This window comes from Rattus rattus, chromosome X, assembly GCF_011064425.1.
Source record: "Rattus rattus isolate New Zealand chromosome X, Rrattus_CSIRO_v1, whole genome shotgun sequence".
Classification (NCBI taxonomy): Eukaryota; Metazoa; Chordata; class Mammalia; order Rodentia; family Muridae; genus Rattus; species Rattus rattus.
Genome location: NC_046172.1, coordinates 27,455,988 through 27,591,015, shown reverse-complemented (window position 1 = coordinate 27,591,015; position 135,028 = coordinate 27,455,988). Strand labels below are relative to the sequence as shown.

At 39.6% G+C, this 135,028-nt stretch overlaps 1 protein-coding gene across 1 annotated transcript; it reads right to left on the bottom strand.

Moving 5' to 3' along the window:
- Nucleotides 1-16,630: 16,630 nt before the first annotated feature.
- Nucleotides 16,631-126,439, bottom strand: Wwc3 (WWC family member 3). The gene is given in 23 exon segments (XM_032889333.1): nucleotides 16,631-19,177; nucleotides 20,531-20,658; nucleotides 21,096-21,323; nucleotides 22,781-22,873; nucleotides 24,501-24,665; nucleotides 25,781-25,946; nucleotides 27,363-27,514; nucleotides 27,853-28,023; nucleotides 28,337-28,529; nucleotides 29,477-29,563; nucleotides 30,423-30,497; nucleotides 31,621-31,741; nucleotides 36,556-37,118; nucleotides 37,852-37,941; nucleotides 45,455-45,697; nucleotides 53,332-53,405; nucleotides 55,859-56,008; nucleotides 56,881-57,004; nucleotides 70,276-70,355; nucleotides 71,851-71,927; nucleotides 82,313-82,516; nucleotides 85,775-85,884; nucleotides 125,793-126,439. Coding segments are annotated over 23 exon segments (3,639 nt in total). The 5' UTR covers nucleotides 126,071-126,439; the 3' UTR covers nucleotides 16,631-19,110.
- Nucleotides 126,440-135,028: the final 8,589 nt, after the last annotated feature.

The window sequence follows — 135,028 nt, the reverse complement described above, 5'->3', positions numbered from 1 at the left end:
TGGTGCTGATGGTCCTGGGTTCTATAAGAAATCAGGATAGGCGAACCATAAGGAGAAAGCCAGTAATTAGCACTCCTCCATGGCCTCTGCATCTGCTCCTGCCTCCAGGTTCCTACCCTGTTTGAGTTCCTGTTCTGACTTCCTTCAATAATGAAAAATGACACTGAAAAAAGAGTAAACACTTTCCTCCCCAAGTTGCTTTGGTCATGGTGTTGTTTCATCACAGCAATAATAACCCTAACTATGATAGCACTATTGGAAGTGATGTGAGACATTAAGAAGGAGAAAGCAATGCCCACCCCCTTTCTGTATGGGAAATGTGATGGGAAATGTATGCACCTATATATAGTAATCACCCAACTAAATGAAAATTGTTGAGAGTCCACACACAGGGTTGGGGGAAGAGAAAGAGGAGGGTTATACTCAATTCATTTACATGCCATTGTCCAACAGTATATAATCATCTTTGGGGGAGACATCAGACATACAAACCCATAGCTAACTGGAAATGACTGCTACCCTTGCACAATAATTCAGGCTCCTCAAACAACTATACATTTTTAAAAGATTTATTTTATTTCATCCTACGTATTTTAATGTTTGAGCACTACATTCATACCCGTTGACCTCAGAGATCAGAAGAGAGTGCTGGAGCCTCTAGGGCTGGAGTTATCTAGACAATTGGGAGCCACCATGTGGGTCGTGGGAATCGAACCCAGCTCCTCTGCAAGAACAAATATACTTAAATATAGAACCATCTTTTCAGTCTCAAAGAGCATGTTTTAAAATGTGATACTTTCTGCACTGGGCACTTTAGTATTAGTATTTATTATTTTAAGGGGATGGGCAGTGTGTTTGTGTGTATGTTGGAGCACCACTTGCATGCCTAGTACCTGCGGAGACCAAAAGACAGCATTGGATCCCCTAGAACTGGAGTTACAGATTGTTGTGAACTGACCATGTAAGGGCTAGGAACCAAACCCAGATAGGTCCTTTGGAAGAGTAGTCAGTACTGTTAACTGCTGCTGAGCCAACTCTTCAGTCCCTTGCATTAATTTTTACATTAACAAACACAGCAATCTCTTTTTAAATACCTTTTGTGGTGCTCTTAAACCTTGCACCCAAGGCAAGTGCCTCACTTACCTCCAAATTTCAGCCCTGAGTAGCTATTAAGGTATTCCGAGAATTGTGAATCTTGCAAAAGCCCATTCCACTTGTGTTTTACACCTGGGTCCATTGCCTTGATTGAAAGAAAGAAGGAAGAAATTCTTCCCATTTAGTTTATTACTATGCATGTGATCAGTGTCGTAAAAGATTTAGGAGAATAAGGTAATGATGTGATATGTAAGACTATGCGATCCAATCTTTTTCAGGCATTCTGAACTTTGTTTATAGATCACATCAGACATCTAAAACCTGCAAACTTGGACCATGTTACTCAGTTATCTAGGCAGTAGGAATGCCTTTATGGATGTGATAAATTACAGCCTTAAACACCCTGTTCTGCAATGGAATTACTGTCAAGGTCATTGTTCATTCTAGGCTGCCTGAGACAATGACCTCTAAAAGTTGTGAGAGTAAGGGAACTCTTACTCAACCCCACCACCACACCCCAGAAAATTCTACATTTAGAACTCTGAGGGTGATAGTATCTCCTTTTACTATTCAGCTGCCAGGAAACTCAGATTGTGTTCAGGCAACTCACTAGTCTGTCTCCACTCCCCACTCTATTCTGCTTCCCTCCCCCCCAGGTTGAACCTGGGGATATACACATGATAGATCAACATTTTAACACTGAGCTACAATTTGAGCCCGCTTCTTGACATTTTGCTTTGAAACAATCTCACTTATTTACCCAGGTTAGCATTGAACTCACTGTGTAGCCCAAGCTTGTCTTAAACTGTTAATACACTTGTCTCAGCCGGGATGATAGGCATGTATCACCAAGCTTGGATTAGAAGGCTGTCTTCTCTACTTGGCATATGTATCGTGGTGTCTCTGCTAGTGGCAAACAGCTCAGCTCAAAATGATCTTATGGTTTCTCTTGCTCTTCCCTTCCTGCTTCCACTCTGTCCTCTTGTCCCTTCCCTTTCTCTCACCACATTCTTCCCCCATCTCTCTCCACATGCTCGTGGCTTGACTCTACTTCTCTACTCTCTTCCCTCTTCCCTCTTCCCTCTTCTTCCCTCTTCTTCCCTCTTCTTCCCTCTTCTTCCCTCTTCTTCCCTCTTCTTCCCTCTTCTTCCTCTTCTTCCCTCTTCTTCCTCTTCTCTTCTCTTCTCTTCTCCTCTCTCTCTCTCTCTCTCTCTCTCTCTCTCTCTCTCTCTCTCTGTCTTTCTTTGTCTCTACTATCCTCTCAACCCCGTTCCCTTGCCCTGAATAATCTCTATTTTATAGTAAAAAAAGTGGGTTTTGTGGCTCATTTAGTTTAACCAGGACAATATGTGTGACCATTGGATTGGGACTGCCCATTGGAAGCCAGTCAGCTCATGGCTAACTTCAAACTACTGACTAATGAATTTGGAATTAATTCAATGGCCATTGTTACACATCTCCATTGCATAGAAGTCATAGAAATAATTGGGTTTTTATTTAGTTATTTAAACTTTTCTTTAATTTGTAATACTATCCATAGGTAGTACTTCAGCAGTGAGGGGCACTGAGCACTTCCTCCCTCCATGCCTGACTGTTGTACCCATTTTTGTGCAGACCCAGTATAGTACTCCACAGTTGTGGAATGTTCATGCTTTGAACAACTGTGTATTACCACCAGAAGGCTACATTTTATGGCCCTTCTCCTATCTTCAGACTTTTACCTGCTTTCCACTCTCCTTTCACACAGTATTCCCTGAGTTTGGAAGAAATGATAGAAATGTCTTCTTTAGGGCTGAGTACTTCACTGTCATTTAGTGCCCTGTGTAACCATAGGTCTCTCCAGCCAATGAAGTTCACTGGAAAGGGAAACTTCTTTGAGATTAAGGATATATATGGTGCTTCAACACTACGTCAATTTAGCTAAATTATAGATGCACTGATTGGTTTTGTGTGTCAACTTGACACAAGCTGAAGTTATCACAGAAAAAGAAGCCTCAGTTGAGGAAATGCCTCCATGAGACCCAGCTGTAAGGCATTTTCTCAACTAATGATCAAGGGGGGGACCCATCCAATGGTGGGTGGTACCATCCCTAGGCTAGTATTTTGGGTTTCTATAAAAAAGCAAGCTGAGCAAGCCAGGGGAAGCAAGCCAGTAAGTTACATCTCTCCATGGCCTCTGCAATAGCTCCTGCTTCCTGACCTGCTTGGATTCCAGTCCTGACTTCCTTTGGTGATGAACAGCAATGTGAAAGTGTAAGCTGAATAAACCCTTTCCTCCCCAACTTGATTTTTGGTCATGATGTTTTGTTCAGGAATAGAAACCCTGACTAAGACAACAACAGAATTAAGGTTTTCTTTTCTCTAAGTAAGGAGAAGCTCTTTTTGTCCTGGACCTGGCCTTAGAGAGAAATGTTACTTTTGTGTGTGTGTGTGTGTGTGTGTGTGTGTGTGTGTGGCTTAGGTATAAGAGTAATTGTGGCTTCATAGAAGGAGAGAAATGTTTCTTGACTTAGTATTGTGAAGCAGAAATAGGATTTTTTTTTTCTGAATTGTACTGGCCAAGGATGCTTGGCACCACCCACAATGGCTACTTACAAAAGTATTAGCTCGAAATTTGAGTTAAAATTCAGTCCCTTATTCATAATAGCTACATGTTAAGTGCTTAAGGGTCACATGTGATCCAATAACTGTGATATTTTAGTAGGGATCTAGGACAATTATATCATCACAGATAATTCTATTCATGACATCAAATATTTCTAGTCAATGAATTCCACTAAAATAAAACAATTTTTCTTTATTACCTTTGGCTTGCTGCCTGTAATTTCAGGGCAGGAGAAGCAATCTAGCCAGAAAGTCTATTGGTGGGACTGATAGAAAGGCACTGTTTCTAGAGACCTGTGTTCCTCTAGGCACAGAACTCAGGTATGGTACTTCCAAACGCCACAAAACAGGCAGTTTCTACTTTTGGGGCCTCCAGGCTATGCTTCAAGAAGACATGACAATACCTGATGATTGATACAGATATCTACGAGTGGATATCCACATAAGAACTCAGAAATATACCCTTCCAAGAGTGTGCTTTTGCACTATATTGGACAACTATCCCCAAAGGTGTTCAATTCCATGTCTGTAGAACTTCTGAAGATGCTGGCTTACATAGGAAAGGATGTATATAGATGTGATTAAGTTAGGGGTTCTGGAGCTACAGAGAGTTTGCTCTGTGTCTCATTTAGGCTTCTATTGCTGTGAAAAACATCTTGACCAAAAATAAGGAAAGCATACCAGGACCTCAAAGTAGAAACCTTAGGTGGCAACTGAAGCAAAGTCCAAGGAGGAATGTTGCATACTGACCTACCTGCTCCCTATGGCTTGCTCTGCCTGCTTTCTTACACACCCAGGACAACCTCCTCAGAAGTATATCACCTTCCAAAGTAGCTTCAGCTGCCTATATAAATCATCTATCAAAGAAATGCATCACAAACTTACCTACAAACCAATCTTGTTTTTTACATTTTCCTATTAGTCTCATTTATTTTCAATTAATTATTTTATTTATTTACATTCCAAATTTTCCCCCTGCCAGAGTTCTTCACCACATCTCCCTTTCCTTTTGCCTCTGAGAGGGTGTCCCCCCTCCTCCACCCTACCTCTGGGCATCCCCCTTCCCTGGAGCATCAAGTCTTTACAGGATTAGGCAATCCTCTTCCACTGAGGCCAGACAAGGCACTCTTCTGCTACATATGTGCCAGGGGGTGGGGGGAGAGGGAAGGACCAGCTCATGTATGCTCTGTGGTTGGTGGATTAGTCTCTGGAAGCTCCCACTGGTCCAGGTTAGTTGACACTGTTGGTCTTCCTATGGTATTCCCATCCCCTCCAGCTCCTTCAATCCTTCCCCTAACTCTTCCATGGGGAAGGGCTGGCTGTAAGTATCTGCCTCTGTTTCAGTCAGCTGCTGATACAGCTTCTCATAGGACAGCCATGCTAGGCTCCTGTCTGCAAGCACATCTTGACACCAGTAATAGTCTCAGGGATTGGTGCCATGGGTTGGATGGCCTCAGTTTTAATAGCTGAATAGTATTCCATTGTGTAAGTGAATCACATTTTCTGTATCCTTTCTTCGGTTGAGGGACATCTGGGTTGGTTCCAGTTTCTGCCTATTTCAAATATGACATCCTATAAGCCAGTCTTAAGAAAGCATTTTCTCAATTACAACTATCTCTTCCTAGATATGTTAGATCTGTGTCGAGTTTACAAACAAACAAACAACAACAAAAAGAACCCAACCAGCACACCCTAGAACATGTGCATGGTTGATGGGTATAATGACATCAACAGGACCTTAATAAAAGGGAGGTAGGATTAAAATAAGAAAAAGTTACATGAAGGTAGAATAAGCAGTTAGCAAGGGTTAATGATGTTGCTTGGTAAGCCTTGAGAATGGAATATGGGACCACGAGCAGACAAATCTAAGAAGCTTCTAGAAGTAGAAAAGTCTAGAAAATGTTGTTGCCTAGTGTCTGCTTATGAACACAGTACTTTAATTCGCCTCAGTGTAACCCATTACAAACTTCTCCGGAAGTGTAATAAGGTAAATATGTGTTGTTTTCAATCCTAAGGTTGTTATGATCTGTTGTGTTGGAATTATTCTTGAGACCAAGAGATTTTTAAAAAGGTTTACTGAACATTAAGGTTAAGCTTAAAAGAAGGACTAGGTACTGGAACAAGTTCTTACAACTGCCAGCGGGAAAGCAAGGCAGCAGCTGAAAAGTATCTGCCAAAACAGAAGCAAGAACATTTTTATAAACCAGTATTATTAATAAATGGTCATATCCAGATGACCCGTTAAAATGAAGCATTTTAGAAATATCAAACAATGCATTTTAATATTAATCTGGGGAGAAACACAGACAGGCACAAAAAAGAGTCTAAAACATAGAGCAGGTACATAGGTAAACAGGTGAGAAAATAACAAAGTGAAAGCATCTTTGGCACTCTTGGTGTCTAACAAGATGGAGTAGTTGTGACTGAGTGCACGGGGAGCATGGACTACTTCCCAGTACTGTGGATGATGTTATCCAATGAAGAGTTAACAAGTCATTAGGCAATGGCTTGCAATAGTAGAGATTACCATCAATATAAAAAGATTAGGAGCCTTAATACACAAGTACCAATGCACCCAGGACAACACCTGAGCAAAGCTGAAGAACATCCAGTTAGCATGACCAATAAGCAGCTTACTAATGCTTGGACATATGTGAGTAAGTGTGTGCAGTGTTATGTATGTATGTGTTCTGCTCCTCAAATTTGGGTCTACTCAAAATGTCAGGATATGATTATTTAAAAATGGCATCAGACAAATGTAATTAATTAAGGATTTTCAAACTGAAACTTAGGATGGGTCATAAACCCAACAGTTGGGTGCTTTCATAAGAGAAAGGAGGGGAATATTTGAAGAGAGAAATGCAGGTGAAAAGGCCCTGTGAAAATGGAAAGAGCAACAGGAGAGGTGGAGCCACAAGCCAAGGGATGTCTGTAATCCCTAGGAACTAGAAGAGACAAGAACCCTCCCTTAGAGCCCATCAGTGGAACAGTGCTCTGACACACTTGACCTTCAGACTTTTAAAAATAGGGACAATGGGTTTTGCTTTTAATCCAAAAAACTAACCTAATCAAGAAAACACAAATATGGAAAACAGCAAATGACAGGGCAAGACCTAGAAAAAGGATTTTTCATATATTTTGACCATATTTTCCCCTCCAACTACTCCTTTATTCTCCTCCACTTCCCTACCTACCCAATTTCCTTTCTCTCTCACCACCCCCTCTCCCCTTCCCCTCCCCCCTCTCCCTCTCTCCCCTCCCCCTCTCCCTCTCCCTCTCCCTCTCCTCCTCCTCCCCCATAATCTCTAGCAAGGAAACAAAACCCAATAAGACAAAATGCAAAAACACATCAAGAGAAAACACATGGAGTTTGTTTTGTGGCAGCCATCTATTGCTTGGCATGGGCCTAACCTTAAGTGTGGTTGTATTCCCAGTGAGACTCCAAGGGAGAAGATAATTTTTCCTCTGCCAATAATTGTCTATTGTAGACAGCATTTGGGTTAGGGATGGAAGTTCCTGTTCATTTCCTTCTCTCAGTGCTGGGACCCCATCTACCTTAAATCCGTGCCACAACAGACTCAGTTCACATGTGCCTCAATCCTGTTGTACCTAGAAGATGGTGTTTCCTTGAGTCATCCATCACCCCTGACTTTTACGATCTTTCAGCCTCCTTCTATAAATAAATCGATCTCTCAGCCAATGAAAATATTACTTTATAAAAAGACTACTGTGTGTGCTTTATTACAGAGAAAGTAAAACACAGATAAAATAATTTTCAAATTATTGCACCTAATAGGGCTGGAGTGATGGCTCAGCAGTTAAGAGCTTATACTGCTCTTTCAGAGAACTTGAGTTTGATTTCCAGCACCCAAGTTGGGTAGCTCACAAGTACCTATAATCCTTCTGCAGAGGCTTTGATATCTCCTCTGGCACTGCACTCATTTCTACACACCCATGCATAGACATAAACATATAGACAGAATTTTTAAAAGAGCTATCAGAGTTGATCTCAAGAAATACATTCTGATTTTTAAATTAATTTTGTCTTTGACAATTTCACACATGTATAATATATTCTGGTTATTCTCACACACATACTCTCTTTTGTTTTTTCATCTTTATTAACTTGAGTATTTCTTATTTACATTTCGATTGTTATTCCCTTTCGGGGTTTCTGGGCCAACATCCCTCTAACCCCTCCCTCTCCCTTTCTATATGGGCTTCCCCTACCCATCCTCCCCCCATTACCACCCTCCCCCCAACAATTACGTTAACTGGGGGTTCAGTCTTGGTAGGACCCAGGGCTTCCCCTTCCACTGGTGCTCTTACTAGGATATTCATTGCTACCTATGAGGTCAGAGTCCAGGGTCAGTCCATGTATAGTCTTTAGGTAGTGGCTTAGTCCCTGGAAGCTCTGGTTGGTTGGCACTGTTGTTCATATGGGGTCTCAAGCCCCTTCAAGCTCTTTCAGTCCTTTCTCTGATTCCTTCAACGGGGATCCGGGTCTCAGTTCAGTGGTTTGCTGCTGGCATTCGCCTCTGTATTTGCTGTGTTCTGGCTGTGTCTCTCAGGAGAGATCTACATCCGGTTCCTATCAGCCTGCACTTCTTTGCTTCATCCATCTTATCTAGTTTGGTGGCTGTATATGTATGGGCCACATGTGGGGCAGGCTCTGAATGGCCGTTCCTTCTGCCTCTGTTCTAAACTTTGCCTCTCTATTCTCTCCCAAGGGTATTCTTGTTCCCCCTTTCAAAGAAGGAGTGAAGCATTTACATTTCGGTCATCATTCTTGAGTTTCATGTGTTCTGTGCATCTAGGGTAATTCGAGCATTTGGGCTAATATCCACTTATCAATGAGTGCATACCATGTGTGTTTTTCTGTGATTGGGTTACTCACTCAGGATGATATTTTCCAGTTCCACCCATTTGCCTATGAATTTCATAAAGTCATTGTTTTTGATAGCTGAGTAATATTTCATTGTATAGATGTACCACATTTTCTGTATTGACCCCTCGTCACCCCTATTAGTTCCTTTCCCATATCCATATGCTACCTTTAGTCTTAGACAAGGCTCTCTTCCTAGTGTATGATGAAGAGACCCATGATTGCACAAGGTGCTGGTAGTAAGTGAGAACTGCCTTCCTTCCACTTTGAGCTCATGGAAAATTGAATAATGGACATCAGAAAGAATATAAGATCTAGGACATAGAGATGAGAGGTGCAAATTGCTATCTCTTTCGCAAGACAACCATTGCCAACACAAACTCAGAACAGCTGCAGCTGTATGCACTGGGTTTGAACAAAAATAGGCCTGTTAACAGGAAGAGAGGGTGGAGGAGGTCAGAGGTACTATCCAAAGTTGTTCAGTTGGCCACTGGCAGATTCAGATGGTCTTCACTTGTGTCTCTTCTGGTGACCCCACCAGGTTATAATGGATAGTTCTCATTCAATGATCATACGAATGATCCTGCTTAAACTAAATAGATCAAGAGAAAAAATTTAAAAGGCAAACTTCCATAGAAAAAGTATTAAGAAAATAGCTTAAAGCACTTCTCTAAAAAAAGAAAGAAAGGAAAAAATAGAGCATGGAACAGATCCAGATAGCTTCACTGAGGAATTGCTCCAAACTTATTCCCCAAACCAAGAAAAACAAAACAAAACAAAAACCAACAACAACAACAAACAAAACAAACAAAAATGTGGGGCTGGAGGTATACCTTAGAGGGGTAGTGTTTTCCTAACATATATAATCCATAAGTCTATAAAATATGTGTGGTTGTTCATAATTGTAATCAGAGAGACAGACAGACATACAGACACACAGACACAGAGAGAATACTCCATCATTCATTTTATGGAATAGGACATTAACACTTTGCTTGGCAAAGATTTCCTTAATTTTTATTTGCAAAGACAGCATTGTATTGCATACATGGCATCTTAGAATGTGATATGAAGAGACAGGAGGATTGCCACAAGTTTGAGGTTTGCCTGGTCTACATGTCAAGTTGCAGGCCAGTCAGGGCTATTTGAAAGAGACTGTGTCGCAAACAAAATTTACACTGTTTTAATATAAAAATAATCAATGCTAGCAAAGCAGGTTCAAAGCACATCAAAATATACTCATTCGCCTTTGTTGTTCATTTTTACAAAAGCAAGCAATCCTCTACCAGGAGATCAATTTACATAATACTTTCAGGGCTAAGAAGGAAATTTTTATATTTATCTCAGTAGATGAAGAAGAATAATGTGAAGAAAATTCAACCTATTTATTATAAAAACTCCCAAGAAAGAGCTGAACTCAGTACTATACATGCCCAAGCTCCTGTGAAGGCCCATGTTTCATTCCCCAGCAATGCTGACCTAAAAGCACCCAAGAAGGCTGGAGAAATGGCTCAAAGGTTAAGAGTACTGACTGCTCTTCCAAAAGACTCAGGTTTGATTCCCAGCATCTATATATGGCTCATAGTCACCTTAAAATCCAGTCCCAGGAGGCTGAGGACCTCTTTCTAGCCTTTGTGCGTATCACATGCATGTGGTATACAGACTTGCACAAAATAATCATAAACAAAAAATGTTTAAAAATGAGAAGAAATGTAAAATCACTCAAAAGAGTATCAATTGGTAATTAATACACACATATGAACATGCTGTTTGTGTGTGTGTGTGATTTACCTCCACAACAACATCTTAATTTAATGGGGAAACCAACATCTTAATTTAATGGGGAAACCCTAGCTATTGCGGTTTGAATAAAATTGTAGTTTTCAAAATATATTTGAAATTTGATTGATTTTTTGCAGGTGTTGGGATGTTGAATCCTTATAAGGTGATTAGTTGCTAAAATACATCAATGCCTTTCTCAAGGAAACAGGTTATTGACAGTGGTAGTGTTTAAATATACCCCAAATTTAATCTATTCCACATGTAGTTGCTTGCCTTTATTTCCATTATGCTTTGATGATGCAGTACAAGGTACCTACCAGAAGTTGAACTGATGCTGTTATTAGCCTTTAAGTAAACCTATGTCTTCCAGGGTGAACTCCTACATTAGGTACTTTGCTTCATGTTTCTTTTGCTCAAGGAGGGGCATTGCTTTGGTGGGGGTCTGTACTCTCCTTGTTTGTGGCAGGTAATAAGTTTTTTTGTTTGTTGTTTTTCAAGACAGGGTGTTTCTGTGTAGTCCTGGTTATCCTAGAATGAATTCTGTAGACCAGGCTGGCCTCAAAGCTCACTTAGATCTACCTGTCTCTGCCTCCTGGGTGCTAGAATTGAAGGTGTGTGCCACCACAGACTAGTAGTTAATAAGTCTTTATTATTTCCCACTAATGCTGGTCTCAGCTTTGCATCCACTAAAAGGTGACGCCATTGCATTCATTTACACTGTGACCACTTGTATGGCATTATTGGCCTCCAGAACAGTTAATGTAATAAATCTATATTCTTTATGTCACCAGGCATCAGGTATTTCATTATATCATCAGTAAGCAGACTAAAACATTTGCTTCAAACCGAGTGATTTAGGCCTCTAATTCTAACCCTTGGGGGGCTGAGCCAGTCAAATTGCTGGAAGTTTAAGATAAGTCTGGACAACATAATGAATTCCAGTCTACTCTTAGTCTCTAAAATACTGGGATTATAGGTACATGCCACAATGTGGAAGTGAAAAGTACTGCTTTTAGTGTATGTGTATTTATCCTAACTTCATTTTCTGCCTTTAATACGACAAACAAACAAATAGAAAAAAAATAGGGAAGAGAAGAAATGTCCAAAGACATAATTTGTTTTTGTTTGTTTGTTTTGTTTGCTTTTGGATCCAGATAAGTTGATTATAAAGATCATTTGGAAGAACAAACAAGCAAGAATCGGTAGGAAAGTACTGAAAAGAAAAATGAAGGGGGTTAGGATTGAAAACTAAGAACTATCAATTAGCTTCTCCCAGTGGAAGGAATGACCAGGACCCACCTATGTGACATCCTATCGGTGAGGCTGTGGGGAAACTGACATATGTTACAACGGGAATACAAAATAGGGCGCCTTGAGTAGTGAAACACAGTGATATCTCACAAAATTCCACATGCAGTTGCCCTTTGGCTTCAAAGTTCTACTTTTAGGGTCCATCCCCCAAGAAATCCTGGCACCAAAAATGTGAAAATGTGTTTATAAAAAATTAATCAATGAATTTATTTTTAACAGTAGAAGACTAGAAACAATCTGAAGATGGTTAGATAAACTCACACTCACCAATGCAGTGTGCAAAAGTGAAAAAAAAAGGTTGAATAATCAATCCTCTATGAACCACTATGACAGAAATGGGAGTTGGAAGAATGTGTTTTGCATGTAGGACAGATTTAAATTTGGTAGCTGTAGAAAGCATACTGTAGAGGGTTAGCTGATTTTCTTTTTAAGAAAGCTAGCTCAGATCAGTCTCAAATTTGCTGTGCAGCCCAGATTGGTTTTCCATTCAGGATCCTCCTGCCTCCGTCTCCCAAGTGCTGGGATTACAGGTCTCCACCACTATACCTGACTGTACACTGTTTCAGATGGTGGTTTTGATGATTCAAAAGATTTGTCACCTATGAACCCAAGAATGTGGCCTTATTTAGAACGAGTCTTTGCAAAAGTAATTAAATAAAAATCCTAAGCTGGGATCATCATGGATTAGTCATGTGACCTGAAATCCAATGTCATATTTTCTTACTAGAGACAGAAACACAAAGACTAAATAATGAGTGGATGGGGATAGTGACTAGACAGAAACTTTTATAACAAGCAGTGCAGAGGTGTAAGCATATGCGTGCATGTGAGCATGACTGCACACTATCTGCAGAGGGGTGATTAAACTGTCAGCCTTGTGGATGTGACACAGATGATTTACCACTGAGCTACACTTACAGCCCTTCAGATATATGTTGATATTAAAAAATCAAGTGGAAAATATTATTATGCAAGGGAAGAAACACAAATGTAATTGTGTATGTATTTGTGTATTTATATCCATGTGTACATTTGTATATATTTGTGTTGCAGATGTGTTTGTATCAAATAAAAAACAATATTTTAAAAGTAGTTATCTGTACAGAAACGAAATAAGGAAGAAAGGCAAAGATAAAAATTCAATTTGTTTGGATAGACCTCACAGTGTATATTTGTCTTTAGCACTATGTCAATATTTAGATAATTATAAAATTTTAAAAGTAAATTGACTTTACATTCCTAATAAGAAATGCATTAAGGCTCAGGAGACTGCAGAAAAATATTCCAAATGGTTTGCAGCAATTCTATCATTAATAGTACTGTGGCCTTATTATTAAACTATTGTGAAGGTACTCACATGACATGGGTTAAAGCAAATGAATGGTGGTATGATAGTCTAGTACTAACATCTATTTCTCCACCCCAGGTTCTCTAACTTCAACCATTAAAATAACCTAAAATAATGATCAAATACAATAGTAAAAGATGTCTCTAGCAGGAAAGTATGTTGCCTTTGAGAAAATGGTGTCAGGGCATAGAGTCATACTAAGTTTAGAGCAGAGGGGCACAGGAGCTGGGCAGATTCCTCCAGCCAAAGGTGAGTAAATTTGACAATCAGGGACAAGTCTCACCACTGTACATTAGTAGTATGATTTGCTCTTTTGAAAACCAGTAAGAGAAAAAAATTAAGCATTTATCAAGCCTTCCTCACAGACACTGTTATCACAAGGTAACCAAATAGATGAGCATCTTTTTAAATGTATTTCAATTCATGAGTAGAAAAACATGCTAGACTCAGATTACCATTAATTAATCCTTAGGGAATCACTTGCTCTAGGTCTTATCAACAGTAGCTGACATTACAAAAAGACACGGGATTTTGGAAGTTACCAGATGATGACCATATGGAAATCTTACCCAAAAAGAAAGGAAAGAAACTGAATTTCCAGATTTGACTACTGTCAAGGAGCAGTTTCCTTTGAGTTGAAATAGTTGAATAGTCCATCCTGGAGGAAAGCTCATTACGATTGAGAAAGTTTTAAAAGGGGGCCCTGTTTTAATTCAAAGGAAGAAACAAACAAACAACAATAAAATCAGAGGAACTAATGAGATCACTCTGGGTAGTGGTTTGCAACACCATAGGAAGAACAACAATATCAACCAACCAGAACCCCCAGAGCTCCCAGGGACTAAACCACCAACCAAAGAGTATCCACATCTCTAGCTGCATTTGTAGCAGAGGATGGCTTTGTCAGGCATCAATGGGAGGAGAGGCCCATTGATTCTAGTGAAGGTGGGAATGCCAGGGTGGGAAGGCAGGAGGGAGTAGGTAGGTGGGGGAGGACACTCATGGAAGCAGGAGGTGGGGGGATGGGACAGGGGATTTTCAGAGGGGAAACCGGGAAGGGGGATAATATTTAAAATGTAGATAAAGAAAATATCCAGCAAAAATGAGAAGAATACTGGTTACTTCCTTAATCACTGCTCTTGCAGGATCAAGAGTTCACTTGAAAAACCCCACTCTAGGTGGCTTACAACTCCCTATAATTCCAGCCCCACAGAATCCAACACCTTCTGCCATCTTCTGCAAGAGTGCTCATTTTCTCTTTCCTTTGATCTGTCCCTTCCTCCAGCCTTCTCTCTTGTTCTCTTTCACCTCTCCTTTCCCCCTCTCCTAAAAAATACAGTAAATCTAAAATATAATTAAAATAGGAGCTAAAAAGATTGCTCAGTGGTTAAAAGCATTGGGTACCTTTCCAGAGGACCTTGGTTCTACTCTCAACACCCATATGGTGGCTCACAAACTGCCTGTACCTTCGGCATGTAAACATACATACACAAAAATGAAAGTAAATTTTAAAAATTAAAAGAGACCCAAGAAGTGACCAACTCAAAGTCTCAGCAATGTCCTGAAACCATATGCACAAGGTTACACTCTCCCTAAGGTTATATAAACAGTAAGGTCCGCACTGAGTAGAAGGTACTCTCCAACCTGTGGAGCCTGCAATTTGTGCAGAGCATTGCAGGGTTCTAGTTTTCATGAGATGACTCCCATGCTGTGGCTAGGTTTGTGAATCACCCTTGCTTTTGTAAGTAACTCCATAAATGTATTGGTCCGCCAAGTCATACTTGGTGGTATTCTCCTTTTGGCCTGTTGTTGATGAGAAAAACAAATCCACATCTCCCCAGCAATACCACCACACAACTACAGATTTATAAGTAATAAACTTTGTAGAGAATGCTCAATTATACCAGAGATTAATCCACTAAGTCCAGAAATTGGAAGAGTTGTAGGACTTGTGACAGATTGTGTGTCTGTGCAGACTCAAAGACTACAATGCAATACCACTTTGCACCTTCAAGATTTGCTGTCACTTTAATGGCAAAACAAGTATTGACCAGAATGTGGAGACACTGGAGGCCTGGTGCATACCTGCTAGAGATGTAAAATGGTGCAGCTACTTTGGAAAATATTCCAGCATACAAGGAGTCACATGACTCAGCAACTCCTCTCAATACAACTCAGTCAGAAATGAAAACATGTCTACATAAAAACTTGAACATGAAAGCTCAGAGCAGCACTACATATAATCATCCCCATATGGAAGCAACCTAAATGTCCAAGTGACAAATGGATGGATAAGATATGGTCTGTCCACATAATGGAAGATTATTCAGCTGTAAAAATAAAATGCTGATAGACAATACAGTGTCCCTGACTCTAGGAAGCATTATGTGTTATGAAGGGAGGCATATAGAAAAGATGCATATTGTATGAGTCCCTCCAGATGAAATGTCCTAAGCGGGCAAATCCATAGGAAAGTAAGTAGACTAGGAGAGAAGAATGAAGGGTGACAGCTGATAGATGTGTAGGTTTCTTTGGGATTGATCAAATATCCAAATTAATCATTGTAATATTTGCACAACTCTAAATATATGAAAAAAACTCAAGTCATGTGCTTTAAATGAGTACATTCTGTTACTTGAATTCTATTTCAAGAAAGGTATTAACAAAAAAAGTCATATATATAAAATTAATGAATGGATTGATTATTTGGATTCTGTTCAGAGTTAAACAGAGCTGTTAACTCTGGTGTTTAAATATGAAGGGGTAATTAGATGCTAAGTAATAATAAAGTCAATATGAATGATTTTTCCCATTAATAATATACAATGAAATATTTTAAAATGAAAAAAAAAAAAGGTGTGTGGAACTTGCTCCAAATCAGAAGATTTGAGAGTTGGGGGAACACTAATAGTTTGTGTGAAAGCAAGGTGGTATTAAGTGAGCATTTTGTTGCACTATTCTCTCATACCTCTATTTGGTATTTTAAAATAAACCTGTCTGAGATGGCTATTTTTGGTTGTCAGCTTGACTACATCTGGAATTAACTAAAATCTAAGTGATTGTGCAAACATGTGGGAAACTTTTTTCTTAATTAAACCCTCTGAAGTGGGAAGATAAACCTTTAATCTAGGTCTTTTGAGGTGGGAAGACATACCTTTAATCTGGGCTACACCTTGTTCGGGCAGCCTATATAGAGGACATGGAAAAAGAAGCCTGCTCTCTCTTTTCCTGCTTGTTCTTGCTATCATTGGTAAATCCACTCCTTCACTAACATTAGAACTTACTTCTTCGGGATTCCAGCACATACTAAAGACCAACTGAGAGACATCCAGCCTTGTGGAATAGATTCTTGAAACTTCCATTCATAGGCAGTCATTCATAGCTGGACCACAGCCTGTAAGCTAGTCTAATAAATTCCCTTTCTATATGGATGTAGAATACAATGTCTCTATTTTATTTCTTTGTTGCTATAGAGACTGAACCCATGTCCTTATACATGTGAAATACATACTCTGCAACTGAGCCACATTTCCAGCACCATTTTTGTTTATTTAAAAAGTCTCCTGTAAGTTACATATATTTAAAAAACAAACCACACATTTCCATTTGTTCTTAAGGCAGGTTAGTTTAATTTTATAGAAGAAATACTTTCAAACGATACAAATTACACAATCAGAGAGAACAGTGACAAAACAAAGAGATGAATACTGATTATAACTTATTCCCACAACAGAAGGTTACTTATTTCAGCAATAATCACCAAAGTCCGACAAGGCAATGATTAGATAAAGCGAAAAACCAAATTCCCTTTTACACACAGTGCTGTTTCAGAGACCCTGGTGGCAGAATTCAGGTTGTTGCATGACCAGAGCTGCTCAGAGACAGTGGTTTTCTTTCTCACCAGGCTAAGCACATATACAAACTCACACAGCAGATGGAAACTCCCTCCAGCTCCCTAATGCCCATATACCTTCATTTGTCTGAAGTAGGCAATGTATTCCCAACATGGTAGTTTTAAGAGGTTGGTAGCTGCCAAAAGGAAGCAAGTGAGGGTGTTGGGTACCATGTCTCTCCTATGGCAGCAAACAGTCCATGCAATGCAGTACACCTGTACACAATTCACCTTCCACATGTTGCAAAGCCAGATGGCAGGGAGATATTATGATGGAAAGGTATCAAACCTAGGTGCTCCTCTTCAGACTCATCCTAAAGCAGGGACTGCAAGTGTTTTCTGTGGGGCAAGAGTAAGAAGACAACACTCCCCACATAAATTGGTATAAGGTAGGCAGTGATTTTTTTTTAAATACATCTGGGAGTCTTTTTGTATTGGCACAATTGGTTTTCCTAGCTGCTCCCTAATTTGAGTTGGCAGAAAAGCTACATCATTCCAGCTTGGGAATGGCCTGGGAAGAGCTATACCTGTGAGGCAGTGTCAGCCACATTGGCTCTGGCTGGAGATTAAGGTCCCAATATTCTGCAGGCATATGGGCAAGGCCTCCTTACCAATAGTGCTTGCTAGTGGCAGTGCTCTAAGGACTGGTACCTTGGGTCTCTACCTCTATTGTAGATTCATACAAAAAGGAAATTGGGGATGGGGCAAATAAGCAAGGCTAGAAGCAGGAATGCATAGCAAGAGATGACAACTGTAAAAGGTTTTCAGTCTTACTACTTCACTGACAAATTCCATTGTCTGTGATTGGTCACATGTCAATGAAATGCTTTTAACAAAATTCATTTTTAATAAAACCAAAAATGAAAGTGGGTTATACAAGGGTTACAGACTGATGAGAAAGGAGACCTGATTAAAAGGGAGATTTCCAAGGAGGGGAAGAAAGATCTAGGAAGAGAGTTCTGTTTTCTTTTACATTTCCTGTGATTACTTCATTTATTCATTCAAGGCCTCAGAAAGGAAAGCACATTTATGTAGAATAAATGTGTGCTAGGCAAACTAAATTGTTTGGCATTTAAAAGAATCATGGCATATTTTTATTCCATTAATTTTTTCCCTCATGAGCTAGTTCTAAGATTCTATGAGGAATATTGGTTAGCTCCAATGTGAGAGAAGCATTCTGATTTAACTCAAATATTCCCCTGCAATGATTTGCTGGGCAAGCTATGTTACCCACATGCCCTTCTCTCCACACATAAAAAAGCACCTTCAAAGGTTGTCTCTGCCTTTAGTATCTGCTGTATCCACTCTTTTCACTTTCTTTCATAAAACAGTAGGGTAGCAGGAGAGCACGCCCACACCATGTCTATCAGATCAGCCAGAGGTGGCAAAGGTAGCTGCACATGCTTTGACAAATGTAAGCAATGTGAACAGTCACCAGTCACCAGTGGACAGGCAGGCTGAAACCTGGGATGCCGGAAGCTCTGTTGCCAGCTTCAGACTTGTGGAAAGCACAGAAAGATGCATTAGATGACAACACAGCAATGAGGAGTTGTCAGTGCCCAGGACACTGAGCCCTACAATGCATACACAGCTTGCAGAGTATGACTGAACCACTGCAGTTGATATTTTAACAAAACACAGAGAGAGTGAAAGTGTACAATATACATAGTAGATGCACCTATGAGAAACTGATACACATGACAAACTCAGCACATAGTGTTTGCGTTTCAGGTGTCAGAAATACAACCGGCCCCAAGTTCCATTCTACTGCATGACAAATACTGAAGAACAAAATTTCAGCCTTAAAATATACCTTAAAGTCAGTATTTTCCTTCAAGGAAAAAAGTACTATAAATAAATTACAATACAGTGAATTTGCCTGAACTCACTTCGTTTCTGTCTTCCAGCCTTTAAGTCAAATAAAACAGTGTAAAAACTATACACTCTTAACATGATAGTTGATCTTTTATAAAATAACCTGTCTTCAGAGATGTCGATTTCACAACAAGGAAAAACCAAGCCCTGTTGCCGTCACTATTATAAAATATATATGTATAGATATATGTTTTTTTTTTTACAAAATGTGTATATTAATAGCTTTGCACAAATATTTTAAAGACAAATTTAGCTAATCTAAGAACTTCATGAAAATAAAACAGGCAGATAAATACTTCATGTGCACAATGCACTACATCAAACATCATCAGCTGGGAGAGGAGGTATGTTAATCCTTGGTCTTGTAAAAAATGCTATCTTCTCCCTAGAATTAGAAAGAATTATGCATTAGAAGTAGATCTGAAAGCGATATGGACACAGCTCAGTGGGAGAGTTAATGTCTACTTTATACAAGGTCCTAGGAATCAATTCCCAGTAGCAGGAGCTGAATTAAAATTGCCAGTGACAACTGTTTATATGAAGAAGTCCTGTGGTGTGCTCATCTATGGTGGCTAAAATACTCACTTGTATGTGGTAGGTACACACACACACACACACACACACACACACACACACACACACACACAAAAATACTTGTTTTATTAAGAAATATGAGGGTGAGAGTTGTGTGAGTAAACAAGTTCTAAATCATAACTGAAGGCAGAATGCCATACTCCTTAATGCTAATTATGGCAAGGATATGAAAATTAAAGATTTTAAAACATGAAAGCTGCAAGTCAAATGTAGTATTTAGCAATAAAAAGAATTGACACATGTAGATGCTACAATGTGGATGACCTTCAGAAGCCTGATGCTAAATGCAATGAGAAAGAAACAGAAAACTACATGTTGTATGATTCCATTAATAGGAAATAGTCAAGAAGCAAATATAGAGATAGGGGAGTGGCACACATAGCTCAGGGAAGGCTTGACCATCAAGGAGTATGAGGCACTTTCCTTTGGGAATGAGGACAGTATCTGAGAACTAAATGGGAGGAGTGGGAACATGACATTATTAATGCAGCAATTGTTATTGACATGTTTAAATGCATTAAATTTATGCTTTCTAAATTCTCTGCAATTTTTCACAGCCACAGACAATATAGATACCATGCATTAATTCTACTTTTGCAGGTAGACCTAATCTATGCCATAGTGATTATAATGTAGGAAAATAGATGATGGTGAGATGGTGATAAATGCTTGATACCTGTGATAGCAAGACTGTGATAGCTCAACTATATGATACGCATGCTTTGCAGTTTGTAGATCTGGCTTCAATTGAAAGTTAATTTAAAAGCAAATGTGATAAGGATGTACATATGTATGCATTTGAGTTACCTACAGTAGCAAACATTTAGAAAGCAGCATCAGGTTACAAAATAGAGCAAATGGGTGAATTATAGATAAAACATGTTGAAATAAGCTAACAAAGCATGTAGCATTGTGGGGTATTTTAATTTTTAAACAAAAAACTCTACATTGATGGCAGGTAGCATAAAAAAGTATAAAAATATAAACATCATGTAAAAGCATCAAAATGTTGCTAGTGGCAGGAGATGCTGTTTACAGTAGATTCCTGGTGACTGTACTTTTTATATTAACCCAGGCATCATGGTGATAGGAAAGCAGTAAGCAGTAATGTTGGGCACAGGGTCCATCCTCACTCCATACTTACCTAAAGGTCTGTACTTGGATGGGCTCCTTGTGGTTCTGTCCTCGCAGCTGGTAGATCTCTTTGGAGGCCTTCTTCAGCATCTTCTCAGCTACTTGTTCCTGATGGTAGTCAAGTTTGGTCTGTCTTGTCTATAACAGAAACATTTGATGAGCAAAATCTTTTACTGCTACTTAAAACAAAAGAATGAATGAGCTCACTCCCATCTCTGGAGTCCAGAAGATATAATATCAGTCACAGATATGTAGAACGCAGGTCTGCCCCATCTGTGTCTACAGAAGAAATCTCCACAGAGGTGCCTGAAGTAGCTGGAGCCAGGCCTGGCTGAATGTGGCCTCAGGGCATTCTACACATAAGGGAAGGAGGTTCTTGGTATTCCTCACTCTCCTTGAAGAATCTCTCACTGTCTACATGTTCATAGTAGGGGAGAATTTCATAAAACATAAAATCCTTTCTATTACTATATCATTATAGGAACACTCACAACTAAAGATGAGGGAGGCAAACATGGATAAGCAACAGCTGGGGAATTTAGAGGGAGTTCAGACCAGGCCTTTGACTGTCTTACCTGCCTCTCCGCTTCCTTCAGTAGGCTGCGGAACCGCTCATCTCGGAGCACCCAGTGTGGGAGGTCAGTCTGGCCCCGTAGCTGGGCGTCTTCCAGACGCTGCCTCAGCTCCCGGAGGGTGCCAATCTCCTCATTCAGCTGCCTCTGCCTAGTCCTCGAGGCCTGGAGGTCCAGCTCCAGGTCGAGAGAGGTGCGGGCCATCAGCTCAGCCATAGACGACCTGCAAGACTATGGAGGGCAGGCAGAGGGGCACCAGTGAGCATGCAACCAGCTTGGGCTGACATAGGCTCCATCTTCTAGAAGGTTCTTCCACAATTAACAGGACATAGCCATGGTACAAGTATTTCTCTAAGTCTGACCTATCCCATATCCATATTTTAAAACACCAGATTCTGGCAAGATTAAATCTCTACTTCAAGGGGTTGGGGATTTAGCTCAGTGGTAGAGCGCTTGCCTAGGAAGCGCAAGGCCCTGGGTTCGGTCCCCAGCTCCGAAAAAAAGAACCAAAAAAAAAAAAAAAAAAACAAAACTCTACTTCAAAATAAGAACAGCAAACTTCTTCTTTAATCATGACCTACAACTGTTTGTCAAAGTATAGAGCAACAGACCCTCATATGAAGCTCTCAGATAAAATAAACACATTCTTTTAGAAATGCTGTTTGATAATATAAGTCTAAGGTAGCAAAATGTGCTTTGTTTTTTGTTTTGAAATTTCATTTTTTTACTGGTGTCTGAAAAACATGACTGGCAAAAGTGACTCAATTAGGTAAAGTTTAAAATGGGGGAGTTGTGTTAAATATGTAACAGCAGGAAACTGGTGTTTCTGGCATCCAATCGGTCAAGCTCAAGGATGGTGCTCAACAAGAGAGGACAGGACAATAACAATGACTCAATTCAAAATGTTCATACTGCTGCTGTTTAGACACAACTTCTGAAGCCTAATTACATACTTTTTTAGTTCCCGCATTCTGCAACTAATCTCAGTACATCACATGGGAATCTGGAATTTTTAACGTATCTATTCCAGAAGATGCTTGCCCAGAAATGACAGGACTGCCTACCTTCTACCCATAAACTACAACCTTTGGCAAACACACACACACACACACACACACACACACACACACACACACACACACACACACACACACACACACGGGCAAGCAAAGGCAATGAAAACTATAGAAGCACGCTATATGTCAACAAACAGATGTAGAGGCTACAGAAGTTTTAAGTGGATAGCACCATATACTGCTCTTGCAAAGAGCCTGAGTTGTGTTTTCAGAACCCATGATGTGGCTTACAACCCCTAATAACTCCCTCTGGGGGGGATCATGCACTTTTCAGGAATTCATACATGTGCACCACATGCACATATATACATAATTAAAAATAAAGCATAAAAAAGAAGCTGAAATTTGCCAATACACACGCACTTTCTAAAATCATGAAATGATTATCCATTTAATAAATATAAGAATAAAATAATCACAAATGATATAAAATCATCAAGAAATGCTAATAGAATTATGACACTATTGCACATTCTAAAGAAGTTACAAGGAAATAAAGTCTTTTAATTAATGTGGCCTGAAGCATTTCCTAAAGGAATACCTTTATAAAGAAAAATATACAAATAAAAAACAAGCTGTTATAGATTCCATATTAGTTTCTGTAGCACACACCTGTTTATAGCGAAGGGTTCGTCTTTCCAAAGTATTTCGTATAAAATGGGACTTCCTGGGCAGTGTTGAACTGTCACTGTCACTACGATAAAGCTGCACCAAAAAGAATATCCAGAAACAATTTATTATTCATTTCCTATTCAATCTCTGTGAATCCAAATGGGATTAATTTTTTCCTTTCCCATGCATTTAAAACACATTAAAACTTTTTGTTGATGCATTTACCAGGTCTTTGGACCAACAGAAGAGTTTTAAGAAAAAAAAGACAAAACCAAAACAAACAAAGCTGCCAACCTGATCTTTTTTTCATGCTCATCAACTTAACCACATGATCTTTCTACACTGATCAAATTAATCATAATTCTCTCCTATCCATACCAACTACAATTTGATATTAAGTAAGCTGCTTATGAAAGCAGGTACTGTCTTCAGCATGTTCACTGTTTAGCAATCATTCACATTTGCTATTTATTTCTGGTTTTAGTAAAATGGCTTTTTGGAAAAAGGACTCATTCCGGGTAGAAAGACAAGCCAACATTCACCAAGCCGTGTTGTGCCAGTCAAGGGAAAGGTGTGGTTTTAAAGAGGAAAATAAAGAACACTTCTTTATGGGAGCCCCTACGGATTTCATGTGGTAGTGGATCAATGGTTGTCTGTGTGAGTGCCCAAGTCTTGCTTCCCAGCCTTATTTTCTGTACCAGTTTACAGGAGATATTCAGGAAACACAGTGGCATGGAAGCTTACTTGCCCTGTGGTCATACCAATATGCACATAAACATCAAGGCTTTTAACACCATTACTAAAAAATGCTGTCTTTTATACTGGGAACAGAGCTCAACCCGTCAGCTGCCAGTCTTCCTCTAAGCAGCAAACTTTGTCCTACTAGCACCCTATTGTGGTTCTGCCAGAGCATAGGCAAAAGAGGAGAGTCCATGAGAATGGTATTCAGATGAGTATGTCTAACCACCCATATAGGCATCATGACCATTTTCCCTTCAAAATCATTTCACTATCCAGGTCAATGGTGTTATTGTCACTCTGGAATGGCCAGATCAGCTCAAATTTACTGTCCTCCCTTCAATGACTACAGTGCTTTGGACCTCCAAGCCACCTACCTACAGGCTCTCAGTCTCATGTGCACATTAGAATTTCCAAAAGTTCTAATTCTCAGGTCCCACCTGTGACCAGTGACAAGTCTCTAGGAGTGGGACCTGGGTGTCAGTATCTAGTGAAGCCTTTCAATGTGATTTGACTATGGATCCCCATTTTTTCCCAAAAGGTATAAAATTGGAATGTATTCCTTAGAGCCTACAGGATTCAAATAGGGCAATACCTTTGGAACTTCTAAGGATGAAAAAAACAAGCTAATGCAACCTATAGATTTCTATCCAACTCAAGACAATCTCCATTTTGACTTGCTGTTTCTCAAAATATTCGCCCTGCCTCCTGATCATGAGATCTATCACATAGAAGAATGAAAATCTCTAGGAGGTAGAATTCAGAGAAAATTCAAAATTCAACAGGCTCAGAGCCAGGTGGCAAGCTGAATGCCTAGTGTTCATTTGCTCATTTTATCTCCACTCATATATGATGGTCATTTATTCATTGGTATGGCTTGTGAGAAAATATATTTTTTTATCAGAGATAGTAAAAATGAGAACATAACAAAGAGAAAGAAGAAGAGAATGTTGCACACAAGAGTAAAGGAGTTTCAACTCACCCTGCAAACATACTGGCTTCTTGCCCCTGGTGAGAAGGTCTGAGAGCGCACAATGGTGCTACTACGGACAAAAGGAGAACCACGGGCACGACGGCTAGGCCATTCCTTTCGAACAGCCACTGCTTCTTCCATGTAAAGGTCTTCTGTGGTGGTTTCCTTGTCAACCTAGGTAGTAGGATTATTGTTACTCTGACTTCTTAATAGCACAAATAATACAGTTAGTGTGAACAAACTCCTCTTCAGTTTCTTCCTGCTGGTCCACCTGCCTTTTTATACCTACCACCCATAATTGTCATTGCTGGAATGACAGCAGTTCATTTTCTCCCTCCCTACTCCTATCAGCTCTTTTTTCTATTTTTTTGGAGATAGTGTCTTGCTATGGAGCCCAGGCTGGCCTGAAACTCATTATATAGTCCATGCTTGTCTTGAACTTGAGGCACTCTTCCTCACTTATCTTCCCAAGAGGTAAGGATGAGAAGAATGAACCACTGGAAGACTTTGAAGGACTGCATGGCAGTTTCCATAACAATTATCCCATCTTGCAACCCTGTCATTTCCAAAATATAAGTGTAAATAAAGTTAAAGGGGGCATCAATCTAGCCTCCCCAGCCACTCCTTTGGTAGCTGTTACTTTTCATGTGTGTAAACAGTAGAACAGCAGCAATTCTTGGAGACCTCATCTAAAGCAAGTACTCTAATCTGCTGTACAGGCTGAAGACTAAGAAGTTGCCTAGGGGAGAGTTCATACATGTTGTTTCAGAGACCATGGTGGTAGCATATTTTGGTACACTGAATAGTTAGAACAATAATATTTCAGTGAGATACATTGTCAACTGGTCAAAGCTTATTTGTTCCTAAAGATGGGAAGTAATTGCCACAGAATGGTGTGAAAGGCTCAATTTTTTAAGTCAGAGCTGTATTTTTCTTATAATCTACAGGTGATGGACACTTCTGTAGGAACTGCTGAGTTCACATTAATCCCTTACAAATCTTAGGCAATGCTACAGTTCAGCACTTGATTATATAGAGTTGTTGCTTACATATTACCTTCAAATGCCACCCATCTCCATACCCTCTCACACCCACAAGACATGGTCATTAGTGAGTATATGTTCTACTCCTACATGTGAGCACATCAGTCTAGCTTCCTGCAGTATACTTACCACTAATCTACCCTGCCCCTCATAATTCCCTTAATAGGTATGGGGAAAATTCCTTTCTCTTTCTAGAAACGGCCAGGTACTAAATATTCAAAGGCCCTATTGGCACTTTTTACTTACCTTTAGAGGCAAGGGTTGAAGTTTCTCAGCTTTGTAAGAATCTGCCTGGCCAGTAACCACATGCCCATGGATAGAGTCTGCACCAATGTAACAGGAATTTGGGTACTGGGGGCTGGTCTGGATGCAGTTGCTACAGCCACTATCAACCGAGTCAGCCTGCCAACTCCTAAAGGTAAATATTGAAACAGTCCATGAAAACCTCATCAGAGATGATGCCTCTCATGGCAGTTTTCAGAAGAGAACAGCAGAAAGAGCAAGGAAAACCTGTTTCTTTTCAATAAAGACAGCTGCTGTTCTTATAAAGTAGGAGTATTTCTGTTTTCTAAGGAAGCAGCCTTTCATTAACAGTTTTATGTTTTCCTATCACCCAATTTGAGCCACTTAAGGTACCAAAAACTCTTTTTAGAAAACCCTCCCATCTTGCTGTCTAAACCATGAACAGCATAGCATGTCTTATCCTCTGCCAGGTGCTTGAAAAGCACATTTCTCTCTAAACTAAATTCAGAGAAAGTCATGGGAAGAAGCAGTAAGTCTCACAAAGACAATATTCATTTTGCAAACCTGTGGAAGAGATTCAACTTGTGACTCCCCCCACCACAGAGGATCAGACAAGCCACTACACCAGAGGTGCTCATTCACCTGAACTATTCATCCTTTTCTCATAGGCCTCTATTGGCAAGGAGTCACACTGATGGGCCACTTTAAGCAGTAGTGGCTAGTGATGCTGCCTGGTTATGGGATTCTATGCTTCCATTGAGGAGTGTGTCCAGGATGCAGAATGGATTTGTGGTTGAATGCGGTCAGAGGGAAGGAGGAATGGGAGTGATTCCTAGTATGTGTGGGGGTCTTTTTGTTTACTGAAAGTTCTCTACAGCTGATGTTAGTAAAAATGGCATACTATAATTATACTATACCAAACTAGTGAGTTGTACAGTGTAAATGCAGACAGATTAAATTCCTATAAGGTGGGTTTTAAGAACAACAACAACAAAAACAACAACAACAACAACAACAGCAGGAGAATAGCCCAGAAGTATAGCTCCATAGCAGAATGCCTGCCCAGAATGTACAAAGCCACAGGTTGAATTTCCAGTACCCAAAGAGAAATGAAACAAACAACAAAAAAATGGAAGGGAACTTTGAGTTGGGTATGGTGGCATATGTCTATAATGCTAGCTCTCAAAAGGCTAAGGCAAGAGAACTCCAAAGTCACCTTAGACTAAGCACTAAGGGCCCATCTCCATAAAACCAAAATGTTCAGGGGAATCCTGAAAAGAACTTCTGGAATTAAAGGAAGAGGATTGGGCACACAAGTCAGGGTATTTCTCTTATAAATATAACCATGATATTCCCCACCACAATATGGGTCCTGAGCAATGGCATGGTAGCATGTCCCAGCATGTTCTAGAGAGGCAAAGAGGAGGAAAGTGGTTTGCTTTCAGAAACACTCCCCTGAGAGACATGCTGACTGGCACTGGGCAGGCTAGCCTGTTTGCAGTAACTTCACTTCACTTCCGTAAGATATTGTACTGTGTTCTGCCTCTTCATGCAATCTTAAGAGGGCAGAGGACGAGGCACTCACCTCTCAGACACTGCCTCGCCTTGTTCTTCCTTACGCTCCATCTCCAGGATCTCCTCCTCGGTATATTCCAGCTTCACACGCTCCTGGGCCAGCTCTCTCTCTACAGCTCGTAGCTGTGCTGTGGTTCTGGCCAGCAGCACTGTCACTGCATCCTGAAGGAGGAAAGGATGTTTCTGAGAACCAGTTTAATCTCTTGGCCACACACGAGAACAGTACCACAGTGTTCACCCTGGGCCTATAGCTCTGTGTCCACAAATTTGTACAAAAGTAGTGATCATGAATGTGTTTGCATTAAACATCATTTTCAGAAAGTGGTCTTCTATATTGCTATGTTCCCATATGATTCCTTCCCCTGAAACTCTTTACTGTAACTCATGCTGCCTTGTAATCTACAAGAAATCGTCTTAGAAATGAGTACCTGGAGCAAAGCCAGTCTCAAAGTAAAGAAAATAGCCATAGAAGATTGGCTCCTTGAGCCAGGGCCATGTACCGTCTTTCCGGAGCTGGCATTCATGGTTTCCTGTGTGGTGCTCTCCATAACTCGCAGCACAGGCTCTTTTGGCCTAGGTGGATCAGGGCTGGCAAAGACCTGCACAGGATACCAGCGCAGCTGCATTTCACTTGAACTGTCACAGTCGGCCAAGTTTATCTGAGCAATTCCCTGCATGGGTGTTAAAAGTAAAAGCAAGAACCAGATTTTAATGTTTTTTTTTCCATAAATATTGTCCTTTAAGATATCAGGTTTGACTGCCAGAACCTACATATGCACTATAGCATGTACACCTTCTCACAGCTGCATGCCCCTCTCCCATATATATATGAGTAATCGTAAAAGAGAAATTAAAGATAAAATTAGGAACAAAGAAAATATAGAGGAAGAGAGAAAGAAGATGGAGTCATAAAACAAAGAGAAGGGAAAAAGAAAAAGGGGGAAGGAGAAAATGAGTGATCACAGGCCATACTGCTAAACATACCAGCAGTTCTTCCTGTAGCTGAGGATTCACCGAACACACATATAACTGCAGTGATTTCAATGTCAACATGCTGGAATGCACAGGGATTCTAAACACTTCATTAAACACCAATGGAGCTTGGAATTCCAGAGACTTGGAGCAGTAAGTATTCGGAGTGCCAGAGTCGAGTGGGGGCAAGTAGACGCGAATATGGCTAGGAATAGAGGGAAGGAAACATATTGGTAGTCAGCATGAGCTAATATGGTTCCCACCCTCCAGGTCCAAAGGACTAATGTGTCTCTTTAGATTAGATGGAGCATGCCTGACTGGCTAAGATAAGACTTGGAGCTTTGATGTTCTGCTGGACATTCTTTCAGCAAGAGTTCTTCTGCTTTCTCCTCACAGCTCTAACATCCACAGCAGTACAGTCTATTTTCTGGTTTCTACATCAGTCTGGAACTTAGCAAATAGTTGACAGGCGTGAAATATTTGTGATGACTGCTGTGTGTATCACCAGGAGAGCTGGATTGAAATATGGATCCTCATGTTTACAAAGTTAGTTCACAACAAGGAATGTATAGGGTTGATTACCTTAGATTTGAATGGACTACTATTGGCAGTTAGCCACCTTAGGGACACCCTCTATAAACACCCACCTAGGGTCACAGAGCACAGAGAGGCAGCAATTCTGCCAGTGAGAATGAGAACACTAGCTGACTGCAAAATGGTCCCATCTCATATTTCCTATTCCTCTCCATAGCTAAAGACTCCTTGAACCCAGTCTCAGGCTTCTTAATACACATAATAGGATCACAGACTGGAATGGGCTTGTACTAGCATCACAAGGTAATCCTCAATATTGCCAGTGACAGGCCCTTCTTTGACAGCAACACAGTACACCAAATGTCTCAATTAATGAAGCTCTTTTAATATATATATATATATATATATATATATATATATATATATATATCCTTTGTACTTTAAATAGATATTCCCTACTCTTTTACTGAAAATCTGTAAATTCAGGCTCCCAAACTGCTTTTCTGTTCCCAGTCTGCTGAGCAGAATAGGCAATGAGCTGTATCATGCAGAGGAAAGTTGGAGGAAGGACATCACTAACTGTATATAGCCTCCAGGTCTTCAATATCAGGAACTTACATTTTACAGTCTTCCTTCATCACCAGACCAGCAAGATTCCTCAGTTGCAACACATGCACAAGGAGATATTCATTTGTACTATCATGCCTAGAAAATAAAGCACAAATTCATAGACTATAAATTCCCCATGGAAGAAATGACCCTGTCATTCAACCCCAATATTGCCCATGGTCTGAGGGGTATTTTACCTTATCTCACCCATAAGCGAGATTGGTAGTATGTCAAAGAATTTTTTATTATGAAAACTGGAACAAGAGTGTGAAGGGTACAACCGAATTCCCTACAGTGCACAAGATGGGGACACCATAGCAAAAAATGACCTGATTCTAAAAGTGAGCAGTATGAGAACCAAGAAAACTCAACCAGAATAACAAGAATGGGCAAACCAAAACTACAGAGACAAAAAAAAAAAATCCTGTGCTGCCAGTATAAACATCATGGCACCTGCTTTTAATGAAACTGTAGCTAGACATCTACAGCTGCCATTGTTACAGATGATTGGATGACTCACTCTGGGGATAAGGGAAGGATTCTGATATCTGTACTATGGAGAATACTGTCAATTTCCAACATAAATGTGAAAATATGCTCCTAAGAGTTAGATGAGACTTTGAGTATCCCACGTTGCCGACTCCCAAGTCTAAGCTAACAGTCCTCAGCTGTGGTGTCTGGAATGAAAGACAGCAATGCAGTCACTTTTCTCTTACCTTCTACCCTTGCCAACTCATCTGAGACAAAAGAAAGATGGGAGCTAACAAGAATGGGGTAGCAACACCTGGCTCATACAGTCCGTCTATCTCCCTTCACCTGTCCATGGAAATGCATCTACAAGGCATCTTTAAGGCTGATGACATGACAGGGAGTATCAAAGCTGTTAGAATATCGCCCAAGCAGGCCTTATTCTACAGGGCATATTAAAGAACAGCAAGTTGGCTCCTATACTCACAGATATCCCACATAGATCTGAGGCTCATTGTTTCCATACATGTCTCCAAAAGCAGGCTCTTCAGCATCTTCATTTCTAAACATAATGGGAAATACATTAGGTTTATTCTAAAAGGACCTCAGCATTGTAAGCATGTACAAGGTTTTTCTCATGCTCAGAGTATCTCTTACTGAGAAGAGTTTTATCAAACTCTGATTCAAGTATCTGTGTTCATTAAGGGGCTCAAAAGGAACAGCTGGTCCCCGGATCCATCATGGGTTATCTCATCAGTACCTGCCCACAAACGTCTTTCTCTTTTTATCACTCCCTTGGTTTAAAAAAAGACTCCTTTTTATTTTATATATGTAAGTGTATTGCTGACTGTAAGTATGGGCACTGCACATATGTAGTGGAGATGGAGGCCGGAAGTAGGCACTGGAACTCTGGAAATGAAGGAACAGATGATTGTGAGCTGCCATGTGGGTACTGAGAATTGATATCAGGTCCCCTGCAAGAGCTTTATAGCCCAAAGTTGGCTCAAATTTGTGGCATTTCTCCCTGTCTCAGCTTCCACAATGGCAAAATTATAGATATGAACTATAGCAACAGTTGTCTTGTTTTTTATTTGTGTTGTTCTGGGGTTTTGCTTTGTCTTAGAAAATAATTGCATACATTTTGAAATCCATGTGAAACACTAAAGGCAGTTTTCAAAAAGTGAACTTTAAGAAAACTTTGCATTGACTACAATGTCTTTACAGATACTTGAGATTTACAATTGTACAAATTTGCAAAGACAACAAAGACAGTTAATCAAAATGAACTACCTAATTTCCAAAGGTTTTGTTTTGACCACAAGGAGCTCCCTGTAGCTAAAGAGAGAGAGGGAGGGACTTCATTGCTAGGAATGCTGGTCCCTTTTATGCACTGTGCGTAGTTGGTCTTTTTCAGCTCTACTAGTCAGGACCAGGAGGAGAAAAGGCATTCCAGAACAACACACTAAGAGCCAGCCTCCAAATACACACGTAAGCCAGAGGTGTTTTCTCCACAGGCTTCTAAGGCCCAACCTTCCAAAGATTAAAGGTGATAGAAAAATATAAATGGAGCCAGAAACAAAGCTTAGACAAAGCTAATTATTTCCATATGGATTCTTGGTGTGCATACCAATAGCACTCTGGAAAGGGTACTTAGGAACAAGGAAATAAGGTGATCAGCTCCTAACCTTTTGGTTAGAGGTTCAAAAACCCCACTGTCACTGGCAAGGGAATAATCTGACAGGCATGCAGAAACACGGCGTGCTCTTCTCTCCAACCTCTTGGCACTGTCTTCCCGCAGGGTCACTGCTGCAAACAAGGGACATACCTAGGTCAGGAGGTGATAGCACAGGAGGCCTAGACATATATGGCAGAGTGTTGAAAAGTCACTAAGTACTCCAAAGACAAGCCATGGCATGTGCATGCAGATAGGCATTGTGCATGATTGTCTTTAATATTGAAAATCACAAGCAAAGCCAAAGCAACAGACTTCTGGGTACTACTTCTTTCTTGCTTTTTTTTTTTTAAGGCAGAGGTTCACTATGTAATCCTTGCTCTTTGGACTTGAGATGTTTCTTATCCTCCTGCATGCTGGAATTACCGTATGAAGCATTATGGCTGACACACAAAAGCCAGAGGTGATACTGGTATCTTCCTTTAAAAAAAATCTCTTACCTGTCTAAAAATATATTTGGACTCATACATCTTGTATTTCCCCTTTGAGGGTGAGCACATACTGAATAAGATGACAGAAGTGGGAAACCCCTAAAAGAGTCTGGGAGGGGAAAGCTACAAGGAGGGGATAGAGGTAACAGGGGGTTGGAGGAGATTGGGGAGAAACAGAATCACAAACACACACTTTGTTTAAATATATCATAATGTTATGTAATATATACTGATTGAATAAAATGTAAAAATAATTTAAAAATAAAAGAAGAAAGACATTTGGGCTCAGGAGAACAGCAGATATACAAAGAGGTGTTATTTTTCACTTTCCTTCTTTATGCTATTTGGTATTCTCCATATTTTAGACAATAAGCCTTGCTGATATTGCGCTTATAATCACTTTTTAAAATTATCCAAATATATCTTAACAATGCTCTTCAAATCAAAAACACAGATCCATCCTTTGAAAACAGTCTTAGAGACCTATGGCTTACACAGAGACTGACATCTGACTGTTGATCTCACTGTAGAAGCCTCCTTAGACACACCCTAGGCCAGACTGCTTTCTGGAATTGCTTTTCTGGGTCAGAATGCTACCATTATTGAGTATTTGATTTTTATCTTTCATATCTACCTTTAAGAGCCCTAAATAATCGTTGATATTTTCTTACCTAGTTTATCCTTTTCTTTCATTGAAATGAGTTTCTTTAAACAAAATCAATACAAACATACTCAACTTTTTTATGATACATGTGGTTATACATGTAAAAATCTATGTTTTATAGGGGGCATGCTTTGTTAAAGTACAGAATAAATATGAAGCTCCAAGAGAAATACTACTTGGACTTCATGTTGCCACTTGCTAACAATACAGGTATCTCTGTGGTCTCTCTGCTTCTCTTTGGCTATTCTAGTTCCACAAACTGATAACTTTACATTCTGAACTAAAAGAAAGGATGGCTCAAATGACAACCCAGCCGCCTCTTTTTATAACCAAATTATTACCCATACCAACTAAATTCAAGCATATTAAACAGATAAGGCATTTGGTCTGTAATGTCAACTGGAAACAAAAGCTGGCCTTCCAGTCATCTGTAGTACTAACTACAGGGGTAAGCTACTTCTGCTCTCATCAGCCAAGGATAGAAGCAGGCTTTATCCTGAAGTAACTAAAGGTATAAAACTCTCAAACTGTAAGCCAATGCCCCGCTCTTGTCTTTGTCCCTGTCCCATGAAATGACCCCAACTCTGACTCCATGTGGAATCTTTGGGATCTGAACCTCTATATTAACAAGTTTCTACAAGTGAAATTAATGCTTGTTTCTACTTCCTAGCCTGACACCTACCAAAGATGATTCTTCTAACCAGCTCGAAATCCCTTTGAAAAAACAGCACTAGGTAACAATTCCATTTCCACAGTCCTATCCCACAGTTGAGCTCTAACCAAATTTTTTCTCATCTTTACAAGTCCATTCAGGGAGGATGGACACTAAAAGCTTAGATGGTGTCACTGAATTCACACAGCAACAGGGAGTAATGTCCCCCAAGAGAAAAAAGACACAGCAATGTCCATACTACATATTCAAAACTCCAGGACTTCAAGACTGATTGAGAAGTAGTACAAATGATATAGGGAATAGAAAATCTATTACACATTTATTGAAAAACAAAAATAAAACAAACAAAAACCACACTGCTCTTTCTTTACTAAAACAGACACTAAAACCAAGGAACATACTAAAAACTGCTTTATAAGAAGGGGAAAGAACTGAAAATCAATAGCCAAAGCTGCCAACTGGTATATTAAAATAATAAATGCTGGTAGAATTTGGAGAAAAATACATATAGGAAATAAATACTGAAAGCTTTTTGAAAAAAAACCTGTTCTTACATGATTATTAAGAATAACAGCAGCGAAATAATAGTGATAATGATAACCAATAAGCTATCACCCCCCCAGCCATCCTAAGCATGAAGTCACTGTAAAAGTTTTGCCCGCAGCCTGAGCAAGAATAAGGAGAATACCAAGGCCACTTACAGTAAACGTTTCTGTGGAGCAGCATGAGAAGAGATAAAAAAAAATCACAGAGTGAAAACTCTAAGATTTTAGCTGATAATTTTAAACAGGGTATGTATAATACAACCATCAATAAATAGACAGTCAACTCAAAAGAATTTTATGGATTTTGTTAGCATAGACTAACCAGTAAGTTAAAAAATGGAAAGTATTTCAAAATCAGGATACATTTAACTTTAAAAATCCAGTAAAAACAAAACTGTAGCAAAAATGTAAAAAATGTCCCAAATTATAATCTACTCTTGGTCTTGCCATCTGCCCATCTGACTACCTTAAGGTATCAAGAGGGGGGGAATCATTGCCTTCTATCTTGGGCAATTTGGATTTTTATCTTAGTAAAATTTTAATTTCACTAAAACTTGCTTGAAACCAAACAGATTTACAGACGAAGGCTTAAAATTGAGGGAATTGCATTACTCTAAACATCACCAAATAATGGGATGGGGAGGGGGGAGGGTCTGATAAGCATGCATGAATTCTAACTCTGGGATCGGCAGCTGTCAAAGCACACAGGAAGGCAAGGAGTACCCAGGTGTTTAGGTTTGAAATCAGTTCCCCTGCTTAGGATTCTGGGAGCCCCTAGCATGACCAGGAACTTAATCTGTTAAATTCCTAAAGACACAAGTCAACTGACAGTGCCATCTATGAATCTACCACCAGGTGGCAGTCCCTAAATGTAGATGAAGCAAATCACTCCCAGTCTAAATTGTTGAAACATGACAATCAATGTCTGTCATAGAATAAGAAAGAAAAATAAAGAAATTAGAATCAGAAATTAACTCAGCTCTTCTCCCTCCAAACCTGCCTTTGCCCTGGCCTAGAAGACCCTCAAACAGACTTTCCCCATAACCAAACTAATTTCAACTTTTAAAGAGAACATAATAAGGAGTGATGGAGGGGACTAGAAGAACAATGGGTTTATGTCATTATTTCATTTATGCTGAAAGGAATAAGTATGAAGGGAGAACCCTGTAATTGTAAAGAAGAATAAAGTGAATGAAGGTTACCTGGATGTGTGAATTATAGAAACAATGTTTCAGGGGGCATACAAGTGTGTTTGCAAACATAGTATAAGACACCAGAATAACAGAGATGTTAAAGGTCAAGAGGTAACCAGAACATAATGATCTCCACGCAAACACACAAATGCTAGCAGATGGCTACATTATAGATAAGCTAATCGAAAGATTATCTTTTTATCAATCTATTGATTCATTTCTTAGGTTAAAAAATAGTGGCAAATGGAAGAAACTATAAAGATCATCTTGTTTGAGGACAAGAAAAGTAGGATAATTCAAGGAAAGTCGTGGAACTAGAGGTCAAAGTGACAAGGAACTTGGCCTGCAGGCTGCTTATTTGAAGCCATTTCTACTACACCACATTGTACTCTATTGGATACACAGTCAAAAGAATGCTTCTTAGGATTCTTAGCCTTCATACTATTGACACCTTGGGATATATCATTTTTGTTGTGGTAGGGGTTGTGCTGTATATTATAGGAGGTTTAGTAACGTCCCTGGTCTCAATCCATTAGGTGCCAGAATATCCCCTCTGCCAGGCTGTGAGAGCTCAGTGTTTCTCTAGACATTACCAAATTTCCCTCAGGGCAGGGAGGAAGGACTATCTATTCTATATAAATTAACTAGTGCTAGTCCAAATTGAATGTCTAGAACATTGTTTTTGCTGGGTAAATGAAAGTTAATTAACTACATGGGCTGAACTTCAGATATGTTCCTGGTGTTACATTATAGTAGTCTATTGTTTCTCAAACATCATTGTGGTATCAATAAAGGGTTGAACTATAACACAGCTGAGTAGATGAAGCTTCCTACAGAGTCTGGTTACTCTCCATCTGGAGAAATGATTTGGTGCAAGCTAGAGTGTCTATTGACATGACACAATCAGAATTAGTTCTACTTTTGATTGAATTATATACTCAGAAACAAGGCCATATGGCTAAAACAAGAGGCCAAACTGACAGAGGTGGACATTTCTACTAAGGTATAATCAGATGCATGTCTACATGCTGGTCTAAGGGGAACATACACAGAAAATTCCATCTTAGCTCATGCCCTGCAAAGGTACATTGAGGTCCTACCACCTCCTTATTTGCCTTTGAATATGGAAGACTATGTAGTTCTTAATGTTATTTTTCAACAACTAAGAAGTACATTCCACAAATAAGCCAAATACAGCTTCATCAATGCCTGCATTCCTGACACAGAAAGGAAAGACTAATGAAGATCTGGACTCATCCTAGCCCTGTTACTATTCTAAAACTAACAGCTCACCAGCAATTTGAAAGTCACTATCCTCAAAGCCACAGCCCACATATCCCTTACACCCAGAAACTCAGGACTTTCTTCCTATCACCACTTACTTGCACTAGTAGGAGCCACAGGTTGAGGTCCCCGCTCACGGGGTCCTTCTCCATCCACAGGGATTCCATGTGGCTGAAGTGTCGCAGATCCCTGCAAATCTTCATCTCCTAGAGTAGAGGCCTGTGACCTCAGTCTGTCCAGTGTTCCCAGGCCTGCTGCCTCATAGGTGTCAGTCATCTGTGCCAGAGGAGAGTCCCTCGAAGCTGGGAGGAAGGGTGTGTCTAAGGGAGAGCTAGGGGGTGACAGAGAGGACAAGGAGGAGCGAGAAGACAGTGAGGCCAAAGACTGTGGTGTATCCAGGGACTTCCTCTGCTTGTGGAAGCCAGAGTGGCTCTGTGGGTCTGTAAAGGGAACATCACGGCCCAGAGATTCAAAGGGGATCAGATCGAAGCGCAGAAGCTGGCCACACTCAGCATCAGCCTTCTCATACTGTGGGAGGCCATAGATGTCCGTGAAGCTGATGGAGCTGAGAGAGCCACGGCTGGAGGCCAGGGAACCCCGGCTGGAGGCCAGGGACCCACGGCTGCTCCCAGAGGACACAGTCAGGGTGCTGGCAGACAGGCTGAAATGAAAAAGCCATGGTATGAGAAAAACGCATGCTGCTCCCACCACCCATCACCTGGTACCAGAGCTGTAGCCCCAGGAAGAACAGAGCTAACAGGAATGCAGGCAGTTGGACGCTTGAGAGCATCTGGCCAGAATTTGCTTCTTATCTCTTTTGAATGACACTTGGGGGCAGTGCGAAACAGCAGGCTCCTTCCTGAGTTGGAGGAGTAACTGATAATGTCATTCATATGAAGCCCTTAACTTCCTGCTTCACAGTACAGTAAGAGCTTGACAAGTGGAGCTGCCATTACACATCCAGATATTTTTTTTTACAAAAAGCCCCATAATAAAAATGTACATAGATGAATATTTCTGAAGCTGGTATATAAATTATACATTCCTTTAATAAACTTGATTTCATAATTGAACTCCATTTACTCCTGCCTCAACTTTCAAGTGATAGAATTACAGGTGTGTATAAACATCCTAGGGTCAGACTTACTATTCTGAAGTCAAATTTGGTTCTCCTCATTTTACCTAAGTTGTATGTCAGCAAGTTATGCACAAAACAAAACACATTTACTTTTCTGCTCCGTTTAACCCCACTTCAAGTTCCAATCACTACTAGTAGTAGAACATCTAAGCTAAAAGAAACTATGAAGTTCATTCACGTTACTGTAATATAATATATGTTCATGTAATAAAATAATAAAATTAGTAAGTATATATTCCCTTCAAAAGTAGCCTACCTCTTTAACTGGGACTGGAGATATGATGTTAAACGTGTAGCTTCTTCCAGCTGCATAAGCAGACAATTTCTTTTTTCCTGAAGTAAAATCCTGTAGATACAAAAATAGTCAATTGGTGGGTCTAAAGGGCAGGGAAATTGTTTTTATAAAAAAAAAAATCAGCTTAGGGTTTTGGAATGTAGTTTGATGATACATTTTTCTAACATGCCTAAGGACCTGGGTCAATTCCCATCACCTAATTGTAGAAGACGTAAAGGCAAAAGACAGGAGGGAGGAAGGGAAAGAGGATAGTGAGGTAGAAGGAAGAGAAAAAAAAGACAGAAGAAATTCAACTATAAATGCTCTGTAAATCATTCTGGTTGAAGTGATTAAGTGAATTCTAAAGGCATCCATTATAAATGGCAACATAATAAAAAGGGTCTTGTCATATTTGGAAAATACATCTCTGGCACTTGAAGCTGGCTGAAAGACTATAGATACTTGGTGGTTGGAGCAAGTGGATAAAAGGGAAGGTTGGAGACATAAACTTGAGAACAAGGAAGTAGTGGGAGGGCAAGGTGGTATAGGTGGTCATATGAATAGGTGGTTAAGGTGAGTGAAGATCTCAGGATAAATAGGTAAAAGAATAGACAGAACGATGGGACACTATAGTCCCAGCTGGGTCCAAATGCACAGCATGCATTAATCTGTTGAGATTCCTTACAGAATCCTACAAACATAATTCTATCATCCTAGGCACTCTTATAAGCAAAAAGCTATGTAAAGTTTCATTGGCATTATAGTAAAACAAGCCCTATAGCATTTCTCTTTGAGCCAAACACCTTTAAGACAGGAGCCATTACACAACACATTTAAAAGTTGAATAACATACATTAAAACATGGCCCACAGACCTCAAGGGTCCAAAAGTGTCCCCTTTTCTTTACTACATGTCTGTGAGCAGCGAAATATTCATGTGTTCACCAGAAATAACATACAACAACAGGCTAAATGCTTTAGCATCTGCCTTCTAGAAAACCAGATGTTTAAAAAGTTTATTATAAAAATGTTAAAGTTCTATGCTAATTCTTTGTTTGGTTTCAAAAACATTATCATACATAAAATTGTTTTTAATAAGGCCTTGTTATCTCTAATCAAATAATAATGTCAAAGTAATTTCTAAATCATTAGCATAATGATAGATAAAAATTCATATGAGAAAAAGCTCCTTGGGAGTTCTTAATCATTTTAACAGTAGAAGAAAATTCTGGGATCCAACAACTTGAGAAGAGCTACAATATTCTCTTTTTAATGTAATGTATTTAAAGATTCAACTTACCTATAATTTTGAAAGAAAATATATTATTGTTTGTTCATAGAAAACTTGACTTTTTAACATATTAGAAATCATGTGAGTGCATAAAAATGATAATGCCCTTAACACTTGGAATCATGTCACACCTCATTTCTTGTCACTCACTTGACTGTATCCTCCATTTAACAGATGAGGAAATAAACCCTCATGAAATGAAAGTAACTTGCCTTGGCTATGAAAGTTCAAGGCTCACTCATCAGTTTGAATTTACCAGGCTCTATTGCTTCTACTTCCTGGCATTTGTATTCTGTTGTTAATATGTGACAAGAAAGGGAGTTTCTTTTTACTACAAAACATTTCTTAATTTGGAGTCACGCTTAAGTTTTTACCTAAGGCACCAAGCATTCATCTGTAATTTCTTCTCAAAAAATGGAGAAAGAATTAAAGAAAGTGTGATAGTTTAATGTTTGGCCAAAGGGAGTAGCACTCCTAGGTGTGGCCTTGTTGGAAGTAAAGAATGTCACTGTGGGGGTTGGCTTTGAGATCTCCTGTGCTCAAGCTCCACCCAGTGTGAAATCATAGCCTCCACCTGACTGCTTGTGAAACAGTCTCCCTCTGGCTACCTTTGGATCAAGATGTAAAACTCTCAGCTCCTTCTCTCACCTGGTGTCTGTCTGTAGGCTGCCATGCTTCCTGCCATGATGAAAACGGACTGAACTTCTGAAAATGTAAGCCAGCCCCAATGAAATGTTTGCCTTTATAAGAATTACCTTGATCACAGTGTCTCTTTACAGCAAGAAAACCCTAAGACAGAAGTTAGTACCGGAGACTGGGGTATTGCTGTGATAAGCCAGACGACACTTTTGTTTGGAGGAATGTGGACTTTGAGAGTTTGGGTTAGGAAAGTAGTGGAATGCTTTAAGTGGGGCTTAATGGGCCATACTAGTAGGAACATGGAAGATAGTTGTATTGAGGCTGATTTGAACTGTAGAGGCTTGGCTCAAGAGGTTTTAGAGGAGAAGGATTTTAGAATGTCGCTTAGAGATCATTCTTCTGATAGAATGTGACTGCTTGTCTAAAGAGTCTGCCTGCAGCTCTAAAGTGAAGAAATTTAGAGTAATTTAGAGTAATTGCCTTGAGGAAGAAAATTTCAAAACAGCATAGCATAGACTATGTCATGTGGTTTACTCCTAGGAAGAGCAGTTTTATCAAGCATAGCAAGCTTAAAAAGGAAAAATACAGTATGTATGGTTCAAGTATTAAAAGGGCACCAGAAAGCAGAATGGAGCAAAATCTTATGTTCAAGGGGATAAACAGATTAAGGGGGTGGTGACCATTTGGCAAGATCCCACTCAGTTAAGCTTATTATTTATGTGTTTACAGTTGAAAGGTTGATGGCTATATGTTAGGCATTATTATGACCGAGTTACTATTTTTATTTAGATATGAGATTCATTTATTCATTTAGGCAAGGAGATATGATTGTGTGTCAAATTGACAGGGTATGAATTATGATGGATATTCTTAGTTGTCAACTTGACTATATATGGATTGAAGTACCATTCAGAACTTAAAAAGATCTTGTAAAATGGAATTAAAGAAAAGCTTAGGTTCTGGCATAGTGGTACATGACTTTAATCCCATGGAGACAGAGAGACAAAAACAGATCTCTGAGTTCAAAGCCAGCATGGTACAGAACACGCTCCAGGAAAAAGAAAAGCTTAGGTTCAGAGGTGGTGGTACATGTCTTTAATTCCAGCACTCAGGAGACAGAGTCATGCAGATCTCTGAGTTCAAGGTCTTTTTACAGAGCAAGTTCAAGATAGCTGAGCTTAGGTAGTGAGGGAATTGGAAAAGAGAAAGCTGGTGAAAATGTAATAGAACGGGGTAGAGAGGGGTTGTTCCAGCACCAGCAAGGAGTAGAACTGGGTACCTTCAGCCATGTGGCTCTGGCTTTAGAGTGAAAAGTAGAAGACTACTGGGACAATTGTTTCTCGTTAGCTGGAGCTAAGAAATTAGCAGTGATTAAGAAGAGACCAAGCGTCACTGTAGTGAAATCTGGAAATGTTTTCTGAGAGCACAAAAAAAAGGTATGTTCAGAAATATACAAGGTTGTACCTTGTGCTGCACCTGGACTTGGTAATGTGTAAGAATCACCCAGGTGGTATTGGTTTTGAAGGGTCTGAACGGGTCATGGAGAGCAGCAGAGGCTTGACACAGTGAGAGGCCACGGAAGGCCATTGGTGAAAGTGCAGCCTTAGTTGCAGTTGATGCCCCAGGACTGAATGGGTCATGCAAAGAACAATGTTGAGGCTTGGCACCATGAAGAGAGAGCCTATGAGAGGCTATTGATGACAGTACAGCCCAATTCCAGCAGAAGACCCCAGTGTATTGGAGATGGCCAGTACCGTGGATAACCACCAAAAATAGCAGTGGCAGTATAGTGGAGTCAGCCAGATCCTAGAGTGATTCAAAGAGCAGAGCTAGAGAAGTGACCTAAGCCCTTTAGAGGAGCTCATAAGATCATGTGTGGAACCAGGCATTGGAACAAGAAGCTGTGAAATTGAAGTTGCCTTGGAGACCCAAGATGTTAGAGATGCCAGAGCTGTGGTATGTCTGCTGAGGAAAGCTGCTAACAGGGAATAGAACCAGCCCAAGAGAAAGAATTGTGTTGCAGTCAACAAAGCTGAAAGGAACTGGACATCACATATGGAAATACAGAGTTTGGAGATTTCCCAGCTGTCTTTTGGTCTTGCTTTGGTCCAATATTATCTCACTGTGATGTTTTAGAATGGTAACGTATATCCTCTGATGTTGGAAGTATATGATCTGTTTTTTTTTTTATTTTGATCTTATAGGAGATTACAGTTAAGAGATTGCATGAACCTCGAAAGGGACTTTGAAACATTGTTGAGACTGTGATAGACTACAGGTACTTTAGAAGTTGGACTAAAAACATTTTGCATTATAAATGTAAGTCTCTGGAGGCCAGGGAGTAGAATGTGATGATTTGAGGTCTTCTATGCTCAATCTCTGCCCAGTGTGGGATCAGAGTCTCCTTCTGGCTGCCTTGGGATCAAGATGTGGAACCTCAGCTCCTTCTCCAGTACATGACTACTTGCAGATCTCCATGATTCCTGACATGAAGATAATGGACTGAAAGTATAAGCCAGCCACAACGAAATGTTTGTCTTTATAAGAATTGCGTTGGTCATGGTGTCTCTTCACAGCAAAACAAAACAAAACAAAACAAAACAAAACAAACCCACTAAGACAGAAAGTAAGTTTCAATTATGTCCCCTCACTAGGTTTTCTAATCATAATTCTGTATGAATGACCTTGAAATAAGACAGACCCCATAACTGGTCAATTGCCTGCCACAACTTAGCAAAAAAAGAGCCAAGCTCACTCCCTTTGTTCTATTTCCACTCTGGGTCTAACCATACAGATTGAGCTACAAGAAACCTCTATCCTGGGACCCCACACTTAAACTAGTGGAAGTGACATCGAGAAATGTGACCAGCATCCACTTAGCAGAGTGTCAACAGTTGTGAGAACCCTTTGAAGTGTTTGGTCTCATCTCATACTCAGTAGCTTTAAAGTACAAAGGAGAAAGATAATTATCACACATATATGTTTTCCAGTAACCAAGGTCATTTTGCACAGATTTAGGAAATTCACTTGGATCTATTCAGCTCTTATTGAGGTCTCTTTTCCCCAAAACTGACTACCCAGTATGGTCCCACTAGAGACTCGTGGTAAAAAGTACTCCAGCTTTGTTGTCTTATTCCTTAGACTCAGGTACTGGAGCTAACACTGTCCCCAGAGAGTTCTACAGATATGAAGTGAATCCTATGTCCACAGCACTGGCAATGTTGAACTTCACATGAGGAGGGCAACTAGAGTCAAAAGTGCATAGATGGGAGTTCTGACGAGGCAGGCACCGTTCCTAGATGAAATCCACCCTGCTGAACAGAGAACAGCAGGAACTGTGGACCCTCATCCTATCCACAACATACAAAAGAGAATACCAAGGTAGAAGAAAAGCTGAAGTATAACTCAGAAAGCACCAAGCCCAAGAGCACAAAAGGAAAGGTCAGTTACATTCTGCCTTTTGAGATTCAGACTGTACTTTAGTTTTAGAGTGTAATGGTAGGTCATGCTATCATCTCAGGAATCATTCTGCTCACTACTAAGCTAAGCTAAACTCTCTGAATACTACCACTTCCTTTCAATGCTGCCATGAGCCTCCAAGCCACCATTCATCTACCCTAAAGAGTATCAATAAGCATCCAAACATCAAGATTGCTAGGCAACACAAAGAACAATCAGAAGTCACAATGAAAATGGGTTAGAGTGGTACATCCCAGCATTCAGAGGCAGGTGGATCTCTTGTGAGTTTGAGACCAGACTAGTCTATATAAGGAGTTCCAGGATAGCCAGAGCTACATAATGAGACCCTGTCTCAAAACAAAGAAACAACCAAAAATAAATTAAAATAAAATGTAAAAGAAGTCACAATGATATTGTCACTATATGTATTTGCACAGGTCAAGTAATTCCTATTACTTAAACTCTACATAGACAATGCTCAGAGAGATAAAATTTAAGGTCATGCAAATATGCTGAATTTGAGTAAGCCAATGTATTAACAAAAGGAGAGGGTCCCCAAAGCTCGGCAGATAGCCACAGATAAAGCACTGACAGCTGTTAAATGTGGAAAGCAGACCCAGCCTTCAGCACACTCCGCAATTGTATTCAGCAAATGGAAACCAGGAGACGTGGCACATGATGAAAGGCTGAACAACTTGGCATCAGAGAATACAAAAGACAGAGGCTTCACGTGTCTTGTGCTTGAAAGCGTCTCAAGAGTAACTGAGGAAAGGCACGTTCAGAAAGGGACTCACAAAGGCTGCCGACTTCCTACTGCAAAAGAAAGAGCTGGCTTCCCTGGCTAGAAATCAAAGTCAGAGATAAAAGCAGTAGGGAGATACCCACAATGCTACAAGGAGCAGTTCCCCTAGGCAACAGAGGCTCCCTGTTCTGGAGCTAGAGCACCACCTGCCCCCTCCCCCAAATTGCCTCCAATCCCTCACAGGCACTGCTCTGTAAACATAGGCAGAAGCACCAAGCACCCACATCAGACAGGAAACAGTATAAATGATGCTTGTCCTTCATTCTCTATTGCTTTCCTCAATCACTTTATGTCTGTTTCTCTTTTTTCTGCAAATAAGATGCCACTTCGTAGCCCGCTCTCAATCTCTGAAACTCACTGTATATCCTAAACTGGTTTTGAACCCAAGGTGATCCTCTCAAGGCTCAGTGCTAAGATTAGGGGTGTGAGACACTGCACCTGGCTTCCATGTCCCAGTTCTGAGTAGGTATCAGGAGCCTTTGAAAGCAGCTGGCTCCTCTTATGGCACAGAAGGCACATGATCCCACTTCGCACATAGTAAGGAAACATGCCAGGCAGTCACTGTTCTCAGGGGAAGTAGAACATGCCTCATTTAGGAGTCCCAAGTCTGAATTGATATAGAATCTCAAGCTGTTTTAGTTACCTAAATATGATGTGAAGATTTGGGATTTTGGAGCATTTCAGATTTTAGATTTTTCAGAATAGTGCATCTACAAAAATACTCAAAAATTTAAAATCCAAAACTATACCAAACTTCTAGCCCCAAAAGAAAGCACATGCCTGTGATCCCAGGACCTGAGAGGTAGATACGGGAGGATCAGTAACACAAGGCTACCACTAGCTATAACAGCAAGTTGGAGGTCAGTCTAGGTACATAAGACCCTGTTGCAAACAATGAAGGAAGAAAGAAACAAAGGAAAGAAAGGAAGGAGAGGAGAAAAGAAAAAAGAAGAAAAAGGATTCTAGGGGCTGTATTTGATTAAAAGGTTAACCTAACATGTAAAAAAAAATAATCTAGGATAACTGAGATGGTCAAGCAGGTAAAATGGCATCTGCTGCTAAGCTTGGTGACATGGGGTCGATCCCAGAGACCCACATTATGATAGAGCAGACTGCTGCCTGCCTGGAATCTTCATACTAGAATTGTGGTACACACTCATATTCATTCATATACAGACATATACCAAACAAATTAAACGTAATAAAAAGGTTTTAGATAAAACACAGGAAAATTCAAGACATTTCTGGGCTCAAGCGCTTTTACACAAGGACTGTTCAACTTGTACCAATTAAGAATACCCTCACACGATATACAAGGCATTCACTTAGTATTTCTAGTTGGTTCATTTCTAGACGAAGTACCCTCTGCTCCCAAAGTCTTGGAAAGCCACACACCTTTCTGTGGCACCCTGTGCAGATGTGGCCCTAGCACGCTGAATCTCATCCTCCAGGCGCCTCCTTTCCTCTTCCAGCCGAACCACATCTTCTGCTGACCTCCGCTGCTGAATAATAAGCTGCAGCTCCTGCAGCAGGGCCTCCTTTTCTTTGATGAGCTGCAGCCGGTCCCTGTCGGCCTCCGCCATGCCTGGCCATGACTCGTTAGCCAGCTGAGCCAGCTGCTGCTGAATATTGGAGACTCTGAGAAAGAAAGAGAGGCAGGGAGAAATGAACAGAAAACCTGGTGTGGGCACATTTTCTTCGCTATCTTCAACTCTATAAATTCACTCGGTTAAATAAATGGTAAGATAATTGCTCCGAGCTTCAACTTAATAGCATTTGGAAATGAGGGGTCATGAAAACACTGCAGAAGTCCTTTGTAATCTCTCATCTGAGCTGTGAGGTGACAATAATTATTTTGTACTTGTTTCAAAGAATTGACAAAAACAGCTACTACTCCTCAACAAGTCTGCACTCTGTTCCTTTCATGATATCGCCCCAGAGAGAAAGCTCATGGCTCCCTTCTCCACCATCATGGTATCTAAACTGTTCATCCAAGAGACTCCTCTGCATTTCTGCCCCCTCATCCAGGGGTAAGCACTAACAGACAGACTGAGAAAATAATAGGAGGAAAATGCATCCATTAAAAATGTTTCTGAAAAGAACAGCTCTGGGGCCCCAGGCTCCACATCTGTTCCTTCCTGCCCCAAAGCCCTTGGCCAGGTGGAATTGAAAAGGGCCTTAAGGAGGGGGCAAATACTCAACAAAAGCTGAGTGCTTGAACACTTCTATGACCCTAAATTTCCAAGTGCTTGCCTGGCAAACAGACTTCATCACTTGTGCCCTGAAGTGGTGTTGAATTCAGATTAAATGAAATAGACAGAGCTCATGTTTTGAAAACATACTTAAAAGCGTGAGCAGTATGTTTTAGATAAGGTTTCTTTAAGACAAAACTAGGAATGCCAGACCCAATGTGAACCCAGTGCTGGGGAGTATGAAGTTTGGCACGCATGCCTAAAAATGAAGTCCAAATATTTCTTTGAGATGACAGAAATCTGTACAAACATGTAAGTGTCAAGGCACCACACAGCCTTAAGGCAATGATTATAAAAGTAGAGCCTCAGGACTGGCGCCTCAGGATCACCTGGGAGTGGTTAGAAAGGCATCAGGCCCAAGCTCAGATCTTCTGACTCCTACGCCATGAGGTTGGGGTCTTGGCAAGTCCTCTGGGCACTTCTGCTGCTCACTCAAGTTGAACAGCCAGGACTCTCAGAGCTTCCTCCTCTGCAACTCTGCCCAGTCTGGAAGGTGCTAAATGACCTTTAGGGAGTAACATCAGGGACTGACAGGATGTTGTTTTTCACTAATATGGGAATGGCAGATGCAGGGCAGGAGCACACATGAGACTGCCTACCTCCTGTGCCCAGGACACATGGCATTAACTGTGTCTGGCTTCTTGTCTGCTGGGTCCAACCCTCATAATCTTTCTCAAACCTGAGCTCCACTTAGATACCACCAATTGACTGGAGTTACCAAATGCATTAAATAAACTGTAGCCTAACCCTGTATCAAATAACGTTCTGTCTAATCTAGATAATATACACAGGAACTCACCAAGGATGGAGAATTAGACAAGACTCATTCCCTCCATATAGAATCAACCTGAAACCTATAGTCCTAGGAGGAAAAGGGTCTGCAAGCTAAAGCTTAAATGTATGTATTTTACTCTTGCCTAGTTCTCCAGGAAGGTAAAGAAACACTACTTGTGCATCGGTAGCTTTATTAGCTAAGTTGTTTTCTAACTTAAAGCTAATATTTGGGAAATGATGCCAAATCATATCATTAAAAAAGTAATGTCAGAGGCAACTAAACAGGGCTTAAATATCCACCGAAGTCTAATTAGTGGAATTAAAATTTATAGCTGTAATATATAACTGAAGCTCAATGAAAACACACTCTGAGCAGGACCATAAATAATTCATTGCCAAATCAGACATTATACCCAATAAAATTTCTAGAAAAATCTACTATAAGCTAAGACAAATTTAAAAACTAAATATAAAAGACTTGAAGAGTAGTGAGAAAATTGACTATGTCTTCATAGCAGATTTTTATTTCATTTTATCTGCTTCTTTGGAAAGCTTAGCTAAGCTACCCAAAAAATAGTCACATCTGTCACACGTATAATACAGGCACATTCTCAAAAGCACTCCTTTTGAGTTTTCAGTGGTATTTGTGTGTGTGTGTGTATGTGTGTTTGTGTGTATAGATGTGCACTCTTCTCCCTCTCCCTCTCCCCCTCTCTTCCTCGATCCCCGCCCCTCCCTGTATATGTGTGTTTTACCAGAACCATCTCCTGGATAGCATACATGCTAAGTAACCACTCATCATCAGTAAACTATACACCGTACCTCCAAACCCTGAGCAAACTGAATTTCGTATGGTTTAAATACAAGACTCCATTAAGCCTGGCAGCTCTATGTTAGTGGTATCTACAAGAATTCAACTGGCTGACGGTGGCAGAAAATTCAGTTCCAGATAATTCTATCCTTCCCAGGAAAATCTCAAGGGATTCATGCTATCTAGAAAAAAATCAATGTGCCAAAAAGACTTATAGGAAAGAGGAGAAGCACAGGGAACTTTTCCAAAGAGCCTGCTCACCTCAAGCATACTAAAACAGTAGAACAGCCAAAGTTAAACCATGTACTATAACTATAGCTCACAGGAAAAATGTGCTAGGAAGGGCCAACCTCTCTAGCAGAAACAAGATCCGGATGAGGGACGATTTCTTGTGACCCATCTGGAAAAGTTGTTTGGGGTATGCTGAAAACTAGGCAAGCATTTCCATGCTTAAGAATATTTCTTTGTTAATTTCAACTTCACAACAATGAAGATGCTTGTAAGCTGCTTTTCAAGATACCTCCGAATCTAGAATACTGACATATTGGAAAAGGCAATAACCTTCTTTGTGACCACACTCTGGATGTTGACTTCTCAGCCCTTTCAGCCAAATCAAAAGAAGCATATCTGTCTGTGGTCTGTCTCTTCTAGAAGCCAAAAAGCACCAGAAGAAAGGATTCTCCCAACAACTATTAGCACAGTTCCCTGGCCTTACGGTAGCATGCCTTCTCTGTTGGGCTAAGAGCCTGGAATAGAGTCACATGCAGGGAGCATCTATACTACTGGAGGTTCCTTGAGGAAGTAGAGTTCATGCCTGAAGGAAAACACTGATATGCCTTCTAGATCCATGCTAAATAGTTGATTCACTTTTTGAAGGCCCAAGAAGAGCCATCATTCCATTGTAGAAAAACAATGTCCAGAAAGGCTTTTCTTAGAAGTGTCATTTCAATGAAATTAAGTGCTTGAGAAGCAAGATCATGTTGAAAGTTTACGGAACTCCCACTCCTCCCACACACACACACGTTTTCCAAATTCACTTTTAAACAACCCTAAGGGCCACTTTAAATTAAATATGTTACACTTTCGAAGGGATCTTCTTCCTTTATTGTACAAATCTACTATATGCTTTATTGTTTCTTTTTTTGACAGGTAAAACATCTTATGGCATACATATAATCTTACACAAATGCCTTTAAGAGCTTTAAAACATGTGTTTCTTCATGTCCTGAGAGTAAAGAAATGAAAGCAAAATCTCACTTTAGGTTTCATATTTATTTAAGTGATTTTTAAATTCTGTTCCCTGAGAAGGTCTAATGCAGAAAATAAAATTTGAACTATGGCTCACTTCTGATATCTGATCAAGTGGTTTTTTCTGTCATAACCAAAGCATATTAAACCATGAATGGAAATCTCTGTGTAGGCTGAAGAAACTACTCAGATCTTCACAGTTAACAGGAAATTTTTCAATTGTTTGCAATTTCTAAGAATAGTGTATTTTTAATGTTAAAAACATTGGAAGCACATCAAGAGTAACCCCAAATTATACCTAAAATCTTCAATCTGCTGTATAATTTTCCATGTTCTTAAAATCTTGTGGCTTTTTGGAATAGTAAACAATTTCAGGAAATCTATTGTCCATTTTTGATGGTGACAAGCCATAACATATCCTACTGCCATAATGGCAACTTAGAAACTTGTGTCTTCATATTTCAGTTCCAGGCCCTGATAGCTCACGTATTTTTTACTTAGTTTTCTTCTTGTGAATGTTTACTTTTACGAAAGAAAGGTCAAAGAAAATCTCAGCTGAGATCTAAGTTGCAAATATGACAACATCTCCTCAACAGAATGAATGTTGACAGGCTAGTGTGCATTTCACTAACCTCTACCTGGAAAATTCTCCATCTAGAACACATGGTACAAGAAGTACCTGTCAATATACTACCATCCCTCATCTGCCCTCTTTAACATTTTCTCCCCTTGAGAAGGAGAGCTCTTAGGGAGATACTTTCTAAAATGAAAAGCAGCAAGTTCACCTCCTTAACTTTGCCCAAATGAAAAAGATGGAGCTACAATAGCAAATATGCTTTTCTTTACTTGTCAAAGCTCATGTGCAAAGTCACTTGAGAAAAGAAGTGGTAAATCCAAGTGAATAATCAAACTCAACTGGAATCACTGGATCCTGACAATAGATGAACACCAGGAACAACCCTGACAGCAAGACTGAAGACACAGGAACTGGACTAACCACATGTTTTGTTCCTATCTCAGCTGAATGTTTCCATGGGAACGGCTACAAATTGTGCACAGTTCTGGAACAAGTGCTCTTAGGTTAAAAAATATGGAGCCATCTAAATCATCCGGATTAAGCTTCAAGAAGACTTTCGTTATTCTAATTTCAAAATATTCAAAAAATTAAAATAATGGAAAATATCCCTCTAATAATGTCTTGCCTTAGGGAAAACAAGGAGTCATTACAGGAGGGAAGGAAAGGTAAGAGTAGCCCTCTTGGGATACTTCATATAACTCAGAATTGAAATACGAAACAGGTTTGTCTGACAGTGGTAGTGCGGCCAGATAATTCTCCAGAATTCTCACACTATCACTTGGAATTACAAGTTCTACTCCTAGACACTTCTTGTAAATCTTAGCATACACATAGCCCTTCACTATCCAGAAATCTACAGTTTTGATAATCTTTTATTTTTTAAAACAACTTCAGCTCTAGGCACTGAAGGAAAGACTTTCTCAAAATATGTAAAAACATCACTTTCTCCTTTTCGTAGACCTGACAAAAGTAATTCACCTAGAAAATCAGCTTTATGAAACTGTAACATTAATAGAAAAGCAAACCATCTAACTTCCTTCTATGGTGGTAACCTAAATCAAAACCTATTTCTGTTTACTGGGATACATCACAGCAGCTCTCCTAGGACTTTTCAGGGTGGACTTGTGGTTGGCATTGAACTTCCCAAGTTCATTGGCCAGTGCTGGTTACCTCCCTGGTCATATGCTTCATTTTGCACGCATTCTTTCATGGTAGCTTTGGGTGCTTATGGGGATGATTGTTTCTTCTGACCACTCATATATGAAATATATGAAACATATATGTTTGCAGTGGATATGTATAATGGTCACTTAGTATGTGTGAAGGTGACTAGGCTAAGGGATGTCCAGATAGTTGACAAAACATGATGTCTGACAGTATACATGAGAGAATTTCTGGAAATTCTTAGCATTTTAATAAGAAGACTAAGTTAAAAGATATGCTTTTATCAGTGGTAGCAAGCAATATCCAAAAGGACTGAATTAAAATATTTTATTTCCTAGTATAAAAACAAACAAACTGATCCACAGCCATGATTGCTTAAAACAACACTACTATTTGACCATAGTTCCACAGGTCAGCAGAGCTATGTTCTTTCTAGAACCTCTAGAAACAAATACATCTTATTGCTTCCTCCAGTTTGTAGCTGATTTCTACTTCCAATCATTATGCATTCTCTCACTCTGACCATCCAGAGTATGTCACAAGGATCATGGAAGTAAGCCTCCTTAGATCATTTAAGAACATCTCTCCCCATCTTGCGATACCTAACCTTATCATACCTGTGGAGTCCTGTTTGTTTTTCATTTCTAAGAAGGCTCTACTCTCCTGCTAATGCAGAAATGCTGGTATTGGATTCTTCTAAGTAGTTACAGTAAACATCTTAAAAAGGTTCTAGCAACTATAACATCATACTTTGGTGCAAATGTAATGATTTAATGTAGTGCCTGCCCATTGAATAATCTTAAATCCTCAATGTTTTGCCCAAATGTACTTCAATATTTAAAAGGTGACTTGGTATGTACTGACACCATTTCTAGAACAAAGAAGTCACTTGCTATGTTTGGTAAATGTCACAGCAACACATAACAATTATGGTTGTAAGTGTAGCAATAATCTATTTTCTGTGTTGAATACAACACAGCAAATTCCAGCACCCACACTTGGCAATCCCACTTCAAAATAGGAGCGAAGAAGTAGAGGACTGGTCAGAAGAAACAATCGCCCCCACAAGCACCCAAAGCCACCATGAAAGAATGCATGCAAAATGAAGCATATGACCAGGGAGGTAACCAGCACTGGCCAATGAACTTGGGAAGTTCAATGCCAACCACAAGTCCACCCTGAAAAGTCCTAGGAGAGCTGCTGTGATGCATCCCAGTAAACAGAAGTAGGTTTTGGTTTAGGTTACCACCATAGAAGGAAGTTAGATGGTTTGCTTTTCTATTAATGTTATAGTTTCATAAAGGTGGCTTTCTAAATCTCAATGAACATTGGTCCAAATGCCAAGCTTCTCAGAAGTTCCTCATCCTGTCTGGTATTCTGTTCTTCTTCTGCCCAAGATATTAAGATAATATGCAATCTACAACTGAATAAAGTGTTTTTAAAGCTATTCTTTAGTCTGGGACATGTGGGACAGGCCTATCACTCTAGCTGAGGCAGATAAAAGAAGATCATAAGTTAAGACTTCTCTGGGATAGCATGAGTTCAAGGCCAAACTTGCCAATGAGGGAGACTCTAATGAAAATAAAAGGTAATAGGGCAGCTGGGATTTAACTCAGTGCTAGGTCACATGCTTAACATGTGTGATGCCTGGGTTCTATCCTCAGCACTGCACATAAAAATAAAATAAAAACAAAAATCTATGTTTCATGGTTTTCTGAAACAAATTTTAAAATGATTTGGTTTTCAGACTCTTTCCATAAGGCATAATAGAGAAAATGTCTCTAAGAAGAGGCCATGTAAACCACTCAAATATTAAAAATTGAGAACATGAACACTTGAGGAAGACAACACACTAAACTCACAGAGGCAAAAATACTGTACTTTGCAAGGATTTGGCAAATGTCCTGTGATAAAGACTGGAGTGAGTGATGGAAAGAGAAAAGACAAATGTGAAGTTTGTAGAAGGTAGGTAAAATACAATATATATCAACATAAATGATGTTACTTGTCTCTAACAAATGAACTGTAATATATATCAGTACCAAACTGCTTTTGGTGGTAAGATGAATGATTTACTGTATCAGTCTAAGGGATCTTGCATGTGAAAAGGCATCTATTACATTTCACTGGCCTGGTAGATGGATGCTACTTATAGGATGGAAGAAAGGGAGGGCAGGGAGGGGATTGATATGACAGAGAAACCTGAAGAAGTCTCTAAAGGCTTCACATCATTTTAACTTTCAGTACTGAGAATTTCACATTTTAAGGGCACTTGAAAGCTTACCAGGTATATTAAGAAAATTCAAAGAATAAAGGACATTTCTGTTTTATCAGAATTTGCTTTCTGGTAAAATATGGGCAGTCACATACTAGAGACATGCTCATCCTGTTTCTATGGAAGAAAGCAAGCAAGCAGAAGGCCAAAGTGTAAACGTGCACTTCCTACCTTTTTCGGGCTTCTTCATATTGCCAGTTAAGTCTGACACGGTCTACAAGTCTTGTTTTATCATCAAAGAGAAACTTTCCAGAACACAAGGAACAAAAAAGGAAAGAGAACAAATATTAAAAACACGTTTTTAAAATAGAAAATTCACACTTAAACTTTTGGGAAAAGAACACAGTATCATTTACAGTGTGTTTTTGTATTTTTCAAAGGTCTAGGAGGAATACTAGAAGTAATACTGTGCTGCTACCCCTGACTGCTGAAGGCTAAAAGGCAGGCTGGAACAACTGCTGGCTCCTAAAACTGTTATTATTTTTGCTTTCAAAACAAGGACTATATATCTCATGATATATATGATATATATCTATGTGTATATGTGAGTATATATTAATATATTCATCTATTACATCACTCACTGCAATGAATAAAAATGAATTGCATTCCAATTAACTAGGCAACTATTGTAAACTGACTTGAAGGCAAAACATCCACTCCTGCTTTGTACTGTACATTCTCCAATTCTTCAGTTAATACAAAACATGGTCAACCCTCCATATTTGTGTGTTCCATGTTATAGATTCAGCCAACCATGGTTCAAAAATATAGTTAAGTCCACAATGGTTGTATCTGTATTGTATATGAAGAGACATTTTCCCTTGTCATTATTCCATAAAGTATAATAATATAATAACTACCTGTATTACATCAGGTATTATTAATCATCTAGAGGTGATTTGCAATTAACAGCAGGAAGTATATGGGGATTTGTGCAAATAGCATGCCATCTGACATATGGGGCATAATCATTAATGGATTCTGGTATTCCAAGGGGTTTAAGCAACCAATTCTATGAATACAGTGACAAAATTAGATGTTGTACTCTTAAATCCCAAGGCCTACATTAGACAGACTAATTTCCTAAAGAAGGGGATAAACAATACCTCCCAAGACTCAAGGTATTAAAAAGGGGGAGGAGAAGGCAATATCTGGACTGGGAAGGATTACCTACAAGTTGCACTATAAATGCTAGGAATACTATTAGTAGTTGGGCTTAAATTTTTTCATACCAATTATATTAAAGGTAACAAAATCCACACAAAACAAAAAACTAGTTAAACTAAGATAACAGCTATAAAGCTGCCATCCTAGGGCCAACCCCAGTATACTTCAGGGGCTTATAAACCATGACATTTTACAGCTGGAATGGCAGAACCAGTTACTACCCCTAGCCTGACATTTTTAGAATGGCTTACTGAAATCATTAGAGAGCTTTGATCTTATCTGTTTTACTCAAACTAATTAAGAGCTATAAATTCTAAATCAACTTTAGGATAAGAAGAAAAAAAAGTCATTTCCAGAAGTCAACGAGTCTTGTGCTTGCTTCCTTACTCCATTCCAAAACCGTTAGGCAAAATCAGCAAGTTTTTAGCTCATAGACTCTTGTCTGTGTATTACAAGTGGTAACAATGCTTTTTAAATAAAATATGCTTCTTCAAAAATGTCTAATATATTTTCAGCAATAATGAAAATAAAAATAGAAAACAAATTATTTCCAGGACACCTAATCATTTCATAATTTATATTATACTTTTCCTCGAAAGGTACTATTTTTCAAACATTCAAACTACCAAATAACTAAAACTGTTATTTTTCCCCACAAACTGTTTGTTTTTCTCTTGTAAGCTTTCTTTTATTTAGTGTTAGGGTTATTACAAGTTTCACTAATAGTTTATGTTTACATAATGACCCTAAAACAAAAGAATCCCTCCAAACTGCTCTCCATTTGATAGCAAATTAATTTCTAACTTCATCCAATGAAATTACAACAGTAAGTCTTGGATTATTAACTACCCAGTTTCAAATGATTACTTTCCAATTTGGTCTTTGTGCCTAATTTGATACTTTTCTGACTGTCAAGGTAAAGCATGCTAAAATTGTTTCAAACTTCAAAGAAAATCAGTTTCTTAATATTCTTTTAGTAGAACAAGAAATGCCAACAATGTATATTCCTAAAGCTTTAAAAATCATAGCGCAAACCAGAGATCAGCAATCTGATCCTGGAACCAGGTCCAGTCCACTGCCTGATTTTTGTTTGCCTGGTTTTGTAAAGTTTTATTGACACCCAAAAAGCCCATTTTCTTAGGTTTCACCCAAGACACTCTTGTAGTATAATGAGAACATTCAAGGATACGACTACCTAGTTTTCAAAGCCTGAAATATTCATTCTCTGATTCTTCACAGAAATAATTTGCTAAGCCATGCTCTAAAATGTCATGGATATTAAAAAAAAAGACTTAGGTTTACTGCTCTCAAGGCAGCTGTCATTTTTAAGACTCCTAATCACAAGACAACATGCATTCTATACCATTGTACCATTATAGTTAAATTGATAAATGTGACATTCAAATTTACTCACACATCAACTAAAATATCTCTAAAGTAGAAATTAAAAGTTAAATGTGTGACAACACCACCAAAGTCAGTGACTCCCCTCTGAGCACGTTCATGTCTCTGCCCTGGATGAGCATACCTCTCCTACAGTGTCGGTCTGAGAGCCAGCATCACAAAACTGCTGAGAGGCACCAGAGTTACCAAGTGAACCTGTGCTGTGAGAGAAATCTGGTAGAGTGTCCACAATAGAGCAGCTATTCTTGAAGCTGTCAGTAAGCTTGGCCAGACTCTGGAAAAGAGTAAGACAAGTTCTGTGAGTGGAGATGGCATAGCTTATTTCTCTTAGAAGTAGCTGGTTTTGGTTTTTTGGTCTTTTTTTCTGATTCATGGAGGTTTACAGCCTATGACTAGAGAGATTCCCCACCCTACTACCAATTAGCATTAGATTTTTCTAAAAGAATCTTTTTCAATGCACATGCTTTAAATAAAATTGTTAGTCATTTAAGTAAATGAAAAACTAGATCCTTCTGGTAATAGAAACCTGAAATAGAGAATAGTTATGAAGCCATTTTTATTGTTTTTTTTTAATGTTTGTGCTTCTTAAGTTAAAACAGCATTTCTATCCCAAATGCCTAATTAGTAACTGGGTCTGATAAAGATGCATGTCACCTCACATTTTTATAGCTAATCCAGAGATGAAAACATCTCCCAGACCAGACTTTTATAACCTGATTTTTCACCCACTGTGCTACATGGTCAAAAGTAATCTCCTGTGGGTGATAGTATGCCAAAAATTACAGAAAATCATGTCTTTTTGCACATGGAGCTTGTTTGTGAAGTCGAGAGAAATAGAATTGTTTTCTATTTCTTTAGGCTTTGGGACCCATTCACTTTTGGCACTGTTGAAGCATCAGAACTGTAGGGACATAAACAGAGCTCAGCTGATAGTTGGCTCCAGAATCTAAAACAATGGTTTTTAGAAGACATGATCATCTTGAGTTTATATAAAATAATATCTTATATCATATATTTATCAGGCAAAATTAACCAAATGCACATATACAGTCCTTATGAGATATGTATACAGCAAATATATAGCATATAATAAAAATGACAGAAAGGTAGGCTGGCAGAGTCTTCAGGAGGCAGCCTTAGCTTTACCTGCATCAGATCCCGTCGCTCCTTCTCTCCTGTACAAATGGCTTTCTTAATAGTACGGAGTTCACTCATAATAGCCTGGGCCTCATCCAGTTTGTAGGTGGTGTGAGTATTTGACATTCGTCAACTTGCTTTAAAAATTAAAATTAGAGCCATTCCACATGAGACTCAATATCCTTTAAAAGTTCTCAATACATCAAGGTTAGAAACAGTTGTTATGAGTTTAGGCACAGAAGAGCAAAGACTCCATGAAACTTTCCTTCATTTCAGGAAACAGAAAGACCTGAGACCTGGTTAATGGATGTCTGCCTTTGCTCCAGAAGGATCCTGTGCAGGGGAGGAGACCCCTACCCCCAACTAAGCAGCAGGCTTGAGTAATACATGAGATTGGATAATTCGTCATTGGGAGGACAACCAAAGTTTGTTCATTTATTCTCAGCATCCTCAGATTAGTGGTCAAATATGTTTATTAAAAAAAACTTATGGGTGAGATTTGTAATGCCAGGAGAGGATACAGAAAACAGCAAGAAGTGGTATGTTTCAATAAAATACTTGAACAAAGATTGGAATTTCTCTTGTGGTGCTGGGAATTAAATTCAGGACCTTGCCCAGGCTAGGCGCTCACTCTACCACTGCACTATATCTTCAGCCCTCAACACTTGGAAATGTATGCCTTATCCATACATTTCATTCTATCTATCACTTATCATCCTCTTTTCTATCTCCCTGTTATTTTTCTTCAGTCGAAATATCCATCCAGCAAAACTTCCTTCCTTCCCCTTCCTCATTCTCACCACTCTCCTTGTTCTGTCTGTTCATCCACAACTGAGTCAACCTATGCACATAAAGGCCTGGCTCAGAGTAGTAGATATAGGACATAAAACAGGACCAGACTTGACCCCACCTTCCAAGAGCAGGCCGTCTTGGGAGCATGGCCTCTGTCACGTCTCCCAAGCCTAGGTCTCACGTCTGGAAAGCCCTTGAGGCTAAAACGATGGAGAAACTGGTCTGGATGTGGAATGAATTCCTTCCCTGGAAAGTAGCCACTCTCATTCTTCAGCTTCCAAGCCCACCCATTACACAAAGTTCTGAGCCTAAGTTTTCCCACAGGTTATCCTAAAGATCTGGATCAATGGTTGTGAGCCTAAAATTGCCTGGTTTTCCACTTCACACAAATCTGGCATGCTGTGAGTATGGGTAGAATTCCAGTACTGCCACTCATTAGCTATGGGACCCTAGGCAAATCAACCACGTCTTTTGATCTACTTCCTTGTACTCAAATAAGTATACTAACAATACTATTCCCACAGGCCAGTCATAAGATTTAAGGAGAATATATAAGGAAAGGACTCACCTGGCAGAAGGCCTAGAATGCAATGTTTGTAATGATTAATATCAGGATAATAAAACTACTTACTCATTGGAGAAAAAGTATTAAGTTGCCAACTTTACTATTTCATTATTATTAATAAATTCCTTGACATAGATGATACAACACAAAGCAAAGCTCAGCAGCAGAGTTGACCTGACCTACTGGCATTCTTAGAACAGACAAGCAGGGTTGGGGATTTAGCTCAGTGGTAGAGCGCTTGCCTAGCAAACACAAGGCCCTGGGTTCGGTCTCCAGCTCCGAAAAAAAAAAAAAAAAAAAAAAAAAGAAAGAACAGACAAACAAATACAGAAGCAAGAAACTGAGTCCTGGATGGAACAGAGCAATAGAAGCAGTGAGCCTATCTCTGATAGCAATCAACTACTATGAACATTTATGAAGACAGAACCTAAGTCCTTTCCATAAAAAGACAGATACAAATGCACCAATGGACCACACATATTGCATAATGATGCTCCTAAATCCAATCATAATCTGACTCCACATTTACTTAGACATTATTTTAATCAGTTGCATGTATTTTTTATTATTGATAGGAAATATATTTTAATAGAATACGGTAAATATCTACACAACTTCAGTTATAATGAAGGCTTATTTTGATATAAAGGTTCTGTATTTTTTCCATTTTTTTAAACGTTGGGCATTTCTTATTTACATTACAAATGTTATTCCCTTTCCCAGTTTCCTGTCCATTATCCCCCTAAACTTTCCCATTCACTTCTATATGAGTGTTTCCCTCCCCATCTAACCCTCATTGCTCCCCCCACCAACAATCCCCTACACTGTGGGTCCAACCTTGGCAGTACCAAGGGCTACCCCTTCCACTGTTGCCCCAACAAGGCTATTCATTGCACATATGCAGTTGGAGACCCAGGGTACAGTCACATGTGCAGTCTTTGGGTAGCTGTTTAGTCCCATGGAAGCTCTGGTTGGTTGGTATTGCTGCTTTTCTATGGAGAGTCGCAAGCCACTTCAGCTCTTTCAGTCCTTTCTCTAATTCCACCAACAGGGGTCCAATTCTCAGTTCAGTGGTTTGCTGCTGGCATTCGTCTCTGTATTTGACATGTTCTGGCTGTGTCTCTCAGGAGAGATCTATATCTGGTTCCTGTCAGCAAGCCGCATACATTTTTAAACTACAGTGTTATAGGCTAAAAGTTAAATTACATGAGCAGTGCTGAACTGAACTTTGGTGGATATTATTTCATTCTTTTTTTTTCGAGCTGGGCACTGAACCCAGGCCTTGGCGCCACAGGCGCAAGCGCCACCACTGAGCGCCAAATCCCCAAACCCCTATTCTTTGTTCTTAAAAGACTCCAGCAAAGCAGCCCCTGGTCAGGTCCCAGCTCCCAAAAAAAAAAAAAAAGAAAAAAAAGATCTCCACTCTGCCTCCTCTAATAACTCATCCAACTGATTGAGACATAATTAGCTGTAACTCCACAATAACTAGATGGTATGGCTGCATGAAACTCAGCCACATATGAAAAGTTCTATTGAGTGTGGTATATATGGCAGGTGTCAGTCAGAGGATACAGGAGGATCACAAGTTTGAGGTCAGCCTGGGATATACAACAAGACTATGTCTTAAAACAAAATAAGACAAGGTCTGTGTGTGTGTGTGTGTGTGTGTGTGTGTGTGTGTGTGTGTGTGTGTGTGTGTGTGTGTGTACATACAGAGGATATTACAAACCTAAATGGTGTGATAGACAGGGAGCCTGGAAACTGACTAGATAATCAGCAGAACCTGATCATCTACAGGTAGAAATGAAAAATTAATTTATCCAACAACTACCTCCCACAAGGTTAGAGAAGCCTCTTCTTATACTAATTATCATTCACTGACATATAAAGCAGTTACCACTAAAACGAAGTCCATGGCTTCAATACATGCAAAGACCCATGACTGGACAGTAGAAAAAAATTCTATGATAGAGAATGCTTTTGTTATGAAATTACTGAAGGACAAAGAGACACCCCCAAATAATGATGAGATTATTTTAGCCCATGTCTAATTTAAGAATATATGCTGGCAGTTAGGTCCTATTCTTCTTCTGGAGCTAGAATGTATCTCATGACTAGAGCATATGCTTAAAATATGTGAAGACCTGAATTCAATTTCCAACACCCCCCACACCCACCCAAAGTCCCTTGACAGCTATCCATCTCAGCATCAAGACCCACAATTCAGGAACACATAAAGCATGGAACTCTCATATATGTTTCCATCTTACATACTGTAGGAAGAGCAACAAGTCTCTAACACAAAGAAAAATTCAAGGGCCATACATTTTTAAATCACTCATGGCCAAGGAAGTCACCAAATGTTTTTTGCAGGGCTTATTCAAATAATAAGTCTCGTATTAATCTTCTCATGACATGTTTTACCCTATATTGTTGTTAATCATAAACTGAATTCTCTGTAGGTTGATTAAATCTATAGAAAAGGGGAAGGTGATCTTCAGAAAAAAAACTCGAAAGCCAGGAAAGTTCAATTGCTATCTAACCATCAATGGCCACTGCCTCTGCTATTTGGCTTTCCTATTATTCCAGAAAAAGAGAACGAGGCCTGCAACCAACCTCATGGACAGAAGGGAAATTTGACTATACTAAATGTAATTTTCCAAGGGCATGAGTATCAATAAGTATCCATAGCTACACACACACTATGTTCCATGGTGAAAGCTAAATACAGACTTATACCTGCTGCTCTATTAGATCTGAATGTGGTGGGTGCCCTGCAGCTTTTAGTTGGAGCCCCTAAGCTTGGCTACCATTAAACCTAGTAGTGGGCCAGCAGCAGCCTACCGTGGCACTAGGTTGCACAGCAGGAACATCAATCATATCAAGGGAAAAAGACCTTACTTCATCAGAATCATGTGTGATTTAGTCTAATAGTGGGCATTTCAGAAGCCTTTAGAGAATGAAAATGAACTTCAAGGCATGAACCTTGCTCTAGCCACAGCTCTACCTAAATGACCATGAGACAGTGAAAAACAATAAAGATGAGGGACTAGCAAGATGCCTCAGAGTGTAACTGCAGTCACTATACAAGCCTGATGACTTGAGTTTGGACCACAGAACCTACATTAAAAGCCAAATATAGTAGTAGCCTAAGGTAAGCCTATAGGAAAACTGGCTGGAGGTATATGGCTTAAATTACCTTGATATGCAACACCTCAGAAATAAGCAACCCTGCCTCAACAGAAAAAAAGAAGTTGTCCTCTGGGATGGCCTTGTTGGGCACCAAAACAAGCCCTTGGTCCTGCCAAGGCTGTATCTCCCAGTGCAGGGGAATGTCAGGGCGAAGAGGCAAAAAGGAGGGGTAGTTGGGGAGAAGGAACACCCTTATAGAAGGAACACCCTTATAGAAGAAGGGGGATGGGCAAGGGATAGGGGGTTTATGGAGGAGAAACTGGGAAAAGGAATAACATTTGAAACGTAAATAAAAAAATATCCAATTTTGAAAAAAGAAAAAAGAAAGGAATGAGATATAAGTAAAAAAAGAAGTTGTCCTCTGACTTCCACATATGTGCTATGATATATAGATATAGATATAGAGAATATACCAGAGTAGCTGTTTAGTTCCTGTTTCAGGGATACCCTGGAACAGAGCAGAGAACCTAACACAAGTAGGCCTCTGAACCACATACAATCTCCACAGCTTTCCTATTTTGTATAAGGTTGTTTGCTTAGAAGGAAATGGGGAAAGTGTTTGCTGTAAAAATTGTGAAGGAAGGATCTTGAGAGAAGACTTAGCAGTTAAGAGCACTTCCAGGTCTTGTAGAGAACCCGGGTTCAGTTCCCTCTACGCTTATATGGCAGTTTACAACTGTCTGTAACTCTAGTTTCAGGAGATTCAATGCGCTCTTCTAGACACCCTTGATACTAGGCACACACATGGTACACATACATACAAGCAGATAAAACATTCATAAAGTAAAACAATTATTAAAAAGAGAGCAATTATATACACCTCAAAAACTAAAAGCCATTAAAAATCCATTATCAAAATAGTTGTATAATATTACAAAATGCACTGTTATAAATTATTCAATCAGTACTACAAGTTCTATGATATAAATAAAATTCAAAATGTCTCAATATATCAAGTTCCTAGAAGACAGAATCATGCTGTATGTTTACACTGGGTATTCATTTAAGCCATGAACAGATCTATAAGATAAGTATAATCCTCTTGGACTTTATAATAGAGAAGTTGAGCTTGGGAGCAATTAACTATGCCCTGATGACAAATTAATATGTGGTAGGCAAGGATCTGGCTACTCACCCATATACTCCTAGTTTTTAAAATTCCACAGAATCATAGAGTAAGGTGATGTCCCTCCTGTGCAGTGTGTCATCCATCACACTGTCACAGAGTGGCCAAAGTGGGAAGAAATAGATTGTGTACAAGAAAATACTTCATAAAACTCAAATTGCTTCCATTTTACAGTCACACTCAATTGTTATCTAACAAAAACTTCAATGAGAAGGGAATCTCTTTTTTTCCCCTTCTGTAAAATTAACTTATCTATGACTTCCCTCTAATTTTGAAAAATTCAGAAACACTACTGAGAAAACTAAGACAGAAGGATCACCTTAAATCCAAGAATAGAATAAATAATAAGTTTCAGGTCATCCTGAGATATAGAATGAGTCCTGGTCTCCAAAATTAAATGTTTATATATTAATTCTGGTCAAATTCAGATGACCATTCAATTATCTTTTTCTTTTTATATAAAATATTAAAAAGTTCTACTACAGAAAATTCAGATATCTGCCAAGGAAACTGTCTTAATTTTTTTTGCTTCTTATTATTAGAGTGCAAATCAGTGTGCTTGAGCTATATTCTCTACTAATAGAAATGTGATAACTTCTCAGAAAGAATAAAATGTAATACTAAGAAGGACAAAAGTTCTTATGCAGTGTAGAAAAAAACAGTACAGAGACTCAACAATTTTTAGTTTTCCATACTCTGTATTTGTGTTTTGGTAAGCATAGCCTTGGTGGATAGTTGAATAACATGCTGAGGGCTATATAGCCTATAAGAAATACAATAGGAAGGCCAAACAAGGTTCTTCCTATTAGTACTAATTCTCTTCATCACTAGGTTAACAATATACGCACAGCCAAGGCCTACTGAGTGAAACCTTAAGACTATAGCCAAATGTGGTTCCCAAATCCTCTTTATAGTTTTTTTTTTTCAAGAAATTGAGGGGAAAGGGGGAAAAAGATACCAGTCAGAGACATTTAAGAGATGTTTATCATCAAATTTATATCATATTGCCCTAAGGTTTCCATTTTTGGTGATCAACTGAAATGCTGGTAGAATACACTAGCAGAAGAATAAAGGCTAACACCTTAAACCATCATCTTGGAGAAAAGAGTTGTCAGTTCTCTAGAGCTACTCTAAGTTAAAAATGAAGATTAAAACCAAAAGAATAAATATTTTTGTTACAGCTACTACATTTTACATTGATAGTTCTAGAAAAGGCCTTGAATGCAGATCAGGAAGCTTCTGGCCACTTGCTAGCAACAGCAGGTCCTCTAGGAATGCTAGGTCTACCCCATCACTGGAAACAATGTTCCTTTTACTTCCATCCCATTCCTGTGCATTTTACTGCTATCTTAGTACTGTCTGACAGGAGTTGCACAGTCTGTACCTTATGTCTGTGTTAGTAGGATACTGCTGATGGAACCCTACTCTAGTTGTACACAATTCCATTCCTTCCTGAACTGCTAAGTCCTCAGAAAGAAAGTGCTAACTCTCTTATCTAGTAATGCCTCAGTTTGATATCAAATATTCAGAAGTGTGCACTCACTCTTATTTAAGGAAACAAATAGGTGTAACTCTATCTATCCTCCCTTAACTGGGAAGTTCTTTAATCAATCATAAGACTGGGAGGATCACAGAGTGCCAGCAATGAAGCTAGTAGAAAGTGGGTGTTGAACCGCTTAGTGGACACTCCTTTTAATAATGTGAATATCATTTAGCAGGACATCTTAAAACAAAGGGCTCAAAAGAAATATAATACAAAATATAGAGGGGAAGGAAAAGAACTTAAGAAGAAGATAACCAGGTCAACATACAGATCCCCTGAGATTCTAGCAGTCCAGGAAAAGCTTTTGTCCGTACTAAAAGCAAGTGTCCCAGGCATGCAGAGAGCCAGCCTGATGGGTGAAAGGGTTGGCATGGATGAGTGAGAAAGAATCTAAAGGGAAATGAGGTTAGTTCAGGAAGCTAACTCATCATGTCTAGCTAACATTCGAGGGGAGAAAGAAGGCCATCTGAAGGTCATAAGCTGAGGAAACATTTAAAAGAACCTCTGTGGTTACTCATGAGAATCATGAATCACAACAGTGGGTCAACTCTGAGTGGTCAAAGTAGAGTCTGTGAGAGGGACCACATGCCAAATATGGAAATATCACACCATAAACAATAGATGTGGTAACAAGGTGGCCATCACGTAGGTGTCAGACACATATACTGTTAGGCAGATAAAGGCTTCAATGGGAGAAACTTAGGGAAAAGTCATGTTAAGTCAATGGGCTTCTTGGCCAAAACAGCTCAGATACTAGCACAAGATCCGTGTTAGATCTCCAAACAGGGGAGTACCAAGGGGACTTGCCCTTATCTGTGAGCATACCCAGCCCATTCTTGTGTTTTGTTTATTCCAGAAACACTCTTCAGTTTCTGTCTCCTTCTATTTGCCTCTGGACACTAGTAATGAGTCACATTAAGGTAATTTTCAAGTTAGGTTTCAAAAACTTGTGGAGAGTCCAGTGATCTTTCACTGAAAAACTCACATAAGACTTTTTAAGGATAAATGATGTTTCTATTTTCTGAAGACTTTTGCAGAGGGTCCTGCAAGAAATGTACGTAAATAATTCCTTTAGATGCTCTCTCTCATTCACCAATGAGATAGGCAAAAATGCCATGCCTTAGCTTGTCAACACATTCTGTTGGAAAAGCCATGGAAAAATAGAAATGTTCATGTCAAGTGGCAGGAAGACAAAATGATGCTGTTGCTGTAGGAAAAAATTGGCAGTGTTTAATATAAAACAAATATATTTATCTTGACCAACCAAACTACCTTTCAGGTACTTATCCTTAAAAATGTGCAAGTACAAAAAGAGGCAGAAAGCTTATAGAAAATACTTTGCATGGCTGAGGCAAGCCACCAGGGAAACTGTACAGTACACACAAATTCTTTTCCTGAGAAAATCAATTTTCAGACTACAAAAAGAGGAGAAGCACAGGTGAATAGATTTAACAGATGCACCAAACAACTGCACTGTGAGGGCCTCATTGGAATCTGGAGACAAACAGAATGAGGAAACTGGAAAGGACACTGCTGACTGGGTGACTAGTACGTGAGATGTTAGTACTCCAATTTCATTCCAAAAAAATCTACAGTTTTAGGAAAAAGACTTTTTAATTAATGTGATTTGGGGGTATTTCTTGCAATAAGAACTTAGGGAATGTAACAGGGCTACATAGTGGCCAAGACTAATCATTATTGGAATTAAAATAGAGAAAGGGCTGTAGGAGACTTCTCTCTACTTTAATTTTTTATCACTGAAATCTTGCTTCTCCCTCTCCCTCCCTCTCTCTCTCATTATATATAAAATTTTATCATTAATCCATATCCAAGGCCAGCTCCCCTCCACAAATATTTGTAGCATATATAGATTTTTTTTAAATACAAAAGGTTCTTTTTCCTCCCCTGGATCAAGCATAATGATGGATTTCCTCAGGAGCCAGCAAATTCAAGATAAACAAGTCAAGTTTAAAAAGTTATAAGAGGCCAAACTCCTGTTGAGGTGCTCTGCAGTTTCTGGGAAGCAAGAAGAGCAGATGATTTCTGGAGGAAAACCTAAGACTGCTGCCTTAAACTATGTTAGTAACTGAAATAAATAAGTTTCACGTTTATATACAATAGCCCATGTCCTATATGGATTTCATGGTGACAGCAGGATTATTTTTTTTCTCAAAAATTCTCAATGAACAATACTAATATCCACGATTTGATACAAACATAAATAACCAATCCTCAATAGCAGAAAATAATTGGACTGTAAAAATCTCATCGCCTGTGGAACTCAAGGCAAGGTACCAGCTTGTATTTCACTTCCCAGGCATTTTAAGAGTGGTGTGTCTATGTTTTCGCATTTTTTCCTTGAGATGGTGTATCACAGAATACAGTAAGCACATAGAGACGATAAAGATTCCAACAGAGCAGTGACATGCTATTTAAGGTTTCTCTCTCTCTCTCTCTCTCTGTCTCTCTCTCTCTCTCTCTCTGTCTCTCTCTCTCTCTCTCTCTCTCTCTCTCTCTCTCTCTCTCTCTCTCTCTCTCTCTCTCTCTCTCTCTCTCTCTCTCTCTCTGTCTCTCTCTCTCTCTCTCTCTCTCTGTCTCTCTCTTCTTCCTGGAAGGCATTCGAAGCCTGATCTATGGTAGGGGCTCAGAAATGAAGTAATCCCCTCAGGACCAAGGCTAGGGCCAGAATCTCCCCAGCGACTTCTTGATAACCAGAGTAGGGTGGACATCTTCATGAGCTCTAGCAGGCCAGAAGAACCTGCCTTTGACAGGAAATAAGTTTGCAATGACTACTCCCAAGCATGGAGTCTTGCAGTCAAGCAGAAGCTAACTAAAAATAGCATCATATCTCTGTCTTCTAGGATCCCAAATCATATTCCATGTCAGATGCAGGCATGAAAGCTATCCTCTTTCTTTGTGCTTATTCATACTACCCTGCAAGAGAAATAGAGGCCATCTCTTATCCTTGAGCCACTAACAACTACACCAGATGCACCACTTCCCAGCAAGGTCAAAGGAAAGTCCATTTCCCAGTTCCCAACATATTTCAGGTTCTATATTACACAATCTTAACTGGATATTACAAACAGTGTATTCAAACTGGGAAACAGGTTATCCACAATGGGCCAGGAGAAGCACTGGGCACCTAGAAAAGCAATCCCCACCAAAAGTCACAGCCTTTAGGGAAAAGCATAGTTCAGCTCCCCTGTGAGCCTTGGGGCTGCTGTACATTTTTCAGATTCTTTCTGAACCCCACTCAATTTCCTCAAAACATTTGCAAATAAAAAATGAAATGGACTGCATACACAGAGCTCACCATGAAAATGTTAGATTATCCAGCATCATAGAGTAAAACTATCAGTAGCAAAGAACACTGAAAGCAGGAAATCAAACTCCTATTCAACTACATAATCCAGGCAACTTTTGATAACTTATCAGATCCATTTATTGGTTTGCTTTTATTCTTTATTCATCCCTTTTAGCAGAATAGCCTCAAAACAAGGAAACATCCTAAGAACGCTGGGTGATCTGTAGGTTCTCTGGATGATGGGGGATGGGAAGATAAAGAGCCTGAATTAGTACACTGGCTGCATCAAGTGGACCAAATGAGCATCAAAGTCAGTAGCCAGGAAGTATAAGGTGACAATGCAGCTTCCAACAGAGCAGTGTTGGAGAAGAAACTTGATTTGCTTAAGACAAAAACTTTTAAAAAGAAGAACAAAAACAGCTGTGCTAACTGCTAATTAAAAGAATCTCAGACTGCAGAAGTGAAAGAGAGGCAGACCACACAAACAGACTGCTCAGTGCTAGTGAACAACAAAGAGGGAGGGTAATGACTTTAAAAGAGCTCAAATGGCATTATGCTGATCGGCTTATCAAAACCTACCTGCAGGGGGCATGCCTGTGTTTCTGAGAAAGGGCCATCTTTTAACATTCCTGGGAATTAGAGCCAGAGAAAGCCTGGGGTTCCCCAGGCAAAATCTAACAAATCCTTTGTTTTCTGTCATCCCTGGCACCCAGACGACCTTAACATTAATAAAGGGACAAATAAAACAACCCTGAACCAAGCCAATCCTGGCAGACTACAAGAGTCATTCCTGGGATGGATACTCACAAGTTAAAGTACTTGGTGGATAAGCAGCAAACACCCAGAATATGGATGCCCAGAACTCATATAATTATCAGGTAGTTGTGAGAGCCGGTCTATTATTGTAGCACTCAGAAGGTGGAGAGAGGAGTTCTAGGTTCCACTGAAACCCTATCTTAATGAATAAGGTGGAAAGTGATGAACACTCCCGAATGTCAGTCTCAGGCCTCCACGTGCATGTCCTTACAGTTCACATATGCATATACAAATATACCACAAACACACGTGGAAAAGAAAACTTAGTCAATCTTAATTTAATGTTCAAAACTAGAGTCTGATATGTTCAGGTTATACCCCTTTCACAGGGCTAAGGTAACTATACTTGTCAAATACAGTAAACCATTACCTCTTCATAAAGACAAACAATGGTGCCCTCATGTTTGTTACTGTGTTACTGAGTGTGAATTCAGAATACAAAACATTCCATGCTGTTCATTTTTACCAACCACAGTAACCATGCAGATAGACCAATACTTTGTTGAAGGTTAACTAGGTATCAGGTAATTTTGTACTCTGGACAACTGAACTTGATCAGCACTGCTAATCAACTGCATGTTTGTATCTCTCCCCAATTCTTCTGTTGAAGTCCTATTCTCTAATGTGAAGATATTTGGACAGGGCCAATGGTTAGACAAAGGCGTAAGTGAACCCACAAGTCCTCAAAAGAAAGGGAGAGAGAGCAATACTAAATGACTTCTCTCTCAGCCATGTAAGGATACAGTGTAAAGGTGACTGTAAGACAGGGACTAAGTCATTTTTAGGAATGGACTCAGACTTCCAAACTTCATGCAGAATTATAAAATTCAAGACTGTTCATCAAGTCCCAGATGATGGTATTTTGTTGTAGCAGGCAAGATAGCTAAAACAATCATGTAAAGAGGAGAAACACATTCATAGGAAGTATGAAGCACATGCTAAGTTAGCCAGTGGAGCCAGCCTCTAAAAGGATTCCCAAGAAATAGTAGTCTGATTACTGTTTCTTAAGGAAAACTCTTCCAGGCCAACACCATTATCATTTGCAAAATATAGACTCTTGTTGACTTAATGTGCTGATTTAATACAACTTACTAATTATAAGAAAATAGTCTTCAACAAGTTTATAGTAATACAACTCTAATTGCAAGGGTGTGAAAAGAAGGAAGTCTTCTGGATGACACCATTTAACAATACTTTTTGTGATGATGGGAATCTATAACCTATGCTGCCCAATGTCTAGCCGATAGCTCTGGGCTTCTTAATTGCCAGCATTGGAAAACATCTGGATCAGTTGTTCGTTAGCTGTCAGTTACAACCTCTTGGACAAACCTCACTCTCTAAAAATCTTCACATTACAACTCATAACAGTGGCAAAACTTACTATTGTGAAGTAGAAATGAAATAATTTTATGGTTGAGAGTCACCACATCATGAAGAACTATATTAAGGGGTCACAGCATTAGGAAAGTTGAGAACCACTGGTCTGGACACATTTCAAGGGATCATTTCAAGATGTTTCAGTGGTTAAGACCACTGACTGTTCTTCCAGGGGTTCTGAGTTCAATTCCCAGCAACCACATGGTAGCTCACATTTCAAGTCAGTCACAAAGCTATTGACAGCTGGTGTGTAGAAGTCAGAGATGCTACACAACTTCCTTGGTGTTCAGGATGGTCTACAACAAGAGTTATCCAGCCCAAAATATCACTATTGTCATGATAGAGAAAATAAGTCCTACCCACATATGACCATTGAAAACTTCAGGTGTGACTACTAATACTGAAGAACTAGATTGGAATTTTATTTCAATTTATTTTTAGAATTAAAAAATTAAAAAGAAACTAATAAAGTCCTGAGTTTAAAGGTAAATTGTCATGTGTGTCTTAAGGAGTATAGCTATATAAAAGTATGCATATATATAAAGGGTTTTATTTCCCAAGTATTTCCATTTAAAGGAACAAGGTAGTTTCAAGAAGAAGATACATGACATGTCCAAGCACCAACTGTGTCAGATATTTGAAAACACATGTGAAAATGCTCTCATGCACACATGCAAGTAACTTACTCTTGTAAGGTCTCCACACCCTTTTCTTTGTATTGGAGCTCCTGCTTCATCTGGGCCAGCTCTCGTTTTAATCTGGAAAGCTAAAAACATTTTTTTCCAAATGTAAGCCATGATAAATTATTTATACAACAGTCATCCAAGTTCTTCCTTAGCATTCAACTGCATGGATCGTTCACCTTCCATTATTTCTAGGAAAACTGCCTTGCACAGACTTAAAAATCCCCAATCCTGAGTAGTGGGATGAAATACTGTCTTCCAGACATAGCATGTTACTACACCCATGAGCTCACAGCAACTGTGATTGTCTGTCAAGACCTGCACAAAAACAAATTAGCCAAAATTCCAGCATAGATGGGAAGACGTTCCCTTACTGAGGAGTTCTTAGCACTTAGTAGCTGATAGGGAAGGGAAAAAAAATAATCTTTTTGGGATATGGCCACTGGTAGGCTTCCCATATTAATGTAAATATCCTCATACCCATATCAGGCAACACTAATTGGACATAGGCTATCAAAAAAAGAAAAAAGAAAAAAAGGAAAAGGGAATGAAGTTGGGAAAGGGATCTGTTTATATAGATAGGGAGAGAGCTAGAAGGAAACATGATGGATATGATCATATATCATAAGATACATGAATGAAATTCTCCAAAGAATAATTTTTAACTCCCTAATCCTGGCAGATCATATGCAAGTAGGGAATGGTAAGTACTTATTTTTGAGGGTAACAATGTACATATCACACAGCAAATAAGATTTTGTCATCTTCCCTTGTATTTACTCCTCTTAGATAGTACCAAGAATACTTGTAGCCTCTGACTACCTGAACCTCAATCCCCTCATAAAGTTCATTACACAGATTTAAACCTACTCTACTTCTCCATCAAACCACTGAGAAATAGGTCCACAAAACTTGCAAGCTCACAAAGATCCCCAGGTGGTTTTCTTTGCTGTGATCAGTCTTAAGAACTAAAACACATAGCCCACTTTAGGAATTGCACACTAGTAAAAGAAAAGGCTTCATTATCAAGATATTTCCTGAGCTTTGTCACAAAACAATGCATGAGTCCTCTCTCACACAACCAGGTGGACAAGGGTCTAAAAAATGAGACAAGGTGTCACTTAAAGAACAAAGGTGTCATCAAGAAAGGATCAGCATACTTTTGATAAAGTGCTTCTATAGGAGCTGGCCCTTTGGGACTAGCAACCCAAGAAGAACAACTATCAAGGGTCAAAAGTGGTATCCTAATGGCACAGAGAAGCAGCCCTGTGATACTTGGCCCTGATATCATGCCATCATCCCAAATGGTTGAATAGTCTACCCTATGAAACATGCAATGGATCTTGGCTACATTTTGTCTGATGAGAAATTGCTTTTAAAAAAAAAAACAAAACTTTTTTTTCTGCCAAGACAAAACAAGTGAAAAATAAAGCAAAATGCATCAGTAATTCAGGAAATAAAAATTTTACCAATATCTTAGTGTCAGCCATACAATGATCCCACAATGAATCATGATAAGTATTGTTACATAAAAATACACACTGTGCTTCTAGTTGTGGAAACCCTTGTTTTACTTACCCTATCTCGACGACTTGCTATCTCTGCTTTAATCTGGTGTGGATCATACTTTGTATTAGTTGAATATCCAGAGAAGGCTAAGGAAAATGAAAATATTTTAGTTTATATTAGCATCTTTTAAACAAATAGAAAAAAGTAACTTCTGATTCATCATGTTAATAACTGATTCTCAGTCTGGGGTTTACACTTAGGCACTGACTCCTAAATAATTAACATTTCACAACCTTAATGATTTTTGCATTAATATTTACTGAATTATCGCCTAACGAAACATAAGCTACAAGGAAGTAAACTGTTTGCTTCTACTACAAACCTATGATGAATAAAGCTCACTTAGACACAAGGGAAAAAAGATTGATATGGAAAACTATTCTTTCTCTGTTACTCTCTTTCTCATATAAACACACAGAAGTGCCTAACAGATAGATTCATGTTAACTATTGTTATTCTCCATGGCTGTATGTTAAAGAATTTCTTTATTGTATATGCTCTCCAGATGGATAATTGCTGACACAAGAAAGAAAACAAAGGAACACTGAAATATATAAAATTATAAAGCAGTTAGTTTTCTAGTTATGTCAAAATCTAGTTACTATGTCAGTCTAACCAGATTAAGGTAGTGTACCCACAAGTTACTTGTTCCCTTGAAACTGAAGTAAGATGATCATACTTTGATTCTAGGTCTGTTTGGATATTTGGCTAAAATAAATCCATAGACTCTTAAACAGTACCATAAATGTGATTTAATGCTTTCTAAAGACACAATGTCATTAATATGGTGTGAATAGGCCTCACAGATCTGATTCTGCCCATTTCTGTCCTCTCGAAGCTGCAAACTTTCCTGCATTCCAGAGTCTTGAGACAGACAGTAGCTGCTTCTCCTCTCTCCCCATGCTCTCACCTCTCTATACTGTTTTTTTTCCTTCTCTTTCTGTCACCTTTGTTTATATAGCTATATTCTTGGTGGTTTGTACTATAGTAAGTTAATCGCTATTCTCTTCCTCAGTTCCATGGTCTTTATCTGTGAGTCAAGCTACCCGAGCATCATTAGCCTCCTGTGATTTCAGTACCTATGACAGACTGTTCCTCTTATAGTTAACTTAGATGCTAACAACTAGAATTTAATTCAAGATCCTTCCCTCACTTTATATTGGAAAGGACAGCTTAAAACCATCAAGTAGCTTACACAGCAGGATTATTTAAAACTTCAATTAGAACCACATCCAAAGTTAATTTGAGCAGTTCAGAGCTCCTATTTTAAAAACAGCTCTATGGAAAATCTACTATTTAAACCCCATTTAGTCAGAACTTCAAACAACTGAATATACTAGAAATAAATATCTGGAAGAGTGCAGTGTCTGCCAACTTTATCTCAAATTGTCTTATACTTAGAATTGTGATCTCTCAAGGACATGGAGAAACACATTTTTATAACACAATTTTTAGCTGGGTGTGGTAGCTCACGCCTGTAATCCAGGATTTGGGAAGTTGAGACAAGGGGACGGCTTTAAACTGAGGGCCCGCATGAGCTACTGAGTGAGACCCTGTACAAACAAGAACAAAATCTATAATTCTTAGGCTAGGAATACAAATCATTCATAGAAATCTTCACAGAATGCACCAGCCTGGAATTTACTCCCCACACACCAGAATTCTTAGATAAGAATGTCTTTCCAAATTCTACAACTTTCAATGTTACCTAATTCATGGATTTCATTTAAGGTCAACAATGAATGTTTGTGGTTTAAACAATATTATTTTTAAAATTTTAAAATTGTATATGTAAGGGTGTTTTGCCAACATGTATATCTGTGTGCCATGGAGTGCCTGGTGTCCATGTGCCTGGAGCCAGAAGAGGGCAAACTCCATGGAACTGGAGTTTGTGAGAACACCATGCAGGTGCTAAGAATCAAACCTGGTTCCTTCAGAAGTGTAACCAGTGCTCTTAATTGCTGAGGTATCTCTTTACCTCCTCGCACATTGTTCTTATCAGGCAAAAATTATTTTTAGAAAATCTCTACATCAGGGCCAGGGAAACAGTTCAATGAGCAAAGTACTTCCTTTGCAAATATCAAGACCTAAGTTTAAATCCCCCAAACTCACATGAAGCCATAACACATCTCTAATCTCAATGTTCCTACAAGGTAAGTCGTGAAGACAAGAGAATACCCAGAAGCTTTTGGGCTACATATCCTGGTATACAGAGATGTGAAAGGACAAGATGGCTTGTCTCAAGGTGGAATATAAAGAACAACATCTAAGGTTGCTCCATAACCTCCACAATACCCACATTTGTATGCACACATCATATACACATGATCTCCACATCAAGTATAACTCCCACACCTAAGCTTAAAAGCCCCCAGTTAAATAGTTAAGTGTAATATGTAAATGAGACTAAAATTGTTAATCTCAGTACACTCAAGTTAAACTTTTAAAATTTAATTCAGGATCACCCCAATAGTCAGTATCTGTGATCCTTCCAACTGAGGCTTGAAACTAACCCCCTTTGCACTAAAATTGAACATCAAACTCCATGTTAAGAACTAGTAACAACCAAGCTTGGAAGAAAGCTCTATCCATAAAGTACCTGCCACAGAAGCTATGTAAAAAGCCAAGCACTGGGGGAGGGGGAGCAGGGGGCTGTTTGTAATTCCACTGCTGAGATAGCTGAATCCCTGGAACTTGCTGGCCAGACAGAATAGCCTAATCAGTGAGATACACTGTCTCCAAAAAGTAAATAATAGTAAGAGCAAACTAAAGCCCCTGAAGAACAATACCTAGTCTCCACATACTTTTGCACTCAGATGCTCATATGTGCACCCCCCATAATTATAATTATGTGTACTCCCTGAACACACACACACACACATACACACACACACAGAGAGAGAGAGAGAGAGAGAGAGAGAGAGAGAGAGAGAGAGAGAGAGAGGAGACTGACTAAGTAACATGAAGTAAAACTCACCACCATAAAACTGTTCCTGCCTCTGAAACTTCACAGAAAATATTAGCAGGGACTTGAAAAATACATGAGAGCTGTGCTGGCCACAACTGGACATCTACACAGCAACCTCTCCCTATCCTTCTCCCTACCCTATCTCTTGCTTCTCCCTAACATAATCCTAACACTGAGCAGTAGTCATCCTCAGCATTCTTAAGATCTAGATGGTAGGCTCAATAAAACAAGACTACTATCTCAGAGGCTCCAAACCCACCAACTAAAACCCTCTACCCAATCTCAGAGAGACTCCATTGTTCATGAAATGCTTAGTGTCCAAGCACGTGGGTCCAGGCACGTCGTCCACGTCTACAGGTAAAACAATATGAAATGTCAGCTTTTACTACACTGAAATCATTTCTGTTACTCTCTAAAATTAAGAAATTCTATCTCTGGGATGAGGGAAAAGCAATCCGAGTATCCATGGCTGCAAATATATTTAATCTCTAGATGCTAAGAATAGTTGTGAACACTGGCAAAACTTTTAATAGTATAATTCAATTTATAAATAAAATCCTCAGTTCCAGTAAATCTATCAGAATCACTTTCAGAGTCCAAAAAAATACCTTGGACTCCTGACCCCTCTTCACAGCACACATGTCACATTTATTACAAGGTACCTATCTTCAATCCAATGTTTATAATAAAAACCAGGCATCCACCTCAAGAATCTCTTCTCTATTGGCGGTTCAATGTAGAAAGGCATTAAATAACTTAAGGAATATGTTCAGGAACATAATGTTGCTTTGGATAACAATAATGTTATAGCTTTAGCTGGATCACAAAATGCAAAGTATTATACGTTATTATCACAGAAATGCCTTTCATACGTATTTTACATATTGTCAGAAAACTCTTTGTCAAACAGAGAAAAGGATAGTGTTTCCCCTCTATAAGAAAAACACTTGAGTTTGTAGTGACTTGACCTACACTACTCCATCATTCACAGGAGGGAACCACAGCTTTTTTGAGCTCTTGGGGATTAGCTCTCAGTAAATAGGCATGCCCTCCTGTAGCCTTCAGAATTCAGGCTTGCTGACTAACATGTGAGAAAAATGCTGTGTGATCTATTTTTCTCTGGCCTGCTCCAACCTGCCTGTGGGAAGGGAAACAAAAGGATGACAGGACTGCCTAAAGCTCTCAATCCTAAACCAGACAAGCAGATGAGAAAACCTTTAGCTGAGTGCCGATGGAAGATAGTCTGAGTGGGATGGGCTTGGAGCCTCAGAAAGAATGTTGGCAGCACTGATGGCTGATAAGGTCAAGCTTTGCCACCACCTGACCAAAGAATCCAGGATGAGTCAGCATGTTCTCACCGGAGATAAGACTGCCTCTTTCCCAGGCACCCAGAAACACTTGTGGCAGCTCAGCTCATTCTTGGAACCAGGATAATAAAGTTACATTCCTGCTGCTAGATGGGACAAGTCACAGTTAATCTAGACCACCAGACCTCAATTTAGGAACTATCTACAGGACTTTAAAGAGAGGAACAATAAAAGTGTCTAACTCCATCCTTTGATAATTAACAGTCGGTAGCAGTTGAAAAAGGCCCTCTCCAGGAGACTTGTCCTCATGGTTGACAACTGCTGGTCTAGACTGAGGAATAGAAACTTTTTCCAGGAAGAGAGAAATACAAATTATGTTAGGTTTTTGTTGTTGTTGTTGTTGTTGTTGTTGGGTTTTTTGTTTGTTTGTTTGTTTTTGGCTCTCTGGGCAAGATAGTCTGTCTCAAATACCTGATTCTGCTGCTTAACTGCCATAGACAGTAAGTGAGTGAATGGTCATGGCTCATTTCCAAGAAAATGTTTTTGCAAACACCTGCATTGATAGAATTTAGCCTGCAGGGCTAACATAGTTTGCAGACCTGTGGCTCAGAGTACAATTCTACCCCAGGCAAGAATTTCTTCCAAAAGCTCCTGTGAATGGTCACATAGTTCATCTGAATTCATGCAGAGGCTAGAGTTTCACAAGAATGAGGGAGTAACTACAGAAAAAAAATGCTGAGATAAAGAATGCATTAATCAGTAAAAGGAAGACAAACAGAGGAATATGTTGCAATGAAACACGTAGGAGAGAATTCTGCAAAATGGAACAGTAGGAAAAATAAAGGTATGTCCAACTGTAGAAGTGCTTCATCTCCAGTGGTATACAAAGCATAAACTAGAACTGTATACCAGGCAGTGAGTTCAGTGCTCAGAGACATTTAGGAGGGTTGTGATCTCTGTGCCTGGAGACATGTTTGCTCTAATACATCTGAACATCTGAATCTGTTTTGGTCAGGAACCAAAAAGGTCAAGGCTTGGATATTCTTAGATACCAGATGGCCCAATATTGATACAAAATCTTTTATTTCCAATGAATAAAGTTTCATTCTGGTGATTCTATATAGCTCAGGGGGTAAATGTGTGAAGGGTGTGGACAAAATGCACTTCCGCTCCTCCAATTCTCTCCACACCCTTCTGTTCCAGCATTAGAAATGGCTCTTCTAGTTTGTTTCTATGTTTATCGCTGTTGCCTCATTTTCCTGACAATCAGCCATTAAGGATAAATTGTGTCCCCAGCATTTAAATTCATATCAACAGCAGGTACTAAATATCTGTGCAAAAAATGAATATCCATTCATTAATGATCCTGTGTGGGACACAAGAAAGTCAAGAAACAGTAAGTACTCTCCCTTATAGTTGTCCCATGTATTTTGCATAATTTCTAGACACCTTATTAATTTATAGTCAATCAGTTTTAGATAACTTGAAAATGGAGGAGTGCCAAACGTGTTTCAAAATTGCAACCAGCACTTCTGCAATGTCTCTTCGTTGTTTAAGAAAGAGTATAGACAATTGAAGGTCACAAACACAATGAGTTCCAATTGAATTTCTATCATCTGGGTACATAGCCTGAAAGAAATCGTTTAGTCCCACAGATGTCTCTCACTTTCTTTCCCTCCCATCTCCTCTCCTCTCTGTCTCTCTCTGTCTCTCTCCACAACCTTGAGGTTTGTGCTTGTGTGGACTTGTGCTTGTTCATCTGTGTGACAGAATAGATGTGTGTGCTGGTATGCATGCAAGTGTCGCTCACAGACAGACTCAGATTTTGTTTCTTAAGCAGTACCTTTTTGAGACAAGATTTCTCACTGGCTTGGAACTTGCCAAGTAGGTTAGGCTGGCAATCCCTGGGGGAATCCACCTATCTCTACCTCCCTTAGTGCTAGGATTAGAAGCATGTGCTACCACACCCAGCTTTTTGCATGGTTTCTGGAGACTGAACTCAGAAGGCAAGCACTTTAATGACTAATCTATCTTCCCAGGCTTATATTCAATTTCTTCAGAGAACAAAGAGGAAAAAAAGAGAACAATGAAGATCACAACTTGTGCTTATAATTGGCAATCATATTCAAAACATTAGCTTATTAAATACAGTTTTGCTTTTGCTTAAAGTTATTCCAATGGAGAAAATTAATTAATAGGAAGCAAATCTAGATAGACAGTTCTCACTCAGTTCCCAGTACCTCAGCAAGGAGGCTTGCTACCTCCTTGCTTGAATTGACCAGTTGGCACACAGAGAGATCCAATGTTGCCGGTTGGAGCCAGATGTGCTATGGATCCAGCCAGAAGAAACTCCTAACATGGTCCCAGGTCCTCTGTTGTGACAGTATAAGACATCTGTTAGATTATAGACATTTAAGCCAACAGGACTCTACTGAACTTTACCCTGTGGCTAGAAAGAATTCAGTTGAGTCATGACTAGCAGGGTTTTCCTCATTGTAATCAGTAGCTCAGGTTAAACAGAACACTGAAAAGGGCTGGTGGAAACCCTAGGGACAGCAGCCACTTGATAAACCACTTGGATTAACTCCTAGATTCCATTCATAGCTGACTTTTTCCCTGGTGAGCTGATAGGCCCCAGGAAGCTCCATTGGCATCTCCAGCCTTTTCCTGAAAACAGACAGGCCCAACTCTGGCCTTCAAAACAGCCTACTCCTGGATCTACTGAGTCTAGAAGGTTACTCTGGCAAGTCAGGAGATGGAACCTGTTGAACATGTCCAAATATCACTATACTCAGAGTCATCAGATACTTCTCCTGGTGACACAGAAGTCCCTTCAAAAACAGTATCTTGAGTCTTTCGAACTGGAGGAAGGAATGTAATTGAGTATAATTATTTATTTATCTAAATATCAATGGAATGAAAAGCCCATGGAAATATTTAAAAAAAAAAAAAAGAAATGATCTTGTCAGTGCATTAGTTCCATTGGACTTGTGAGTAACCTTGCTCCATAGACTAAGCATGATACTGAAGTGCCTCACTTACTCTTCCTCAAATCAAGTACTCTAAGGATGTCTGTGTTTTCAAAGTCATATACTGCTGAGTCTCAATGCTCAGGCCTAGCTAAACTAGTAGTTGCCAGGTCTTAGCACATACTTCCTTTGACTAAGTTTACCTTTTCCAGTCACTGAAAAGAAAATTCTTTTTCAAGTTTTCCTGACATACCTCCTTCTGTTTCCCTTCTTTTTAAAACAAAATTTTGTTTTAGATTTATTGATTTTATTTTATGGGTGATATGTTTTACTCTGTTCATTTGTATGTTGGTGTGCCACATGTGCCTTGTGTTGACAGAGTTAAAAGAGGGCATGGGATCCCCTGGAACTGGATTTACAGACAGTTGTGAGCCATCAGGTAGATTCTGGGAACCAAATCCAGGTTCTTTGGAAGAACAAGAGTTCTTAACTTGTGAGGCATCTCTTCATGCCATTTATTGCCTTCTAAAGTCTGAATTTGGATCTTTTCTTGGGGACATAACCAAAATATGTGTGAAATAAAGCACATAAGCATTTCTGGAAAGAAATACAATACTATGGCTAACATAAAACAAGGAAGCAACAAAACACTGTCAATATCCACCTCTTCTTTAGCTACAAAAAGTGCTAATCTTATATGGATTAAACTTGTTTCTGCCAAGTAACTTTCTGGAAGATTAATAATTGCTAACTATATGACCTCAGACCCAAGTATAAGTCAATGCTTCAGCTCAGTGTGACCTTGAGGCTCTAAGTCTGTGACCTTCACACCTTTGAGAACACTACATGATGGGCCATAAAAAGACTGAAATTTCATTCAGTATAGTGTCTAGGGGAAATATATATATATATATATATATATATATATATATATATATGAAAGAAAAGAAATAGAAAAAAAGCCCCGTGTGCTACATTGTTTAGAAATAGAGTCAGACAGAACTTAAAGATGAATTTATAACTTGAAAGGGTATGTACAAAAAAAGAATGTCTTAAATCAGTAACCTACAGTTCTGCTTTAATAAAACTAGAAAAAGAAAGGGGTAGCAAGATGGATTAATGGGTAAGACACTTGATGCCAAACCCAAGGACTTGAATTGGATTTCTGGAACCCACATGATGGACTAACCAGTCAGTCTAATCTGATCAGGGAGGCCTAGGTTCAGTGAGGACTGTGTTTTAAAAAAATAATATAGAGAGCGATTGATACAGATCTCTAGTCTCCATGTGAATTTGCACGCGCGCGCGCGCGCAAACACACACACACACACACAAAGGAGAGAAAAAACATAAATGATTAATATCAGGCATGAAGGAAGAGACCACCTACCTCACAGCCTGCCTATGAACATTAAAAAAATAATTTTCAGACTTGATAGCTCAGATTACCATCTAACTATCTTCCTATAGGCTTAATGTAGCTGGCTACCTGTATTTATATTTTTTACTGGAACATAATTTAGTTTATTCAAATTCTGCCTCTAACTGTTTTAGCACAATAACAGCATGGTTGAGTAGATGGCACTGAGATAGAATGGCCAACAAACTTTAACATATTTACTGCTGATACTTCACAGAAAAGACTGTTAATTTAGGAATTGAATGAAGTAGATAAACTTTTGAAACATATAAATACAAAAATGAACTCAAGAAGAAACACAAATTTAAATAGGTCTTTATCTACTTGAGAAGTTTCCACAAAGAAGTTTATACACCAGGACTTTTCTAGTGAATGGTACCACAATAGTTAAGGTAGCATGGATACTAAACCCTTCATAAACTCTTTCAGAGAGGACAGAAGGGATACATGTTAATGCATTCTATGAGACCAATACTGCCCTCCTACAAAAATTAGAGCAGTCTTAAAAGAAAACTGTGGAGAGAAGAAAGCCTCTATAGCTCAGTGCTGAGTTGATCTATCACTTTCTAGTGGAAAGTTCAAAAAAATAAAGTAGGAGGAACCAATGTCTTATATGACCAAGAGATAAAATGACTTGAAAACAACACATCATTATACCCTTGCCATTCCCTCAAGAAACAGAGCAATGGAAATACTTTAAATTCCTGATTCAGGGAGAAACCCTTCGCCAATATGCAATAGCTTCTAAGTTTTTCACCTTCAGCAGTTGCAACAAAAAAAGCACAAGGCATACAGCCCTTTGGCCTCAATTCCATTCTGACTTGCAATACAAAAATGCTATGATTGTATCTTTAGTGGTCAAAGCTCCATTACCACAGTAAATACCTGGTAAAAATACAGTGTCAGTAGTAGGTTCCTCCCCACCCCCATGTCACAATCAGACATAAAGCAAAATCTAATAGTACCAAGTTCATACCACCACCACCACCACCACCACCACCACCCCCCCCACCCCCCCCCTCTCTCTCTCTCTCCTTCCTCCTTCCTTCCCTCCCCAAGGTCATTGCCACCCAAAACAATGGTGGCTAAGATATGTGTATAGGCATTTCTTTTGGGAAGGATCATGCATGTCCATATAGTGACTGTTCATGTCACAAAAGGTTCTGGTTTCTGAAACTGAACCTGGATCCTTCTACACCTAGGTGCCTGCTAAGCACTAGTAAAATGAGAGCCCACCTCTGGCAGCCTCTAAATGGAACCCTCCAAGGTTCCATTTGAGATCAGCAGAGAACAGCTTCTTATTTAAGAGTCAGAGATACCTGGGTTAGACTCCCTCAGTGTTCTGACCAATGAAGTCCTAAAGTCCAGGAACAGCCTTTTTACACTGTTAGGAGACTGACAGTTACAGACTCCCAAATCTCCCCATTCAGTACTCAGAAAGCTGTTCTGTGGGCTTACTCAAGAGCTCATTTTCAGACAAGCAGTGCTAACTGTAGCCATCTCTAAGCAGAACCCTCCAAGTGAAACCTGGCAATCATGAAATGGAAGATTGTTTCCCACACAGCCTGAAATTGTATGGATATTTACTTTTTATCATTCATACCTGATCTTTCTCTGTTAGTCACCACCATAGTCCAGAATCTGCGTCCAACACAGACAACTTGATAAATATGGATTGCCTAAAAGTATGTGACTAAGACTTTACAAAGCTTTCTTGCCCAAATACAACTGACCATATTCAGAGAACTCAGCCAAGAGAGTGGCTTTAAAGAAACAGATGTTCATTGAAGGAGAAAAGTCAACTCACAGCTGGTATATGAGCGGCCATCATCCTCACACAACTTGTGCAGTTGTTGATATTCTTCCTGAGCTAGCTCAAACCGCTGTTGCTTGATCTGGTAGATTTCTTTCTTGGCATTGAGAGCCTCCTGGGCTACAATTAAATACTCCTTCAGCATGCGTTCCTGCTCTCGCCTCCACTGCTCTCTTGGATCTTCAATCTGAGTAAGCTCTGAAGTAAAAAAGGGAAAGTCACAAGTGAGCTGAGAGTGAACTCTGCAAGTTGACTGACAGGTGTTTATGCGACCAGTTAATTAACTAATTACCAGAATGAATAATATGAAAGAGTCTACATCATGAACCTTTATGAAGAGTGTCACACCTTTTACTAAAGTACTCATAGCTCACACAAGAAAATGCTACAGAGATAAAAGGGAAGGAAATACAAGAAAATAAGCATTGGAGATGACCCTTAATGGGCTTATAACTGTAAAGCTAAAGGGCATTTATGACATTCTTCCCACAGACCTCTTTAATGTGGAATAATTTACACACTACTGCCCCCAATACTGTCTTTGTATTCTCTCCTGACCTCTTTATCTCTTGACACAACTGTAACATTCCCCACTTCTGCCTTCTCATTCTGCAGGCCTGGGGAGGGCACAGACATGTCTCCAGCTCCAATTTTTTTCTCAAATTCCAGTTTGTGGAATTCCTACTTCCTGACTTCAACTCCTTCTACACAGACTCAAAGTAGTTGTAAGCTAGTCTCCAAAACACAAATCATTCTCATACATTGGCCTTTCACTATCCAAAGCAAGACCATGCCAGACAATATATTACTTCATCCTAAGCTTTCCTCTTTTACTGTAAGTAGCACAAAATAGCCTCATCTGAGCTAGCCATACTGGGAATCAACCTGAATCCTATCCTCAAAGAAATTCAGGTCTTAGTTTCCCCTCCCATAACATGCTAAGGGTCATGAAGACTTGCTGGAATAGCATAGAGAGGCTCCAACATGGAAGAGTCTTAAAAGCACAATGTTAACTAAAGAAATCCAGACCCAATAGGGAACATAGGGTTTGACCCCATGGATATGAAAGGTCTAGAATAGGCAAAAATGCAGGGATAAAAAGCAGATTGGTAATTACCAGAGACTGTGGAAAAGATGATTGCAGGGTGACTGCTTAAGGAGGTGGGTTTCCCTTTGCATTAAATAAGAGTGTTTTGCAACTAAAGCTGGCTGCACAAATGTACAAAATACAATTTGACTGTTTACTTTAAAATGGCTTCCTTTATGATGTATGGATTTTATCTCAAAGGGCTTTAGAAAGGTAAATTATATCTTGTCTGTCACATGCACATGTGCACATACACAGAGGGAGGGAGGGAGGGGGGGGGGGGGGAGGGAGGGGGGGGGAGGGAGGGAGAGAGAGAGAGGATGGAGAGAGAGAGGGAGGGGGAGAGAGAAGGGGAGAAGGGGAGAGGGGAGGGGAGAGGGGAGGGGAGAGAGGAGAGGAGGGGAGAGAGAGGGGAGAGAGGAGAGGGGAGAGAGGAGAGGAGAGGAGAGGGAAGAAAGAGACAGAGGCAGAGGCAGACAAAGAGGCTGAAGCAGAGACAGAGTAAATGTTCCAAACCAAGAAGACCCCCTTGGAAATACTCTCCCTACCTACTTGACCCTATTCAGTCACCGCTGTCACCCCAGACTCTTAAAAAGCTCTCCAAGCATTTAGTATGTCAATTAGGAAAATAAAAATGCAAAATACCAAAAGTCAGAACTCTACCCCAGCATCGGAGTTCAGATACAGTTGGCTTAAGGTAAGACAAGGGCAGGGCTTTTTAATAACTGCCCAGATGTTCCTGGTGTTTATTCAGCTGTGAGACCCACTGTAACCAGCCAGGTGAACAGCATTATTCACGTTATTTCAGAGCCCCTGAGGGTCTTGGGAACCTGTAGCCTGCCAGTCTAGGATCTATTTGTTGATCTTACTTCATCATCAACCTGTACAGTTCCAATGTTAATACTTGATTCCTCAGATTTTGTGCTTTAAAGAATTTCAAAGTTGGATTCTCTGAAGATCTATAAGGAAGGAGTTGGTATGACACTACAACTGTTGTTCCTCACCTACTGTTTCCTATGTGGTGGGATATACTTTTACGGTGGCTGGAAAAAATCCTTTGTCTCTATTTGCTCATAGGTTCATGTCTACATTTGAGAGTATTAAACCCTTAAGAGTTGGGAACTTCAGGAAATCTTTATAGACCCTTTGCCATTTGGTAAGCATAAACATCCACGCCATGGGTTCCTGAGAAGGACAAAACCTAGTGATATAGCCACAGTGCCAATACCCATGGTCCAGGAGACCCAGAGAGGAAGAGAGTATGTATTCAAAACCTCCCCTTAGAACCTTAGCTAGGAAGACAAGTCTAGACGACCACCTTCCCCTGAACATCCACAGTGATGAGATGCCGGGCATGCTAAGAGCCAGTGAAAACACTACCTTTAGTTTCAGTCTCTCATCTTCTGTCCTTTCCAGTATTCAGTAGATCCACCTTAAAATTTTCTGATACTTGGATACCTGCCTGAAGAGCAGGAGGGCCAGGGAAGTACTTATTCCCCTTCTCCAAACATCATTGGCTAAGCTTTGGAAACACTGGAACTGATGTAGTTTCAGTGTCCAACATCAGAAAGTTCACTGTTCCAAGTTCTAAGACACAAAGATTCAGTTCCAAGAAACTGAAAGCTATGTAGTCAGCCTCACAGGCCCAGAGTAGAAAAGAACTTCAAAGTCACAGAAGTAAAGAACAGCATGGGTATACAGCCATACAGAATAAACTGAAGCACAGAAAACAAGCCAGTCAAAATATGATAATGACAAAAGTACTGAAAGGAGCTAGAATTAAAATGCAAAGAGAGTCAGAAATGGAACCTTAATTAAGATCTGGTTAAAGAAGGCTGATGATTAAGAAGAGGCAGAACACCAAGAGCAAGACCTAGAGGACAGATCCTGAATGTGGTATAGCTTCTGAGTTTGGGTTTCTACATCTCACCTCTTCTCACATTAGAAGTATGTTCATTCTTTATGTTGGAGCTATCTTAAGCACTATAGGATGTTGAGAAGCAACCCTACTTTCCACCCACAACATGCCAAAAACACCTCTCTCAGGCTTGGCTATAGGAAATGTCTCCAGACATTGCCTCTGGGGGGTGGACAATCACAGCGGCTTCTAAGAATGTGTAGGTTCTACTTTGCGATCAACATGAGGTAATTTTCTGTTTCTGAATGCCTGGGGAATTTATTCCTTATAGAAAATAGCTTTGTGTATTCATTACTCAGCTAAGGAGAACAGAGTATATCATATTACAAAACCTCAATATTTCATGGGGCACCATGATCACTTTGTTTTAGAGAACAAGGGTTTAGCATTTCTGAGATTCTATGTGAAATAAAAAGAAAAAATAACAATGCAAATGTGGCAATCTACTTACTATTTATGTGGTCCATATAATAAATTCCAATTTGTTTATCATATACAGTTTCCCATCCTAAAGGAAGTTCATCCCCAACACAATCAGCAAAAGTCAGTGGCTTTGTTATCCTGCAAAATAAAATTATGAAAACAAATTTTAAAAGTCAGGTCAGATTTGAATAACTTTGCTGATCTAAAGTATTATTTAGTAAGAAATATAATTCATATTACTAACTGATAGCTTTTGCCCAACCTACTTGCTTGAAAATTAATTTACCAGGTCTAGTTAAGTAACAATCAATAATCATGTAAGTATGAACACAATTAAAAGCCTCATACTATTGCAAAGCGCACTTTAAAGACTAGTGAAAACAGATATTGACAATGACCAACCAAACAAGTAAGACAAGCATCTTCTTCCACAGTGTGATTAATGAGGCCATGGCAGTGGAATGTAACTCTTCCAGAATAGGAGAGAACTAGGCTCTGTTCTCTCTCCCTGAGAAATGTCCTCCCTCACAACTTTCAGTTCTACATAATACACGTGAATACTGCCTTAGGTCTATGTACGAGTACTTGCAATATTGTCATCTCCCCACTAATAAATCAAATATCAACCACTGCACAAAAGTAAAAAGCCAAGAAACCTAACAATAATAGTGATGTGCCTTCTGAGTACTTCATTCCTTGTACAGTAGGGATCAAAGATGTCAAAGGGTCCCCTTTTTCATTTCCTACAGAAAAACAGCCAAAGCACAATGCCTACAAATATCTCTTCTTGGAGGAAATCTGATTAAGGAATCCTGGGCTTAGCAGGAGATAGAGAAAGTAAAGGGTGTACCATGGATTATTTTTTTAATCAGAGCCACTTCCCTCCCCCACTCTCATGATCATGTTGATTGACAAGCCGGCTTGAGAGCAGCAGCTGTTGTATAAAACAGGACACACCTATAATTGTCTGAGTCTGGGCAGCTATCTCTTTGGTTGTCTCTATAAATGCACACTGACTGGCATGCATGGGAATCTGACAATCTAAATTTCACAAGCTCAGTCCTCCCACTTCTTCTGTTCAAGTCCCTGGCTGCAGAAAACTGAAGACATCAAAACCATAGCTAGTCCCCATGAGATTTCCCCCAAACTGGTTCGACAACAAAGCTCTTTCTCCTGGGATGGTTGAAAAAATTTAATAAACATTATCAGAGCACTGATTCCAATCACCCCTTAACCTACATTGTAAACATATGATTTCAAGAAGCTATGGTCATTGCAAAATAAAAATGTATAAAAGATAAAATAGGCTATAGCCATCCTCCATAATATGGTACATTAAAAAGGAGGAGGAGAAGCAGGAGGAGGAGCAGGCACAGGGGGAAGGGAAGAACCACAGAGAACAATCTATTGCACATTTCCCTGCTTCATTCCACAACACACATTTGAAACAGGATTTACTTCCAGGGAAAATAGGGTAATGGTATGCTTCCCATGTTAAGCCAGCAGTGGCAGGATATTGTTCATGATGGGAACAGATCACAGCAAAAATAATTCTGCTTGAATGCAAATTGCATCTTGAATATATCATTGCCATCCCAGCATAGTAAATATTCATATATAAGCCTAGCGAACCATGCCCAGAGACAGGTATGTCTAAAGTTTATTTACATATATGATATGATTTAATAACATTTGCAAGTGGGAAACATATTTTTATATGACTGCTGAGCTCAATCCACTTACTTTAGACTTAAGAACTGCTGGAAAATTACAAGATGCTATGTTTCCATTTTTTATAAAGAAAATCAAGTTGTTCTAATAACAACTCCATATTCTTTGTTCCAGAAGAAAACTAAATAGTACTTCTGCCATTTTGATGAATTTTATTTTGGCATGTCTCCTGATTCCATTCCTTTCTATGTCAAACATGAATTGTTATAATCGTGCACAGAATGAGTGCCTCAATGCAAGCCAAGGAGGAGCTACTCCTCAGTTAATATCAACAGCAAGGACTCTATAGCCACAGAAAAGTTATGAAGTCCTTGAAGATGGTCTCAGAATCCACAGCACCCACCACATTCTCCTAGACTACTGGCTTTGAGAAAAAACATAATCACATTCCAAAGATGCTTAAGCTACCTCATCATGTCTTTACTGTACCAATATCAAAAAATGTTATTCTGCCAAAAAGGTGTTTGGGAAAATACTACTTCAAGAATAAATATATCATGAGTTATACAGCTTCAGAAACTGTTTGATCACATGAATGATGAGGATATTGCCTCCAGGCACTGTCTGGGATTTGAAAGTGAAGTTCTTAGGGTGATGGTTCCTGACTTTTTTTTTTAAAAAAAAAAATAATTTATGTATTTTATATATTGATGAGTACACTGTAGCTTCAGACACACCAGAAGAGGGCACCAGATCCTATTAAAGATGGTTGTGAGCCCCCATGTGGTTGCTGGGAACCTCTGGAAGAGCAGTCGGTGCTCTTAACTGCTGAATCATCTCTCTAGCCAGGTTCCTGACTTTCAGGGTGAGATTGGGGAACCATTCATGACAGACCTTCATTGGGAAGCAAACACACAGCACCAAATGCAAGGTACAAGGTATCATCCTGGACAAATGTCATGTTACTTTGTCTTGCCAGCTATCAACCTTCACTTGAGAGGGAGACAAGGACTCTCCCTCAAATTCAGTGGCCCTCTACAAAAATGTTCAACACTGGTCTCAGAGTATAGCTTAGCAATAGTGTGCTTGTCTAACATGTGTAACACCTTTAATTCCATCCCCAAGAACATACATGAATACATACACAAATGTGTACACACAAATGAGTGTTCCAGGCCCTTGGGTTGGTGTTCTACTCCTCCCCAAACAAGCCCATAAACATCTTGTTCTTTTTTACTTCAACCACTACACACACACAGACACACACACACACACACAGACAGACACACACACACACACACACACACACACACACACACACACACACACACACACACTTTTATTCCAGGTAGACTCTGTCTCCCTGATCCCCTCCCCTTAACCCTGCAAAATCCATGCCCACTTCAGTCTACTACCTTGCCTTTAGTCTTTCTTAGGCGTGTTACTAAAGCTACTCCTCTGTCAACATCTGAAGATCTGAAAAGGTCACTTCATCCCTCAAAAATCATTAGCAAGGATCTGTCCAACTCCCAAACCCTTTGTGCTGTGGAAGCAATTTTCCTTTTTTTGACTCACTGGGTGAGTGGGCAGGAAAACTGCCATATGTACTCTGAGCCACATCAACTACATTTCTGTACATCTTCCAAAGGTATAAGGCTAACTGTTTAATGGCCTTACTCAACCAGATTCCAGCAGAGACCTTGTAAAGGAAAGCAGCCTTGATTTCCTCCTGAGAAAGGCCTATCCTCACTGAGTCAGCTATAGTACCCCTACAATAAAATTCACATCTCCGATTCCAGAAAATCAAGCCTTTTAATCTAAATTACTCCAAACCCTACAACTACCCTTCCTAGTCAGATTCCTTCTTGTATTTCTCAATGAACACAGGATGCACGCCTTCTTATGGGAAGAGCTCTAGAGAATTCAGGCATCTTCAGGATGCCTAACACCAATAAGTACAAACTTTTACATCTTACCATATGGCTTTCAAGTCATTGTGGGTAGAAAAAAAGCACAGAACTCTTCTCAGCACAAAGGCAGTGAGAACCAGAAAGAGCCAAGAAGGCTCACAGCAACTTGGCTAACATTTCCTTTAAAAAGGTGTTGTGATTGTGTTATTTTATCACAACAAAAAGAGGGAAAAAACAAAACTGGCAATGTTAGCAGATTGCTTGTATGAACTTAATGCCGTTAAAACAAATGCGGAAATTGCTCAGTATGTGGAAACTTTAAATAACATCCGGACTCAGTTGAATCCAAAAAGAAAAGGACATTTAATGGAACTGAACAAAAAGAAATATGTCAAAGACAATATGAAAAAGATAAGGCAGAAATTGACCTTTATACATCCTTTTCACTTCTGGACTGGAGACCCTTCCTTCCAACCTCCCCCAAGGCCCTGAAGTCTTTCACCTTTTGCATACTTCCTTACATACCATCCAGAAGCAGGAAAGAAAAAGCAGAAGCAGAAACAGACAGAAAACAATGTAGCTCATTAAGAAGGGGAAGGAGACAAAAACTAAAAATGAGAAAATTCAAATCACAAAATCTAAAGACATTAAATAAAATGTCAAAGACTCAAATATCTTAGTATCTCCAAGACCCTCCTGTGTTATGGTATTATCCACTGACAAAAATTCATGAAGACTATCATGAGGGTTTTCTATTTGTTTGGTTGTTTGGATGGTTTTGCCTTTTTTTTCAGACTTAAGGATTGTTTTGTTATTATTTGGTTTTGGTTTTTTGAGACAAGGTTTCCCTGTGCTGCTGCAGCTGTCCTTGAACTCACTCTATAAATCAGAGTGGCCTCTAACTCACAGAGATCCACTTCTCTGTCTACTGAGTGCTGGGATTAAAGGCATGCATCACCACAGCCTTGATGAGTTCATTTAAGCAATTTTGTCTTTTAGTTTGTTTCTTTATACTTAATTTTTACTTATGTAGCTGCTTTTTTAATACTATCAAGTAGGTAGGATTTCCAAACTGTGATTACATTATCTAAGGGTAACATTTTCTATGTTGAAAAATGTACCCAGGAAGTTTAGAGGTCTGGTGGGGTGGGTGGGGAAGGGTGGGGAACATCCTTGTGGAGACTGGGCCAAGAGGGGTTGTGTATGGGGAGACAGGGAGGAGGAATGGGATGTGGAACCTTGGGAGGTTGGGGGGGGTAGACCGTCAGGGGAATAAAATCTGGAGTGTAAAAAGAAAGGAAGGAGGAAGAAAGGAAGGAAGGAAGGAGGAAGAAAGGAAGGAAGGAAGGAAGGAAGGAAGGAAGGAAGGAAGGAAGGAAGGAAGGGAGGGCTATCTATTTTTATTATATTTACTTTTACTAGTGTCACTGTTGAGTACCCAAGTAAAATATGTTAAGTAATGATATATAGAAACACACATATTATTCTTTTTGTCATAACCCTTACCCATTTCCTACATCCTTTTTTTCCTATGAAACATATTAACTAATAAAAGTCGTTGACTTGATTCTGAATGAATCAATGAAGGGGAGGAGTAGAAAGTAAGGCATGGTGGCAAATGCCTATAATCTCAGCACTGGGGAGACTGAAGCAAGAAGGAATTTGAGGTCAGGCTGAGCTACATAGTAAGTTCCTGTCTGGGAAAATGAACTAAGAGCTCACCAATTGTTTATCCAATAGCAAATGGTCAGCCCTGAAAAAGATATAAGACATAAGTAACATTATACAGACTGAGAAGGTTGCATCTTTATTTTTAGGAGTGGATAAATGCATCAGATAAGATACTAGAAAGAAAACTCCAAACCCAAGGAACTCCAAAACACAGGAAATTATATTACACCAGCAAAATGAAAAGAAGGAAAGCACAGGCACAAACACACACACAGATACACACACACACACACACACACACACACACACACCTCCCACCACCATCACCACTAACAACAACAACAACAGCAGCACAACAATAACAACAATTAAAGAAAAAGAGGCCACAATGTAATTTTATTATAATCTCAGAAAGAAAAAAAAATTAAACAAACAAAAAAGGCAAAACTAAAAAGAAAGGCACTTTTGTTCTAAGGTTGGTGTCTCTGCTGTGTTTCACCCAACCCTGGTAGGAATCCCCCACATTGACACTTCTGACTGCCCTTTGCTCATCAGAAGTAAAATCATGCTGGCTCATTGCTTTTCACCACTCCTACCCACCCCTTCAGGTCAGACAGATCCGAATGTTTAAAATGGAGATAAGTGGGCTTGTTTGCAAGGGAGGCGCTCAGGCGGGCCCCAAGTAGAACATTCTGGAATCATCAAGACTAGTAGATTAGCTGGTTTGGGCAGTTTCTCAGCTCTAGTCTTGGAATCCTTTCTAATCTATGGAAAAAGATTAGATAATGCTCTTTGAGCAAATAAATAAGCAATTCAATTTTGTCTTCTTACAAAAACATGGTTAAGGTTTTAACTTTGAAGAGCTATTTTCCCAGTGAAAAAAGTTAAAAGCTTCCTATTTAACTACCCAGCAGGGCAATTGCTGATGTCTGGGTAAGACCAGGAACAGGCAAAGTACATCAAATAGGAGTCAGTTTGTCTGAGAAGGAGAGGAGGAAAGGATCAAGTCTAGCAGACAGCACACTATTTCCCAAGGTTCATCTTTACACACAGAAAACCTGTCTGTCCTCTTCAATTTTCACCTGCCCCACAATCCACCTACTCTACCCCACAGTTTTTCATGCACAGATAACTGGTAGTTTTTGCTTCATTATAGAAAATGTATAAAATTTATAGACTTAAATATCTGACATAGTCATGATCACATAGTGCATATAAATTTTATTTTAGTGTTTTTACTTAAATTTGTAACATTTAACTCATAAGTCTTTCTAGAAATTCTAACAGCACTACAGCATAGGGATTCTGTCTCCATTGTCATAAAGCATTTGTAAACATCACCTGAATTAGGTGAATAGTTCAAGCTCCTTTGAAACAAATATTTCATATACAGTGCCTTTGATCTTGTCCAGGACAAGGTATAAAATAGGTGTTCAGAATTAGCTAGATGGCTCAGCAGGTAAAGGCTCTTGCCAAGGCTACTGACCGGAGTTTAATCCACAGAACCTATGTGTTACAAGAGAATCAACTCTTCTAAGTTGTTCTCTGACCTTTACCCATGCACCATGCTATGCATGCACATTGAGCTCTCACACCTTCATGCACAGACACACAGAAAGAAAGGAAGAAAAATGAAATTAAATGAAATAGGTGTTCCACAATGCTTGCTAAATAAATAACTTGTATTTGTACAAATCATTCGGTCAACGGATTAATGTAATTTACTCAAGCTCTGTTGAACTAGTAACATCTATATTAAGTCCAGATTTTCAATAATATAAGTATCCATAAGAACCATTCACTTTAGAAAACAATTCAGCAATTTATTAAAGAGTTAAACATATACTTATTTCTATTTGAGCCAGTGCCCCGGGCTGGAGAGATGGCTCAGCCGTTAAAGGCTAGGCTCACAACCAAAAATATAAGAGCCAGTGCCCCTCCTCTAGGTAGATATACATAGAAAATAAAAATATCTACACACACACACACACACACACACACACACACACACACACACATCTTATACTCCATGGTCCAAAGCAAAACCTTATTTTTAATAGTGGAAAGATGGAAATACTGAGTAAATGAAACATGATCTATCTATATGGCTTTGGGAAGTTTTTCGACTCTATTTAAATTCAATACACAAAACCAGATAGTAAAATCTAAAAGATCAGCAAGAAAACACTCATAATACTACATAAGCCCTAGTTTCATGTGTTAGCTTGCTCCCTCTCTGACTTTTCCTACCTCTTCACACAAATGATATGTATACTTATGTATAATTTCATAAGCTGATTTTTCTAGTTGGGTATTTATTTCTTTTAGCTTTTTTCACATTACTTTCTGAGACCTGCAATCTTTCATTCTTTGTAGCAGACCCAATTTATTCATCAGGCCTCTATAGTTCAAGCATGTCCCAATGGTCTGCTGTTTATGATAAATAATGGACAGGCACTTATATTAAAAACTTGCTACATACTGCCAAAGAGCTTAGCCACCACCTTACGCTCCCTCCAGCCAAAGAAGTAAGGTCTGTCACCACCCTCTGGAGATATTTTTAATACATGTACTCCAGAGCTCAGAATAGGTCCATCTGGCTTGAGTGTGCTTTACCCTGAGAGAACAGGCAGGGAGGCCCAATAGTGCCATGAGCTGAACAGCATTTTCAGAATGTGGGAAAGGTAGAAGAATGAAGTACAAACTGAGAATAGAGGAATCACTTTTTCTCCTGAACCACAACCCAGAGATCTTGCCATGGCAGATTCTCCTCTGAGAAAAAAAAATCATACTTTTTGGCCTCTACAGAGGGACTATATTCTGCTGGCCATTTTTACAAAGCAGGGCAGTATGAACTAAGAAAGTGGCAGAAGCCCAGACTCTAATTTCTTTTTGCTTTGTCTGTCACATCCTGCTATGCTGTCTAAATGCCAGCTCTAAAAGAGCTTGGTACTCTCATGAATTAAACCTTGAGTGAGTCAGTCCACTTTACCCTGAGCCTCAGTTTCCTAATACTCTCTCGTTCTCAGTATGAGCCATTTAACCTACAGTCTAAAATCTGCCAGGCCAAGGGAAATACACTGCTACTCAGCTATATCCCCAGCACATGTTTCTTAATATTTACACTGAGGATAACCAGATGAACCTCATGGGGTCATGTTGGCTGACTGTGGCCTCCTTGGTGGCAGCGTGGAGACCAGCAGGCACTTAGTCCCCTTCCGGCCATCTCACTGCACTTGCTTCAGACTGGGTTGCTTGATTTTGCTACAACCAAAGGGGTGGTTTCAAACAGTCAAGTTTCCCCTCTCCCAGTTCATAAAGGCTGTTTGGTCCATTGTTCTCTGACTATTCTCAGAGGTCTGAAGACACCTAACACAGTTACAGAGTTTTACTTCATATTTCTAAGTATGTCCAGCTTTTTGACACTGCAACAGTCATCTAAAAGTTTCAAGCTTATACACAGTACAATAAAATTACAAAGCAGAACAAATAACACATAAAAGTCTCATAATGTCCTAAGGTTTTGATTTTGCATTGGATCACATTCAGAGCTACCTTTAGTCACATGTATTCTATAAAGCCACAGATTGGATGGACACACCTGGCGGGGTGCTGTTGCCTTGCCTTTTCTAACTCCTGAGGCTGTGGCTTGTAGTCCCCTACTCCTCCTATTTTCAAAGAAACACTGCTGGGAAGGCCAAATTTGCTCTTTTCTGATTTTTCCCACTTAGATAAACTTTTGCTATGACATGGGGCCCACCTCTTCCCATCAAAATATCACATTTGTAAAGTCCCTTTGGCCACATCAAACAATTTACTCACAGGTATCTGGACACAAATGTCTTCAAAGCTATTACTCTGCCCACTGTAAGGCAGCAACTGTAAGGCAGCAGGGCTCTGAGAAGATGAGCCTAGCTCACACTCTCCTTCCCAGCCAGACTGGGCCCAAGCACACTAATCATCGAATTATAGAAAAGTAGAGGCCAGTAGTAGGAAGTATAAGGAGAGCAAGGCACTGATTCTTTACACATTCTGTTATCAGGATGCCAGAGTAATCCTTTGCCCTTGAACTATGCTTTTCACTCTTCTGGAACAAAGTAGTCTTTATATTTCTAATACATGCTTGTTTTTAATATGCTATTCAGAGAGGATACCATTAATCTCAATTTCAGAGCCAACCAATCCTCAAGAAATTATAATGACTTCCTTCACCTTTTCTAAGATGCCTGGCTCTGAGTATATTTCAAAGTCCACCGGAACTTGGACACAGTTTGTTTGTGGTTACTTATGTAGTGAATTCAACACTGTGAGCTGTTCTAGTTGTTTCTCCAAACTTTTGGCTGCATAACATTTATACCCCAGAGCCAAGCTTCTCACTTAGTAGCAAGCAACAGATTTCTGGGGACATTGCTGGCCCCAAAAATGAAGCTGCAAGGGTTTTCTTAAAAAAGATTCTGTGGATGCCTTCCAAATTTTTATTACATTTATTGTGTGTTTGTACACAAATGTACATGGGCATGCATCTCCCCCAGCAAATGCATGGAGGTCAGAGAACATCTTATAGTAATTCTCCCCTTCTACACTGTGAGACTTGGTAGATAAAACTCAGTTCATCAGACGTGGTGGCAAATACTCTTACCTGCTGAGGCATCTTGCTGAAGTTTTAAACAGTAGGTACCATGTCACAAACCTGCCGCATTAGTTCTGAAAAGCCATTTGGATTACTTGTTTAAATGCATTTTTAGCCTCAAATATTAACTAGAATGTGGATAAAAATGGAACTGGCACTAATAATCAAGTCCCAACTCAAGAATTTAGTGTGAAGAGTAATATTACTCAGTAAGCAGTCTAACTATTACAGACACATGCCATGCCCTAATGAAATGTGAAGGTCCTAGTCAATGACAGATCCTTAGAACTAATCATTCCTAAATAAAAATTGTGAATCCTGAATAAAAAGAGGGAGGATAAGAATTTTTTTAAAGTAAGCATTGACTAATCTTTTCATTTTTACTAACACAAAACTGTCAAGGTACATGGATAAACTCATGGACTACTCAGAACAACAAACAGCTCCTGGATCTTCCCTCAGAGTAAAGAGCTATATACAACTTTCATTAATGGGAATAGTTCTGTAAAAGCAAATGATAAAAGAGAATTGGATGTACCCCAAGCAATTCACTAGTATATTTGTGAGTCCCCCCGCCCAGCCTAAATGTTTTCTGACAGACAAAAGGCACATCACCAGATCTATATTGCTGCTTTGATGGCCACAAGCTATAACAATTACCTATAGCTTTCAAGTAGGTGTGTCAGTGTTACTGAGATTCTTCTAAATGACAATAACTCTCCCAGGAGCACAACTTCCCATCGGGTATGTATGATTTGCTGCACACCCTACCTGTAAAGCCACACACTGCCATGTTCTTTGGGGCACAGCTTTGCCCAGTGTAGCAATCTGGTTACAGCCCACTTGCCTAAGTTTGAAGGTCAGTGTTACTAATAGCCCCGCAGCAGTATCACTCATGTCACAAACTCATGTCACATTAAGTGTGCCAAGTGCTTTTTTCAACAGCCAATAAGATGGGATTATTCTGTCAAGCCAATATTTAAAGGATGTATCTGACTGAGTACTTGTTACTCAAAATAATGGAAAAAGAACTGTGATTTGTTTCTTGGATCTATAGAAAGGCCATACTTCACAGCCTCTCTTGCTTGGGTAGGGTTTTGTGGCTGGGCTTTAATTGAGGAAATGTGAGGTTAACACACACACACACACACACACACACACACATACACACACACACATATTGCTTCTGGGCTTGTCCCATAAGCTTCTGGCAGGATCCTCATGTGATCTCTCTTCCCTATTCTATTGTCCAAAAGCAAAGGAGTAGGTAGATAGCAGCAAAGGCCCAAAAGATAGGTGAGCCACACCATGGAAAAAGCCTAGGTTCATGAATGATTGTTTGACAGTTTGCTGGCTATAACATACTGGAAGAGCAAGACAATGAAAGAACGATGTTTTGAATCTGTGAAATGTCTATTTCATCTCATTTGATGATGTTTCTTTAGTGATTCACAAGATATGTAAGCAACTACAGAATTTCGTTCCCCTCCCTACCCAAAACATATACATATACTCTGGAGTCTTACAAGGAAAGGCTAAGAAAGATCAGTGTCTATATTTCTATTATGGTCATTATCAATTTTTACTTGTCAATGTAGGCAATACCTTCCCTATTAGTCCATGAGCTTCTTGAATGAAGGAATTCTGTTCCTTGAGACTCACCTTTCTGAGCTGGAGCCCCCAGCAAAACAATGAGGTGTTTAATCAATTAATCCAGTTGACTTCAGAAATGTAAACCATTGTGTGGAGGTGGGTAGACAGAAAACAGTCTATTAGAAGACTCAAGGGCTGGAGAGATGGCTCAGTGGTTAAGAGCACTGACTCTGCTCTTCTAGAGGTCCTGAGTTCAATTTGCAGCAACTACATGGTGGCTCACAACCATCTGTAATGGGATCTGATACCCTCTCCTGGTATGTCTTGGAGACAGCTCATGTCATATACATAAAAATTTTGCCTGAAATCACAAAACCTAGATGATAAAAAAACATGCGACTCTAGAAGCCAGGATCAGGTCTTCCTTAGACATCTCTATTTTTAAGCTGATGTACTTCATAGTGGGAAAGACTACCAGAGTCAAGTGAAAAATCAGTGAAGACTTCCTGTATCTTTTCATTCTGATTCTCTACTGACTAGGCCAACTTCAGATACATTATATGGCTTCCTAAATGTAGGTTTGTCCATAAGAAAGGAAGTAGCCAGAGAAGACAATCTAGAGGTAAGATCTTGGCAAGATGTTTTATTGTCCAGCAAAGAATAAATTGTCCTAAGACAAATCAGTAGAGGAGGCATTTAGGAAAAAGTCCAAACTTCCCAGGCTCAGCTCTCATAGCCATCTTATTCAAACAGTTCTAAAACATGTTCAGGTACTGGTGTAATGGAAGTGAGAAGATCTGGGACATGTTATCTGTTGACAAGTGGCTGAATGTAAGGTCCTCAATATAAATTTTATTAACTCACATGCATAGACAATGGCAATTCTCTAAAACTATAAAGGTGAACAACTATACAGTAATGTTGTTGAGCCCAGACAAATGACTCAATCTCCTATCTCAGTTTCTTCTTCTTTTCTAGGTGGGTGATGGGGCAGAAAAGTAGAAAACCGTATCAAGACTTCTGGAACTTACTTCATAATCCATAAAGGTTTATTTTCCTTCTATGTTGTTTTTTCCCTGTAAAAACTAGAAGAATGTCATTACTATTCTGATTTAGCAGCATAATATTGTATGAGTGGAACATAGTTTAAAAGCAATTTGACCTCAGACCAACCTGCTGGTGTACCACCCAAAGGAAACCACACCCAGAAGAGGCCTGACCAATCCAATCACAGTCACCCAGCAGGAGCAAGAAAAAGAATTTCTCTGCAAGCCCATCAAGCTCACTTTCCGAAGGTGACATAAAAATGTTTTGTTCCTCTCCATGTATAAGCTGTAATAATATAAAAAGTGAGGTGAAATAAAAGTAAAATTCAGCCTAGTTAGCAAAATGATTTTCCTAGGGAAGTATTATGACACTGAAAGTCAAACACTTAATTTAAAAGGAAAAGTCATAGGTAATTGTAAAGTCATATTTTATTTAACTCATTATAATAAAATATTTTGTTCTTTAGATACTGAAAAACACCATCATTTAAAAATGTAACGACTATAAAAAGTATAACTGGGATGTTTATATTCTTAATTGTATAAAGTCCTTAAAATCAAGCATGTTCTTTACACACTGAGCTCTTCCCACTTTGAACTTACCAAAAGCAACTCTTCAGGGTCGGATGGTTTATGCATACTATCCTGGAAACCTCAGATCTAGGGTGTCACCTAACTTCTACAATTTTTTTTCTATGATTGATGGTAATAGAAAACTATCTGGCTGATGCTAGAGCCCTAAAACTTTGTCTGAGCAGAGAAGCTGTCCTCTGCAAGCTCCTAGTTGGAATTATAAAAGAACCAGGCTTCAGAAACCATTAAGACATCAAAGAGAAAACTTTTGGCCCCTTGTCCATCTGCTTTTCAAGCAACCCTGTATCCAAGTTTGAATTGTTCTTTCTCTTTGCCACAGTTCTCCCTCACCCACCTCCTGCTTCTTTCAAGTTGTGGTCCATATTCCTCCTGTCTAGACTCAATACCTGAGCAAGGTGCCTTTCTTTGACTGGCTTCAGTATTTACTATATTCTGTGATGTGCCTATTTATATGTCATATCCCCCCTAGTATTGGTGCCTCAAGGGCTAGACTGGCATCTCCTCTAACTCTGACTCAACCTCAGTGGAACTCTAGGGCATGCCTAGCAGGTACTCTGTTGCATATACAGAATGAGTCAGACTTTACTTGATTAACACTGAATGCAGATCACCATGCAAATAGGTGTCATATACAACAGGTTTAGTATTCTGTTTAGTTGCTGCTACTCTCAAGGGAATATAACTCATGAATTGAGTTAATTACAGATTTGAGTCTTGCAATACTAGTCTAGAAGAATGGCCTCCAACATGATAGATGTATGCCTTCTTCTTTGGGGACTGGGCACAACAGGTGTTCTCGACTGTTTATCAGCACTATCAGAAACATGGGCTTGTTGAATTAGGAATGGTATTCTAGACAGAGAGCTAAGAGCAACCAAAAGTAGACTGGAGGCTCATATAAATAAGTCTCGAAGGTCATCTCTTCCCTTTTCTTCCTGAAGCTCCTCTCAAACTTCAGGTTTATCTATACATGTGCAGAGGACACATGTGAGTCCTTCTTCCTGAACCTCAGAAAAAGGAAGTTGGCCCTTGGAAAGATCCCCAAGCATCTCACTTCATTTATCAGGAAAGGGGAAGAAATGATCACACCCAGGAAAGTCAGGCTTTTGAAACATCTATTTCTAAAGAGGAATCAGGGCAAGAAGACCAACATGGACGTGGTGGGAAGTAAGTGTGTGTGTGTGTGTGTGTGTGTGTGTGTGTGTGTGTGTGTGTGTGTGTGTGTGTAATGTGTGTGTTCCAAACTCAGCAAACTCTGCAAAAAATAAGTGGAATCTATACCCCATGAAACACAGGTTTTACAATACACACACAAACATTGAGATTCCTACTGAGTATTTAATTTGCACTGGGAAGAAACAATTTCAGGATTCCAAATCCTATGAAAAACTTGAGGAAGAAAAAGAAACATCAGAGGAAGGTAGCTTCATGGTCATTTCTTTTGCTTTAAGTTGTTATATGCTCTGGCTACTTCGATCTATATATCTTCAATCAGTAAAATCTCAGAATGTCTCCAAAATATATGTAAATTTATCTCGGTCCCTGACATCTGATCCAATGCATTCATTTGTGTTCATTCAGCACCTTAACTCTATCAGGATTCTAACATCACAAGCACAACCCACAAAGGAACACTGAATTCTGATGAGTAGGTCACTGTGGAGAGCTGGCTCAGTGGTTGAAATGATATACTGTCTTGGAGAGGACCCAAATTTGGTGCCCAGCCCAGAACCCAAGTTGAGTGGCTCACACCTGCCTATAAGTCTGTTTCCAGGAGATCGAATACTATCTTCTAGCCTCCAGGGGTACCTGTATCCACATGTGTGCACACAAATTACACATAAAAATAAATCCTTAAACTACTGGAGCATATCACATTTTATAAGAGTTGTACCATGCATAGTATGTTGTAAGACTGTATTTTCTTTGTGTACTGATGTAAAATAGTCCTCTTAATAGTTGGAAAACAATACTTCAGGATGCATTTATATAGTCATTCTTGGTATCCAAAAGGGACTGGTTTCAAGATCCTTCTGGGTACCAAAATCCCTATGTACTTAAGTTCCTCACAACAAAAGGATACATGCAGTATTTGTATACAACCTACCCCTTAACCCCTATCTACTTTAAATCATCTCTAGGTGGTTTATAATATCAAATGCAATGGAAATGCTATGTAAGTAGTTGTTAACCTATATGGTTTATTGGACATAATGGGGGAGACCTGTATATGCTCAGTTGAGATGCAATTTAAAAAAAATGTTTTTAATCCAAAGTTGATTGAATCAATAGATCAGGAACCTACAGATATATGCTTAGAAGTGACTATTCATATAAATGCTTGTGTCAAACACAAGAAATTATCTTTCATCATCATATAACTTTTCAGAGGTGGCCCACAAAAAGCCCTGGACTCCATACTCATTTCACCTGAGTAGAAACTAAGAAGAGAAAGATACAAATGAGACCAGTCAAAGCCTGTACACCAAACTAGTCACATTTTAAGCAAAATTCGAAGGGTTCTTTGACCACTTTAGAATAATCAAATGTGCTCCCTACACTCTGCTTTTCAATGGCTGTTTTTCTTATCCTTACTCTCTTGATAAGTCCCTTACATAATATATGAGAGGATTTCTAATTATGATTACTTTCGTGAAAGCATGAGGCAAGTTACTGACCAGCCTCTTTTATTTTTCATACTGCCAAAATGATACAATGGGTTTTGACCCAGTCTTTTAAACATATAATACAATATTATAATAATTTGTCCTTTAATTTACTCCTAAAGATAAGAGACGGGAAGAAGTGTTTAAAAATTAAAAGGGGAGGTTTTAAGGAAGGATTTAGGGAAAAAAGAAACAAATAGTAACAATTAACGGAAGAAGTGAATTCAGCTGAAATGGGAAAGGAAAACCACAGTGGCCAAAGGAGAGGGAAGAGCCTGAACAATAACATTCTTTAGAAATAGCATCACAGGGGTGACCCAGGATGGTTCTTGGATATCCCCAGACATCCCAAAGGCAGCAATGTCACAGTCCTTGGGCCCTACCATCTCATAAAACTTTTCAAAGACTATAAAGATGGAGTTCTGACTTTTGTGTTGGAGCCTGCCCCATACTTCAAGGAGGAAAAGTTACAGGATTTTATCACTCACTGTTTTCTACACCAATCACCTTTCCCTGCAAAAGCACATTGCCAGTAGTCATTTAGTCTGTTTTGTTTAGGCATGAGAATGTCACTGTTTATAAACGCATCTTTGCCAACTGCATCTATAACCTTTATAGGCACAGGGTGGGGAATGCCAAACTTTTATGATATTAAAAACTTGCATGTCAAAAATGTATGTAGAGCATAATAAGCTCTCAGAATAGTGGTTCTCTTTGGGACCTAAATTTCTTTCAAATATTAGAGACCCAGGGCATTAATTAATCTTCCCCTAGAAGAAAAAATGTGCCAACTTCGGGATACTCACAATGCTGCTAGTCTTAGAACTCTAGTTTCAGGAAGCCTATTTTCAAAGCTCTCTGCCCAGGGCATCACTATAGGGTTAAAAAGCCCCAGCTCTAGGTCGAAAGGCTGGTTTTAACCTAGGTACCAAGATAACACCTCCAAAGTGCAGAGGAAGAGGACAGAACTCTTGAACCTTAACAAGTCAGTCTCACTGTAGACTGGGGAACTGCCCTAGAAGGGAAGCTGCTGCAGAAAGCCTAGGATGTCCTGATAAAGATTACAAGCTGAGCTTTGTAGGTGGCATGGAGCCACTAGGTGCCAGGAACTAGGGAGGATGTGTCCTCAGCAGATTGGCTTTGCAAAAGAGACCCTGGGATGCAGAGAAAGTGGATCGCAGACAGGGGAGGTGTGAGCAGGAGGGAGCCATTTGGCAAGCAGAACAGAAAATCAGCAATCTTGAGATAGATCTAAATGGGAATAGCTATGGTAGGGCCAGGGTCTTAGATATCACTATGAAGTCAATCACTTAGTCTCTGACACAGGATTTAGTGAATAATATGTCCACTGTATTCTATGGGAAAATTACTTGCAGGGACAACTAGGTTTCCTCTGTAAACATTTCTTATCATTCCACCCGCTACAGTGGCTTTCCTTTAAAGTGTTCTGAAAGACATAGAGCTTTCCCCTGCTCTAGTCTCCTAAAGGGCAGGAACATAATTGTTGGTCTCTGTTTCACAGCAGAGGTTCAACACACAAATGTGTAAATCAATGACTTAATGATAGTGTTCCTAGGCTAGATTTAGACTCCCTCTAGAATAAAGGATTCCATCCCCCCAATAAAAGGCACTGATGAAGGGACTGACTGTCATTCTGTTCAAAATCAACTCATATGAATTGTATTTTTGTTGGGGAGAGGGGTGTTTTATATTAAATCCCCAGAGCAGGACAATAGACAACAAAATTTGACTCAAAACATCTGGAGGCCAGACCTCTGTTCAACTCTATGAGGCTGCCTGATAACAAATTCCCTTTTAAAACTGCAAAGAAGCTGGAATGCTACACTTGAAAGAATGTAGTAAATACTCTATATCACACCAACTACTTCCAACTCAGGAGTGTGGAACCAAGCCATATATCCCAGACATTCTGGCAGACCCTATGGGATCCAGAAGGTCATTAGCAGCCATACTGAGCCCCTCTAAAAGCTACAGTAAATAACGTATCTGTAGAAATCCAAGCAGCCTAGCAAGCTCTCAGGCTGGCATGCAGGTATTAGGCCATAGCCAATCAAGCCTGGCTGTGCACATAGGATTCAAGCTATTTCCCTCAGGGGGTAGAGTTTTGGTGCTTGTCCAAAAAGAGTTCAATATTATCATCAAAGGGAACTGTCAGGTAAACTGAACCTGCTAATGAGCTCAACTAGTTGGCCACCTGTACCACTGGAACAATGCTTATCAGAACTGCATGCTGAGTTCCTTTGTTGGCACAAACCTTGTGTGCTCAAGGTCCACCTCATGGTGGGAGAAGGAACATGAAAGAGCTAAGCAGTTATCTTGAGATCCAGAAGGCAAAGAAGGCCAAAGGTTCATGCTTCTCTGGCTTTGAGAGGTGACCCAGCATTTCCATCATTCAGAATGAGGGATACAAGAAGGAGACCTTTTTCTGTATCTTCAAAGCATCCTGGGGCTTTAATTCCCAAAATGAAATGATATCAAAATATCCCATCCTTGTGTGCATTCATATTACCCTTTCCAAGGATAGACTGCCTCACCAATTGCCCAGAAAGTCTTGATCCCAAAGTTCTGTGCTCTGAGAGTTCACTGAAAAACTATTGCCTTCAAATGTCTCTCATGTCTGTGCATCGTGAAGAGGTCTTGTTCCCCAGGACCTAGTGTGTACCCCAGAGTGTTCTGTGACAAATGAGGGGCTGTTAGAAAGAAATGAAAATAAATGGATGGATGGATGGATGGAAAGAAGGATGGACTGACAGACCTAAAGATAGAAGAGGAGCAATGAAAGGGTATAGAAATAGAAATGATTCTGAAAAGTCATGCTCGACATACATTGCCTACAAACATTTCCCCCACAATATTGGTCAGCTAACTCAGCAGCAGTCATAAATAAATATTGTGCCACACTGCCAGTTTGAACTTCAGTGGATGCAGAAATCAGGATAAAAATGAATGAAGGATGTCAGACTTCTTGGAACCTAAATGATGAAACCACAGAGATGCTCAAAATTGAACATAAACAAATTTTCAAAAAAAAAGCAAAGAATTACCCTGAAGCTAACTCAGAGACCACCAAAGCTGCCAGATCTTTCTACTACCAGCCCAAGAATGATGATTTTTTTTTCTGGGTTTCAGAATCAAGGCTTTTGCAGAGCTATGTGGGTAATGCAAAGTGGGGTCTCAAGCCAAAGACTAGACATTGGCCTTAAGAGTTTTATGGAATTAACCTTGCCAGACTTGCCTAGGACCTGCCAACTCCTTCCTTTCCTGCTTCTTTCTCTACCATAAGCCTATCAGACCAGTATACTTAAGAAGCACACAGCTTGTTTGGTTCTACAGGTTCAGGGATGGGAAGGAATTTTGCCTTAAGAATGAATCACACAAATCTCAGTCAAATCTGGTTTAGATACTATTTAGAAGAAACTTTAGGCATCAGATGTTCGAGTTGATGCTGGAATGAGTTCAGAATTCATTCTACTAAATTGGAAACTTTACTAAAATTATTTTTTTACTACATTTACTAAATCATCTACTAAAATGGAAAAAAAATTGTAAGAAGGACATGAATTTTGAGGGGCCAAGGGTAGAATGCTATATGAAATAAACTATGTACCACAAAAAGGTCATGTTAAAGCCCTAATCTAGAAAATGACAGTATTTGAAAATAGGGCCTCTGGAAAGGTATTAAAAATTAAATGTTGTCATAAGGACACAGGACTTAATCTTATAGGGAAGATGTACCTAAAGGTTGTGACAAGACTACAAGCAGTGGCGACAGGATATTGAGTTCAAAGTCAGCCTGGGCTACATAGTAAGATAGTGTCTCAAAAGAAGATGAAGAGGAATCACAGCTTGATTCCCTTGTTGTTAAGACACATTAAGAAGGTAACTGTCTGCAAGCAAAGAAAATGAGTCCATACCAGTAAGAAAATATGCCAGAACATGATCTGGACCTTCTGGTCTCCAGTATTATGAGAAAAGAAATGCTCTCTGTTGAAGGCCCCAAATCAGAGGCATTCTGTAATGAAAGCCAAAGACAATGGAAGAACCCAAGGCCTCAGAAAAGAATTGGTAAAACAGGGAGCAAACAGAAGCACTAAACAACAGGTCAAGACATCAAATCTTAAAAGACATTGATACTAATTACACTAGTACAGTGTTCTTTAATCCGGGGCCACAGTTTTTTTCAAAGAACACTTGACAACATCTGGAGACTTATTTTTCAGTTATCATAAGACCAGCTTGGACCAAGAGCACATGCCTTTAATCCCAGCACTCAGAAGGCAGAAGCATGCAAATCTCTAAAATAAGTATCATCCTAATTTACAGAATGAGTTCCAGGGCAGCCAGGCTACATTTAAAAAATCCTGCATGGAAAAAACAAACAAAAACAAACTGGGCAATGTTCCTGGTATCTAAGAGTAGATATCAGGAAGGATGCCAAACATCCCTAATATATAGAGTATTCCCATCACAGAGAATATTAGGACTCCAAATGCCATATATAAAAATAAATAAAATATGTATAAGTTTAAAAATATGTAGCAGCTGGTGAGATGCAAACCATTAATCACAGTACTAGGGAGGCAAAGGCAGGAGAATCTCTGTAAATTCAAGGCCACCCCTGGTTTACACAACAAGTTCAAAAAGACAGCAGGGCTACAGAGAAACCTAGTCCTAACGAACATACAAAGCCAAAATTCAAAACAAAATAAAATAAAAAAATCTGTGTGTGTATGGTCATGATTCAACAAATTATGCATACTGAAAATATCATTCATTAGCTGGGCTTGGTGGTATACAACTGTAATCCCAGCTGGGTCTAGATTATCTTAAAACCCTGTCTTAAAAAGTAAGTTATTCATTCAATAATTGCTCTATGTGAGGTTTGCTATGGATGGAGAATACTCAAAATAGAAGTCTTCTAAAATATAGCTGGGATGTTTTGTTGTTGTTCTTGAGAAAGGGTCTCAAGTAGTCCAGGTTAGTCTCAAACACACTATCAAATTGAGGATATCCTTAAACTTCTAATCTTCCTTGCCTCCATTTCCCTAGCATTGCGCTTACCACACATCTAGTTTTATGCTGTGCTGCTATGCTAGGCAAGTATTCTACCTACTGAGCTATGTCTCCAACTCAGTAACTTTTAAATGATGTTTTAAAAGATACTGTAATAATGTGAGAGTGCTTTTAAGAGATGATTAGGGACAAATTGCTTGATATACAATCACTTTTTGGTTAGCATTTTCGGGAGTGGAGATCAAGAAGGCCCTAAAATCATCTGTAACTATTAGTGGTATTGATGTACATAGGAAAAAAACTAAAAACATTTTGTTTAAAAAAGTTTACCCCAGAATACAGCATAGCACCCTTTTTCCATCTCTGAGGGTAAGTGGGGGTATACATGCCCTGGGGGTCTTGCTCTGCCATTGTTACAGTGGGCTGTCAGCAGTTAACTCAGAAGATTTCATTTCAAACTCTGTAATAAATCACAAAACAAACAAACAAAAATAAGGCTGGTACACACGGTAAAAGTCCACAAAGACAAAAACATTGGCTCATTCTGACTAGTACCATCCCTTCAGACAGCCCCCACCACTCTGTAACATTTTACATCTGGCTAACTGTGTGTGAGCCAAGCCAGGTGGACACCTTAGTGTGCAATGACCCCTGCAAGCTGAACACAGAGAAGGGAAATCCTTCCTAAGGAACAACCTGGGCAGCCAGATGGCACGTACCAAGAACACTTGCCAGGTGAGGCGTGCAGGAAGTTTGGGATAAATGATGTTAATAAGCCTCAGGCATGTCACCTTGGCTAAGGATGAGAGCACTAGAGGACCCCACCCTAGGAAAAGCTCCATGAATACTACAAAGTGCTATGCATTTGCTTAACTATTCACTGAAGAAAAGCTATTTGAGATCTTCAGTGCCAGGAGTTAACCTCAAAGAATTTGATTCTACCTGGGAGCAAACAAATAACAAATCCCTACTGCCCAACACATGACACTCACCCTATGGGTGGGGCTTAGACAGCATAAAGGAAGCTGAAAGCAGGAAACTTGCTGTTCAACATTAATATAAATATTTTTGTGGTCAGCAGAACATCAGACTCATGTCCTGATCTTCATTTCACGCCTCTGCTCCAAAGAAATAATGCAATGGCATTTATAACTGCTCCACAATTGTTCTTCCTTTACAAGTGCCATCATTAACAGTTTCCAAGGTCAAGTGTTCCCCGTCCAAACATTTACACACATGGATGTTCATGACAGCACTATTTAAAAAGTGGAAACAACCCCAGTGTCCATCAATAGATGAATGGATAAATAAAACATAACCTACCCATATAATGGAATATTATTCAGCTATACAAGCAAAAGGATTGACCTGGGTTATAATACAGATGAATCCCGAAATCATTATTTTAAAGTAAAACTAATGAAATAAAAGGATGCATACTCTGTTCTGTTCACACAACAAGTGAAGTACAGTCCAATTCACCAATACATGAAGTAGATTAGTAGCTGCCTAGGGTTGAAGGTAAGGAGGAATGAAGAGTAACTACTTAATAGGTACAGGGTTTTCTTTGAGGCTGGTGAAAATGTCTTGGAACAAGATAAAGGTAATATTTGCACAATACTGTACATGTACTGAATGTTACTGAATTATACAGTTTAAAATGTTAGTGGTTAATTTTGTTTAAATTTTATTTTAAATTTTAGCCTAAGTAATTTTTATTCGTGGAAGGAGGAGTAATGAGTATCAGGGGCATTCTGGAACCTACTGATCAGAATCTTCTAGAAAGAGGCCGTGTGTGTGTGTGTGTGTGTGTGTGTGTGTGTGTGTGTGTGTGTGTGTGTGTGCGCGCGCATGCGTGGGGGATACATGTGTGTTTATATATAATTATTATAAAGTCCCCCCAGGTTAACTGTACTTGTAGCTAGTTAGTATTTGAAAGTAGCAGGTGAGAATGCCTCATGTTTACATAACCTGACAGAAAAACAGAGTGTATTACAGATGAACTAGAGAACCCCTTGTCAAGAGCCAGCTTGATTGTTGTAAGTTCTAAACAAGGGCAAACAGTAATGGACTCTTTGCCGAACTAAGCAGGGTAGGTAAACCAAGCAGGGTAGGTGAAGCTTCAGCTGCATCCATAATCATTTCAATAGAAAAAAGAAAAGAGTGGATGGAAGGATGGATGGATGGATGGATGGATGCAACTAGAAGCTGTCCCAAATACCAGTGGTTAGAGATATCATTGGATAGGAAGGCTCACAGGACTGCTGGTGAGTTGACACTGCATTTGTGATTCCCAAGGAATTATGGGGTACAAGGCCCACAGGCTTCAAGCCTATGACATTGTAATTGTCTTCACAGTAAATAGTTTTTGCTATTGTGTCAGATATCAGGTATTAAATCAGAGGTCCAATGAACATGACACTGTTTAAATAATTGCACTGGAGTAATTGAAATGAAGGATCATTAAATTTATTCATTTGTCTTTTTATTGACTAGGCTACAAACAATAACTTTCTCGAGTATCTTCTTTTCCTTGTGTTTAAAAAAAATGGTCTATCATTGCAGTAAATACAAGACCTAATTACTAGAAGAATCATGATCTAATACCAGGTATGTCTAACCTGGAGTCCACTAGCCACATGCAACTAAAGACAGCTATAAATGTGGCCTAACACAAAACTGAAAACTTACTAAAGCATCATATTTTTTAAAAAATGTAACTTAACAGCAGACTTTACAAGTACGAACTTTGCAGATGATGGCAGCATGTCAGAGAATCAAATGCTATACTTCTGTATTATTTTCATCTGTAATTCATCTGTAATTTTTAAACAACTGGTGAGGACAATTTTCACTTAAAATGCAATCATTAATAGAAGAATTTAACTTTCATGTGGATCTGTTCTTTGGAAGAGAAAACTCTCTCTCTCTTTCTCTCTCTCTCTCTTTCTCTCTCTCTGTCACACACACACACACACACACACACACACACACACACCACCTATACCTCCTACCTTTGCAATATTAAATATTGCTGGCAAACAACTTCAGCAAAACCAATGTCAGTAACTCATATGCCTGAAGTGTCATTATCTCATAGGCTTGCTTCATGGAAAACTTCCTGGTTTCCATTTATTTTAGTAGTTTGGATTATGCTGAAGCCCCTTCATTAACTCAGGGTGGAAGGCACAATCAACCCAACACCAGTGAGACCTAAAACAACCACAGAAAAGACATAAAAGGCAGAGAGGCACATTCATCCCTTCTGTAAAGTGATCAGTGAATATCTCACCATTGACAGAAGTCCTAATTATCCAAGCTACAAGCTTGTCAAGCATTTTTCCCCATTGGTCTCATGAGGCATGAAGGTAGAAGAAAAACAGCTTAACTCCTGTTTCCCACCACCAGTTTGGGTTAACTTACATGGTTTTAGAACTATAAAATCAGGCAGAAATGGATTTGGTTCCTGAAATAAAATGCAGTTTCCTGCAAATAGTAAGTGGCCAGTAACCATTCCTAAAAAGATGAGAAAAAAGCACTATGTGTCTCCAAGTGACAAGAGAAAATGGTCACATCTGAACGAAATGTAGACTTTGAGTTTCATCAAATATTGACTGAACTGGCACAAGCTTGAGAGTTGAGACTCTGACAATGAGTTAGGGAAAAAAAAAACAGTTACCAGTTTATGTAAAACATTATAGCCATCTTTTATTTTAAAGAGGGAACTGTGTGATAAATACAATAACAAAAAATAGAACAAAAAATAATTTCATTAGTAACTTTAGAAGCATAAGAAGTATGTGTGTTCATATTTTAACATTCAAGGTATGACGTATTTCTAAAACCCCACGGTAGAGCTGAGCTTTGGAAGTTGTTCAAACAAGAATTGTTGGTTAAGGCCACTGCAGGGGCACTTGAAATTCAAAAGCTACTCTGTCCTTCTCTTATAACTGCATATGAATGCAAGAAGCTATTCTTGGTAATCCTTGACATTTTTGTCAATATGCCATGTACATGGTGACATTTTGGAGGTTTATGATATGGGCTGGAGAGAAGGGAAGGCTGGTTTCTGGTGTCTTGGCTTTTAATACTAAGATTAACAAGATGACAATCTTAGGTTAACCTGGATCAGGTCAATCACAGAATGATTTATCTTGAATGCCTTTTGAATAAATATTTGTATAGCAAATAAAATGAGCCCATAGTACTTCTGAAGAAAAGTTAATGTACTTGTAGAGATAAACAGTGTAGCAAACTCTGTAGAGGTGATCACCAGAGTCTCAAGCACCATTGTTTCAGACTCTTAATCACTCTGTCCATTAGCAAGTAATCACCAATTTTAAATAATAATAAAACTTTCTAAGCACCATTACCTAGAACATGGCCATTCATAAAGTGTTTGGATCTCCTCTATAGATACTGTTTTTAAATACATAACTATACATATAGTAAAACAGTAAGAACATAATATATGCACTACCCTACATTTTCCATCACACAACATTTCTTGTAGGCCCAGCAGCAGAGCTGAGAATAATACAGAGAAAAAGTCAGCTCCTTCGTGTTGATCAAACCACTATGAACGACCATCCATTTTGACAGGACCTGATATTGCCCAAGCTGACATGGGATCTGAGAGAGGGTCGCAAGAAAGATGAAGTATACACATGACCAAAGCACAGCATCCAGGGACTTAAGAAAATACATGTCTGGGAACACTGCCACTTCCTTTTTGCCCTCAGCCATCACTGTCTGATTTTAAGAAAAAAACATCTCCTAACTAGTTCTCTAGTGTTAGCTCCTACCACCGTAGTCTTCTAAATAGTGAGAAAACCCCAAGTAAAATGTTAACTCAAATAGAATGACTTCTTAGCTTATTTAGAATCAGACCCACAGTCCATGTCAATAGATGCTTCACTTACAAATATCACCTTCCAATTGGCCTCTTGTTCCTCACTTCAACCTCTATGGGTCTTTCTCCCTAAAAGGCTCTTTAGCAAGATGATAGGATCCCATCTGGCCTTCTGCAAGAATTAGCTCAAAGGCCACTGCCTGAATCTCTGAATCTGGAGAGGCTTTTCCTGATGTCCTCCATAAAATGGCTACCTATATATTTTACGATCCCCACCAACACCCCTCAAACAGAATTTTCACCTTAGAAGATAATTATATATTCACTATGGCTCTTTACAACCACTACTGTACGTTCCATATGGACAAAATAGAACTACTCGATCTCTACTTTGTAGACACTAGAGATGGCTCATTCTTTGTCATGAAAGGCCGTCTTGGGCTTGGTAGGATGCTGAGCAATGTTACTGGCTTCCAACCCACTACATGACCTTAGCCCATACTATCCCCACCCACCACCACGCTATGACAGCCAAAAATGTTTTCAGCCATTGCCAAATGTCCCCTGGAAGGCAAAAATTATCCCTGGCTGAGAACCACCACTTTCAATGGAATTTGTGAACCTAAGGGTGAAGATATTTTACAACTTTGGCCACATGCTGCTAGAAAAATATCTAAGCTTACAGTGACATTAACTCTTCCTTGTTTTCCACTGCTTCTCTCTAACCCTGTCAAACCTAATAACACATTCTTTGAGCTACAAGAAGATGTGGGCTAAAGATCCTGACCTTACATAAAATCTGATTCTTAAAAAATGTCTGGGATCATAGCTTAATTGGTAAATTGCTTACTTTGCACACAAGATAACCTGACTTCAATCCCTAGAATCTATAAAAAAAAAGGCGGATATGGTGATTTGTACATGTAATCAGAAACATGGGAAATCTGAATCATACACAGCCAGCCTAGTCCATTGGTGAGCATTTGGTCAGTGAGAGAATCTATCTTAAATACACACACACACACACACACACACACACACACATGCACTCACATGTGCACACACACACACACACACACACACACACACACACACACACACACACATACACACACGATGTTGATGGTATCTGAGGAGTAGAATCCTGAGTTTGTTCTCTGACTTGCACATGAACACATATGCACCTACACATCCATGAGAACACCCTCCCCCCACATATACACACAGACACAAATAAAAAGTGACCATAAGATCAATAAAATATAGAACCTGTTCTACAGTAACACTGACTTAAGTTTCTATACCATCTTGCTGAATCCTCCAAAGCACTTAGAAAGCAAAATAATCTACTACATTTTGTAGAAGAGGCAACAGTATCAGAAAGCCCACAACAAATTATAGAACCAGGGACTTGGAAAAGCTGTCCCATGTTTACAGTCAGTTCATATGATTAGTGATATGATGTAAAGTTCCTTTCTATCCTGGTTCTGGCCACTCATTCAAATGTTAATTTAAAAAAGAAATAAGGGGTTGGGGACTTGGCTCAGTGGTGGGCGCTTGCCTATGCAAGCACAAGGTCCTGGGTTGGTCCCCAGCTCCAAAAAAAAAAAAAAAAAAAAAAAAAAAAGAAAAAAGAAACTGCATAATACAATTTTCAAAGGTTCATCACCAAAATGCAGGGAGTAGGGGGACAATGCTGATTCTTTTCTTTTTTTTTTTTCTTGGATATTTTTTATTTACATTTCAAATGTTATTCCCTTTCCTGGTTTCCTGTCCATAAGCCCCTATCCCATCCCCCTACCCCAGCCCCCTAAGAATGCTGATTCTAAAGGAGGCCCAAATACCAATTTTGATCCCCTATTCACACTATTCTCCTTCTGAATAATCCGAATCCTGTCATGTAACCCGATACCACTTCAACATTTTTAAAACAAACAGAAATATGAGTGAGTCATTCTACAAGATCAATGGCTCTGAGTAAAGCTAGCTGCGGCAGTAATGATTACCAGGCTGTTGCATAGTATTGTTCTCCTCTTACAGTTGGCAAAGCTCCTAAGCAATATTAACATGTGGCTTCTTGGCACCTTGCCCTGACAATTGTATGGACATTTTATGCAGCCCCAAAATACTTTTGCATGGTAAGAGGTTGCCAAATATAATCTATATAGTCTGATCTCTTCAACTACAAAGTCAAGGTGGCTATCTGAATTTTAAAATGATTTCCCCTTAAAAGTTGTTTATAGGGGCTGGAGAGATGGCTCAGTGGTTAAGAGCACTGGCTGTTCTTCCAGAGGTCCTGAGTTCAATTCCCAGCGACCATATGGTGGCTCACAATCACCTGTAATGGTAATCAGATGCCCTCTTCTGGTGTGTCTGAGGACAGCTACAGTGTACTCATAAACATATAATAAACAATTCTTTAAAAAACATTGCTTGTAAAAACTTTACTGTATATAGCCATCATACAATAAACTCTTCCTATTTCATGTATAAAATTCCATGATTTTAGTAAATTTACTGAGTTGTACAACATACATTTCAATCTTAGGATATTATCCAATAAGATACCTCTTGCCTTTTTGCCAAAACCAGATTTTTTAACTTCCAGATGCAGACATCATTAATCCATTTTCCACCTCTACAAATTTCTAGTTTCTGGATACAGCAGTAATCACATTATACAATCTATTGACTTTACCTCACATTGTTTCACTAAGCTTCAGGTTTCTAAGTTGGTCTAATAATTTCCCTATTCATGTGAAAACTATCCTGTACTTGGGATTGTACCCCACTGTTTTAAGTTGTGTTTGGAAATCACAAAAAGGTTTAATGACTCACTGTAGAATTAATCTTTTCTGATATCTCTAGGCTGATGATAGTTAAGTACAGGAACATATACTCATTTAGCAACAAAGTAGATTCGGGCTTGCAGAAGTCTGCGATCTTCCTAAAAGTATATACAAACTTTCCACGTGCTGCCACCTTTATCTGAACAGCATCACTCCCGTATATCTGATTTCCCAAGCTCCATGATTCCAAAAGTCCATGAAGTCTCAAAGCAAGATTGTTTGGTGTGTGTGTGTGAGAGAAGGGGGGTGGATTATTGGCACAGAAAAGGGAAATTGGTAGAAACACTGGTAAAATTCAAATATCTAGAGTTCGCCTATCATTAATCTGGATAGAGACTGGCATTGAATCACAGTTTCATCAAAGCTACTATGATAATATTAGAAGTTAAAAATAGGGAAGCTACCCAAATTTTGTAACTCATCTATAACTCTAAAATATTCCAAAAGTATGTCAAAACAAATAAACAAAAAAGCATTTTTGGACCTACATTTAGAAGCATTACCCTTCTAAGGGAAACATGAAACAAAAAACAGAACAAGGAAGGAAGAAAGGAAAAGAGTTGTACACAGAAGCATTACAATTACAGTACTTCATCCTAAGTATCACAAGCAGTCAAAATGCTTAAAAATAAGGGAAACAAGTGTCAGTATATGTACTTGGTGTCAGACTATGGCCCCAGTAAAAATGTAATGAAGATTTGGGGTTATAGTTGTATACAACTTTAATTCAAGCACTAGGCAGGCAAAGGCAGGTGGATCTTTGTGATTTTTAAGCCCAGCCTGGTCTACAGAAGTCAAGGCTACACAAAGAAACTCTCTCTTCAAACAAACAAACAAACAAATAAACAAACAAACAAACAAACAAGTCATAAAGAAAACTACAGGACACATTGTGTAGAAAATATAAATGAATATACCTGTGTGGGCTAGTGGGCTGAGAAAGAAAAAGACTTTAACTGACTTAAAGTTAAGGAGACATTTCTAATTTTGCATGAGAAAAAGTACTGAGGGTAGATAATCCAGAGGCATAGTTCATCTATCCATACACCTTAGCAAGGGAATAAATAGTCCTTCAGTTTTCCTAACTTCAACTTCACAACCAGTTCCTTCCTAACACAATGGCAATAGAACAGCTGCTTAGCCCCACAGGACATTATTTAGCTCCACATCACCTTATGGGGGTGAAGGACTTCTCTTCCAACTATTCCTGCCTCATTCCTCACATCCCTGCTCAACTGGAAAGATTTGGGTCATGAAATTCTGTGTTAGCCAATTGTAAACTTTTATGCTAAATGTTTGGCATAGTTCACTCTCAAGCACTATCAATATTTAGGCTAGGTCACTTTTGTTATTAGGACTATCATATGCATTTTAGACTATCTAGCACCCTCCTTTGCCTCCACCTACTATATGCTCTCCCCCTGTTGTAGCAGCCAAAATGTCTCCAAATACTGTTAGATATCCTGTGAAAAACAAGAGCCTCCCCTATTTGAAATCTAGTATCTAAGAGCAACTGGGATTTTAACAAGAGCTAAAGATGGATCCCATCCTGAGTCAAGATAAAAAGAGGCCAGTCTAACAAAATAGAGGCGCTGACATCTTTGTAAGAAGGAATTGCTCTTAAGTACTCTAGAACATATGAGAAAACTCAATAAAATATAGAAATATAAAATGACAGCTACAAATCAATAAACTTGTCCCCAAAAGCATGATCACATTCAATATTTATGAAGGAATGCTACTATATGTCAGGTACTATGTAGACAAAGCAGAATAATGTATGGATGAGTTTAAAGAAAGGAGATTAAACCAACAACAACATATTTTTGCTTAGTTCATTCAATCCCCAATTTCCTTTTCCTAACTTTCCATTTTGAAAAAGATCCACAGGAATATTATAAAGAATTGTCCAGGGACAACCTCATAAGTCATTTATGAGATGATACACATGGAAAACTGATTAGTGGTTGACTGGCTTTGAGGGAGACAGGAAATGGCTGCTAATGAACATATGGTTTCTTTGGGGAGGGGTAACAAATATTAGTGGCTGACAACCTCATGAATAGACTAAAGTCACTAAGTTGTACCCCTTTAAAATGGGTTATCTTATAGTATGTGAATTAAATCTCAAAGGTTTAAAACTAAGCAATAGACAGACTAATTATTTAAAAAGACAAATTGAGTCAACTCCACATTCTGAGACATAGAGTTGTGGAAGGTCAAAATAGACATGAGGTTACATGCACGGCCAAGCTCCAGGAGGGAGTTCTCTCACCTGGTAAGAATGAGGCTGATATTTAGGAGCTGTTCAGGATGTCCTGTCTGGCCCACCCACCAACACTGCACAGCTAGCCATCTGGGGTGGTACAGACAGCCTGGCTGTACTCCTCGTTCTCTGCATCAACATTCCTCTCATCTTCTTCCCACTCTTTCCCTGAGCCCCTTCCATTTAAAGAAATAGAGAATTTTCCAGATGAAAACCAGTGGGAATCCCACAGCCCATAGGCAGCCTTTTGAGATGTGTGTGCTTGTTCTGCATTTTTTCAAGACCTGAGCAAATGCAGAAGCAGCCCCTTTGACTGCTTTTCTGTGCATTTAAGTGGGGACTCAATGGGTCAGAGCATCATAGGCAGCAGATACCATACATAAGTGTACATACATGCACAGTCACACATTCAACATAGGGAACCATCTCAGCTTGAGGTTGCTACAAACAATGAAGTATAAATACATTCATTTTCCTCTGTGCCACTGTATATACAGATATACCATAAATACCTATCAATTGAGATTACTCTCATAATAGAGCAATATGCATTCAATATATATTCTGAAAGTTTGAAGTGCTGGTTCAAGGATTTTCAGATGCTTATGTAGAACGTCTGTTCTTCATGGAAATAGAGAAACAAGTCAGTCCTCAATGGTCTTACCTGCTTACATATAGTATCACAGGAGCTAGCAATCTGCTGAAATCAAAATGCAGTCATCAAAGCATGGTCACCAAGAAGTATTGTCTATGAGAAAGGCATGTGATAATGTCTGAAAAAAATTCTGGGGCTGGAGAGATGGCTCAGCGGTTAAGAGCACCCGAATACTCTTCCAGAGGTCCTGAGTTCAATTCCCAGCAATCACATGGTGGCTCACAACCATCTGTAAAGAGATCCGATGCCCTCTTCTGGTGTATCTGAAGACAGCTACAGTGTACTTACATATAATAAATGAATAAATCTTTTTTTAAAAAAAAATTCTGATCACCAAAACTTGAGTTTAGGAAGGAATCATTACCAGTATCTACATCTAATAAATAGAGGCCTGAGATAATGCTAACTATGCTGTGCTACAACCTCTAAACAAATAACTCTCTGTCCCCAAACATCAAGATTACTATAGCAGAGAAACCCTAGTCTAGTAATACTTTCATGATCAGGATACCTTTGAGGACTCTACCATCAACTATGAAGTCATTTAAGTGACCCAACGGGTTTCTCCCTTATAACTATATTATTGCATACACAAAGTGGTAAGAATGAAGGTTTCCAAGAATGACTAAAAGAAGTCCTTCATGTTAGTCCAGAGTACCCCAGCTCCTCAGAAGACTGCAGCAAGAAGTCTGAAATCCCTGATCATGTCACTGAAATAACTTAGGGCATTATCAAAACCCTTTGCACTTACTGTTTTCCTCCCATATTCTCCAATAGGAGCCTTGCCTTTTCGAGACCTAGGATTCCAGATCTCTCTAGTGCAGGACCATCATCACCCGAAAAAGCCTCTAATAGTCTCTAATCTTCCAATACTGTCAGATAGCCAACCTGCCCACCACTCCTATTTGAACAGTCTAGCACAGTGGACAACAGAAGACTCCACACTCAAGCTACCACAAGCTACACAAAAGGTGGATCCTGGAGCAGAACTGGTGGAAAATGCATAGCACCTGCTTCTTCACTGGCATATGACAAATGAGAGGCTGTTTTCCAAAACAGAAAGCTGACTGCATACTTCTATTCTCCACAAGACACAAAGCATGGGAATACAGTAGTTATATTTATTAATGCTGTGACAAACGACCAAAAACCAAGGGTCTTCAACTAAAACAAGTGAATTATATCTCATAGCATCCGTTTCGCTGTGCTAGAAGTCTAGGTATGTATAGGGCTGAAGTCCTTTCTGCAGGCTCCAGGAAAGTATCCTATATTTGCCTTTTCCAGTTTCTAAAGGCTGTCTGTATTTCTTAGTTTGTGGCCATGTGCTTTCACTGTCGTATCTTCACATCTCTCTTATCCTCATCTTTCTGCTCCCTCTAGTAATCTCCATAGTGATGCTGGGCCCACCCAGATAAGGCAGGATCATCTCCCTATCACAGGATCCTTAACAGAATTGTATCTGGGAAATTTATCTTGCTATGGAAGGTAACTTATTAACAGAGAGTAAGACATTAATATATCTGTCTTTAAGGGGTCATGATACCTCTGAGGGGAATCAACATCAAACAACAATGAAAGCAAGATAAAATAACCAGTGAGCCCAGCACAGTACAAAGGGCATAAAATTTAGCCAATTCAGGGGAGAGTCAAGTATCCTATTCTTCACTGACTGTGCCTCCCACTGGCCTCAGTTTAATCACATGTTCACATACACCTCCAACTATGATGGGCTTCTGATGAAAGCATATACACAAATGTTTGGCACATGATACATATTTAGCATATGTCTACCATATTCACAGACCCAGGGGGTAGGGTTTGACGCAATTATAGGTGTTTGCTTGACGCTAACAAGCCCCTGAGATGTCTCCAGCAGTGGGGAAAAAAGGCATGGAATCCAATGGAGAGAAACCTTACTGCATCATGAGGTCTTACTGAGAAACAATAAAGACATGAGTGCAGCAATTAGAGTCCTGAAACTTGGGAAAAATTGCCAAAGAAAAGAAGCTGTACAACATGCCCCATGGAACAGATGAGCAACTGAATGAACAGAGGTAGGACACTTAAAATGGGCGTGGACTGAGTGGTTAAGTTGCATGCTAGAAAAAGCAATGGGTCAAGGGTCAGAAGAGCCCATGTCCTTCTAACTATGGATAGAACACACCACTTGGCTGGGCTCTCAAGTGTGAGGAGTTTGAACAAGATGTTCCTAGCTTTTCCTGCCCCAAGACTGTGACAATCTCAGCTAGGAATGGTCTGGCCCAAATCTTCATCCCTTTACATACAACCTCGGAGCCAGTCATATCAATTCAGTCTCTCACTTGTTTGGTACATGATCAGCATTTCCCTCTAGCATTTTTTTCATGCACCTCTTTATCTTACTCGGTTCTATAAGCACTTGAATATTCTTGCCCCAAGACATTGATGAACAAGGATAAAACCCATTCCATATTCAGGAGAGCTCTCCTAGCAGAGAAACTGATGAATACTTTTCTCTCTCTGGTAGTGGAAATAGAAGTCAGTACCAGTTTGGTCTCTCCATGTCCTATGACCCAAATATGTCATTAATAAGGTCATACCTTAACCAAGAGCAGTGCCATCAGTATGAGACTTTTGGTGGGGCGTGGCTGGAAATCCACCAGCCAACAACTCAAAAAGATAAAAAAGATGACCCATACCTGCATACCTGGCACTATATTTTTTGTTTACTAGTTTATGGTATCTGAAGAGGCCCCAACTACTAAGGTAACTCCATTTAAACTCGTGTGTGTGTGTGTGTGTGTGTGTGTGTGTGTAAATGTTTCAAGAAGTTTCTACAATAGTAGGTTTTCAAAGGTCTTCAGTGTTAAGTTATCCCTCCCCATATGCCCTCCTTTAACCTGCCCTACCATCCTCTACACCATTTAATCATTTTTCTTCCATATTTTCCTTTCTCCTTTCATTCCATCTGTGTTCAATCCCCTTACCTTAAAATACCTCCTATGACCCCTTAACTAATTTCCTGGCTTCAACTGTAAACCCTGCAAGGTATTCCCATTCATATGCTATGGGAGTAGCCAACCACCTTCTGGCCGGATTTAAAGCTCATTCTATAAGATAGAATTAATTCCTAGTAGTGTTAACTGAGCCAAAAATACTGTGACAGCCCCTAGGGGGGAACCTAATACTAAATTGACATAGCATTATACTGTCCCCTAAGCTCTTATCTATATACCTATAGATCAAGAGATCTCTCATCCCTCATCAGAGACAATGGCTTTTGTAGCAGATAGCGATTAATACAGAAACTCACAAATGGTTAAGGTACAGAGAATAAGAGACTTCTAGACATGACAGGGCCAAAGGGCCACTGCAAACCTGAACTCGAAGCAGCTGTGACTGCATGCTTAAGCCCTGAACATGAACAAGTAGGCCAAAAATTGTGGCATGGAAAAAGTAGGACCCCATGATGTCCCACCCCTGTTGGCAATTGAGAGGTTTTTATCATGGATAAAAATCTCTGAAAGACTACCCAAGCTTCAGTATATAGTAATCCCATACCCATGCACATAGAGGCAACACTAAGTGGACTCGGTAAGTTTTTAAAAAGAGAACATATGAAATTAAAAGGGAAAAGTGATGAGGATAGAGGAGGAATTAGAAGGGAAGGAACAGGGACAGAGCAGATCAAAACACATTATATACATGTGTGAAATTCTGAAGAAAATATATACTATAAATAAATAGTGCATGTTAAACAAAAAGAGAACTTTTCTTCCTTTCCTTAGAAGTTATTTTCACCTAAGGAAATGAATTAATCATGGCATGCCCCATGACCTTTATTGCCTTTTCTTTTTTTAAAAAAAGTCTATATTTCCTATTTTAAGAAAACATCAACAACAAAAACAGATTTCCATATATAGTCCCAGCATAAGGTCAAGACTTCATAAATATTTCTTTGTTTTATTAGATTTAGATGCAGACAATTGAGCTTCATAGGATTTAACTTTACTTTTAGTCCATCATATTAATTTTATTGAATTTATTGGAAAGGCAAACATCAGCAGAAGGCCCTGGGCAAGAAGCCAAAAGTCCTACCTCAGGCTTACCAGGTGACCCTGTCATGTCACTTGACCCACAATTTCCTGAAGTGAACCTGCCAGAGATTGTGATACATATTATTTCCACTTCCCAAATCAGAGTGAAAGGAAAGAGAAGGAAACTTGGAGATTTCTAAACATCCGAGAGCTATTTTTGGAAATCAATGACTTTTCCATTTACTTTTCTTAGAGAAAAAAAAAAAAGAGAGAAGGGAAGAAAAAGAAAAGATATGAGACTAAAAAGTGGTAGTTAACATCGAAATGGATACAAAAGGAGGATTCTTTCCAGGACCTGACCCCTGATGGCTTTTAAAGCCAAAAACTCCCCCGTGTTCATACAAACGCTATCTATAATCTTAAAGAATGAAAAATGGAAAAATCATTAAGTTGTTTATCGGAAAGCTCAACTTAGACAGTTCACATAACCCAGAAATAGACTCTGTGAGGTAAATATAGTCAAGCTCCTATTAATTAATACTGAATAGTGGTTCCAAGAAGGTAGCAGTGTTATCTGGCTCTGTTATAGAAGACTCCAACTTTGCAAATACCAGAGCCAAGAAATGTTTTCTCCTTAAGGCAAAAGCTTAGAGTCAAATACTTCTGTGTCTTGGGCACGTAATAAATTTGTGTGTTCTTTTCCTGTACAAAGAAAAAAAAAGAAGGATAAGGAAGAGGAGGAGGAAGAAAAAAAAGAGAAAAAGCCTGCTCAGAGAACTTTTAATATACCATAGAATTCTTACATGTGGTACCAGGTCAAATCTCATCTAGTGAACCAATGGCGCTCAACTCTGATGCCATGACATAATCATAGCAGTCCATAATTATTTACACTCAGCTCTGATCTCAAATATGATTTCACAGTGATTTATTTTTAATTCGGAGAGAGGAATGTGCCAGAGTATGCATGTAGAGGTCAGAGGACAACTTTTGGGAATCAGTTCTCTCCTTCTACCACACGAGTCCTGGGCAAGTTGCTGAGGTCATCAGGCTTGGCATCAAGCACCTTTAACGACTATCTTGTGGCTCTCAAATGTGATTTTGCCCACTGTTTGTTCTTCATTCTCAGTACTGTATAACGGCACTAGGCTACAAGAAACAAAATGTCCAGTTTCAACATGTGGATCTGTGAACAACGTTATTCAAGAGAACAATGCAGGAAGCACACACATACATACAATTGTTAAAGGCACTAAACTATTTTTTTAAAAACAAGCAAAAAAATTTCGCCCTATATTTTCCAAGTATAAGATTTGTAATCAGGGCAGTTTCGATCGGGATATAAACTGAATATAGATAGATAGACAGACAGACAGACAGACAGACGGAGAGATGGAGAAAAAAGTTTTAAAAGATTTGTAATCATTTTCTATAAGAAATAACTTTCTATCAGGTGGTCATTGTACACTAAGATAATATATGTAAAATATAAATTCCACATGACTCATTCAAATTAACTTCATGCCATAGAAATGGCAAAATTATTTCCCAACAACATTTATGGATACATTAAGCTCACTATGGAAATCATATCAACAGTTATCTATCCATAAAATTAATAAATTTAAACCAAAGAGTAGTTCATAGTTGAACTAAAAAGTTCTGTCAATAAAATATAGACTTTTTTTCATGGACAGGTGTAGCCATATCTGTAAAGTTGGTGCCTTACACTCACATGCTCTTCATTACTATTTTAATACTTAGAGGTCTAATAATTCACCAATAAGCTGAACTGGAAATATCTAATGTTATTAAAATAACACTGAAGAGAATTATTTTTACATTCTAGAGGAGATTTTGTTTATATCCTCTGGCAGTCAGTAATTTTTTTACAGCAGTATACTTCATGCTATTAAGGATTTTAATAATTACATATGAAATAATGTCCAAAGTCAACAATTTTCATCTAACCTAGCATATTTATTTATTCCTCCATACTTTTATTTTATTTTATTTTATTGCCTGTTTGGAAGCTATATGATAAACGTCTCTTGAACACCATTTTCCAGTCCTCTGAATGAAACAAGCTTCAAAACCTGTCAGATATACATGGAGAAAACATAGTGCTCTGATATGCAGTTTTGTTCGTATAATAAAAGTTAATTACAACCTTAGAAAATTCCTAGTCACCTATAAAAATTGGCAACCTTGTGTTTTCAAAGAGGAAGAATGACTAGCACACCCTTCAGCAAGCTCCACTGAAATGTTTGTGGCTTGCTGAACATTCCATACATATTTCGTGCAAGGTATTATGGGAGCTGAAGTTCAAGCTGTCCCCAGCTGAATTTTCACTCACTATAAAAACAATGTCTCAGGAAAGTACACACGTGTTTTTCTTTAAAAAAAAAAAAGCATAAAATATCCACTTTTGTTCATTCAATCAACACTTAGCACTTAGAAAGAGTACTTTTTAAAACCTGCAATCTAAGTTATATCTGAAATAAGTAAAAAATGTTGTTATTCAGGAGCACAACAGATTTGTGGAAAGCAAAATCTACAGATGTGAGTGAATGAAGATCCTAAAAGATGATTCCTGTGGGACATATGCACCTATATTGCTGGCTATACCATTAAAATAAAATATTTACATTCATGTATTTTATTATAAATCTCATTTGCAGGAAAACCACAACTGTTATATTAGCTGTATGAAGTAGGTCTTCCCCTTTTCTAAGCAAAACACCTTTTTTTTTTTTTTTAATCTAGACCAAGTCATGCAATGAAGCACAGCACTTCCCTCTAACTCTTGATCCTCTTGTCTGAGCCTCCCAAGGGATTACAGACATATGCTGCCATGCCCTGCTTTAAACACTATTTTAATTTGTTCATATTTCTATTTGTTTAGGACTTTTGTAGACCTACAACAACATAAGAGCATCATATTTTGAGCTGTTCCACCAATTTCAGCATCATCCAAGGTTTCATCAAACAGATGAGGCTCTCACACTTGATTACAACTGGTCACCTGATTTTCAAAATAAGAATTTTTGAACCCATAAAGCTGAGATTGGATTTATGTAGGTTTCTGTCTGTATTCCAAGGTCTGCAAAGGTTAGAGAAAATGTTCAGGACCCATGATTGTTTAGATTTGTGTTACCCTACCTAAACCCATAGAAATCTTCAAAAAAGTTAGCAGTTTCCCTCCTCAAAAGTTTATTTTCAAACAACAGTGCCATGCAAGCTGCCTTTCCTGTGTAGGTGGGAGGAAGCAGGCACAATGTCTCCACACGGGCCTTTTCAAGTCTTGAAATCACTCTGGAGCCTACAGTATATCCTTTTTGGCATTCAGGACAGGGTGGAGAGAACTTGCTCCACAGAGGACAAGATATCAGATAACCAGTGGAAACACTGGGTTTCAACAGAATTCCCATTTACACACACACACACACACACACACACACACACACACACACACACACACACGCATGCTCGTACGCGCGCGCGCTCTCGTAGTTGACTCAATGGAAGCAGGGGAATCTATTACATGACACTAATTAAATGAAATCTGGTAGTGCTTTTAGAAGAATCTGTTTTTACTTGATCAGATTTATTTACACGAACTGAACAACTTCGTGCCCTGTGCATACCATGTACAAAAAGGAAACTTAAATTCAACTCTTGTTTTTCACTTATTCCAAAAGCATATGGGACTAATCATATCCCATTCTGGCCACAATACACAAGGCTATTTCAAACAGAATTTTAACTCATTTGATTTTAAAGGCACTAGAGCACCAAAAAAGTTTATGAACAGCCTCTCCTAACTCCAGAAGGGTTCGGAATACTTTTAATGCCCGTCTGGCACCAGGTTTTGGATGAAAACCAGGCTAAACCCTCCAGGCAGGGAACTCATTCTCTCATTCTCAAAACTGGCGCACACATTGGTGATCCAAGGTGACAGCGCATCTCACATCTCCCAGAGGCTGGGAATCCCTGTCCCGCCAAAGCTGGGGTGGTGGGCCGCTGAAGGCCCGGGGTATTGATGGGCGAGGACACCACAGAAAAAGGAAAAGAGGGCCATCCGTCAGACTCCAGAAAGGAAATTCCAGGGGCCCAGCTCCCAGGCCCTGGACAGCGGGTGACTTGAGGGAATCAATTGAGTGTCCACCCCGCGAGAAGGGGCCAGGAGAAGAGAGGAGTTTATCCTTCTGAAGACTCTAAAGCGGTCGCCTTCCGTCCTCAGCCAAAGTACTGGGTGTAGGGGATGTGCGGTGAAGTACAAATCCTCATCTCAACACCAGGGATACAGGAACTTCTCCCAGACCTAGGGGCCTCCTGTACGCCATCCTCTCCCTGGGCCCAAAGGTTGGAATCGTTACAACCACAAACAGGACTTAGGGACTACAGAAAAGCTCCGATCCTGAGAATAGAAGCGTCCTGATCCCATCTCAACACCTATCCAGATCCGGGGGCCCAGGGATAGGGACACCTAGAGCACTCCTGGCTATTCCACGCTGGGGCTGGACGTATCGCCAGCACATCCTCCGTGGTGGCACTTTCGCTCAATTACGCGGCCCCCGATGGCCCACTTACCGGTCACGGGGATCAATCCACGACGTCTGGCGAGTGTTGTGGTCGATGTAGAAGACGCGGCCGTCGTAGTCGCGCGCCTCCTCCCAGCCTGCGGGCAGCGGCAGCTCGGCGCTCTCACGGGCCCGCGGCTGAGGCAGAACCGAGGGCACCGAAGGTGCGGGAACGGCGACGGGGGGCGCTGGCGGTTCCCGCTGGGGCTGAGCAGGAGGCGGTGGCTCCAGCTGGGCCTCCCGCGACTGACCCCGCCGTCGCCGCCGGCCGCCGCTCAACCAAGGCATGACGGCTCAGGCCCCGCCGCCGCCCGCCGCCCCGCGCGCGCCTCCTCCGCCAGCCAGCACTAAGGCCGGGCGCCTGGGGCGCGGGCGGCTGCGGGGAGCCGCCCGCCGCACCCGGCGCATCCTCTGCTGGGCGCCCGCGCACCGGCGCCCGACAGGCTTCGTGAGCCGCTAGCTGCTCTGTCCGCTGCGCTGGGATGGCCCAGGAAGGTGCCACGCGCAAAGTCACAGTCCCCAAGTCGGAGCTACAGCCACCTCTATCGGCCGCTCCTCCGCTCCAGAGGCCGGTCCGGCCATCTTCGCTCCACACACAGCCCGGTCAGGGAGGGCAGGGGTGTTCCAAGGCCCCGCCCCTCCAGGCTCGCCACGCCTCTTCTTGCTGCTCCTCATTCCATCTTCCTCCTAGGCTCCACCTCTGCTCTGGGTCTAGGCTTCCTCCTCCTCCCCGCCCCTTACTCCGCCTCTCCCTCTCTCCATTTCCCTCTGCAGCTCCTCCTCCATTTCCCTCTCAAGCTCCACCTCTGCTCAGCAACTCTGCCCGCCCTACGTCCTCTCTGGCGGCTCCTCCTCTGCCTGCCTCCCTCGGCTCCTCTCGCTCCTCCTTCTTACCCTCCCTCTTCACACCACCTCCCCCAGCTTCGAGACTCCGCACCGCGGCCTGCACGGGCGCCACCACGTCAGTCCGCCCCCGGGCCACCTCTGAGAGAAAGGAGAGCCTGGAGGACGGTGCTGCACCCGGACGCAGCCTGCTCAGGACTGACTCCTGGAGAGGGCAGTCACCGCTCTTCACCCGCCCTCAGACCCTAGACGCCTGGGGTCCTCCCCTCTGCGCACCTGGGGGTGGAGGCTGAGCCTTTGGTCTGTTGACTACTCAAAGCTCTAGCCACTGTAAAGTAGGCGAAGCCACAGGAGCCGGCGGAGGAACACCCACCGTCTCCAGGATTGAAACAGGGGACACTACTACGAGAGGATATCTAGGCTGGTGGCAAACTCACAACCTAGCTAGGAGGTCTTCAGGAGATCTACATAGATTCCTTACATTGGACTCCAGAACCCCTCTCTGTGCTCTTTACTCAGTGTCTATGACCCCACAGTTTGAGCGGAGACCCTAGAAAGCTAGTTCTGGCCAGGAAGCCAGGTCACATTCAAACCTAACTGGTAATTTTTGTTCTGCTCACGTCTCACAACGGAGAAACAGAGACCCCAGAGTGAAATCTGGGTATTGCCCTAAATTACCCAGCTATAGACCCAAGGCCAAAATCAACTAGTCTAGTGGAGCATAAAACGCAAGAACATGACATATTTTTAAGCACAGTAACGTAAAAGTATTTATGACTTAAGTCTTAACCAGCTGTTGAAGTTCACTGCGCACGGGAAATCGCTTGGGGGAAACATGCTCTCCGCGCCCCGCAACTCAAAAATGTTCACAGTAGTTTTCATTCCTTGAGTGTTTTTTTAATAACCTTCCAATTTTCTCGTAAAAATTGGACTATTGTACAACAGGGAGAATTGTATCTAAAAAGAATGTGAAGATTCAGAGACTGCCAACAAAGGTGTACAAGAAAGGTCTTTCCTATCTACCTCTAAAACACAGAAATTTCTTTGCTCCTCAAGTATTTATTAGTCTCTACAAGACAATACTGTAGGGGATTCGCTAGCTCCATCATTTTAGTGGTCCGTGAATGATTATTAGGTGTCCAAGGAAAGGAGTGGATGACTGTAAAAACAAATTCAGGCTTCCATCCATACCGAGGTCCCCAAATTGTGGATTTGACTAGCCAAGGAGAGGAGAAAATGTCATTTTGTGCAGTGTGTAGTCAGGCTTACTGTTGTTATATTTGTACTGAGAATATACAGAATTCTTTTTTTTTTTTGCTATTATTCCCTAAACAATTAAAAAAAACTGTTTACACAGTATTTTTACATTGTAAATATCATTATAAAATGAGGAGCATGTAGGTTCTAGGCAAATATTACTAAACTTATGTAAAATACCTGAGAACCAAGGATTTAAGTTGTGGGGAGGGATCCTTTGCAGACATGGAGGCATCTAGTTTGTGATGACGCATGTGTTACAGAATGTCCCTATATGTTGTATGTCCCTACTGACATTTTTGCTTCATGTTGCTACCATTCATGACCACTAGACTGCCACTGCCATTTTTCCTCTCCCTTTCTGTAGATCCTAAAATCAGTTGATCACCATGTCTGGCTGTTTTGGCAAATTTCATCCCCACCCTCCCAGGCACATTGTCATTTCAGAGTCATACAAATTGGATTACAAATGTGTATATATGGGAATGAAAACAGCCAGTAGAAAAGGAGAAAAGGGTTGGGGATTTAGCTCAGTGGTAGAGCGCTTGCCTAGCAAGCGCAAGGCCCTGGGTTCGGTCCCCAGCTCCGGAAAAAAAAAAAAAAGAAAAGGAGAAAAGGCAGAGGCCAGATGGAGCAAGAAAGAACCAGATAAAGAGTAAGGTGAGGGATTAGACTACATCCAATCAGGAAATCAAAGAAGCCAGTACTGATTGGCCTTTACTGTGGTGAGAGACTCTCTGTTTGCTCTACTGACCAGACACATGGTCAGACACTGCCCTGGAGAATGGGGGAGATCCTACACAGTACAACCTAGGGTCTGCGCTACATCCTTATCTCCTGGGGGTCAAAGAAATAGAAAATTAGAGTGGTGATTTGTCTACTAATGAGGCCTGGATGCCAGCCTCAACTTGAAGTCTCAAGTGGGGATTGTAGGACTGAAAGTGAAGATATACTAGATGGGGAAATTGAGGCACAGTCTTTTTAATCCCTGAGTTTTGAGTCTTTGCTATTTGTTCTATGAACTGCTGTCACCAAATCCTTGTTGCTACTGTAGCACATGCTACAGGTGCTATGCACAATGCCTTGATGAGGCAAGTTCCTCCTCCAGAGTAGCACTCCTTAAACTTTTTCTACTTGTGACTCCTCTTGTCATGAAAATTTTTTACATAACCTTGGGTAATAGGTAAACAAATCAAACATTTGCGGAAAATAAGTCATAAGATAATGCTTTGATAAACATACAATTTTACAAACTTAATAAAGATGAAAGCAAATTTGCACACTAATGAGGTAGATGCCCTTTGTTTATTTACATAAATAATTAAGCCTTGGCCGAATATTTGATTCTGTAATTCATAGATCTTCAATATTTTTAAAGAATTGATCAGTATTTTGATTTTATAATTGTGAATGTTAGACAATTGCTGCAGAAGTATATTTATGGCCATTTTAGAAATTGAAATAAGTACATTGTTTTGTATCATTTCCACATCCTTCCTTCTTTAACTCTTCTGTCACAGATTCCTGTCCTCTTTTTCCCTAATTATTTCATTATACACACACACACACACACACACACACACACACACACACACACACACATTACTTAGTCCATGTAGTGTTCCTTGTATGTGTAAGCATTTAGGACTGACAAATTGGGATTAGATAACCTATCCTGGGTCTTTCTTTTTTTTAAAGATTTATTTATTTTATGTATATGAGTACACGGTCACTGTCTTCAGACACACCAGAAGAGGGCATCTAGTCCCATTACAGACAGCTCTGAGCCACCATGTGGTTGCTGGGAATTGAACTCAGGACCTCTGGAAGTGCAGTCAGTGCTTTTTAACCGCTAAGCCATCTCTCCAGCCCCTTATCATGGGTCTTATCCATGGGAAAAATTGATTAACTGTCTCTTAGAAGCCACTGACTGTGGGGCTATTCATCTAGGGTTAAGAGTTTGTGAAATCTTCCCCCATCCCCATTGGTATGTCAACTGTTGTTATTTTGCAGGCCTTGTTTAGACAACCATATTCTTGAGATTTTACAGGTGCAGCATACCTGTCATATCTAGAAGACACTATCTCACATCAGATGTTCTGGTCTTCTGACTTTTTACAATCTTTCTGCCTCCTCTCCCACAGTGTTCTCTGAGCCTTAAAGATAGAGGTTGTGTTGTAGGTTTACCAACTAGGGCTGGGCATGATATGATCACATATGACCTGTATTTGACCACTTGTGGATCTCTGTAGTAGTCTCTGTCTGTGAGGAAGAAGAAGAAGAAGAAGAAGAAGAAGAAGAAGAAGAAGAAGAAGAAGAAGAAGAAGAAGAAGAAGAAGAAGAAGAAGAAGAAGAAGAAGAAGCTTCTTTGATGAGGAAAGGTACATTTATGTATAGATTTAAGCAAATTATAGCCATAATTTCTCCAATAGGTTATATTGCCTCTCCACCCATGGACAATTGACTAAGTTTATAATACCAGGCATGAGTCCCTGGTATTCAGTGGTTCTTAAGTCTAATTATATAGCTGGTTGTTTACCCCCAGATATAAGTGCCACTATTTCATCACTGAAGATATTTTTTCAGGCTGATCTTTGTTGTGGTTTGAAGACTTGCATCTATATCTAGAGAGGAATAGGGATTACTTTCTCCCTTGGAAATTTCCTTCCAATAAGAGCTACTCCACAGTGAGGAGACTTTGAGGTCAGATCTAGCTTGATTCCTCCAAGTCTTGTGTTTCAAGCATACAGTGTATTCAGAAACAGGGCCTCACCTTCAAGTTCTGGGAGGCAAAAAAGGGCAATGACAATAGCCTATATTGCTCTGGGCAATCTCTTAGATCCTCTTCTCCAACTACTCGAGTGTAAACTTTTCTTGACTTGCATAGTGAGGCACTTATTAGATAGCTTATGGCTCCCGGGAAGACATTATTGTCCTATGTCGTATAATATCAAACTATACATATATATGCACACATGTTATAAGTAACCTAATAAAATCATGTCTCCTTGTGGCATTTTCAAACATCTTTAGTATTCTTTACCTCTCTTTCCTTTATCTCCCTCTGTATTACCCTCCTCCATATCCCAGTTAAATCTCCCATTTCCCCTTTTCCCTCTTTGTAACACCTATATCCTACTATCTCCCTCCCTAGGTCTTCTTCTCCTGTTAATTCTATGGTGTCAATTCACCAAAACAAATATAGCAATTTTTGAAACTCAGAACAATACAACGAAGGATATGCTAATTGTATATTTTCATGCTGAGGAATAATGGTAAGAAAACATTGTCTTTGTTTTCCATAATTAAACTATGATATTTCTACAATAGTAGGGAAAATTGTGTACAGTACAAAGATAGCAAGTCATAGCATTCAATAATCTTGAATCTAAGTCAAATGTTTCAGATAGTGTCTGTTGGTATTGTATGGTGTGACAGAATATGCAATACAAAGTATGCATGTGCTGCTGAGTGATGGTGGTGCATGCCTTTAATCCCGGCACACAGGAAGCAGAGGCAGGTGAATCTCTGTGAGTTCAAAGCCAGCCTGGTGTACAGAACAAAACAAGTTCCAAGACAGTCAGGGCTAGGGCTATTACACAGAGACAATCTGTCTCAAAATCTCTCTCTCTCTCATATATATATATATATATATATATATTCCCAAATTATGCATGCTATATATTGAGAACCAAGGATGCTGTGAAGTCACATGAGGCTGTTGTTTGGAGACAGGGTGTCATGTAGCCCAAGTTGGCCTAGAGCTCACTATGTAGCTGAGGTTGTCCTTCAACTCCTGATCCTCTTGCTTAGGTCTCCTAAGTGTTAAGATTACAGGCATGTGTCACCACATTCAGCTCTGACTGTGAATTACTAGTTGGTCATTACACATCCATAAACGTTTTGCACATGTCACTCCTTTTTTAATGATATCAGTAGCCAAGCTCTCAAGACAATTTGAGATTTTATGCTACACACATTCCCAGAACTGATTATGCAGAATATCAGCCCAGCTATCATACTTTGATGGAAACAACTCCAGTACTCACAAGCTGCCCAGTGGATATGGGTAGACTTTTCTAAGATCACAACTTTGCCATGGCCTTTTTTGCCCTATTTTGCCTACCATATCCTGTGTAAATCTGCCCTTAACCTATCACTCACATGAGAACATATCCTGGTCACTGTTTCAAGGGAACCTGACAGTTCCAGAGACATTGCTCTTGTCTAAGCATTTAGTAAATATGCACTATTTAGTAAGTCATCATTCTTAGAACAGTATCTATAGGTATTCTTCACTTTTATCTATACATTAACAGAGGAGAAAGGAGGAGGAGGATGTGACATGGAGGAATAATTGGAAACTTCCTGGAAAAGTTTCACTCACAAACCCATCTACTACCATCAATAGAACACTGCCTTAAGCAAGTGAAGTGGGACTGTTATATTTGTCTCCTTAAAAGGGGCTGAGTCATAGAGGAAGCAGCAGCACTGGGATGCCCCAAACCCTACTATTACCTGATTAGTCTTTTTGTTTAACATCCTTTGTGCTAGCCATCTGATTATTGTCCCTAAAATCCTAAGAATGGAGTTAGAAAGGAAAAGAGCTGGGTTTTTTGGTGGTGGTGGTGGTAGTGGTAGTGATGGGTGTGTGTGTGCTTTGCCACAAAACTAGGGAGGCATAGGGAAAATAAGGCCTGCCTTTTTCGCTGTAAAGTGGGACTTTCCATGTTGAACTAAAAACCACATGCACACAAGCATACACAATACTGTAGGGTAAAGGAGTCTTTAGACTTAACTGAATGCACAATTATGCATTCTTTATTTTCTCCACATTAAAACCAATGGTCATGCCAACACAAAAGTATGAGCATTGTAAGGATCCATCCTCCCACCAAGATTTCACATGGAAAAACAGTCCAGAAAAATCCATTCTGGCTCTGGGTAAAGGACATGCAAATTCTTTTGTTCTCCTACCCAAAAGTCTTCTGGGAGTTCCCTTTCCAATGGTCCTGAAATGCAGTGGTTTATAGCTTGTAGAAAATGTTATCTTGAAAATGGTCGTTACAGAATAAATCAAACAAGTAAGGGAGAATTAGGGAGTTTTCTTTAGTCCATCGATGCTAATTCTCTTTCTCTCTTTCTCCAAAGGGGAAAAATGTATTTTAAAGGAATGTACAAATTGGATCAATGCACATGCAATACTTGAGGCATTATCACATCTAAATAAAAAAAAAAACAGAAAACAGTGGCATTAGAAAGTCTTGTCTACCTTTTATAAACAAGGCAGTGTTCTAGGAAGTATCAAGTCAGACAATTCTACACATTGAACTAACAGAACAAGGGCAATAGGGTTGCAGAAGAAATAGTTTAACGTGTAACATTTTTAAAATGCTAGAATAATTATTCATGAGTACTTCTTATATATTTAAATGGTACAAACTCTCCAGCTTACTCGGAGAAAAAGATTAGGAGTTGTTCTTTTTCATTCTTTTATCTTAATTTCTGGGGTGAGAAAGAAGATGAGAAGCAGATTCCTGAGGAACCCTCTCAACTTGCTCAGAAATTTGAATGAAAATGGGATAAAGTTGTTCTTCTTTGCTTATTCTGTGGCTTTCTATAAAGATAGACATGTTTTTGCAAATTTCTAACTTGTCACCAGAGAATTCCTTGTTTAGATTTGGTGGTGGGCAGTGTTCCGCTCAAGTGAGATTTCATCAGACAGTGTAGGTACATACCTGGGTTACTAAAATACATATTGAAAAGAAAGAAAGAAAGAAACTTAGACCGATTTCTCTCTAAATTCAAGAAAACTTGGGGTTTAAGTGTATAAAACTGTAAAGCTGGTGCATGGAAATCTGAGGCAAGGAAACTGAGCTCTTTGAGATCAACCTGAGCTCCAGAGAGAGACCTTGTGTCAAAACATAGGGGATTGTAGTGGTTGGGGAAAAGGAACCAACTTCATCCTTCTTCAACTTGCCTCTTCCAATAGTGTATTTTTACTTTTTTTCCTTTTCAGCCCATGGGTTCTGGTTAGCAAAATGCTAGCAGGCTGATTTAAAATTTATTTCAAGCAAACCATAATTTTAGAAAGATGAAGCTGCCCTGAGCCAGCCTTGTACAAGATACTTCCTCCTCTATGGATTCCTTTCTGTTTAGGATTACTGAACTTGTCCCCCGAGTATCTAGAAAAACTGCAGACCTCTGCATTCTGAGCCAAACAGCATAGTTCCAAGGTTTCTGTTTGCAGATACAAGAAGGGGAATTTCTCCCACACAGAAAGAAGCAAACTTTTTGTTTTTTCAACTCATAACAGTAGCATTACAAATTAGTTTCTTTTATGATATGAATGGAATGGCCCATGATCCTGTGGGGGTTTTGAAGCAATAGTCTAAGATGATAATTATCTAGCAGTAGCACTCAAAGGAGAAGTGACTGGGTCCCCCAGTATGATGTCTAAAGGCAGGTTTACTTGTCACAGCTGGGACGGAGATACTATAGGTATGTAGTAGGTGAAGTCCAGAGACACTGCTATACATTTCAGTGTTCACAGCAACAGCCACAGTGATGATCAATGATCTCGATCTGCAAAGGCTGAGAGGCTTACAAATGCATGCAATTCTTGATAACATTTATACTACAATATTGACTCAAAAAGCCATCTGGGTAGTGTTTTCCTCACTTCACCCCATAATCAATAAAGGGTTTGTTTACCATTTAAGAGGTGCCAGGCCCTACAGCAGTCATTAAGCAAAGTGTAATCACAAGCCACTTTCACACTTGCTCAGCTTGATGAACAGGTTTAAGAGCCTGGATCTGTTTGTGACTCAGCTTTACGTTATGTCGCTGTGAAATTCAGTCTGGCTTCCCAGGCAGGAAGTAGAAATGGATAAAAAGTCAGTTGCTGGCCAACGAGAGAGACTATAAGGAAACCTTGAAATTTTTTCCTCCCCACCATAAGTGTATCCCTGCTCTGATGTCCCTCCCTACTCGGATCTGCTATTTAACTTGTGGATTATATTTTACAATGTAAAATGAAAACACATTGAACCCTTTGTTCAGAAAATCTAAAAGATGTCATGGTAGACATAGTAGAATATTACAATAAGGACTGGTCAAGTCCACACTTGTACCTAGCATTGAGAA